Here is a 144,179-nt window from a genome sequence, read left to right as displayed (position 1 = left end):
GACGAGGAGCGACGCCGCAGAGGACGACGACGAGGAGCAGCAGCAGCTGAAGAGCCGCGAGGCTTGTAGAAGGAGACGAATAAAGACAGTTACGAGCCCAACAGAACTCTGGCGTTATTCTTTGGTCAAAGGCAATCACCCAATATAAATTTGGTGGAACGAACCCATAACCTCTCTGAGCTAGCCGCCCGTTAACGTAGCGAGCGAGAATACATAGAAATCAGGTCGTTACAAATTATAATAACAAATATTTTAAAAATAAAAACAATGTGTTTCGCAAGCCTTTTAAGGCAAAAGGAAAATTTAACATCAAGTGTCATCACTGTGGCAAAGAAAGGCATATTAAAAAATATTGTTATTGCGAAGAATAAGAAGCGAAAGAAACAAGGAAAATAAGAAACAAGCACAAATAGCAACAGCCCTGCCTGGCTTCGCGTTTATGTTAAATCGTTTTGATAAAAATGTGTCCAAAATTGGCAATCAAAAGGTGAAATTTATCCTGGATGCTGATGCTACAGACTCGTAAATGACGAGAAACTCTTCGTGGATTACATGACCTGGAGTCGGCAATAAAAATTATAGGCAGGATGCATGACGCGGAATTGTCAGACTGCACAGTGGAAACCAAATCACGCTTGAGGTTGTGTTCTATTGCCTTGCCAGGATTTTGCAGAAAACTGTGTTTCTCTCAAGCGACTTCAGGAGGCGGGAATGACCGTTATTTTTGCCAGTAATGGTGTAAAGACATTTAAGGATGGATCTTATGTAGGTGATAATTCAGGTACGTTCAATACACCAATTCTTGAATTTAAAGCCTATACATCTTATTTGGGAATGAAAAATATCACATAAGCAAAGTGAAAAGCGAAATTAAAAAAAATAATTTATTTAGTGACAATAATCTTTAAGATAATGTTTATCAAGTCGATGAGATTTGTGAAGTATGTTTAAATTCAAACAAACCATATTGCGATTCGAAAATAGTAAAAATATAGAATACATAAATAGACCCCTACTTGCAATCCATTCTGATGCATGCGAGCCAATAACACCTTCTTGAATTGATGACTAAAATTACTATGTTATTTTTCTTGATCAATATACACCTAATTGTGTAACGTATTAAATGAAAAATAAATTAGATGGTTTGGCAATGTTTAAGGATTTTGTAGCAAAAAGTTAGGCGCTACATAGACAACGGTAGGTAATATTTATCCGGCGACGTGCGTGAATATTGTGTACAGAAAGTTACCATTTGACTGTCCATTATACAGCTAAATGAAAAGTAATTGGAATTCCTGAATGAGAGTAAGGAAATTGATAATACGAATATACTGAATGAGAGTAAGGGGAGTGACAATGTTAGTATCCTGAAAGCGAGTAAGGATAGTGATAATGTTTGTATCCTGAATGAGATTAAGGATAGTCATACAGTTTGTAACCTGAATGAAAATAAGGAGAAGGATAAAACAAATGTCCTGAATGAGAGTAAGATAAATGACGAACCAAATATCCAGAATGACAGTATGGAGAAAAGATCTGACTCAAAACAGCCTAGTGAATGTAATGAATTTACTTCTTGAAGAAGTGATAGGCTAAAGAACCGTATATAAAAATCATTCAAAAAAGATGAAATCGATTACAATAACTATATTTTAAATGCTTATACTGTAATGTTGGTTGTATGTGTATTAGACTTTATTTTATAAACACAAAAAAGAGTGCACTGTAATGTTATTATATATACTTGGCTTTATTATTCCGTCCGTTTAGAATGCTCACTTAAGAATAATGTTGGCTTGGCTTACAATGCATATAGCTGCACGAGCAGCGCCGCGGCCAACGCTTATGTATCTGAATATATATGTTAATGTATGCGTAAGTGTATTTGGGCGACGCAAGCAGCGGCCGCGCATGAGAGAGAGAGTGTTATGCTCACATGGTAACCGAATGGTCGGCCGCGCATGCAGACATGCCGACTCAGCATTTAGGATGTGCATAATATTGTTGTGTGGGTCGAATTGCTTTGCACTTGAAGTGCTGGGAATATTCGGACATAAACAAATGCTACAATGTTACAGTGATATAAGCGGTACAGTGTGTACCCTCTATGTGAGCATACTACATCTCTCTCCTTTTGAACAAAAAGTTAGGCGCTACATAGACAACGGTAGGTAATATTTATCCGGCGACGTGCGTGAATATTGTGTACAGAAAGTTACCATTTGACTGTCCATTATACAGCTAAATGAAAAGTAATTGGAATTCCTGAATGAGAGTAAGGAAATTGATAATACGAATATACTGAATGAGAGTAAGGGGAGTGACAATGTTAGTATCCTGAAAGCGAGTAAGGATAGTGATAATGTTTGTATCCTGAATGAGATTAAGGATAGTCATACAGTTTGTAACCTGAATGAAAATAAGGAGAAGGATAAAACAAATGTCCTGAATGAGAGTAAGATAAATGACGAACCAAATATCCAGAATGACAGTATGGAGAAAAGATCTGACTCAAAACAGCCTAGTGAATGTAATGAATTTACTTCTTGAAGAAGTGATAGGCTAAAGAACCGTATATAAAAATCATTCAAAAAAGATGAAATCGATTACAATAACTATATTTTAAATGCTTATACTGTAATGTTGGTTGTATGTGTATTAGACTTTATTTTATAAACACAAAAAAAGAGTGCACTGTAATGTTATTATATATACTTGGCTTTATTATTCCGTCCGTTTAGAATGCTCACTTAAGAATAATGTTGGCTTGGCTTACAATGCATATAGCTGCACGAGCAGCGCCGCGGCCAACGCTTATGTATCTGAATATATATGTTAATGTATGCGTAAGTGTATTTGGGCGACGCAAGCAGCGGCCGCGCATGAGAGAGAGAGTGTTATGCTCACATGGTAACCGAATGGTCGGCCGCGCATGCAGACATGCCGACTCAGCATTTAGGATGTGCATAATATTGTTGTGTGGGTCGAATTGCTTTGCACTTGAAGTGCTGGGAATATTCGGACATAAACAAATGCTACAATGTTACAGTGATATAAGCGGTACAGTGTGTACCCTCTATGTGAGCATACTACATCTCTCTCCTTTTGAAAAATAACGTAATCTATGGAGTTATTTTGTTAATTATTGTGTTAAGTATATATAAGTTAACACCCAAAATAATACAATTTCTCAGACAGAGGAAATGAGTAAGCATTGATTGCACAACAAACAGCAAAGCAATGCCCTCAATAATAGAATTTCCCAAACCGAAGAAGAGAGCATTAATTGCACAACTAACAGCAAAGCAATGCTCTCAATAAAGTTCTAACGAACTTAGCTTGCACCTTTTGGTCAGCGATCGTGGGAATGCAGAACAGCCAATTTCCAAAGTTGATCGAACTCAACTTAGTGCATACAACAAAAACTATAATTAAAATGCACTGGCCAATTACAATTAAGTTTGGCCAACGGCGACGGCGACCAAGAGCAGCAACCAATAATATGAAAGAACGTCAGCAGAAACATCAACAGCGGCAGAGACGGCGGCAGCGATGGAGCGACGCGTAGCTATAAAAACAATTGTCTAACCTAAGTAAGTTAGTTCTTAATCCAACTCAATAAAGAAAGGTTTGATTTTTTTATCAAAATCATAATCAATCTATTAACTGGCGCCCGAGCAGGGACCTGATTAAAACCGCGAAAGGATAACAAGTTCCGCGTCTCGCGAAGTTCAGAAAGTAAAAAATTCTGACGTTTCGTTTCAAACCTCCGCCTAATCAGTGAGAAGAAAAAAACCAAAAATACCGAGATTCGGAAGTGCAAAAGTGCCGTTTAAAAAACGCCGCAAATTGTCAATCCTGAAGAAAAAAAAACAGGACTTGTACCCGGTGGAATAATCAGGCCAAATTTTATCGCCGTGATCCCTTTAGTATCCGTTCGAAGGGAACGTGAATTAAGGTACAGAGAAGGCCCCTTAGTAAACTCACACTCAGGAGAGATCGTTGCAGAGTGGGATAAAACGGAATCTGCCGAGCCTGTCATCACGAGAGCACGCCGAGATATGTTACTACTGTAAGAATAGTTTTAAGCAATTTATTAACAAAAACATAAAAAATATTTAATCGAAAAATATTCAAAGAAGAAAAAGTTTTACCCAAATATAAAGTGTAGAAGACATATTTTAGTAAGTTAAAAAGAAAAAAATCCAAAATATAGGGAAAATAAAAATTCCCACACAATAATTACAAAGGTAATAAAAAATCGCACACCCTAATTCTTAGAAGACAACTTCCGAATTCTGAATAACTAAAATTAAAAAATTAAATTAAACTTTTCGCTGCTCATATATCCATACCCAAAATGACCGAACAAGATTTGGCAGACAGACTCGCGAATCTTACCGGACCCTCATCAGCCAGTTCCACACAAATAAACACACGAATCATGACCGAGAGGGACATTGAGGAAAAAATAAAAACAATCTTAGAGACAAATCTCAGTAGCCTAGTAAAGGAAATACTTAATCCAAATAAAGATTTTTCCAAATATACAGACCAAACAATTAAAAGAGAATTAACGCACAATCTTAGTGAGTTAGATAAATTACCAGACATTGTTCGGACACTTAGAGACTTTTCAGGAAACAAAAGTGAATATTCATCATGGAGGAAAAGTGTCGAGAGGGTGTTAAAAATCTATGAAAACAGAATTGGTTCACCAAAATATTATGGAATTCTTTTAGCAATCCGTAACAAAATTACTGGTCAAGCGGACGCAGTATTAGAATCATATAATACCCCCTTAGATTGGACAGCTATTTCAAAATGCCTAACAGCGCATTTCGCCGACAAGCGCGACTTAAAGACCTTAGAATATCAACTATATGCTCTTAACCAAGGTAACAATACTATAGATGAATATTATCAGGCAGTTTATCAACAATTATCACTAATTCTGAACCAAATTGGCAGCTTAGATGCCTCACAAGAAACTATACAATCTCTGACAGCCATGTATAGGGAAAAAGCCTTAGACACTTTTGTCAGAGGACTTAATGGAAACCTGGCACAATTGCTGGCCATTAAAGAACCACATGACTTAGGACACGCTCTACATTTATGCAGTCTGCTAGAGAATCAAAATACTAGGAATAACCAGACACCAAAAACTCCGTATTTAGGGAGGGCACCCATGCTACCACCTAAACCCCAACAACCATATCGGATGGTAGCCGTCAAACAAAATTTCCATCCGCATCTCTACCATAACCCAAACCAATCCGGAAAACCCCTAATTACTCAAACTAACCAATTCAAATCTTATAGTCAACCTTATACAAACCAATCCGGTGTAGTAGCGCCCTATAGCATACCAAAACCTCCGCCACGACCACAACCGAAACCGGTACCTATGGAAGTAGATCAGTCAGTTCGATCACGTCATATAAATTATATGAACAAACCAGCAAATAATGATTATGCAGGGAAAAGACCTCTCAGCACCGCTAATGCCCCAAATAATAATAAGATGCCAAGACAGTTCCATATTTAACCAGAGACAGGAAGTAACGCGCAGCAAAATTCAGATGAAGCTTCATCAAGTTCAGAACAACAGTATTATCAGTTGGCAGAAGAAAATAACGTTAACGAACTTCAGGAGGAATATGTATGGCATGGCGATAACGAACAACAAGAATACATAGATATGTCAGAACTTTATTTTTTAGAATAAATCGTTCCTCACTACCTTACTTTAAAGTAACCACGGGGAACGGAAAAATTCTAAAATTCTTAATCGACACGGGCTCTAATCAAAATTATATTCAAAATCAATTAGTACCAAATCCAAAGCCAAATGAGAACACTTTTTCAGTTAGTTCAGTCGGTGGTAACAATAAAAGAACACAACACGCAATACTTAAGCTCGCTAATATTTCGGATACACCCATGAAATTCTTTTTACTAGACACCCTGAAAACCTTTCATGGTATCTTGGGCAATGACACAATGAAAAGACTAGGAGCAATAATAGATGTAAAAAATGATATATTAATTCTCGGAAATAAACGCAAAATTAAAATTCATCAACTAGCGACACAAGCAGTAAATACAATTGGACCGCAAGTCAGCCATATGACCGAGTCACAAAAATCAATAATAGAACTCCTCGTACAAAGCCACAAAATCCTCTTCGCAGATCCCGATTCAAAGTTAGCATACACAACTAAAGTAGTAGGTGAGATCAGAACTTCATCAGATTCTCCAGTTTACGGAAAACATTACCCATACCCAATATCACTCAAACAGGAGGTAGAAAAACAAATAACTGAGATGCTAAGAGATGGTATTATAAGACCTTCAAGATCACCATATAATGCACCAGTCTGGGTAGTTCCGAAAAAATCCGGCCAGTCCGAAGAAAAAAAGTACAGATTAGTAATTGATTATAGGAAACTTAATGAAGTTACTATCTTAGATCGGTATCCCATACCCGAAATTGGAGAAATTATTGCGCAACTCGGGGACAACAAATATTTTTCGGTATTAGATCTTAAGAGCGGTTTTCATCAAATACCACTGAAAGATACAGACATAGAAAAAACAGCATTCGCGGTAAATGGCGGAAAATATGAATTTACGAGACTCCCATTCGGTTTGAAAAATTCCCCTTCCATTTTTCAAAGAGCGTTAGACGACATATTGAGAGAATACATAGGGAAAATTTGCTATGTATACGTTGATGATATTATAGTCTTTAGCAAAAACGAAGTGGAGCACGGCAAAAACTTGGAAAGAGTATTTTCAACGCTACATAACGCAAATATGAGGGTTCAAATAGAGAAATGCCATTTTTTTAAAAACGAAGTAGACTTCTTGGGGTACACAATATCAGAAAATGGAGTAAAAACCAACATAGATAAAATAAAAGCGATTACAAAATTTCCAGTCCCAAAAACATTAAAAGATCTCCGTTCCTGTTTGGGCATGACAGGTTATCATAGGCGGTTCATAAAAGATTACGCCAAAATAGCAAAACCCCTAACCATTCTTCTAAGAGGCGAAGAAGGCCGGATATCTAAGACCAAGTCAAGCAGAACTGCTATCAACTTGAGCAAAGATGCGATTACAGCATTCGAGAAACTTAAAAATACTCTCGTCTCCAGGGAGGTTACCCTTGCCTATCCAGATTTCGGAAAAGAATTTCAATTGACTACTGACGCTTCAAGTTACGCAATAGGCGCAGTATTGGAACAAAATCATAGGCCAATAACGTTCATTTCACGCACCCTGTCAAAGACTGAAGAGAACTACGCAACTAACGAAAGAGAGATGCTCGCGATCGTTTGGGCGCTCCAAAGTTTAAGACATTATCTTTACGGGTATTCAAAAGTGGTAATATACACGGATCACCAACCCTTGAGTTTTTCGAATAGCGTAAATAACCATAACGCTAAGCTTAAACGCTGGAGAGACCTCATTGGCGAGTATAACCACGAGATCAGGTACAAGCCCGGAGTAGCTAATGTGGTAGCGGACGCGTTGTCCCGGGCCCCCGCAGAAATTAATTCAATCAGCTCCTCAGCATCAGCCAATAGCAACGAAAGCTCGTCACACAACCTCATATTTTCAGTAGAAGCTCCAATTAACGTATTTAAAAACCAATTATTATTACTGACTGCCGATACAGATTCCTATAACTTCGAAATGCCATTCCCAACATACCACAGACACATAATTAAACAAAAATCTTACACGGAAGAAAAACTTATTGCAATTTTAACTAGTAAACTTGATCCTAAGCTTATAAACGGAATCATTACATCCGAAGAGGTAATGGGAAAAATTCAAAACATTTACCCTACCTATTTTAAATCATACAAGGTAAGGTTTACTCAAAACGAAATAGACGACGTAACTTCGGAGTCCCAACAAAACGAAATAATTACCCTCGAACATAAACGAGCCCATAGAGATGCAAAAGAGAACAAATTACAAATTTTGAAGAATTATTTCTTTCCACAACTTACCAAGAAAATCCAAGCAATAGTTCAAGCCTGTCAAACTTGTAAAGAATCGAAATACGATAGACACCCCCCAAAAGAAGAAATCCAACCGACCCCTAATCCTAATTACCCAGGAGAAATAGTTCACATAGATATTTATATTACCGAAAAACATAGAGTCTTAACGGGAATTGACAAGTTTTCAAAATATGTTCAAGTAAAAATTTTAGAGTCAAGAGCATCTGAAGATATTAAAAATCCGTTGAGGGAAATGTTAATTGCTTTCGGTATGCCCAAATGGATAATAATGGACAACGAACGATCATTTGGCTCAGCAGCAATAAAGTTTATGTTAGAAGATGAACTCAAAATATCATTACACACCACCGCAACGTACGCATCGACAAGTAACGGACAAATAGAAAGGTTTCATTCAACCCTATCTGAAATCATGCGGTGTCTCAAAAAAGACAACGGGAGCATATCATTTGAAGATTTAATCTTTAAAGCAGTTCAAGAATATAATAAATCGATACATTCTGTAACAAAAGAAAGACCCATAGACATATTTTTCAGAAGCACAATCTCTAGTTCAACAGAAGACATAGAAAAGAAACGAGAAGAAATAAAAAAGAAAATTAAAAATAAACAAACAGCCGACCTCGAATACCACAATCAAGGAAAAATATTACCAAAACTTTTTAAGCCAGGCGAAACTGTACATGTAAAAATAGATATAAGATTAGGAACTAAACTTACACCTAGATACAAAACCGAGAAAGTAGCGGAAAATAGAACGACCACCATTAAAACACAAACCGGAAAAATCATACATAAAAATAATATAAGAACATAATTTTTCAGATTATTTTTACCAACATGCTTGGGAATAACTACAGTCCTCGACTATTCCAATTCACAAATCATCTCACTCGAAACCGGATTAGCGGCTAAACAAGACGGAACATTTAAAATCATCCACATCTTTAACCTACAAAGCTATGAAGAAACTCTGGCGAAGTTAGAAGAATCATTTCATTCACTCACCCCATCTCATCCATTACACCCATATCTTTCCTATGAACTAAAACAGATCCAAACGGATTTACGCATACTCCAAACTCAAAAAAGACAAAAAAGGGCAATAGAAGCAATAGGTACTGCATGGAAATGGCTGGCGGGGTCGCCAGATCACCACGACTATCAGATCTTAGAAGACAAGATAAATGAGCAGCTAGAAAACAACAATAGACAAGTAGTAATTAACAGATTAATTAATCAAAAAATAAACCAACTTACTAACGCTACTAATGCAATGTTGAAAATTTCCCAGAGCTCGGAAGAAATCATAAATCAGAAAGCAAATATTTTAAAGTATAAAATTCAATTAATAAAAGAAGAAATAATTAACATAATATACGCAATTACATGGGCCAAATCTAACACAATAAATTCATTTGTACTTACAAACACAGAAACCAAAATAGTGGAAGAAATTTTTAAAAAAGAAAATAACTTATTTTTTAACATAGAAGAATTATTGGAATTTGCTCGAATCAAGTTAGCCACAAATGGCAACGACCTTATTTACATTATTAGCCTACCAACCATTGAATCAGATAATTGTAGAACTTTAAAAAGTAAAGCAATAAAAAAAGCCCAAATAATCAATGATATAAAATATGAAAATTTTTTAGAATGTAAGAGACAATTATTGGCAATAATTAAACCTTGTGAATCCTATAATGATAAGACAATTTGTAATTCAGAAAATTTGTTAGATTTAAGCAATGATACTTGCGTAAACGCTCTATTAAACCTTCGAGAACCAGAATGTAAGATGATCAACAATCAACAAATACCAAATTTCGAAGAAATACTACCAGGCACCATCCTGCTAAACAACTTCAATGGACCAGTCTCACTAGATGAAAAACTTCTACAACTGCAAGGCTCTTTCATAATACAATATCGTAATTCGACGGTAACAATTGGTGAAACCATCTTCAAGTCAAAGGAAATCAACGTAGTCGAACCAGAACCTCCGTTATTCCAACTATTGGGCGAAAAGACTAAGTTAGAGGAAGTTCTCTCACTACAAATGGTCAAGGAACTCAACATTAACAACACAAAAGCGCTGGAAAAATTAAGAAGCAAGGCAACCATAGAATCTTCCGTTAGCTACGGATCCGCCATCATCCTACTACTACTTATAATAGGATCAATCACGGAACTCCTACGAAGACGTAGGTCAACGGAAAGTACACCAGTTTCCGTGCCAGAAACGCAAGAAAAGCCCACGCATTCCGGACCTGTACTCTACTACGTTGCGACCGAGGACAGTCGCGTTTAAGGAGGGAAGAGTTAACACCCAAAATAATACAATTTCTCAGACAGAGGAAATGAGTAAGCATTGATTGCACAACAAACAGCAAAGCAATGCCCTCAATAATAGAATTTCCCAAACCGAAGAAGAGAGCATTAATTGCACAACTAACAGCAAAGCAATGCTCTCAATAAAGTTCTAACGAACTTAGCTTGCACCTTTTGGTCAGCGATCGTGGGAATGCAGAACAGCCAATTTCCAAAGTTGATCGAACTCAACTTAGTACATACAACAAAAACTATAATTAAAATGCACTGGCCAATTACAATTAAGTTTGGCCAACGGCGACGGCGACCAAGAGCAGCAACCAATAATATGAAAGAACGTCAGCAGAAACATCAACAGCGGCAGAGACGGCGGCAGCGATGGAGCGACGCGTAGCTATAAAAACAATTGACTAACCTAAGTAAGTTAGTTCTTAATCCAACTCAATAAAGAAAGGTTTGATTTTTTTATCAAAATCATAATCAATCTATTAACTTATATATATATATGTTTTTTTTTTTAATAATATATTAAATACTTAGTGAAGTTGAAACTTTCAAAAATTTATGCGACTATTTCTTATTATTTATTATAAAAATTTTTTATTCTATAAGCTATTTTTGTCGTATCTATCTTTTTGTTTTTGCTTATTAGTTTCTAGCATTATTCTGTCTCTTTTATATGCCTGTTCTAAGCTAAATTTAGATTCCTTAGCATAATCTTCTATATTATATAATGGTTCTATTCTATCTATGCTATTGAAATGTTTTGGTAAGTTTGGATTTTTCCCAAAAACTAGTTCGTATGGACAATAATCATGTGCCATAGAGGGGGTTGTGTTAAACCAGTATACGAAGTATTGTAGCCATACATCCCAATCTGTTTTATCAACTGAGATGTATGAGCGTATGAACTCGTTAAGTGTTCTGTGGCTTCGCTCCTCTGTTCCGACAGTCTGGTGATGGTATGCAGTAGAATTTATGTTTTTGATATTTAAATTTTAACATAAATCTTCAATTATTGAATTTTTATATTCTGTTCCCATATCCGTGATGAACGTCTTCATTTCTTATTTTCTTTTCCCTTTAAATATTCAACTGTGAAGTTGTATTCTTCTAATTCTAGCCTCATACGTGTCAGTTTGGAACTTGGGTTAGTCATTGAGAACAAGTATGTTAACGGTCTGTGATCTGTTTTGATAATGAAATGTTTGCCATAAATGTATGGTCGAAAATGTAATATTGCCCAGTGTATTGCACCTAGTTCCTGCTCGGTAGTACACTTATTACTTTCTCCCTTGGTAAAGGCTCTTGATGCATATGCAATGGGAAGTTGGAGTCCGTTATGGTTTTGAGTTAAAACCGATCCACATGCTTGCTTACTTGCATCAGTAATTATACAAAATTCTTTACTAAAATCGGGATATTGTAGCAAAGTAGGTTCCATAAGTTTTGTTTTTAAACATTCGAATGCGTTTTGGCATTCAGCTGTCCATTCAAAAGGAACATTCTTTTTACATAATCGTGTTATGTGCCGGGAATAATCGGCGAAATTTTTTATGAATCGTCTGTAGTAATTGCAGAATGCTACAAAACGTCTTGCGCTGTCTGAATCGTGTGGGGCTGGATAATTCAGTATGACGTCATATTTCTTGTCGTCTGGAAGTATTCCTTTATCTGTGCACTTATGACCTAGAAAAGTCACCTCGTGCATACAGAATGAACATTTTTGTGGATGTAACTTTAGGTTGTATTTCCTACATTTCTCATATATATATATATATGTTTATTAAAATTAGCAAATTAGTAAAACTTTTTTTTCTTTTTTTTTGGTATTATTATTATAATTTTTTTTTTTTTAATAAAATATTAAATATTGGAAAACTTAGTGAAGTTGAAACTTTGAAAATTTATGCGACTATTTCTTATTATTTATTATAAAATTTTTTTGTGTATTTGTATTCCTATATTTTTATTCTATAATCTATTTTTGTCGTTTCTATCTTTTTTTTTCTTATTAGTTTCTAGCATTATTCTGTCTCTTTTATATGCCTGTTCTAAGCTAAATTTAGATTCCTTAGCATAATCTTCTATATTATATAATGGTTCTATTCTATCTATGCTATTGAAATGTTTTGGTAAGTTTGGATTTTTCCCAAAAACTAGTTCGTATGGACAATAATCATGTGCCATAGAGGGGGTTGTGTTAAACCAGTATACGAAGTATTGTAGCCATACATCCCAATCTGTTTTATCAACTGAGATGTATGAGCGTATGAACTCGTTAAGTGTTCTGTGGCTTCGCTCCACTGTTCCGACAGTCTGGTGATGGTATGCAGTAGAATTTATGTTTTTGATATTTAAATTTTTACATAAATCTTCAATTATTGAATTTTTATATTCTGTTCCCATATCCGTAATGAACGTCTTCATTGGATCGTACTTCAGAATAAAATCTTCAAATATAGCTTTTTCTATTGTTTTTGCACTTTTATTTGGAATTGGTATTGCTACAAGGTATTTTGTTAAATCGCAGATTAAAGTAACTGCATATTCATTCCCTTGCTCAGACTTAGGCTGTGGACCGATCGTGCCCACGATTACCCTGTCGAAAGCTGTTTGTGGTGTTTCTGAAATGGTTAATGGGGTCTTTGTATGCGTGGTTATCTTCGCTTTTTGGAATTTGAAGCATTTTCGTATGTACTCTGTAATATATCGAGTCATCCCTTTCCAAAAGTAATATCTTTTGACCTTGGCCAAGGTTTTAGAAATGCCAGTATGACCTCCTTGAATTGGTTCATCATGGTATGTAGACATAATTGCTTCTTTTTCTTTTTCAGAATTTATTAGGGTCACCGGGTTGAGTAGCGCTACTCTCAATGATTTTAATGTTTTATTGCCCATTTTCTTGAAATTATCTATTGAAACGTATTCAAAGATATTTTCCCACGGTGGCACTATGAGTTGGCTGATTTGATGTATACCGGCTTGCTTCTCAAGCCTTTGGAAAAACTGACCTTAGTCAATTACTCCATTAGTATATAAATCGCTAACATCATATCTTGCAGTAATTTTTTTTCATGTTTAAATAGACATAGCATATTTTTTACGTGCAAGGTCACTACTTTACGTACTTCGTCATTGGTTATGACTCCGTATACGTTGGGCTTTGAAGCTTTTTCCATAGATTGCCTAGGCAAGTCTATTTCTTTTTCTCCTGCGCAGGATTTCTGTCTACTTTGGTATCTTGTAGTGACTTTATTTATATTTCCGGTTATATTTTGTAGTTCTTGATAACGCATCAGCTACGTTATTTTCTTTTCCCTTTAAATATTCAACTGTGAAGTTGTATTCTTCTAATTCTAGCCTCATACGTGTCAGTTTGGAACTTGGGTTAGTCATTGAGAACAAGTATGTTAACGGTCTGTGATCTGTTTTGATAATGAAATGTTTGCCATAAATGTATGGTCGAAAATGTAATATTGCCCAGTGTATTGCACCTAGTTCCTGCTCGGTAGTACACTTATTACTTTCTCCCTTGGTAAAGGCTCTTGATGCATATGCAATGGGAAGTTGGAGTCCGTTATGGTTTTGAGTTAAAACCGATCCACATGCTTGCTTACTTGCATCAGTAATTATACAAAATTCTTTACTAAAATCGGGATATTGTAGCAAAGTAGGTTCCATAAGTTTTGTTTTTAAACATTCGAATGCGTTTTGGCATTCAGCTGTCCATTCAAAAGGAACATTCTTTTTACATAATCGTGTTATGTGCCGGGAATAATCGGCGAAATTTTTATGAATCGTCTGTAGTAATTGCAGAATGCTACAAAACGTCTTGCGCTGTCTGAATCGTGTGGGGCTGGATAATTCAGTATGACGTCATATTTCTTGTCGTCTGGAAGTATTCCTTTATCTGTGCACTTATGACCTAGAAAAGTCACCTCGTGCATACAGAATGAACATTTTTGTGGATGTAACTTTAGGTTGTATTTCCTACATTTCTCAAAAACGTCTGTTAAGTTTTTAAGCATATGTTTTTCGGAGCAACCTATAACTATTAAGTCATCCATATAAAGGAATGCTTGTGAAGGTTCAAGTCCAGAGAATGCAATAGTCATCATTCTCTGAAATGAATTTGGCGCTATTTTTAAGCCAAAAGGTAATCGCGCGAAGCGACACGAGCCATTGCCCGTTGAAAAGGAAGTTATATCTCTTGAGCTTTTTTCAAGTTTTATTTGGTGAAGTCCTGACATTAAATCAAGACATGAAAAGTATTTTGCTCGACCTAGTTGATCTAAAATATCATCAATTCTAGGGAGTGGAAATTTATCGGACAGTAATTTTTTATTAATCTGACGATAGTCAATTTCTAATCGGAACTTACTTTTTTCTTTGGAACCTGGAGCTGATTTTTTAGGGACAAGCAATAATGGGCTATTGTATTCAGATACTGAAGGTTCGACTATCCCGTCGGTGATTAATTTTCCGACTTGCTTTTGAATTTCGTTCACCTGACTATGTGGGCTTCTATAATTTTTTATGTAAACGGGTTCATCATCTTTCAATCTCAGTTTTTGTTTGTAGAAATTATTTGTGCTAATTGGTTCGAATTCTAATCCGAATATGTCATTATATTTTTTACATAAATTTGAGAGTGATTTGAATTGTGGGGGAAAAATCAATACCTAAAATGCCATCACAAGGGACAGCTAAGTGTAAATCCACAATATGAAAATCGTGTTGAATTATGTACTTGATAGTCTGTATTTCAATTGATGTTAAGCCTTTGGATTTAGTAATTTCTTGGCTTATATCTATTATGTTATTATCTTGTACGTTTTGAAATATATCGGAATTTTCTTTTACTATAGAGATTTCGGCACCTGTGTCTACCAAAAAGACAAGTTATTTTCCAGTAGCCACATGGGTGAAAGAGACGACTATATATTCTGGCTGAGATTAATAGTATGAACCGTTACTTTCTCTACTGTTGAGTATTTAAAGGGGGTTTGGAGTTTCCCGAAGTGTCATTGGCTACTCTTACATTGTTTGTATTGTTGTTATTGTAGCCTCCGCCCGAGTTGCCATGGTCCCTTGAGTTTCCTCTGTAGTTGCCGCGAACATTGTTTTGGTTGGTATTGTTGTGGTAACTATAATTTTATGGCAATTGAGAATGTTTAATGCACGCATTCTAAATTCTGGGTCTTTAATAATTATTTCCTCAAGACAGCTATCCAATTCTATATTGTTAAATGCCATAATTTTAATAAAGAAAAATAATTTTTTTTTTCAATAAAAGGGTATTAAATTGAACACTCTAACCTATTGATTTTTTTTTTTTATATCTTATCTAGATCGTGTGCTCTACTTAAATACTTCTTCTTTAAATTTTTATTGTGCAACTTGTATATTTTGGTAACAAAATGTGCGCTCATGATTACAATGATTATTATTAAGAGTATATGCACCCAATATAGGTCAATATTGTTTGGTTCTACTTTGTTAATAACGTTAGCAGTGGAGTCCACTGACTTAAAGTCTACAACTCCCATTTTGGGTAAATATACTTCCAACACATATCTATTATTATAATTACTTTGATTTTCTGCAGAGAATTTATTTATTTTATTGTTATTTACTCATTTAAAGAAATTTAGATAGATATACGTAAATATTCCTGTCTTGCATATATTCCTGCCTAGCTTTTAGGGCCTGAGAAGCACTCAGCAAAATAACGTCATCAAACCAAAATTTAGGAATTTGGTTATTCAAAACTGATTGATTAAATAATTGTAATGAAATGTCTGCTGGCATAATCGCATAAATTTCCTTTCGATAAAATTGAAAATTGAAAAAAAAATGTTTATGTTAGTTTTCATATAACTGATTTACAATATTTTGCTCAATATAAACCAATATCAGTTATATGCTGTTAGTATATAGCCTAACAGTGGTTAGTATTTTTGGAGCAGCGCTTTCGCGCATCGGCTCGGGTTTAGAAGTTTATAATTAAAGGCAACTTAGGCATTGGCATAAATGCAGCCCTTGTTGCGTTACTTTGCTCGACTGCAAAGCTCTTTTTCGATGTTTTTTAAATTTCCCTGGTGGGCTTCTTTTTCCTGCGGGGTCTTGGCTCCTTTTAAGTAGTTCTTGATTAGTCGTCGTTGCTGAAGAAGCTTTATCCTTTTTCCGCTTCTTTTCTTCTTTTGGTTTACTTTGTTGTGTTCTTGTCGTGGACACAACTGCAAAGCCTCTTCTAGGCTTGGTGCGTCTCTTTGCTCAACAGAAGCAGGGACTTCCCACGACGGTGCAGAGGGCGCACTCATATGCCTCCGCACTCATATGCCTCCTTCGTTGGTGTAGCCGGCGGTCTGCCTACCACACTTCAGTTTCCATCGTTGGTGTGGAAGGATTTGCCATTCCTTCCACATATGTCCTGGTCAACTATTCTTTCTTTTTCTTCCTTCCTTTTTTTTGTGTTGTTATTTTGTCCAGGCCTTTTGGGCTCAGGCGGCGCCGGTGCTGGTCATCTCACAGACTGATTAATTTTGATTTATCATATTTTGATTTGTAAAAGTTTTTTTTTACAGTGGTGCTCATAGACTTATGCCACTGCCACTACCATAAACTGTAAACTGCCATGTAATAAATTCTTTTATTAATGGCTTTTCTTTGTTTTTATATTAACTTCGTACATGTTTGTTTTCTTAATAACTTTTTTTTTGGATATTTATTTTGTACATGTTTGTTCACTTTACTCGCGCGCATGTCACGGTCGCCATGTAATGAATAGTTTTTAATAACTTTAGTCTTTGTAAATCCGTCTGTTAAGAACGGGCTTTATTAATTGAATGTCACTTGACTTAAGAATAAAGTTGGCTTAGCTTACAATTCATATAGCTGCACGAGCAGCGCCGCGACCAACACTTATGTATCTAAATATATATGTTAATGTATACGTAAGTGTATATAGGCGGCGCAAGCAGCGGCCGCGCATGAGGGAGAGAGTGTTATGCTCACATGGTAACCGAATGGTCGGTCGCGCATGCAGACATGCCGGCTCAGCATTTAGGATGTGCATAACATTGTTGTGTGGGTCGAATTACTCCGCACTTGAAGTGCTGGGAATATTTGGACATAGGCAAATGCCACAATGTTGCAGTGATATAAGCGGTACAGTGTGTACCCGATATGTGAGTATACTACAATACGCTTTCTTCCTGGCTGAACAAGATGGCGATGTAGCCACGTGGCTTTATTTGCAATTGGCGCACTCAACTTTTGTGCATGCTTCTTCTTCTTGAAACATTTCTTCTGTCCCTTGCAATATTTTGCGGTATATCCATAACGGAAACACCTGAAACACTGCACGAAATTCAATACACCTCCACCTTTGAGTACAAGAATTTAATCTCCTTTGGTAGTTGCTGCCCATCATTTATTTTGACCCTGCCTATGGAAACAAGTTCATTCTTGTTGTTTTTATCCTTTTTCATAATTCTGCAAACATCTAATGCTTAAGAATCTTCGGAATATAACCCTCTCCTTCTAACACATTACAGCTTGCTAGATTGTTTGCTGAAACGGCCGAACCACATGTGATCCTGTCCCTCCCATAACCAATTCTGGCGACTTCCTCAATTCAGCCAATTTTTAGCTTTACCAAAGAAGCCGACAATTGAAATTTCCTTTGTGCAGTATTGCTTAGCTTGTCTATGCAGACCACGAACGGTCCTTTATGATTTTCATCGTAGCAGTTCTGAGAAATAATTCTTGTTGAACTTACAGTTTGTTTTTGGCTTACACCTGGTTTTTTCCATTCTTCTGTTCCTTTATAGTTTTCAATTTTGGGGCGGTTTAAACGGTTTTCTTTATATCCTGTGGTCCTTTGCTCCTTGATGCGGCATAAGTTGGTTTGACTTTCGGAATGGTAACACTTGGTGGAAATCCAAGCGAAAATTTGGCGGCCAAATAAATTTACACGGCTTTGAGTCAAGAGCGCACAACCTTTACCACTGACGGCTAAAACGTGGGTGTGTTGTCGTAGTTTTTGATGTAAAAAATACCTTTGTTTTGTTTTGATTTGTAATAGTGATGGTAATCGTCAAGTTAGTGACGTGAGACGACGTGAGAGGATTCCGATGAATCGGAATCGATTGTTTGGACTGCAGGGCATAGGGGGTACTCCGCACTGGGACTCCGTGGCTAGCCGGCGCTGCCCGCCGGGAAAGATGCAGTTCCGTAACAATATGACGCCCAAACTAACAAAAAAAATATGTGATAAGCGAGTCGACGGCGTCTCGCATGTTATGCCTCCACGAACGGTGGCTTGCATGAGCCACATGCAATTGCACCGTGGATTCTAAGTGCTGGAGAAAAGTCATTCAAATTTTGTAGGGAGAAAGGGAGGCGTGTCCACTAGAGGGAGGACAGTTGCTCCCGAGGCTCAGTGCACATGGTTTAGCTGTGACTTGGCGGTGACATCCTTTTCGAAGAAAATCGAACGATTCGCATCCCGGGTCGTCCGTGCAATATGCACGAGAGGCTGAACCACAAACTGTGACATAGTTATTAGGGACATATTTTTTTATTAACGTAATTTTAATGAATGTATGCTTTTGTGCAGATCCTTGGGTTTTCTTAGTATTTGTGTTTTAGTATTTCGGTTTTAAACTTAAATGTGTAGTCTGACCCGTGACGTCGTCACGTGTTGCTCGACCACCGCGAAGGGTTTTCCTTTCGGTTTTCCCTTCGACCGAAGCAGGTATCATGTTTGCTGCCTTGTCGCTTTTCCATCCTGATTATTTGTAACCCCTAACAGGACTTCCAAATTTCCCCGAATTCAATGTGACAAATGCCAGTAAATAATAATAAATAAACATGAAAACGAGATCAAAACTTATCAAAACTTAGCGACAGAACGCAGACTGTTCTGCTACCGATGTGAGGAGCCAGACACCGTGTCTCCCAAATGTCCGGGTTGGGCGGAAAACGGTCGACTGGGCGATCCGAGGACGGAGAGGATGCGTCCAGACAGAAGTCCCGCAAAGAAGAAGAGTCGGTAGATTTAAATAAATGTTTACTTTCTAAGAAAAGTAATAAGTCCAAATTACAATACCTACCCGATGCGGAGAGGATGCGACGGTACCTAGAGGCGGGATGCGGATGGTGACTCGCAAGGTTCAGAAGGCCAGGGATCGAGTTCGCAAACGTCGGGCCTGCCGACGCGAAGCAGTGACCGCCCACACTATTCGCGGCAGTCCGAGTCCTGACCAAGCAGCTGACGGTGTTGTTGGACTCTGGAGCGAGTGTTAGTCTGCTTGGTAAAGGTGGCAGAGAGCTGGTAGAGGCATTGGATGTGCGCGTCGATAAGTACCTATCCGCAGTCCGAACGGCATCTAAAGAGGATCGGTCGATTATAGGACGGGTCAAGCTAACTGTGGAATACCGAGGACGGACAGAGCATTTATGTCCTTACCTGTAGCAGCCAGCTTATTTTGGAGTGGATTTTTGGCAAGCGTTCAGATTGGCTCCAGCAATAATAGGCCATATCGATCCCGAAAGCGTGAAGAAGGCCGAAGAAATACACGCTAGGGAGATGGAGCCCTACGCTGAGGTCAAGGATGACGACGATAAGAAAGCCGATCCCGAGTCCTGGACGTTTTCCAAAGCCGATGAAGAAGAGCTGGAGGAGATCAAGCAGCAGTTCTTGACTTTCGAGTGGGATGGCTTAGGTACCACCAGTCTGGAGAAGTACACGATTGAGCTGATTGAAGGAACCAAAGTGTTCAAAGATCGACCCTATCCGATGTCTCCGCGAAGCAGAAGATGGTCGAGGACGAGGTCGACAAGATGCTAGCGCTCGGAGTCATCAAGGAATGTAAAAGCGCCTGGAGCAACCGCAACACTGTAGTGTCAAGGTCTGGAAAACACCGGTACTGACCATTAAAGATGCTTACCCGGCATCCTGTCCAGAATCGACCAAACGTATTACATTTCCAGCGTAAGTTCGCTTTCTGGCAGATTGAGTTGGACACGAACAGCAAGGAATACAGAGCACTTACGTTTCCGGGTCGGCCTCTTTACCAGTACCGTGTGATGCCTTTCGGAATCTGTAACGCATCAAAGAGGCTGGTGAGACTCATGGACCGAGTGATTCCAGCTGAGATCCGCTCTAATGTTGTGAGGGCGTTTAAGGCGCCTCACATTTTCCCCACTCAAAAAAACTCAATATCTCAGCCATTAAAGGCAGTATTATGTTCTCATTACATGTTAAGTTTCCAAATATAGACTTTAAGCTTAAAACCTAAGTTATCCTAGTTTCAAATATAAGCGCGCGAGATTGCCAGTGTTGATTAGCAAGATCGGTCAGCTGGCCAGTCGGGTCGAAAGTCGATCGTATCGATAAGTTATCGCAATCGACCATGCGCGCAATCTGAGGGAAGTCTTCCGGCGCCTTCGAGAAGCGAATCTGCGCTTAAATCAGGGTAAGTGCAAGTTCTTCCAAAGAAGATTAGTGTATTTGGGTCACCTGATCGGCGAGGAAGGCATCAGGACAGACCCTGACAAAATAGCGGCAATTCAGGGACTACCTGACTAATGTCAAGGAACTTCGCCGCCATCTCCCTAGTACAACCAATGTCGCGTCTTCTGAGGAAGGGAGTACACTGGACCTGGGAAGAATTCCAACAGCAGGCGTTCGATTTACTTAAGGCGCGACTGTCGTCCGCCCCGGTATTGGCCTGTCCAAATTTTGAGTATAAGTTCCAACTTCAGACGGACGCCAGCGACAAAGGACTCGGCGCGGTCCTCACCCAGAACAATGAGGGCGACGAACGAGTAATCGCCTACGTGAGCCGTCGAGTCGAGCAGGCAGAGGAGAACTACTCGGCCACGGAAAAGGAGAGCCTCGCCATTGTGTGGGCCACCCGAAAGCTACGTTGCTACCTGGAGGGTTATAAGTCCGACGTGATCACGGATCACCTGGCCCTCAAATTGTTAAATTCCATTAACAATCCCACGGGACGGATTGCTCGGTGGGCATTGGAATTTTAACAGTACCAGTTCGACGTATTTTCCCGGATGGGTAAATACAACGTGGTCGCCGACGCCCTCTCCCGGCAACCACTCGGAAGACTCCAGTTACTCGCGGAACTTAAGTGCCACTGCAAATGGGTACGAAAGATGCAGGTGCAGGTCCAAAGACGTCCCGAGAAATTTCCGGACTACTCCCTGGATAATGGACAGCTCTATAGACACATAGGGCATCCCACAGGCGTCAGGGTAGGCAACCCCTGGAAGCTGTGCGTACCCCAAGAACAGCGTCAACGCGTACTAGGAAAATGCCACGACCATCTCTCCGCCGGGCACCTGGGCATCCGGAAGACACTCAGGAGGATCGCCCAACGTTACTTGACTTGGACTTCATCGGGACGTGGTACGGTATGTCACTGCCAACAGTACAAGGTTAGCCAGCGTAAACCAGCTGGCAAGATGCTCACTCGCCAACCAACGGAGCCGTTCGCGCTCGTCGGAGCCGATTTCGTTGGACCCCTTCCCCGGACCCGGAAACACCATGCTCCTGGTTTTCATCGATATATTCTCCAAGTGGGTAGAGCTCATCCCATTGAAGAAGGCCACTTCCGCCCAACTGGAGTTCGGATTCCGAGAATTGATCCTCTCTCGCTTTGGAGCCCCCAGGAGGTTGATTTGCGACAACGGCACGCAATTCACCAGCCGAAGCTTCCGGGCGTTCTGCCGGAACAACGGTATTCAACTGGAATACACCGCTCCTTACTCCCCCCAGCAAAATCCGACGGAGCTCGCCAACCGTACTATTAAGACAATAATATCACAATATGTGATTCAGGATCATCGGACATGGGACCAACTACTGCCCGAGATCTCCCTCGCCATAAACACCAGCATATCAGATAGCACGGGGCTTAGTCCGGCTTATCTAGTACAAGGTCGGGAGCCTAGGTTGCCAGGTGCCCTCTTCGATGCGGTCGCACCCGACTTTCATGCCTCGCCATTGGACCCAACGAAACGAGCCAAAAGGCTTCAGGAAGGCCCTGGAAACCAATCAGATAGCTTCTCAGAAACAAAGTCGACACTACAACCTGAGGCGACGTGAGTGGCGACCCCAAATAGGTTCACAGGTGCTAGTCCGTCTTCACTATCTGTCCAAGGCCAGCGAGGGCTTTAACGCAAAACTTGCACCGAAGTACGCGGGTCCATTTAAGGTGGTGAAATTTCTATCATCAAATGTCGTGCGACTACAGGAGGTAGACGGCCGGAAGAGGCGTACAGCTGGCATAGGCGATCTGAAGGAATATCACCCGCGCGAAGAAGGACACGACGACTCTACAGAAGACCCCAGGAGGAGCGATTCTCAACCCACACTTAATGACGTACCCGATACAACTCTACCAGGGTAGACGTAAGCGACGAAGCTAGTAACAGGCTAGGCAAGTTAGGTAACGTAGTACTAGGCTAACTATTTGGACACCTTTCAGAGACAACCACGTTTAACAACGGACATGGAACCCGAGAATCCCTATCAAGTGGAGGGAGGGTACCGACCCGCTGACGACCGAGAAGGCTCAGAAACCGGCAGTAGTGGAGAGTCCCAAGGCCACGACTCGGTCTTGTCCACCCACAGCCCGACTCCACCCCCGTTCAGCCCATGGCGGGGCATGGGAACCCCCGAAGGACACGCTGGTCGCACTCCTCCGGGCAACACCGACTCCGTGTCGACCCTGACTAGCCGAAGACGACGAGGAAGAAGAGCCAACCACCCCCACGGTTGCACGCCTGGCTCGACTGCAGGTGGACGACGGAGACGAGCCCGGGTCATCGACCACCCACGTCCTGGTGGGCGCATGGCTGCAGGGTCAGGACCACCACTCTTTCGCCCCTGGACACCTGCAGCAATGCCTCTGGGAGGCCCAGCAGAACCCCCCCGCCAACATCCACTGACGACTCGGACGTCGGAGCCGACGATCGGTTTTGGAGAGACCGCCCGCGAGCCCCGCTCGAACACGCCATAGCGGAGGCAAACCAGGCCTGGGATGATTACGCCGGCGACATCGCCCCAGTTCCGGAGAACTCCGAGCCCGAGAGTGGCCTCAGCTCTCAGTACGAGGACAGTGAGGACAAGCAAGACGACGTGCTGGACATCTACGCAGAGGAGGGCTCAGTCGCCCCTGATTTAGAAGTCCCAGAGGAGCACGAACCCGCGGTTCCTGAGGATCCGTAAGGCCCAACCCCACCCGGGACGCCAGCACACACCACCCCACAGTCCACACCAAAACGCGGCCAAGCTGAGTCCCCGCGGACACCCATCCATACTGGGCGCCCGCCCCTGGAACTGTCGCCACTCGTATTGTCACCCGGCCTCGGACCTTCTCACCGGGGAGTCCCACGTACACCCGGACGATCCATCCCCTCCGCGGTTTTGGACCAATTCCTAGGAACCCCAGCGCCGGCGGCATCCCAAAACGGTGATAAAAGTCTAGACCTCCAGCTATGCATAACCGGCGGGGAGCAACTCAAAGTACTCCAGGCTCTCCAGGAGGACCGAGCGGAGGACCCAGCTCGGGGTAATTTAGACTGGATCGAGGCCCCAGCAGACTGGAGAATGGACACCCCGGTCCGCCGTCTGCCCCCCGCTCTCGTCGCATCCATCCAGGCTCAGAATCGCCGGCGTATCAACGTGACTGCACGGGGAGAAGTCATCGTGGCCCTCCGCCCACTTCTTTAACCACCCTGAAGTAAAGGGGGGGGGGGGGGTATGAGGACGCTCAAGGCGCCTCACATTTTCCCCACTCAAAAAACTCAATATCTCAGCCATTGAAGGCAGTATTATGTTCTCATTAAATGCAAGCTTAGCGCGGATGGCGCGAACGTGTTGTTAAGCGCGAGCGTGCTGTTAAAGGCAAACTTAGTGCTGATAACGCGAGCGTGCTGTAAAGCGCAAAACAAGCGTGTCGACGTTGCACAGCGATCCGCTGAGATCGATCTTTTTCTTTTGCGGCAGCCGAACAGGACGGACCACCAGGAAAACTCAGCGGAAGGAACCAGCGGACGGCGACATCAGATCAAGCTCAGGAGTAAAATAAACAACAGAGATCAGAGGCAGACAGTACTGAGTGCGAAGGTTAGGGAGAATACAAGAATAAATAAAAGGAAGATAAACTTGAGAAACTAAAAACCCCAAGTGCTGGTAGTAAAATTAAGAGAACTTCGCGGGGTGCTTTTTCGGGTTGGCCAGTTTGCCGCATTGCGTTTCCGATGTCTGTTTTCTCTACGCAACGCGGACACCAAAGCTACCCACGTGCTACTCCTGGTCGGGCAAGTTCACGTGTTGCGTCTCCGAGGTCTGTTTTCTTTACGCAATACGAACGCTTACCAGACCGGGGAAAAGCGCGGGAAACTACCGCCGGCCTTTTCTACTCACGTCCAAGTTAGGGACAGCGAATAAAATTTTGTGCACTTCGGGGAGTGCTTTCTCGGGTTGGCCAGGTTGCCGCATTGCGTTTCCGAGGTCTGTTTTCTCTACGCAACGCGGACACCAAAGCTACCCACGTGCTAGTTCTGGTCGGGCAAGTTCACGAGTTGCGTCTCCGAGGTCTGTTTTTCTCTATGCAATACGAACGCTTACCAGACCGGGGAAAAGCGCGGGAAACCACCGCCGGCCTTTTCTACTCACGTCCAAGTTAGGGACAGGCTAGTAAAATTTAGTGAATTTCAACGAGGGGCTTTTTCGGGCCAGTGAGGCTTCTGAGTTGCGTCTCCGAGGTTTGTTTTCTCTACGCAACACGGATGCCAAAGCTGCTCGCGTGCCCAATCACGTCGGACAAGCTCCCGTATTTCGTTTCCGAGGTTTACTCTGCGTAATTTAAACGCTTGTCGGACGGCCAAATTTCTGTCGATGTCCCCGCGCCCTCCCCTTCATTTAGCGCAGTGCCCAGTCGAAATCCCCGCAAGTTAAATCTACGCCGGTCTCGTTTCATATTGCGTCTCCGAGGTTTTGTTTTCTCTACGCAAAAGGGACGACGAGGCCGGCCACGTGATCCCGATAACAAAATCCCGGCGGCAACTCCCAGTCCCGTTTTCGTCTCCTGTGTTTCTACAAATTTAACTGTAGAGGACTCTGGCCGGACTGAAGCTTATCCCAGCCTATGAAAAAGTCCTTACAGTTTCCATCTACGGATGGATCCAGGGCGTGTAGCAGCTATTAGGAGGATGCCTGAGCCAAGGTCCATGAAGGAAGTGAGAGCCTTTCTTGGAACCGCTGGTTGGTACCGTCGGTTTATAAGGAACTTCGCGACGTTGGCAGCTCCGCTTACGGAATCCTTGAAGAGGACTGGAAATTAGAAGTTTTCCTTGAGTCCAGAAGCACAGCTGGCAGTAGAGTCCTTGAAAATGGCCCTTACAACAGCGCCAGTTTTGGTACATGCTGACTTCAAGCGGCACTTTTTCATCCAGTGCGATGCATCCCAGATCGGAGTCGGTGAAGTGTTGTTCCAGAGAGATGAAGGCGGCCAGGAGCAGCCAATAACGTTTTTTTCGGCCAAGATGAATCGTCACCAAGTTCACCACACCTTCACCGAAAGAGAATGTCTCGCGGCCCTTCTGGCCATTCGAAAGTTCCGGTCGGAATTTAAAGGAATGCCGTTTACGAATCATGCCAGCTTAAAGTAGCTTATGTCCATTAAAGACCTTTCGGGTCGGCTGTCTCGGGGGTCATTGCAGCTCCAGGGATTTCACTTCAACATCGACCACAGGAAAGGAAGCGAGAACGTCGTGGCAGATACCCTTTTGCGATGTGTTGACGAGCTAACGTGTGACCCATCAGAGTTGCTCGGCTTCGAGACCACCAAGTTTGCTGGGGAAGAGTACACGGAGTTGTTACAAGAAGTAGAAAAAAACTTGACAATCTTACCTGATTTGAGGATAGTGGACGGTCTCATCTTCAAGAGAGTCTCTTCTTCGAATCTGGATAATGGAAGGCTTCGTATGGAAATTGTGGATTCCCCAGAGTCTGACCCACAGCATAATTGAGCGAGCACATTCGGATCCAACGGCAGCTCATGGCGGAATGGGAAAAATTCTAGAAAATCTACAGCGGCAGTTTTACTGGCCTGGCATGACACTGCAAGTCCGGAAGTCCATACGTAGGTGTGTTCTCCAAGTACACTTTTCTGAAAGCCATGCAAGAGTTATCGGCATCAAATGTAGTGGAGCTCTTCATTCACGAGGTTTTCTACAAGTTCGGGGTTCCAGAAATAGTGCATTCGGACAACGGCCTCCAGTTTACGTCCAAGATCTTCGAGGAGGCGATGGAAAGCTTTGGTATTACGCACATCAAGACGCCAGTCCACTCTCCGCAAAGCAACGCAGCGGAAAGGGTAACCCAAAGCGTGTTGGCGGCGATCCGAAGCTATTAAGAAGAAGACCATCGAGAATGGGACGCTTATCTTCCGGAGATTGAATTCAATCCGCTACGCTATTCATTCAGCAACCGGAGAAGCTCCGTTCTTCACCGTATTCGGACGACACATGTTCCTGAACGGAGCCAGCTACAAGTTGGCAAGGAAGTTGAAGTCGCTGTGTGATCACGAAATGGCGGGGATGAGAACGGTTGATAAACTCCAAGTGATCCATGACAAGGTGCAGAAGAACCTCGAAAATGCATACGATCGGAGTCGCCTGCGGTACGACTCGTACTTTGCTTGCGAAGCCAGGTCAGGAAGTGTATCACCGCAACTTTGCACCCAGCGATTTTAAAAAAGAATTTAATGCCAAGTTTGCTCGGAAGTTCCTGAAAGCTCGGGTGGTCAAAACAGACAGCAACAATGCGTACGAGCTCGAAGATCTTCAAGGACTACCGATCGGAGTGTACCATGCCAAGGACATTAGGTTGTGATCTGGAAAGAGGAACAACAAAGTACACGAGTTCAGAATCGGAATGTATCTACTTCCCGTAAAACGTGGGCACCGCGTTGGACACCGTTGGAACTGCATCTTGGTATCGAGGCAGGCTGAATCCTGTTAGTCCAAATCCAAATGCTACAAAGTATTCCTGTGCTCGTCTAAAACTCGGTGTTAGCGTCTCTCGGAATCCAGGCTGGTATTGCATTTTCAGTTGAAGTCGTCTGGAAAATACCAAAATAAACCGATACGTCAGCAGGTTGCGCTATCGATAAGATTCGGTGGTGACACCGACTGTTGATAGTAGGAGAGGTTCTAACTATTTAAATTTAGCCCGGTTCGCTCGTTAACTGAAAGCGTTTACTGACCCATTTTGGGAGAGCGGAAGTGAAAATGGCGAACGACTTTGGTGTAGGTCAGGGTTTTACATTAGTTGCTGCAAAAAGTCGTAGGCGAACGGTCGGAAAAAAATAGGAGTTCATAATTAGTGCTTAGACAAGTTAAAATGAGTAGTTATTTATTGGTATTAAACTTATAAATAACAGGGATTTTTAAAAATATTAAAGCCTCCGGGAACCCTATTTAAAGGGCCCCGGATATTTAGAAGACTCGTGAAAGAAAAATACTTATCTGGTCGTAAAGACTAAGTAGCCTGCACCTGACCAGCAGCAGCAGTTATCAGTGGCAGCCGAGCATCAGCCGCAGCAGTTATCAGTGGCAGCCGAGCATCAGTGGCAGCCGAGCATCAGCCGCAGCAGCGATCAGCAGCAGCATCAGGCGCAGCAGCGATCAGCAGCAGCATCAGCCGCAGCAGCGATCAGCAGCAGCATCAGTCGCATCAGCAGCAGCGGCAGACTCCAACAGCCTCCAGCATCTGCCTCCGTGACGGCCACATACGGGGATTCCCTCGGTGAGTCCGTTCCGGGAACGAATACCCGTGCTGACTACTGGTCATCTCTGGGACCACCGACGCACTGCCTCCGGCCCCTTCTGGCACTAACGCTGAGCTTTCCTCCAGACCATTTGGTTCCGGGCGGACTCGCGCTTGTTTTCGCCGCTAGCGGTCTCTTTCTACTTGCTGCAGCTTCGACCATAACCAACGTTCAACTCTGCCATGAATAATCATTAATTTATAAAATCATACAGTCGAACATATTGCCAAATACTCAATGTGAATTCTAATCTGGAATTAGAGGCTTTATTCCGTACCCAAGCCGCGCGTCCAACAATATCTAAATTGGGTAGTGAAATTTGACAACGTATGGGATTTCTTTAGCATACTTACCCCTTTTCAGGACGTCCTTTCATTTCCCTAGGAGCTCCTCAGGATTAGATGACCCGATTGGCAAACGCCTCCAAATTGGTGCCGTACAATAGTTGCATATTTATTTATTAATTTCCGTGGCGAATTTTGCCGAACACTTTTAATTTTTTTTGTGTCTAAAAATTTCCCTGGAGTTGTTGCCGCTTTGTCGACTTCTCATCTGGGCGACGGTCTGAGATCGGCCTTAAGTGTTCCTAACGAAAAGAGTAGTTTATGAGTTTTAATTAATTTGGCCCAAAATTAAATGTAAACAAACTGCCGAAATGTTTGTGTGAGTTACCTTGGGCGGGGAGATGAGCCGATCCGAATCCACCAGGAATAGACTTCGGTCTGCCGGAGATGGGGTGTGCCACCAACATTAACACCCAAGGAAGGGTGGGTGCGTTGTGGCATGAACACCGAAGCCACCAATTTCGTCCAATTGTCTTAGTTTTTGATGTAAAAAATACCTTTGTTTTGTTTTGGTTATTGTCAAGTTAGTGACGTGAGACGTCCGATGAGTCGGAATCGATTGTTCGGACTGCAGGGTATAGGGAGTACTCCGCCCTGGGACTCCGTGGCTAGCCGGCGCTGCCCTTCGGGAAAGATGCAGTTCCGTAACATCACCCTTGTATTTAAATATATATATATATATATATATATATATAGCAATCCTTTTGAAAGTGTCCAAGTTTACCACAGAGGACACATTTTTGGATATTAAATTTATTTTTTACCCTTGCAGAGGGTATTCTTATTTTAGTCAAAAGTTTGCAACGGAGCGAAGGATATATTTCTGACCCTATAAAGTAGATGTATTCTTGATCAGCATCACTAGGAGAGTCGATCTAGCCATGTTCGTCCGACCTTCAGTCCGTCCGTTTCTACGCAATCTAGTCTCATGCTATCTACATGAAACTTTCGCAAAAGTAGTCTTTTTATTGCAGGTAGTACATAAGTCGGAACGAGACGGATCGGACGTCTCCCATAGCTCCCATAGGAACATTCGGGAAAATAAATGAAATAAATTATAATTTTGCTGTTTTTTAATTTTTTTGGTTAATTTTATTTAGTGATGGATTTTATGCCCTTGCAGAGGGTATTATAATTTCAGTCAGAAGTTTGCAATGCAGTGAAGGAGACATCTCCAACCCTATAAAGTATATAAATTCTTGATCAGCATCACTAGGAGAGTCGATCTAGCCATGTCCGCCTGTCCGTCCGTTTCTACGCAAACTAGTTCCTCAGTTTTAAAGCTATCTGCATGAAACTTTCCCAAAAGTTGTCTTTCTATTGCAGGTATTATATAAGTCGGATAAAGCCGGATCGGACGACTATAGCATATAGCTCCCATAGGAACAATCGGAAAAATAAATAAAAAAAATTATAATTTTGGTGTTTTTTTTAATTTTTTTTCGAGTTCTTCGAGATATAGTAATGGTTAAATATTTTAGAATTACGGTTTAAATTTCATCAAAATCGGACGAATATAACTTAAAGCTCCCATAGGAACAATAATAATATTAAAACAATTTTTTTTTAAATTTAACTTTTTAATTTCTTTATGATTAATTAATAATTTGACAGTTCAGAATAACGCTTTTAAATTTATTAAAATCGGAACTATCAAATAAGTTTATAATAGCTTCAATGTAAACATACACGCAAGTCAATCATAATTTTAATGTTTTCAAGAACATTTAATTTTAGCAATAGCAGCAAGGGTATATGAACTTCGGCTTGCCGAAGTAGGCTTCTTTTTTTTTTTTTTTTTTTTAGATTACGGTTTAAATTTGATTCGAATTGGACGACTATGTCATATAGCTTCCATGAAAAAACCGGAATGCTAAAAATATTAATTTAATTAATCTGACATCAATTTACCGTAGAAAGTTTGAAAGGTTGGAAAGATTATTCGCAATCGACAGGTGCTCAACGAATAAATATATACTAACCAAAAATTTGTTTATATTTATTTACTTTGTGAGTATAAAAACAGTATAACTTTCATTGTGAGTGTAAGAAAACAGTAAGCAAAGTATCGATTTAAGAACTAATTGTTATAACTGCAAGGGAATGTAAGCATCGGCTTGCCGAATTTTTTTTTTTTGTTTATTTGTATTTTTTTTTTTGCTTAAATGTGAATTTTTTTTTTGGAAATTTTTGGGGTTAGTTTTTTTTTGACGGCTTGTAAATTTTTTAGACTTGTAAATTTACTTGTATTCTTTTATTTTATTTCATGGTCCAAAAATCTGTTTTACAAACGTCAAGGTAAGAGTATTTTCAGATAAAGTTTCAATCGCAGTAGTTACACCTTCGTTTGAAAAAGGAGTATATTTATTTAGTCGAATTTTTTGTCACAAAATTGATATCATATATTTTGTTTGTTTAAGGTTCGATCGTCACGACTTTTTTACCTCGTTAAGAGATGTTTTTGTTTGATATCAGAAGTTTTTGTTTGAAAGTACTATATTATTGCTATGATTAAAAAAAACGTTTAGCTTTACGTCAGTACTTTAGCAAACTACGTTTGGCAAGTCTTTAAAGCTTAACTAACAGGAAAATAAGCAAATTTTAGCAAGCCGACCTACATAAAGACCTGCATGAAAAATTATTCCAGAACTCTAAAACAAGTCCTTAAAGTTTTTTGAAATTGTCAAACAGACACGGACAAATTTTCGTTTTGAGATAACCAAAAATAAGTATTTTTTGAATTTGATAGGAGCAACGGGTCCAAGTAAATTGGGTGTCACTCTACTTTAAAAAAAATTTCACCGCCCTTTCTCCTGGAACAATTACTTTTCCCAAAGTCTTGGAAGGCAATCCCTGTTCATTTAGTGATACCTTTACTCGTTTCGATCGGACCATCACAGCAGATTTTCAATTCTGGCTTTTATGCACATGCTCTTGGTGCTCATCGTCACTACATGTACTGCCGTCCATAGTGACACAAAAGTAAACCGCGACCGCTCGCGGTCGAAATAGAAAGCAGAAGCAACTTAGGTTGTTTTATACAACGATATGCAGTTGCTCGCAGACAATTATCGCGTTCAGCTGAAAGTCGGCGTTGCCATATTAATTTTTATTTCCAACGTTTATATTAAAGATTTAATATATTTTTTTGCAATTTAGTGGCTTTTTTACCAATTTAGTCTTATCTCTTGAGTTGAGTATTTTCTAAATCTGTAATACTCACCGTACGACTATAGGAAGTATATTCATGTTATATTATATTTGATCAGTTCAAAAAGTTGTATTTATCGCATTCGAGTCAAGAGCAACTATGGCCTCTTCATGCAATATTTTCGGTTTGAATTATTTCAATTAATGTTGTCTGCATTAAGTGAGGTTTATATATAGGGCCATCCGTCCTTAGCCCAACATGTAAGCAACTCAATGCAGAGAATATAATATATATATTTATTTAGTTTGCGTAAAGCCGTTAAAAAAAACCACCAGTACCAAAAGAAACAAGTTAACTAAAGTTTAAGACAGCTTCAAAACAACTTTTCTGCAAACAGAACCTGGCATCGTGGCGATATCTTCTCATCAAACAATGTCTCATATCGCACCTGAACAGTAAGCTTCTGGTTTTCTGCCGCTTCCTTCAAGAAACACAGACGGTCAAATAACACTACGTTTTCACATAGTTTCTATGGGAAGGCAAAAAGGTATAACAGTTATCATTATAAACAAGTAAGGAAGCAAATATTCGACAAGCCGAAGTTTATATACCCTTGCAGCTATTGGCAAAATTAAATTCTTGAAATTTTCGGTTTATATGCGTATATGTTTAAAAACATATAAGCTATGGTGATTTTCAGCTTAATTATTCTATCGTTTCTATGGCTTATCGTTTTCCGGTTTAAATTAAAATAAAATCGTAAATCTGAACTATCAAATTAATAATATTTCCAAAACAATTAAAAAAAAATTCAAAAATAGAGAAGTTAAATTATTTTAAAAATGTCTTTTTATTAAAATTGTGATTGTTTCCATGGAAGCTATATGAATATGAATTATACTGTTATTCTAAATTATTTAACCATTACATCTCGAATAACAAAAACAAATTTAAAACAGCTCGATTTGACTTATGTACCAGCCTACCAGCAACAGAAAGACCACTTTTGGGAAAGTTTTTTGCAGATACATAGCTAAAAAAACTGAGACTAGTTTGCGTAGAAACGGACAAAATGACAGACGGACATGGCTAGAACTACTCCCCTAGTGATCATGAATATATCTACTTTATATGTTCGGAGATGTCTCCTCTCACTGAAATTATACCCTCTGCAAGGGTAAAAAAAGCTCATTTATAATATTCCGAAAACTTACCTGCATTGCTGCTTGCAAGCATGTTAAGCCTTCCACCAGCATAGAACCCTCTTGGTCGGTATACATAGTGCTTATCTCAAAAAACATATTTTCGTGGGAAGGCTGCCATTCCACCGACGCACCAGATTCTTTTGAAAATAGCTGAAACCTTCTCTTTATTTCAAAAAAGTCTATTGGGTAGCTGGCCACTGGGAATCGACTTTTCCTTGGCTTTACAAATTCTGTTGAGTTAAGGATAGCCTCAGCTAGCGCTCGCATGTACATGCGGTATCCGTGTTCCTTATGTGCGCCTTCGGTGCAATCTCGCCACCAGTTAGAAGTGGAACGTTGGCACGCCAGTCTTAGAAACGGTCTGTTTAAGAATGGGTTTTTAAAGCTTTTTTTTACAGACTTTCCTAACGCAGCGCTAAGCGGAAAGTTAGTAAATGATTTTGCATCGCTGTCTCTGCCATGATTAACGACTTCAAGCTTGTGGTAGCAGCAGGGCATTATGTGAAGGCACTGAACTCGGGGCATTTTTAAAAATAAGTGCATTGCATTTATGCTTAAATCCCCACAGGCATGCAAGCCAATTATTGAAATTGTTTTACGATCTAAAGAACCGTTATTCCTAGCAAGTTCTGATGTCTGCTCATCTATATAAGATCCGGAGTCAAAGCTAACGAATTTTTGCAAATATCGAATTGAGTTTATGGCATCCGGTGGCAAGCAACGAAGACATCTTTGACGAGCCTGCTCCACGCGTGCCATATCGGCTTCCAAGCCTAGTATAAGGCAATCAGGTTTAAGTCCGTACAGGGCATGGCTTAGGTAACCCAAACCTGCTCCCAAGTCAACTAACACTTGCGTATTTGCACAATGGTCGTGTATGTGAGCTGCAAGTTGTTTGATTTCCTGTGTTTTCTTTGTCGACAGCCCCTTGTGGTTTCTATTATTCCTCATTACGTCGAAAGTTTTAGGCGAATTAAGGTTTGGCGTTAAAATGGACAATTGTTGTCTGAAACTACAAAGCTCTGATGGGTAATCGCTTATATTTTCGTGTATATAAGGAAATGCGTTAAGTTTTTCATTAGATATTTCCAGAAAATATTTTTTGAATTCAAGCGGCATAATGTTAATAGATGGTATACAAGCTACATTGGCTTCGCGATAAATCCACGAGTATGAGCATAGAAATTCTATTACGGTGTCAAAATAAGTCTCTGAATCTCGAAAAGAGCTAGGCATTGACATATCTAAAATAGATACAATTAAATTTGCGTTACCTAACTAAAAGATATCTTATACAAACTAAATATTAAGTACTGGGTACCAGCGTTTCCGCCACAGAATTCTAGTTCAGGTCTCGTGGCTGTCATCCATGCGAACAAGCCCTATATACCAAATCTTTTCTTTTATAAATACTAAAATGATTTACATATGTAGGTAAGTTGCGGTGGAATAAGCAAATTCTAGTGAAATTTGTAACTCTGCTGCCCACCCACTTTTTATAGATATAAATTGCTTATGTTCTCAGTTCCTTTGCCTTTTATAGCCCAGTCCCACAGAGCCCATCCAAGTGAAACGGCTGGGATTTTTAGAAGATGTGAAACCCGTGTTTCGACAGAGCCAACATTCGCATTCCACGACCTCCATCCAAAAACAGCCCCAACAATCACTTTTCAATTTTTGAAATTACAATAATTTTTAATTTTTGGTTAAAAAAACGAATTCTCCTCTCTCATATTTAATGAATTGCTGAAATAAAGTATATAAAGCAATCTGAATGTTTAAATTATGGCTTACATATATACTGTATATAAATGTCTGACTGGGAGAACGTCAACCTCCCACACCCCCTATTTCAACTACCCCTCTGGTTCACAGATATTTAGATGGTGGACGTGAAAATTCAAATTTTTTCGCGTCACGGTTTTAGGTCTGCACGAAAAATACATCGGCTAGGTAAAGACAAGAAACGAGCGGTAAGGAACGTTAAGTGTCCATCTAGGACTAACTGAGAAATTTTTGGCGCGGTAGAACCTTACGGACCCACCCGCATATGGATGGTGGATGGAACTCTGCGCCACAAATTTTATTGCGGGTAGCTCGTTGAGGATTGCCATAGTCAAAGTCAGAAATCTCCGCCACGGTTCAATTTTATGGAATTGCTGCCCGGCCCAAATATGCTCGCTATTTGATGCAAACCCTAAAAGACCAGTCCCCCGGAACCCATATAAGCGAAACGGCTGGGATTTTTGATGGATTACGAATTGGTGTTCCCACAGAGCTGCCTTCCACCATCCGCCATCCACCATCCATCAAAAGTCACAGTGACATATGCAGAATTTTTTGAGGGGGTCTTTAACTAAATCAAACTTTTTTAGAAGTAATTTTTCCGGCTTTTATTTTATTTAAATGCTTTGGCTTAGTAGTTAAATGGTTATCTGAACTTTTATATATTTGCGTATATATACCTTGTATTCAAATTGATGCCTGTGGGAGCGTTAACCTCCCAAGAAAAGTAGGATAAGTCACTGACTATATGTATTAGTTTGTATATTTCCATTATGTAATAGAACAATCAGCTGTTATATAGTTGCAAATCTGGCAACTCTGCAAAATGTTAAATATCGGTACTGATCGCAGCCAATCAGCGGCGCTGATCTTGCCAGCCAGCGACAACAAGGCAGAACTCGCAGTACGGCTGAAACAAACAAACACCATTACTGGAGGACACTGAAAGCGAACACAATGCTGATCTACTCCAGGAGTTGGCTCTGGATGACGAAATGGGGGAGAATTCCTTCGTTGAGGATGCTGATCCTAGGTCGGAGCTGATTCCAGCAGCGGCTTCAAGGCCAGGTGAAGACGAGTGGTTTGATGTCGCCAAAGGAGTATTGTCGCTACAACAAATATCCGATGAGATCGAGGCTAGAACAATCTTGCACAAGTAAACGCCGCTTCTTCAACCAAGCAGTGGTCCAAAAAGTCAAGCAAACAGCGGTCGGCGAAAACTTCAACGAAGCAGTTGGCGAAAAAATACCAAACACCGATAAATGTGTCGATAAGTGGCGCTGATATCGATGTCAACAAGGGTGTTGAGCAACGACAAATGACAGATGTAAACAAAGGGCTTCAGTCGACAAACATTTCACTTTCTTTCGCCAAAGAAATCATCATGGACTATGATGGATCGTCGTGCGCAAGCATTTGGACTCAGCAAGTACAAAAAATTTGCTGAAATGTACAACCTGGATGCAGTGTGCGTGATTGTGTCCAAACTGAAGGGCATCGCCCAGCGTTGGTTGCACTCAAATGCAACGCGCTCATCGAGCCAGTAGAAAATCTGTTGGATCAACTGATTTTGGCATTCGGCCATAAACTTTCTAAAGCAGAAGCACGGCGCAAATTTGAAAACTTGAAGAGGCACCATACCGAAAAATTCGCGGTGTACGTTGAAACCAAGACGATGTTGGCAAGCAGCATCAACATCGAGCTTGACGAATACCAGCACAGAATTTGCGTGATCAAGCCCGGATCCAGTGTTTCACAGATCCGATGCAAATTCTTCGTGCGTTTGCTGGTATCCGTTTGAGCAAGCCTAGTCTGTTTCGAAGGAGATGACTGCAAACCGAAGCAACAACTGAGGATTTCGCTGCGGTAACTGCAACGCCTGAGGACACATCGCCAAGGTTTGTCGAAAGCAAACAAGGGAGCCAGAATCTTGCTCAATGTGAGGAAAGAAGGGGAAATGCTGAAAATAATTATTTAAGGTATTTTAACATAAAACATAACCCAAAGCAGCCTACTTAGAATCTGACATTGCGTAGCGCTGAGGTCAATCATAATATTGAGTGTATGGATGATAATATAAATGAAAATGTTTTAGAATAGTCAACTCAAATTTTAAAAGCAGAGCAAGCAGTCGTTAAGAATCATAATGAAATAGTAGGGCAAATGGCTATGAATGAACGTGATGCGTATGCTACTGGTAGATGCGTTCCATTATTTTCTTGTGTTAGAACGGCTCCGCATTCTTGTTTACTTGCATCCGTTGTTATGCAAAATTTTTTATTAAAGTCGGGATATTATAATAATGTTGGTTTCATCAGTTGTATTTTTATGTACTCGAAGGCTTTTTGACATTGATCTGTCAGATCGAATTTTACATTCTTTTTGCATAATCGCTTTATGTGTCGTGAAAAATTTGGAAAAAATTTTAATGAATCTTCTCTAATTATTGCAGAATGCAACAAATCTTCTAGCGCTATCTGCGTCCGTTGGGACCGGGTATTTTTCTATGACCTCATATTTCTTGTTGTCTGGTAGAATACCCTTGTCAGCACACATATGTCCAAGGAAAGTAACTTAGTGTCTGCAAATTGTGCACTTTTCTGTATGCAACTTAAGGTTGTGTTTCCTGCATAAATAAAAAACGTTTGTGAGGTTTTTAATCATATGCTTTTCTGAACAACCGATGACAATTAGGTCATTCATATAAAGGAATGCCTGTTAAGGTTTGATACCTGAAAATTCAATTGTCATTATTATTTGGAAAGAATTTGGTACTATTTTTAAGCCAAAAGGTAGTTACGGGACAAAACAGTGAAACAACAGGTCAAATAGTTATGGGACAAAACAGGTCAAACAGTTATGAGACGAGACAGTAAAACAACAGGTAAGACAGTTATAAGACAAGATAGTGAATCAATAGAACAAACAAATATGAAACAAGTCAATAAAAAGACAGATGAAACGATTAATAAAGAACAAAAGACGGTAAATGTACAAATGCCACTAGAAATCGACGATTTTGAAACCGAAATACTGAACATTGCCTTTACAAACGATGAAATCATTGATTTCATAGATGATTTATTAAATAAATTAGTTGGAAAAAGAGTATTTTCAAAGTTAGACCTAAAAAATGGATATTTTCATGTTTTTGTAAATGAAGAATCTGTCAAATATACGTCATTCGATACTCCACTAGGAAAATTCGAATTCTTAATAATCGCGAAGCTCTCAATAATACTTTGCATAAAAGTATAAGACAACTTTTGAGTAAGATGCTTTTTGATGTAGAGCAAAAGAAAAGATAATCGATGAACTCAAGGAAAGGCTAGAAGATATAAATGAAAATTCAAAATCAGATAGTGTAACACAGATAAGGAAAGCGGCGACTCACCAAAAACAAGTTCAAGATTATAAAAAGAAGTCATACAATAAAAGTCGAGTGAAGGCTAAGAGTTTTAAAAAAGGGACTACGTAATAAGAATTTTGATAAGACTTTGCAATTAAAAGAAAGAAATAGTCGCACTTTTGTCAAGCTCCGCTTTAAACACCGAAAAACACCTTAAACTCGGCTTAAAAACACTAAAAACTGCTGACTGCAGCAGCATAACAAGAGTAAAACACATAAAACCAGGAATAAATCGGTTTTAAGCTATAAAAATTCGCTTCTTAAAAAATCCACAATTTTAAGTGCAACAACAAATCCGTAAAGAAACAGTGCATAGCATAACACAGGAGCACAGAAATGAAACACTCAACACATGAAAACACTCAACCGAAAAACTCTCGTCGCCAACATAATTATGTCTTCAACAGCAAAGCGACTAATGAAGGAAACTCACTCCGATCTGAAGGGAGCCCGGATTAAGATGTTCAATTGCTTCACACGATCGACCTCAGATTTTCCGAGCTAAAGGAGGGTGAGGCACGTATAACCGGCAGTCTGGAGGAAATTTAAGTTTAAAACAGCTGACTGCAACAAACTTTCTCTGCGAGTTACTCAATTGGAGACCAAGTTGAGAGAGATGGGGATGTTGACGCAGCGGGTCCAGGAGCTGGAGGCGAAAATATCCAAAAACTGCCATGATCAGCGTGTTGAAGAGTTATATCCTGATTCCATTGGCGCATTAAAACGCATTTAGCCTAATGCGCATTTATTTACTCAGGGAATCCCATAAGGCTAAATGCCGCATTTAAAATAAATGCGATTTTTAAATGCGATTAAAAACCTTTCGCCCCGAACATTTTTAGACAAAATACCGGGAAATATCGATGTTGAACGATATTTTGTTCATGCCACCACTACTACAGCTGTTTTCTATATGCAAGGTTGGCGCAATTTTTGATGTCTTTTGAATATAAAATCTATTTTGTATAAAAATGACTGAAAACTAAAGCACACGCTGCAAATTCTGCTCGCAGTACCACAATGCATTACTGCTGGATCTCTGGCATAAAATAACTCCCACATATACGGGGATCCTAGCCCTTTTTGGAAACTGTGGTGGTCTCCATTGCCAACCCGTCATAACAACGTAATCAGCTTCTCTTCCTTGTCGTCCAAGTTGGCAAACGCCTCGGTCGCATTATAGATGTCCTGCTGAGCATTACAGAGTTTAGTAAACTCACTCATGTTCATTAATATTGATTAATTTCTTTTGGATTTGCCAAAATGCAAAAGTAAACAAACCCAGATCAGCTGCTCGTGCCACTGACATGTCGGAGTAGCATTAGCTAAATGCTAATGCGCCAATGGAATCAGGCACATTTAAAAAGTCCACTAATGCGGCAATGGAATTAGGCTATTAGTGGAAAAGTGGGTGGCGTCCTGCAACGCACAGGCGGAGTCTGAAGTCGGCTGTGACTTGCGTTAGCATGGGGTCCCACAAGTCCAGGGGGAAAATGTGAAAGCACTTTTCCACGCACTGTGCTTCTCTCTCAAACTGACCCCGCTGCCTAAAAAACGCTCGATCTTTTGAATGCGACCGCGAAAATCGACCCTTCCAGTAGCGGATCCAATTATAAATTTTAAAATGGAACACGTGCACGATAAAGCGACACTGCTGCGTGCGATCAAGGCATACCGAAGAGGAAATAAAATGCAACTGAGCTTAAAGCTCATCAGCCTAGACTCGCCAGCGTTTATATATGTCGGCGCACACTAAGAGTGTGTGGATGTTGGTATGAGTGTATGGGTATACAGTCTCTGGAATATTTCAGAAGACTAATTTCATCATTATAGTAATATTGCATCACCCTCTAACGGTGCTTTGTTTGGTTGTCTTCGTGTTGTCGCTTAAGAAGTACCGTTTTAGCGGGGCGACAGCGTTGTGTCGCTGTCGCCGAGTGTGGTTCGGTGGTAAGCACAGAAAGAAGAAGCGATGACGTTGGTAGTTGCGTTTACGATTTCGTGCCTGTGAAACCGAAATTCGCTGCGCTATTGCAATGTCGGAAAATAATAACAATGCTTCAACATCAGAAGTGGGATCTGGCTCGCTGCCTAATGAATCAGATGGACCATGGCGAATTTGAATGTAAATGCATAATAAAAATTTGATCGAGCTTATTAAAGCTGTTCAATCATCGACACCTGAAACATCAAATAAAAAAACAATTGTTCTGCCAACACTCAACGCGGATCTTAATGGCGCTGACGCATCCGCATGGTGCTCTACAGTTAACATAATTTTCTCAGAAAATACCGTAAAAGGCAGCGCGTTGGTGATGGCCTTGAGTGCATCGTTGGAAGGTATTGCGTCGCAGTGGCTTGCACAAACATGTTATCCTGACATAGCTTGGGACGAATTTAAAGAACTTTTCATAGCCAGCGGCTATGTTTCTGTCAATGTTAGCTAATTGTCCGACCGATGGCGAATGTCTCTCCAATTATGCTAGCCGAATGATGACGTCTCTTCTCACAAAATGGCGTGACATGAATGTGGAGGAAATTGCAGTTTTGGTGACGCTTGCCAAGATGGCTCACGTTGATAACAGATTGCAGCGCCTAACCTTTACTTCAAATATGCACACCAGAAGTGAATTGCAAATCGAGCTTAAAGCATTCACGGTCAACAAAAGAAAGAAAATTTTGCAAGAGGAAATATCTTCAACTGACATAAAGTGTCAAAAACTTTCAACAATCAAGTGCAATTTTTGTGGAAAATTAGGCCACACAATGATGGAATGTCGAGCTTAACAGCAGCAAAGTGTGGTGAACTTGGCCATATTTCAACACATTGCAGTAAGTTCAAGATTGATAAACACAAGGATACGCACATGATGAAAAGAGTGGAGCTAGGCGAAGTGGTTGAGCCCAAAGTAGAGATGGTTCATCAAGGCGAGACGTTCATAACAACTTTCGATTCTGGATCAGAATGCTCATTGATAAAACAGAAGATAAGTGTCAAATTAGTTGGTAAAAGAATTAACAATGTAGTGATGTTGAAGGGTTTTGGTAGTGGCGGCATATGTAGCACATTACAAATACTTAGCAACGTAAAAATAAACCAACACTGTATTGAAATATTGTTTCATGTTTTGGACAATGAGTATTTGAAGAATGATAATGATTAATGGAATTTTTTCGACTAGAGTTAGTTCGGGTAAAATGAAAATTAAATTAGTAGACCCAAGAAAAATTGTTCAAAGAAGACCATATAGGCTTAGCCCAAATGAAAGAGAATTGGTACGAGACAAGATTAAGGAAATATTACAACGTAAAATCATAAAGCCAAGTTGCTCAGTTACTCATCGTTTGTGTGTTGATTAATACAGTCGCAGATAGATATCCCTTGCCACTTATATCAGATCAGATAGCCAGACTTTATGGAGCAAAATATTTTACTTGTTTAGACATGGCAAGTGGGTATTATCAAATTCCCATGCACAAAGAATCGGTTGAGTGTACAGCATTTGTCACCCCAGACGGGCAATATGAATTTTTGGCAATGCCTTTTGGGCTCAGAAACGCACCTTCAGTATTTCAGCGCACAGTCATCCAAGCACTTGGAGACCTTGCAAATACGTTTGTTGTCGTTTGGATGACGTAATGGTGGCTGCTGCAACAAAAAGGGAGGCTTTGGAAAAGTTGCCAATTTCTCTTAATTGTCTCACTGAGGCTGGATTCTCATTCAATTTTAAAAAAATGTTCTTTTCTCAAGTAAACAGTTCAATATCTGGGGTATGAAGTGAGTGCAGGTGAAATCCGCCCGGATTTGCTTAAAATTACAGCGTTAACTACCTTGCCACCTCCTAAGACAGTCTCTGCTTTACGCCAATTTATTGGACTAGCGTCTTACTTCAGGCAATTTATGCAAGGATTTTCCTGTTTTATGAAACCGTTTTATTTTTTGACTTCGGAGAAGAATGATTTGGTTTGGAGATCGGAACATGAAGAAATTAAACAAAAAGTTGATTTTATCCATACACAAAAGCCAGTTTTAGTAATTTTTGATCCGAACCATCCAATTCAGTTGCATACTGATACAAGTTCTCGGGGATACGATGCCATCTTGTTACACAAAATCAACAACAAGTCTCATGTCATTATATATTTGAGTAAGGCTGCTTCTCCGGCTGAATCACGGTATCATTCTTATGATCTAGAAACTCTTGTTTTGTCTATAAAACATTTTCGCCATTATCTATTGGGTAGAAATTTTTTTTGTTTTCTCTGTTTGTAACTCACTTAAAGCATCAAGAACTAATAACGATCTATGTCCCAGGGTGCAAAAGATGGTGGGCGTATTTACAGTCCTTTTCATTTGACATACAATATAAAGAAGGCAAAAGAATGTCTCATGTTGACTTCTTTTCAAGAAATCCGCCTTTAGCAGAATTGACTTGCAAAACTCTAGAAAAACAAGTAAATTTGGCGGAAATATCTGACAATTGGCTTTTGGCCGAACAGCGTCAAGATTCTGTGAATAGTGAATATTGTAAATAAATTGAAAGAAAATTCTCTTGCTGAGGACATTGCTAAAACTTACGAATTGAGATCAGGAATACTGTATCGAAAAATTCAGCGAACCTTATCAATTGTTTCTCGACCATTTAGACGGTCCGTAATAAATCAAATTCATGAGTCCATCATGCATTTGGGATGGGAGAAGAATTTGAATAAGGCCTATGACTATTACTGGTTCCATAATTTGTCCAAGTATATTTGTTAATAACTGCATTACACGTAAAATATCAAAGTTTTCTTCGGGTAAACTTCAAGTAAGTCTTAATCCAATACCAAAAAGTAAAAACACATTGGCACACCATTCACATCGACATAACTGGGAAGTTGAGTGGCAAGTCTGATCAGAAGGAATATATCATTGTTCAGGTGGACGCTTTCACTAAATTTGTTTATTTAACCCACACGCTTAAAATTAATGCTGAAAATTGCATAAATGCTGTCACGTCGGCTATTTTTCTGTTTGGAGTACCAAATCGCATAATAGCGGATCAGGGCAGATGTTTCGCCAGCACTAGATTTAGTGAGTTTTGTTCACAACAAAAAATTAATTTGCATTTGATTGCGACAGGTGCAATGGTCAAGTTGAACGCATTATGAGCAGCTTAAAGCACTTGTTAACGGCCGTTGAAACTAGCAATCGATCTTGGCAAGATGCATTAGGAGAAGTTCAATTAGCCTTGAACTGTACGGTTAGTCGAGTGACAAAAGCAAGCCCCTTGGAATTGTTTATCGGCAAGGTGGCTAGCCCGTTGAACAAGAAGAGGTCGACTTGGCAGAAATAAGAACACGCGCAGGTCAAAATATTTCAGCTGCAGCAACATATAACAAGGAGCAATTTGATAAAAAAAAGGCTAAAATCGTTGGATGCAAGGTTGGTGATTTCGTATTGTTAAAAAATGAAGATAGGCATCAAACAAAGTTAAGTCCAAAGTTTAGGGGGCCGTTTCAATTAACTGAATTGTTAGAGGGGGATAGATATAAGCTCAGGTCTTTGACAAATAAAAGAAAATATAAAAATATGCTCATGATGACATAAGAAAAATGCCAAATGCTCAAATTCCAGTTGAATTTGAAAGTTGTAATAAGGATTTAAATAATTTAATTGAAACAGAAACTGTTGTAAGAGACAGTAATAAGAAAGTTGAATCAGAAACTGTTGAGAGAGACAGTAATGAAGTAGTTGAAAAAGACACTGTTGAATGAGACAGTACTGAAATAATGTAAAAATAAACTGTTGAAAGAGACAGTACTGAAATAATGTAAAAATAAACTGTTGAAAGAGAAAGTACAGTTGTTTTTAAGAGTTAATAATGAAATAATGTAAAAATATAACAAGTTATATTAAAATAAACTTTTATAAGATGATTGAATGGTAACAAAGCATTTTTGGTAATGGAAAATTGCAGAAGACTAATTTCATCATTATAGTAATATTGCATCAGCCTCTAACGGTGCTTTGTTTGGTTGTCTTCGGGTTGTCGCTTAAGAAGAACCGTTTTAGCGGGGCGACAGCGTTGTGTCGCTGTCGCCGAGTGTGGTTCGGTGGTAAGCACAGAAAGAAGAAGCGATGACGCTGGTAGTTGCGTTTAGGATTTCGTGCGTGTGAAACCGAAACTCGCTGCGCTATTACAATGTCGGAAAATAATAACAAAGCTTCAACATATATATAAACAAACAGCTGACCAAACCAAAATACGAAATCTTTAAGTGGGCGATGCATCTCAAGAGGCAAATGCGCCTAACAGAGAAAGGAGGGGAGGCGATTGCGTTATCAATTAAATAATTTAAAATGGGTGGCAGCAATAACATAAACATAAATCCAAATCGATCAAATAGCCATGTGATGATAAGGGTTCTCGGTAAGAAGAGAGCTGGTCTTAATGTGTGTCATATAAATGCCCAAAGCTTCACACAAAAAATTGAAGAATTTAGATACCTCTTAATCAATTCGAGCGTCGATGTTATATGTGTGTCTGAAACTTGGTTTGTTCCTTATTTATGTAATGTTTTAGTTGAATGCAATGGTTATAATTTGCATCGCTCTGATCGTGATAGTCATTAGGGTGGGGTTGCAATATATGTGAGTAAAAAGTTAAGTTCCACGTTTGTATGTAAGCATTCAACCAGTAGTCCAATAGAATACTTATTTATAAAAATTAGATGCCAAAGAAATGCTGATAAACTGCTAATATATACCGACCTAACTGCCGGATTGATGAATTTTTAAATATCCTCCCTAACGTGTCATTAAATTATTCAGACGTCATTATAACAGACGATTTTAATAGCGATATTTTAAGGAAGTCCCACCTCGCAGAGGTGGTGATGCAGTTGGTCAACTTCGTGTCCCCTACGCATTTTACCAAAACCCGCAACTCGCTTTTGAATTTATTTTTTGTGTCTGATACAGACAGAGTAGCTACACATGACAAACTATTGTCCCATTCTTTTCAAAACATGACCTCAGGTTCTTGACTTATGCACTTGACCTACAATACCTTGACCATCCAATAGTTTTTAGGGACTTTAGTAATATCAACTATGACCTTTTGGATTCCACCTTTAATTCGTGCAATTGAAATAATATTTATTCCCTTTCCGAAGTAGAGGAACAAGTTTTACAACACATTTGTTATTTATATAACTGTCTATTACCTGTCCGTAGCGAAGTTATTCGTTTTTCTGAAAAACCATGGTTTCAAAGAAACATCAAAGGACCCCTTAAGCTTACGCTTTTCTATTCCCGCAAATTCAAAAACGCATCTTCCACTACTCAGACATGCAAAATAATTAAAAACTTGTGAATACGCAAAGTTGAGCAAGACATAAATGTTAATGAACTTAATAAAAAGTTCTTAAACTGCACAGTACCTGAAATCACTGAAAATAAATATCTGAACCCACGAATTGTACCTGAAACTGTCTGTGATGTTAGATTTAGGTTTATGTGAGTTAACCAGTTTTATGTCCTTCAGAGTTTACTAAGAATTAAGAGTGACGCCACTAAGTCTGACAACATAAACCCCAAATTTATAAAAATACTGCTGCCAAAGATCCTTCTATACATAAAGTATACCTTTAATACTGCACTGACTGTTGGAAAACGGCAAAAATAATTCCGATTTCCAAATTAAATAATGAGTACAGACCCATCTCCATTTTAACATACCTATCAAAGGTATTTGAAAATCTCATGGCTGATCATATTAATAAATTTATGTCCGACAATGCACTGCTTAATAACAATCAGTCTGGTTTTAGGAAAAACAGAAGCTGTACCTCAGCTACTTTAAAAATTGCAGACGACCTAAGGGAACAGATAGACGAAAGCAATGTTAAGTAAGGCCTTCGATACAGTAAACCAAAATGTCCTTTGTGCAAAACTACGTAATATGTTTATGCTTTCTAAAACTTCTGTCAAACTTATGTTTTCGTTCCTACAAAATCGTTGTCAATCTTTTTTACTGTCTAGCGTTTCGTCTTCATATGAAAATGTTAATCGTGGTGCACTTATTGTTTACCTTATATGTTAATGACCTTCCCAATGCGTTATCTGAATGTAATGTACACTTGTATGCTGATGATGTCCAAATGTATGTGAGTCGTCCTTTTGTTTGTAACAGAGAACTTGAAGGTGTAAATGAGTGCGCCGGCAACAATGGACTTGGGATCAACCCATCAACATCAAAATGTCTTGTCATAAGTAAAAGAAAGATAATTTTTAACAATTTGCAGCCACTGAGTATGAAAAGCACGCCACTTGAGTACGTTGATACAGCTGTAAACTTAAGTTTTACATTCAACAGAACTCTAACCTGGAATGATCATATTACAAAGTCTGTAGGGAAAACATATGGCATAATAAGGACATTAGCCGTAACTAAAAATTGCCTGCCCACCCATATACGTTTACTAATAGCTAAAACCTGCATTGTCCCAGCGCTATTTTATGGAGTAGAAGTTTTTTGAAACTGTGACACTACCAGTAAGAACAAAATTAAAGTTCTATTTAATTGCATAGCCAGGTATATATTCAAACAACCACATAGAGATCACGTATCCGAATTTTCGCAGAAAATATTCGATATCTCGCTAAATTAATGGATATAGATGCGAATCTTAATTTTTCTGCAAAAAATAATTTTCCAAAAAGAACCTTCGCATCTTTTCGAAAAACTTAAGTTTACATCCTCTAGAAGAGCAAACAATCTTACTTGCATACGACCTAGATCACTGACATCCGAAAGACAATTTTTAATTATTGCTTTTCGATCATGGAATCAACAATCTTAAAATTATTAGCAGTGCCACGCAATTCAAGATAAAATTATTCACACACCTTAAAAATACTATTACGTAAATTAAAGTAAAAATAGAAGGCGACTTTGGTAAGTTTTTATAAAAATTAGTTTTAAGTATAATGTAACAATTAAATATTTGCAACTCTTAGTGACTAGCGCATTAACTTATAAGTTCCAAACTTGTAGCGCTAGGATGAAATTTTATAATAAAATACATATACAAATACAAAAGACCCGGTGGTCTAGGCACCCAGCGTGCCTACCCAGGACGCAACTCCCTCGGCCCAAGTCCTTTGGACTGAGCACTAATACACCGACGTAACAAAGCGTTTCCGACCCTATAAAGTATATATAGTTGTCAGGACCAACAACATCACCCTTACCATCTTTTTACTACTTCTAATACTACTACTACTTCTACGCTAAAACCTAACCCTAAAACCTGTTCTTCATTGATTATAGTGTACATTGCAATAGGCCTTTGCTAAGTTAACTTTAAAAACAGAATTCTTTTATTTAAAGCCTACACAATATATTTTCCAAAAGTAAATCATATTAACACGTCAATAAACAACCAAGCGAGTTAAATATATACTTGATCAGGATCAATAGCTGAGTCGATCTAGCCATGTGTTTGTCAGTCCGTCCTAATGAAAATATAAAAGCTAGAGATTTGGGATGCAGATTCCAGTAATTTTATTTCAAGTTTATTTTAAAACGGAGCCACGACCACTCTACCGCCCACAAATAGCAAAAATCTGTCACAAAGTTAGACCGTAGCTATTGGTCTGTGTGTGTGTTTTTCATTTATATCTATCGGTAGACTGAAAATCGAGGTTTTATTTTTAGAGTTATTAAGTTCTCTGCCAATTTTTCGGTGCTCCGAAACCGGATTTTTTTTTTTCCAAATTTTTTCCTGTTCTACGAGGGGTTATTTTCCTAGGATTTTACCCTACAAGTCCCTGTTCGGGCGACAAATGGAGATCGGGGATGTGTCTAACAGGGGCACTCCAACGTTCTCTGGATTAACCAGGATTAGTCGTAGCTACGCCTGAGGGATACTTACAACCGGTTCAGGAAAGATTAAAGTTATTTTTCTAGATAACTACGCAATACGTATTTCTTAATACACTGGTGTTTCGGGGGTTAAAACATAAGGATTCACTTTATTCTCACTTAACCTGGCTTGTTTCCCTGCAGCTGCACAGAGTTCTTAAATGTTTAAGCCACGCAGGCTGTACCCCACGTTTGTGTCTAAGCCACGTGATTTTTTCTTTTCGAACCGGGAACCAAAAGAGCGAACGAAAGTGATCGTTCGTGGTCATCGATTCTTTTTAGGTTGCCACCACTTCAAGTATCGAGTACCCACTATGACTATAGATAGTGGTCTGTCAACGTGGCGGTTTGACAGCGTCGCAATCTGGCAAGGTCTTGCGATCTGGTGACGTTGGTCATGGCGCGAAGTAAATGGCAACTCTTAAGCTTAGATTTAAACCTCATTGACGTATGTTGGTTTCACAGGCGCCCTTAGAACTAGTATAACAACAAAAATACTCAATGGATGTTTCTCTTATATCAATAACCTAACATAACTAAATTAAACTTGTGTGCGTCGTGGAACGATGCGTCACACCCTTCCTACTTCGGGGGGTCGAAAAGAATCCTAATGGTGCCGTTTGTGTGGAAGGTGACCCGGTAGCTTCCCTCGGGGCGTTGAAGTCGGTACCGCTGTCTGGACTTGGCCTGCAGCCCTCGGACTTGAACAATTTCTGCCGGTGGGGATACTCCCATCAGGCGTGTCGCAGGACCACTTCTCCGGAAGGTCTAGGCGGATGTCGTCCAGCAATCGATCAGAGCTTTGCACTGGAGCATTCTGATGGTAGCGGGTAGCTGGTTGAAATCGGCGTGGGTGCCGTCAAGGCCAGGGCGGCGTCAGGAGCGGAGTGTACGCGCTCTGACTGATTCGCCAGACCGGTGGGTGAATGCCCAGTGGGCAGCGTAGCGCTGAAAGTGGCGCACGGTAGAATTGTCAGGTCAACAGCCGCCTCGTCTTCACTCGGGTCGGGGCCCATAAGAGCGAGGTTGGGTTCCGGCGAGATTATGAGTTCCACAGTGGAATCCTCCGTCGGTCGAAAGGGCATCCGTATCCAGCACGAGGTGTAATGGACCTGTAGAAACTGCGTCCAGTGGCTGTGTCGGATAGCGTATCTTTCGATATTCTCGAAGTAGCGATGCGGAACGCCTTCGTAGCCGGTTCCGTCGTCGCTCGGCGTGTCGCGTCCGCCACTGGCTCCCTCATCGTCAGCCTGAGGACCGTCGCTGTCGTCGCTGGCCTCCAGAACGAATGCTTCCGGGGATGGGGCATTGCGTGGGTCGTCGCAGTAACAAGGCAAATCACCCCCGTAGCCGTCATTGCTCGACGTCGCGTGTCATTCGCAACATATGCCACTGGGGATGGGGAATAGCGTGGTGCGGCAGGACGACGAGGGTGAGAAATCCCCTCACCGTGTTGAAGAGGTCTGGCATTTGCGCGTTCGTGAGCTGCGTCCGACTCCCTAGATGACCTGGCACGTGGTGGATTTGCCTGCGTACGCTGTGGGCATCCCGTCCCGCGGCGCAGGCGCGGATTTTGGGGCTTTGGTGACGGAACTTGTGGCAGAGTGGCGTCACTGTCGCTGTCGCTGCAAAGGTCAAAAATGACTTGGTCCACGGTAGCTTCCTGCAGAATATTTATAATTAGGGCGTATCTAGCTTAGGATATGAAAATATATATTTTTGTATATGCAAATTAATCTTAAAGTCGGGCATCTTTGCTGGCTCTCTATACGATGCTGTAAATTTCTCGTAAGAGGTAGGCTTTCTGAGTGGCCGTCTGTGGCACGGTTCCCGTTCCCGGTGCGACTTGATTGTACCAAGGTTTGGGTAGCCGCTGATCTCTGCCTTGTAGCAGGAACTCCGGGCTACATCCCGTCGAGTCGGAGACACTGGAGTTCAATTAAAGTGTAATTTCTGGAATGAGAGTGTCCCATGTATTCTGCTGGTCGCCTAGGTACTGCAAGATCATCGTCTTGATCGTGCGGTTCGCCCTTTCGGTGGTATGCTTGAGAAAAGTTCGAAACGCGTTGCTGGTAATTTGGGTGCCACTTCCGAGTACTCGCTCACAAAAGGCTCGAATCAGAGACGCCGAGGTTGCTTAGCGTAGAGGGATCAGTTCAATCCATTTAGTGAACGCATCCAAGAAGACAAGTAACACGTTTTCGATGACGTGTGTGGGTTATTTTTGATGTCCTGTAGTTTGCGTTGCGTGACCTGCTGGAGTCTTTCTAGCGGCTGTCGAGACAGAGCGTCGGCGACTACGTTGTATTTCCCTCGGCGATACTGGACGTTGTATTGGTATTTCTGGAACTCTAACGCCCATCTAGCTATTCTTCCTGTGGGGTTCTCTATATGGTCCAGCCATTAAAAAACTAAGAGATCGGTGTTTACGTTGAAACGGTAACCTTCGATGTAGCATTCTAGTGATGATGAGAGACTATCGTTCGAGAAACCAATAACAACTTTAACCAGCAAAATCAAAATCAAAGTTTGCATAAAAAAAATTAACTTTTATACATTGTCCTTAAATTCCCGTTGTTTTATGATTGTCTCCACACTCTTTGGTGCTTTTGCTAAATCGTAATTGAACTTTACGAATATACAAAATATATATATTTGTTAGGCTTATTTCTATTGGGATATGCTTCTTTTTTTATCCGAAAACACTCTTAACAGTTTACAGAACATAAGCCTACTAAGATGTTATTCAAATTTTGTGCTTAACGGCCAAAAAAAACTAAAAGACCTAACTTTAAAAATCCACAAGAATTTCGAATTTCGAATTTCCAATAAATTTTAGTGGAATTCACGTATTTTTGACTGTAAACTAGTGTAATTAACGAAAGATTTGTGTCCATTTAATTTTAAATTTCTTGGATACATGTTCCAAATATAAGGTCAAGTAAAAAGTAATCCATTATTTGTACATGAAATTCAAGACTTTTTTTAATGCTTAAAATTAATTGATTTATTTCATATAAGCACAATTTTTTTCTACAATTTTGATGGTAATTTCAGGATACCCCTCTCATAAAATCCTTCGTCCCTATTTCTTAAAAACTGAGCCATTCGGTTTTCACAATCCTCTCTTGTAGCTTATTTTACACTATCCAAATCGTTCAACATTGATTGGAAAAGATGGTAGTAACTTGGTGCGATGTCCGGGCTGTAAGGTGGATGCAAGAAAACTTCCCATGCATGCTCTAGGAGCTTCGCTATCAACGTGTGCGGTCTAGCGTTGTCCAAAGCGGGGCGCTTTTGGGCAATCGCTTCATTCAGACGGTTCATTCAGCTCATATTAGATAATTCCTTGCCAACCCCACCAAACACACAGCAAAACCTTTCTGGCCGTCAATCCCAGCTTACCCACCGTCTGGGCCGGCTCACCCTTCTTCGACCACGACCGTTTTCCCCTCACGTTGTCGTAAGTGACCCACTTTTCATCACCAGTCACATTCTGCTTCAAAAAGTGGTCGGTTTTGTTGTGATTCAGCAGCGATTCGCCGATCGAAATTCGGTCCAAAATGTTTTTTTTGTCAAAAAAATTTTTAAATATAGCGAATTTTTTCTTTGCAGGTCTCCATTTTTTTCGAGCTCTCAAGGCGTTTGTGTTAGCGATCACAAACATTTTCGAAGAAGCTTTTATAGTACGAAAGCTCAAATTTCTAACGCCACCTACTAAAATTATATAGGACTCATACAGATCACTAAAGTCACTAATGGATTACGTTTTACTTGACCTTATATATGAAAGAAATCGTATAAAAATGTTTAAAATGTTTCTTAGAAGGTTAGTCATTGGTTGGACCACTGATGCAAAGTTAGGAACAAATCTCCGGTAATAGCTGGCAATCCTTAAACAGCATTTTAGTTCCCGGATATTTTCTGGCGGGCTGAGATTTCGCACCTTTTCTGAGTCTGTGTCAATGCCTTGATTACTAATGACATGTCCTAGGTACGTAAGTTTTTGCTAGAAGAAAACGCATTTTTTTTTGGTTAATACGCAAGTTGGCTTCTCTGAGTCGTTTAAAGACCTGACAGAGATTAGCCATGTGATCTTCCAAGCTAGCCCCGATGACGATTATGTCGTCTAAATAGGCGGAGGCCTGCGGCTCCATATCCAGGCCAATCACGCTGTCTAAGGAACGCTGAAATGTAGCGGGGGAGGAGTGCAAGTTGTTAGCTCTGCCTGGTTTACCTTCAAAATCCGGATTCTATTTTTACTAACTCTAGCCTATAAATTCCCACGTGGGAGACAAATATGTTGACTCTGTAAGAACCTAAGCAATGCAATCTATTTTTAACTCTGAAATTGTGTATATAAACCCGACCTGTGCATTCGACCAGTGAGCATCGCTGTGTTTTTGGCCCTCATATGCATGATTTTCTCCGAGTTAAACCAATTCAAGTGTTGGTTAAGCGTCCTACTGTCACTAGATTACGTACTAGGGGCAACCACAATTATAAATAACAAAAACTTAATAAACCTACAAACAAACAAATTAAATAATAAATTTTGAAAAATATATTTTTATTTTTAATAAAAAGATATGAAATAATTGTTTGGCTCTTTTTTCTAATCCTTAAAACCTTACTTGTCTTTTACCATAAAATCGGTTGCGAGTAGAAGCGTATCCAGCTTATTTAAGCAAATAAATTATCTTCCAACTATTGGTAAAAAATCTAATGTTGATCAGGTGATCAACCGGTCAGGATGGCCGAGTTGTAGTAGGATAAGTCACTGACTATATGTATTAGTTTGTATAACTTCATTATGTAATAAAATAGTCAGCTGTTATAAAGTTGCCAATCTGGCAACTCTGCAAAATGTTATATATCGGTACTGATCGCAGCCAACTTCACGTATCTTATGTTAAAAACCGACACTATTTTAAATCGGGCAATTGAGAACAAGAACTAGAAGAGAACTACTATACAAGCCGCCCATCTCTTTCGAACACGCCTCTGGTATACAGAAACAAAGATGGCCGCCATGTTAATTCAAGACATTAGAGTTGCACCTAAAACACTTCGGCTAAATATCGGCTAGAAGTGTGCGGTTTGGAACGTAAGTTCCACCGTCACAGAGATCCATCCACCTTCCACCATCCGTTGAATGGAAGGTCCGTAAGGTTTTGCCGTTCCAAAAATTTCCCAGTTAGTCCGCCGTCAAAACTTGATTGGCTTTGACGGAATAATTTATGCGATAGTTTTGTTTTTTTGATGCACAGAGCACATCCACCATCCTTCTTCCGATAACAGATAATCTAAACAGCTGTGGCTCGGAGTCAAAAAGTCAACAGGTTAACCATCTTTGTTTATGTTTTGATGAGCCACAGCTGTTCAGATTATCTGTTATCGGAAGATGGATGGTGAGAAAGCTTAGAAAACTTACCACACATTCCATATTTTTGGTATAGCGCCACCATAATGGAGCGCGCGAAATCGGCAGAAATTGGCGAGGAAACCAATAGAATTCAAAAGGTGAGAGAATAACAGGAAGGAATCGGGCTTTTTTCAATCTCCAAAGAAAGGGGGAGATGTGAGGAGTTATAAAACTACCCACAAAAAGCAGTGAAGCGGATGCGCTTAGCAACAAAGAAGGAGTCACAAGAAGTAGGACGAAGGAATACCGTTCAGGCGCGCCTAGCAACAGCGCGACGCAAGTGTGGCGCAGGACAGAAAGTGAGTGAGTGCGCGCAAGCGAGATCCCGCAAGTGATACCGGGCCGATCGGGACACGAACAGTACGGTTCGGTGTGCGAGGACACCGAGGATCCTTGTTGAGAAATACACGCAAGTGAACCCGGTATTAAACCAGGTGATGAGCACGGCGTGAGACCAGGCGGTGAGCCAGGTGCTAATCAGGAGTGAAACCCGGCGTTGAACCAGGTGTTGACGCGCCAGGAAGCAGCCGTTGTCGCAGCATTCAGCAGGATTGAGAAGTGCAATAATTATTATAAGAAAATGTCATTTGAATTCTGTGTTCGATTTGGTTGTGTGAAATTACGTACCATAAATTTGTTGGGACGAATCTACGGACTCTCTGAGCTAGCCGCACGTTTACGTAGCGAACGAGAAAGACGAAATCAGGTCGTTACAAAACAGAGAAAAAATCAAGAAAATAAAAAATCCAAGAGATTAACTTTAATTGAAATACACCCATATTTATTTGTAGATTTACAATGTGCCATTCCATGCAACGAAATATTTGGAATCAACTCTATTAAAAACTATAATTGTCAATTAGATTTCAAGCCATCTGAAGACTGGCTTAACATTTCCGATTTATGTTCTAATTACATACAGTTCAGGTTATTACTCAATAATTCTGTCAGCTAGATTCCATCGCAACATCTCAAAATACTTTTATAAGACTTCTAATACGACAAATACTGAGCAAATAGTCCATATAAATTATATAAAACAAAAATCACAAAACAAAAATTACTATATAGTTTAAAAATATGTAATATGTAAAAAACAGGAAAAAAACTGTAGTATCTAACCTTTAAACAAATTTTCCTCCACATTTAAAAACAGAATTCATAAGCTAATGCATTCAATATTATCCTGTATTCGGACTTAATAAACAATCAATAGCAACAAATAATTTTTCTTAGCAAAAACTAAGATTGACGGGTTATCCGCCCGTATACATTTAAAATTTACTTGTCTCTTTAACGTTTTTCTGAGAACGATATAGATTTCAGTCAGCTGATTTTAAGGAAATGCGTTTGAATGTAAATTAATGAACAAATGTTTGTTAGCGGTATTGACAAGCTGGGCTACCTATAATTAGCGCGGAAACCGAACTAGAATGAATGGATTAGGGAGTAGTTACCATGAATGGTAATTTATCAAAAGCCAACATCGGTGGATAAATCACTTAAGAAAATCTTTCTACTTGCGAATGTTAAAATTTTATTTAGTTTTGCGTTGATATCCATTTTATCGACCGAAAAATTAAATTTTGTGCTCTATTTTTCTCATTTCGTAGACCATTCAGCTGCTTTTGCAACAGCGGGTGCCTTTTTGAATGGGTCGCTCCGACTTTTTCGCTACAACTCTTTTATGCTTCAACAATCCAATTCCGATTCAGCGGATTTTTCTTCCATAAGAGGAACATGTGCTAGAAAGAGACGAAAAAAGTCCCCACAACTCGCTTTTGCGAGTAGTAAATTCGGTTGTGATTCAGATATTTTTAAGAATTTAGATTATTTTTACTTGCGATACTGGGATTTTTCGGAGATGGAGCTGCATTTTGGCCAAGTCTGCGGATTTAAGCAATAAATGTAATTAAATGGAGAAATGTCATTCGATAATATGAAAAGCGCGGAAAAGCACTCATATATTTATATGTGGAAATGCAGCAGAAATTAATGGAGCGGGTGGTCACCATAGGCTATCATAGGCCAACATAAATGGATAAATCATAAGCAGATGAAAAATATTAAATTTACGAATTTTAAAAATGTATTTCGTGTTGCGTTAATATCTATTTTGTTGGAGGGAGCATTGATTTTTGTGTTTTTTTCTTTTTAGGTTTGTTTACTTCTAGTAAACAGTTTTTGCATCCGCGGGTGCCTGCGTGAGCTTCAAATAACAGGAAAATACAAACTTTTAACGATATTTCGTCATTGCCACCGCTAGAAAAACTGATTTTTATTGACAAGGAGGACGCAATTTTTGTATTCTTAAATATTACTGAAACATAAACACAAGCGCAGCATATCCTCTGGCAGGGAAGAAGTCCTACATATACGGGGATTTTGGGGGTAACGACTTATTTCCGCTGACATAATTTCGCACGATCTTATGTCGTTTGAAAACGTTGTAAGTTTGACGCAGAAAGAACGACATTATTTCGCAAGCCTCGAACTTATGTAGCTGCTAAACGACATAAACTCGCGCGAAAAATTGTCTTTTCAAAATTAGTTATGGCGAACTTATGTCGCTTTAAAATTACAAAAGTTCGCCGAGGAAAAAACGCTGTTGGACGACATAAGTCCGCACGAAATAATGTCATTTCAAAATTAGTTACGGCGAACTTATGTCGCTTTAATGTGAGATAAGCTCGCGGCAGAAAAACGATTTAATTTCGTCGTCCTCGAGACTATAAATAATATGTAAAATGTAGATTTCACTTAAAAATATTTAACAGATTCATCCACATTTTTACACCCTTGCAGAGGGTATTATAATTTCAGTCAGAAGTTTGCAACGCAGTGAAGGAGACATCTCCGACCATATAAAGTATATATATTCTTGATCAGCATCACAAGGAGAGTCGATCTAGCCATGTCCGTCTGTCCGACCGAATGTCCGTCTGTCCGTCCGTTTCTACGCAAACTAGTCTCTCAGTTTTAAATCTATCTGCATGAAACTTTCCCAAAAGTTGTCTTTCTATTGCAGGTAGTATATACATAAGTAGGATCGAGCCGGATCGGACGACTATAGCATATAGCTCTCATAGGAACAATCGGAAAAATAAATAAAAAAATTATAACTTTGGTGTTTTTTAAATTTTTTTTTAGTTGTTCGACTTATAGAAATGGTTGAATATTTCAGAATTACGGTTTAAATTTTGTCAAAATCGGTCGACTATATCATATAGCTCCCATAGGAAAAATCGGAAAAATAAATGAAAAAAATTATAACTGTTTTTTAATTTTTTTTTTTTAGTTTTTCGACATATTGTAATAGTTAAATATTTTAGAATTACGGTTTAAATTTTATAAAAATCGGACGACTATAACTTAAAGCTCCCTTGGAAACAATATAAATATTAAAAAAAAATTTTTTTTTTAATTTTACTTTTTTATTTTGTAATTTTCTTTAGAAGATCTTTATGATTAATCGATAATTTGACAGTTCAGAATTACGCTTTTAATTTTATTAAAATCGGAAAACGATATCATATAGCTGCCATAGGAACTATCAAATAAGTTTCTAATAGCTTCAATGTAAACATACAAGCAAGTCAATCATAATTTTAATGTTTTCAAGAATATTTAATTTTTGCAATAGCTGCGGGTATATGAACTTCGGCTTGCCAAAGTTTGATTCCTTTCTTGTTTCAACAACATTTCTTTTTATTTAGTTATATAAAATAGTGTTGATTTTAAAATGCCACTGTGACTGAAATTCATCAATAAAACCAATCATCAGCAAAAAAGCACCTCGTCGCAGTAAGCGTATTGATAAAAGCTTGATAAATTTAGGCAGTGATGAATTTTTCGCGCAAAAAAAAACTTACGGTACATATCAAGTTTTGTATGCTTGTGTGCAGGACCAAAGTTATTTTATGCTTAAAAATTGGTTACAGTATTAAATTTTGAGCAACCTTCACATTACATATGTACTTACATACAACACAAGCGGCGCGTGCCACGAAAAAATTACTGTATGTGTAAGGTTTTCGTTTTGTAATTTATACCAAACTTAAAAACGAACTAATAATACTTATAAAGTTTTAAGTAAGATTAGATTAGAGTCAGTAGTATAAATAATATGATAGAGTTTGATTTACAATGTTTCGAAATAAGAGGAATATAGTTCCTGGTAATACGAATAGGCACTAAGAAATGTAGGCGACCCAGTAGTTCGGTACTCACCACATCCCCCTGAATATGATTACAAAAAAAAGTAATACCAAGACTCGTTCTACTGTTGGATAAAGATGGTAAATTAATAAGGAGAAGTCTACTAGAGTGAGATGGTAAGAAAAGGTTTATATCCCAGTTAAGGCCCCATAATGCACATATTAAAAAGTTTTTTTGCACAGACTCTATTCGGTCTATATGCACACCGTATTGGGGACTCCAAACTGGTGAGCAGTACTGCAGGCTTGGACCAACCAATGAAATAAAAAAGGTTTTTGTTAAATACGGATCATCGAATTCCTTTGACCACTTTCAATAGATTTTCACAACACCATGTTTAAAAAAGTCAAGATCCATTTGTAAGTCTGAACTGCGGAATGGCCGTCGCTGATTATGTCGCTTGGAAAAACTGCGCAAAAATATCGGCAATTGACTGATCAGTGTTTGCCGTAGATGATGGCGATGCAAATGATAGCGATGCTGGGTAAGAGGCTGACTTAGTGTTAAGAAAATTATAAAACTGTTTTGGATCTTTTGAAAACTGGATCCTACAACGAGTTAAGTAAGCCATATAACACTGAGCGTTTAGCACGGTAAAATTAGACCGTAGACTTATGTATCTAAAAAAGGCAGCTTGTGATCCAAACGTTTTAAATTTTTTTTAAAGGTTGGACCTAACAGTTCTTAGGCGAGATAACCCTATATTAAACTATGGAGGTTTATTGGAGTTCGACGGAAAATGTAACGGAAAGAAAGATTTTAATGCACTATAAAAGATACTTACGGCCTCAGCCATGTTAGTAAATAAATAAAGTTCGGTCCAATTAAAGCCTGATAGGCTGTATTTAAGTGTTTAAAGTTCGTTTACCAGGCTTTTCAGATTTTTCTTTAAGCTCTGATCCTGCATCAACAGTCAGCTTCAAGTTTGGTGATAAGGATCCTTAGGTTGCTTAAGTGCTGAAATTCTTAATAAGCAAACCCAGTAAACGACCCAAACAATTCTGGACATGGTTCACTTGAGATAGCGCAATGTCAAGCAAGCCGTTAATAAAGACATGCTGCGCTAAGAGAAGTAAGATAATAGTTCTTTCATCTGTGGACCAAGTCGCATTCGGTATATTAAAATCACCTGAAACTACATATTAACTGATCTCTATCTGACAGTTCTTGAAAAATGGACTGTATAACGGAAAGGTTGTTCGTATGAACAAGTAATATATATAAAACTGCCGGGGAACGAGAATTGTATAGCTAGAAATTTAATGTCTTTTATTTCATTATAAGATAGTAATTCAGAAGTGAGGTTTGAGTCGATCAAGACTCCTCCTACTCGTATAAATTGTGTACTTACCCGGGAAAACTTCGGAGCTAAATATCTCCGTTTTTAACCAGTTTTCTGTTAACACAATAACATGGGATAAAAAGGAAAAAACTACCAGAATACAATTCAGTCAGCTTACAAAGTAAGCCCCTTGTATTTTGATAGGAAAGAAGAAGGCGGGATGTTAGTTTCTTTTAGATGAAGCAGACACTCACGGGCCTTTCCTTTTTGTCATAGTTTTTAACTCTTTTACCACCATATGTTGCGGCCAAAAGTCGGCACGGCATATGGCTTCAAAAAGCTCATTTGGGATAGTGATCTTGAAAGATGAAATGTACCTAGCGTAAGAAAAGTGAAATTTTTCCACTTAAACAATAACTTTATCGGCTTTTGTCCTGTCTTGTATATAAGACAGCACATCATAAGATGTCTGAGCAGGGGAAAGCCGAGAAACAAATATTTGTTTCTTGAGTGGAACCACTGAAAGGGGTTTCAGAACTGCAAAATGAGTTTCTAAAGAACCAACACAGCCGGCATTCCGGACACAACATCCCCTTGTGGAGGTAAAGTTAAGTTACTCGGATTTTGAAAGTTCACTGATTGTTAAACCACAGCGTACAATTCAGAAATTTTGGAAGTCCCTGGTTGCACACCCTCCCCTACGGGTTGTTCGGGTTCCGAAACTTTTTTTAGCTGCCGATCTTAGTAGCATTGGAGGGGCTGCTGCGATCGGCTGCGGATCCGCGGGAGCGTTCTGCACAAAAAACATAATAATAAATAAATTGTTAACATAATTCACTACACTCGCGAAGCGACCGAAGATATTAAAGTCTATATATTAATTGACCGGATAGTATAAATTTTGATATTACCCACCGATGGGTTATTACAAAAACAATAAAAATTCGGAGCGCACAAAAAAACACGACTATTCGCTTTGGAAGTCTAAGAATTGATTTATGATTTTTAATAATTGCGTTTGGATTTTCGACTAATTAAAAAAAGATTAATCGAGTTAAGCTGTTCGTGGCTACAATATGGTTAATAATATGGCTTAAATTACGTATAAAATTGGCGCTTGTGTAATTTGTGAAACGGTGCTTCACAACCTAATTACAATTTCAAAAGCATACGATAATGCGCGTGCCCCACAATATGGGGGAGTCATTTAATTAATCCTAACAACAACAACAATTGTTTTTTTTGGGGCACAATTCTTGTAGTGTATACAACCCCCTTGGGGACTTCTGGAATTTATTAATAAGTTAAGGAAGCAGGAAGAGAATGCTGCTATGGCTCAAAGGGCTGCTATTTACGGGCTAAATATCGTAATTTGGAACGCCAACGGCTTAGTTGGAAAATCTCTGGAGGTTGAGCATCTTATTCAGGAACGCAAAATTGACATTGTACTTATTTACCTTTTAGTTCGGTTATGAGTAGTGTCGGTGCCCGACTTTCTGCCCTGGCTCACTTAAACGTAACGATGGCACTTGGCAGATGATTTGGATAATCGCTTTACTCCATTTGACTTTACAGCAAGCGAAGAAGTCCAAACAACTATCTCTAGATTATGACTCGCTTATGACCATTCTGTTGATGAGGATGAGGTTCGTGATCATATTAGGCGACAAGTTTCTACTAAGGCTCCTGGCGTGGACCCGATTGACGGAAAGGTAGTAAAGGCTCTGCCTAGCTCAGTCATTACGCAGCTCTGCCAACTCTTCTACGCCTCCCTAGACCTTGGTCATTTTCCAGCCCCTTGGAAACGTGCTCACAGATTCCTATCGGCCGTTTAGTCTCCTATCCATTTTTTCCAAGATTTTTAAGCGGATCATGCTTGCTAGGCTCTTAGCAAAAGCTGCGTTTGATAAAGCCCTTCCAGACCACCAGTTTGGCTTTCGTAGTCGCCATTGTGCTGTTGAGCAAGTGCACAGAGTAGTAAATCATGTACTGGGTGCTTTGGAAGTTCGCAAATACAGCTCAGCTGTCTTTCTTGATGTTCGACAGGTCTTTGAAAGGATTAGGCGCCAAGGTCTCCTAGAAACTAATGCCCTTTTTGCCTGAGGGAAATAATTATTTAAGTGGTCGTCTTCATAACGATTTGTATCATAAACTACTTCTGAGATTTTCACTATTTCCAAATATGAAGTAATGTGCTTATTTATTCGTTTGAAGCCAATAGACTTCTTCTTAAAAAATGATTTCAAATTAATTACTACAAGTTACAATTCGAATGAGATTTTGAAGTATCTGGAACCATAAGGCAACAACACAAAACTGAGATTATTAAAATTTGCACGATATAAAATTATATTATTACATGATAATAATTGGATGTACCCGAGAACAAACAAGTATCTGTAAACAATATGTTATACGAATGTGTTTGTGTATGTTTATTTTATTTAATAAAAAAAAATGTTAGCCAATTAAAGAACATTACAAAATAATATACGTTAAATTAGACTATTATTTTCCATTTTTTACTCGTTTCCAAGTCCAAATGTTTATTCGCTGGACCCAGAATGCACTTTCCATAATGACTTGACGGTTTCCTAAAGTATTTTTCAATAGCGTCTTGTAAGTCCTCTATGGTTACCGACAGCATTCGAGAGCGATATTTTTCAAAATACTCTGGCGATACTTCATATAGGAAGTAGTCAACGCCAATATTTCCAGGTGCTATTGGAGAGTCTAATTGCGACAGCACCCCAAGTTTTGCCTCAAATATAGACTGTTCATCAATCATCTGTCTTTCCGACCGTAGCCAATCATAAGTTTTCTCAAACACGTGAAGCGTTTTGGATGAATGTGGGTCACGATAACTATAAAAACTAAAAATTCCGTCAGTACTTATTTTTGCACCGGCTCCATAAGCCCCATTCTGCTCGCGAACCACGGGCAGAAGATATTTGGCCGATAATAATTTCGCTAAAACTCGCAGTGTTGGATGGTCTTGGTGCATATATGGGGCGGCGAAAAAGGCTTTAGCGCAGTAATTTACTGGTATGTTCATCACGTAATGCTGACAGCTAGGGTCATAAAAATGTATCTTGCTACTTTTTTTATTTTTTTCAAACGATGGCAATGCTTCCAAGAAATTTCTGTAATGACTAACAGCCAATGGAAAGTAAGATTCTGTGCAGTTAATGGCACCACGCAAATTACTTTTGTTAAATAACTTCGTTCCTATTAATCTCAACTTATCACCTACTTCCACCATGTTAGTGTTTTGAACGAAATTTTTCATGAATTCTATATGATCTACGCCTGATAATAGGGATTTAAGTTTACCAGCATTACTAACTAATGCAGTGGCACCCAACATAGCATATAAGTGACCAGAACTCGCCACTCCTACAGACATATTAGATATATAATTTTGTATAAGCATTTTAAGACGATCCAAATCGTCAAACCTAAAATTGTGAATCAACTCTTGACACAAGCCAAACATGTCCGGAATATTTTTATCAAGTGCATGCGTTGTCATCATAACGCTGAGCCAGTAACTCTTTGCATCTTTCACATCTTCAATTAAATTAAACTTAAAATCGATACCACCGGTTTTTGAAAGAATGAGCTTATCAAGTTCCCGATAATTATATTTGCTGGTCCCCATTACACTGATAACGTTGCAAAACAATGGCAGAAGCATTGTTTCTTCTTGGCTTAGACCTGTTATATTAAATAAGCACTTAAAATATGTAATATCGTTTGTCGAAACTTTGCAAATCTGGGTTTGCACATTTTGAATACTTTGAATGAATATTTTTGGACGCTTTGGAGGGTCGATTACGTCATTAATTGTCAGACACGGTAGTACATCAGAATTAGGCTTAGCCTTTTGAAATGCATCCAACATAAAAGCATTCTCATAAATTTTTTCTAACATTTCGGTATTAAGTGCTTTTAATTTTTGATTTAACTGCTCTAGCTCAGCCACTTTGAAAGTTTTCTCATATAACCCATCGGGCGACATTGTAAGTGTAAGTCTATGGTTGTTATTGACCAAATATTGTTTAATTTTGTCTTGAAAATATGATTTATTCTGACTTATCCTTGCCCGCAACCTTGATATCATTTCTGAAACGCGAAGGTTGCTTACTATGTCGCCTTCATGATTCCACAAGGCGGTGGAATTAAACAACAAAGTATTTCCGAAATATGGACTCTGGTGTTTAAGAGACAACTCGAGATTGTGCAAAACGCTTTCAACATGCTGTGACTCAAACCCATCATTCATAGCTTTAGAAATTGTTTTGTCAAAAAGTTCGATGAATTTTGTAAAGTTTTCAACACGAATGTCTTGTAATCCCACGACGAAAGCTGTGTCCTTAGTGTCTGACAAATATCCCGTGCTTTGGTTGTAACCACCTGAAAAGTTTGGTTCTATTATATTCTTGTAAAGCACAGAGTTGGGTCCACGAATTAATATCTCAGACAGAACTTGTAACTCAAAATTTTCCTGTATGTTGGTAGCATCACACATTAGCAGTGCGATAGCAATTTGGTTCTGTCGATCAATTGTCGCACCCATATTATCTAGTCTGCTGAATATGTGAACGTTACGGGGCTGTACCCATCGTTCTTGCTGAGGTGTCAGACTAAATGAGTTGTCGATACAACTTTGCTCCGATAAATACTCATTGTCGAGAATAGCAAGAGTCTTAGATAAATCTAATAGTCCGTAGGAATATATACGAGAGTTACTTGGATGATAATATTTTCTGTGAAAGTCAACTAATTCAATGTGTGAAAGATTGGGTATTTCCAATGGATTTCCTCCAGACACATGTCCATACGTGTGGTCGGGAAGAATGTTATTGAGAAGATTTTGTCCAAATACCTGTGCATTTTCAGAAAATGCGCCCTTCATTTCATTATAAACTACTCCCTTAATCACAATTGGTGTACTTTGATCATGGATGTCTTCGTTCTCAAGCCGCCAGCCCTCTTGAAGAAAATCCAGGTATGTAAGATTTGGCCTAAATAAGCAAGAATTCAAATTTACAAAATTAAGTCATTTACTTTGGCCTTACCTAAATACAGCATCCAAGTAAATATGCTGCAAGTTTCTATAATCCATTTCGTTCATGGTCGAGAAGGGATAAATCGTATAATCTGGACCAGTCATTGCATTCATAAACGTCGCTACCGAGCGGTTAAGCATTTTAAAAAAAGGATCCCGGACAGGATATTTTTTTGAACCGCATAAAACTAAGTGCTCCAAAATATGTGGAAGGCCAGTAGAATCAAAAGGTGTAGTTCGAAAACTGATGGAAAATACTTTGTTTGCATCATTTCGGTCGATGTGCCATAATTCCGTTCCAGTGCCCTCATGGCGCAGAGTAAAAGACGTAAGTTCAAAATCAGATATGTGCTCCACGCGTTCGCAACGAAAGCCATGATATACTTTTCCTTCTGCATACTTGTATTCACGTTGATGTATCACACTTGGCATGTTTACCTGTTTATGAGAGGTTTTCATTGCTTCGTCTCCAGATATCTCCATAAATGTTGACACTGACTTAAAACATGACGTTATCAGCCGAGACCGTAAAATCTTCAGATGTGCAGACCTCAGCAACTTCGACCGGGATAGCATTGTGTCTACAAATAATAAACACAGAAGAAACTAAGTTGCAATAAACAGTAACTGTCTTAATTGTCAAGAATCGTCTTAAACGGACTTACATCAGGCTACTTAATTTTTGAGATTATAGACAAGTTTATTTAAATAAACAATTTATGCTTACCTTTGACAAGATTTTCGAGTAAACAGTTTGTGTTTATCAACAAAATTTAAAAATCTGAAATATACAAAAACTATTTCAAATACTTTTAGTGCGACTTCTAGTTCTTTAAATTTCGGCCAACGTCAAGATAGTCGCTCAGCAATGCAAGTGGAACGGTAAAATTGGGGAAAAAAACGAGTATATACATTTTTAAATACTTTTTCAATAAAAGCCTATTCCCACAGAGCACAATTTGCTAAACATCGGGATTGTTTATATAAAAGGTTGAGAAACATCGATACAAACATCGATAAAGAGCAAGTATACAAATATTTTTCATTTATTCAATATAAATTTTATTTAATGATAAAATGTAGTGTTCTGTTGGTGGCTGATGTCGTGGAGAACTTGGATAAATTTGTGATAAATAATTTATATTGATTTAAGCTGTATGTATGTGGTTATGCTTGAACTTGCATGCAATCGCGTGCATTTGTACTATTACATGGAATCGCAATAAAAAAATTTTTTTCTAGGAAGGTGAAATTCGATGGGAACGAGAAATTTCAATTAACTAGAACCACTTAAAAAAAAATTGTTGGAAAAAAACTTGGCTTATGCAACTACTGCGGGAAATCTATACATACGACAGGCAATACAATTAGACTAGTTAAATGGACATCTGAACTTTTAAATAATGGTTTATATCTACTCTTTGTTCAAAATTCCTGCCTGGAAAAGCGTTTACCTCCAAGGCACCCCTTCTCTTTCGACTAAGCCTCTGGTTCACAGAAACAAAGATGGCCGACATGTCAATTCAAACTCGTTCGCCCCAAGACTTTAGAGTTTCACCGAAAAAACATCGGTTAGGAAGGGTAATTCCACCACCTTCTCTTTCGATTACGCCTGTGTTTCACAGAAACAAAGATGGCCGGCATATCAAATCAGTTCGCACCTAGACTTAAGAGATGCACCGAAAAAACAGCGGCTAAATATCGGCGAGAAACGTGTGGTTAGAAACGTTAATTCCAAAAGGAGGACCAAAATGAATTTACAAAAAGCTCCTCTTGTAGAGATTGTGCCTATATGGACAATGCATAGACGGATTGGGGATCAAATAGAAAACGATTCGTGTAAATCTCCTAAATATAAAGTAGACTGTTATTGAGAAAATTCAAAGAGAAGGCGCTCACACCAGAATAAGAATCTTTCCCGGACAGGGTATTTTTTTGAACCGCATAAAACTAAGTGCTCCACAATATGTGGAAGGCCAGAATAAGAATCTTTGGTTTCTATCACTAAACAAATAACATATACAGATTTGTTTTTTAGTTTTCACTTTCGAAGGATTCCGTGGATTCGAATTTCCCAGATCTGTTCCAGTCTTCACTTCGGCATTTTAGCAGTTCGGTCGCCCCTGTTCTAGTTTACTAATTGGGCGAATCGAGTTGAGTTGGGATCTTTGTCATCGAACTCGGCAACTCTTTTTTTAACTTTGTGAATAGTTACAACACTACCCTTAAAAACAGCTGGTGCACTACTAACGGATATGTAAGTAAGATGCAGGTTAAAAATGTACATTTTATTCAACTGTTTTTTCTACTTTTGCGGCTCATGCCCAACAGCTGTTGCCTCCCTAACTAGTTAATTGCTAAAACGTGCAAAAACATTGTACATTGTACTAATAATGATTATAGATTTGGAGCAGCAGCGGGTCAAAATTAAATCACCGCATTGCTGGAAAACTGTGACAAAACATTGGCTTTTGTTAAGAGAAGTGGCGGCAGTCAGCGGTTTTATTTTACCCCTGAAGGAAATTTACATTAGGAAAATTCCTAACAAGCAAGGGAAATTTTCTAACGCTAAAGGGAAATCCGAAAATTTTGTCAAATTCACTTCCGAGTGAAAACAGGCCTGATATGCCCTCTTTCCACACAGACCATCCGTTGAAAACGGTTGGAATTTTCAACAAACGTGAAACTCCGACTTCCACAGAGCACATCCACCTTCCTATTTCAGCTGATCTGAGCAGCTGTGGCTCGTCAAAACGTGAACAATGTCAACAGTTCAACCATCTTTGTTTATGCTTTGATAAGCCAGAGCTGTTAAGATTAGCTGAAATCGGAAGGTGAAAGGTGAATGTGCCCTGTAGAATCCGGAGTTTCACTTTTTTAAAAATCCCAACGGTTTTTTAGGGATGGACTACTCATTTCATACAACAAAAATGTCAAAAAAAATTTTTTAGCAAGGCCCCCGGGTTCTTGGTCCAAGTATATAAGGTGGTCTCATCAGAGACCACCTTGGTCTTGCGTTGAGACACCTTGTACAGTTGCACCATGCCTAGCTCTTAGCATCGTCGCTTAGTGTGCGTAATGTTTTTTTTTTTGCTGTGGTTTGTGCCCTAATAAAATGGGCGTATTTACTATTGGGTTTATAATAAGTTTTTGAATTAGCACGTTATAATATATTTTTTAATATTTTAATATTTATATATATTTTTTAATATATCAGCATACATTTTCTACAAATAAAGTCAGTGGTAGCAATAAAAAGTTTTGCATATATGTACATATGTATTCGAATGAAAAGAAAGCAATCTACTGAGATTGATGTCACCAAAAGCACCGAATGCTCTTAAGTTGTTGAAAAAACTTCAAACCACATCAGCTGTTTTTGTTGTTCTTGTCCTACCGACCATGGTGCAACTTACAAATTGGTCTCAACGCACGAGCTGATCTCTTCTGCTGACGTTGTTTATGTTTGTCAAACATGCGAAAGTAAAACGATTGCTATCTCTTTTTAGCGCTTGTCTCCGAAAAAGTTATCGTCCCAGGCAGAGCTGATGAGATCACCTTGTATAGTTTCACGCTACCGACGATTGCTTTTTTAAGAAAACGGGCCGAAACAAAAAAAAAAAAGCTGAAGTTTGCAACGCAGTGAAGGGGACGTTTCCAACCCAATAAAGTATACATATTCTTGATCAGCATCACTAGGAGAGTCGATCTAGCCATGCCCATCTGTTCGTCTGTCCGCCCGTTTGTCCGTCCGTTTCTACGCAAACTTGTCTCTCAGTTTATAGCTATCTGCAAGAAACTTTTCCAAAAGTTGTCTTCCTATTGCATGTAGTATATAAGTCGGAACGAGCCGGATCGTACGACTATAGCATATAGCTCCCATCGGAAAAATAAATGAAAAATTATAACTCTGCTGTTTTTATACCCTTGCAGAGGGTATTATAATTTCAGTCAGAAGTTTGCAACGCAGTGAAGGAGACATCTCCGACCCTATAAAGTATATATATTCTTGATCAGCATCACAAGGAGAGTCGATCTAGCCATGTCCGTCTGTCCGGCCGTCCGTCTGTCCGACCGAATGTCCGTCCGTTTCTACGCAAACTAGTCTCTCAGTTTTAAAGCTATCTGCGTGAAACTTTCCCAAAAATTGTCTTTCTATTGCAGGTAGTATATAAGTAGGATCGAGCCGGATCGGACGACTATAGCATATAGCCCCCATAGGAACAATCGGAAAAATAAATTAAAAAAATTATAACTTTGGTGTTTTTTTAATTTTTTTTAGTTGTTCGACTTATAGAAATGGTTGAATATTTCAGAATTACGGTTTAAATTTTGTCAAAATCGGTCGACTATATCATATAGCTCCTAAGGAAAAATCGGAAAAATATTAAAAATTAAAAATTAAATTTACCAATATTTCGTCGCAGGAAATTTTCGGCCGTTCCTTGTGTCCCAAGACGTTTCTGCAAATTTAATTGCTTAATTTGCTGCTGCCGCCAAATGGACGTAAAAAAAGTAAGTTGCAATTATCAAGTCGCCCAACCAGGTATAGAGTGCTAAAAGTTGAAAGTTAATCTGTGGCGTTTTGGCCCATCTTTCAACTTTTTGCATTCGTGTAGAAATAGGTAGATAGTGAGCATTCTAACCAAGAAATAAAAATTTGCATGTACTAAAAACCAAAATTCTGCAATAAACATAATATTTCGAATTATATGTGAATCGCTTTAGCCTATAAACAAGCAAATAAAATACTCGTCGTCGACCCAATAAGTGCGAACTTAATTTTCCCAATTTTCGTCGTAGTGAGCACCAATTTAGGGTATAAATAAAACAGCTGGAAAAAAGTGCAAATTGTGAAAAGTGTAGTTCTCAAAAATTAGCGGCAAATACTTTCGCCGCAGTTTGTCTGAACATTTTCCCGCGCTTTTCAGCATTTTCCCGTGCTTTACCAATTTTCCCGCGCTTTTCATAATTTTTGCGCTCCTTTCGGCTTCAGGCTTATATATTCGTTGCCCTTAGTTATCGGTCAGTGTATCATTCTCAGTTAGCATTTGCCTAGGAAGAGTCGCTAGCCGCGTACACATACACACGCACACCGACACCGGTGGCGCTATTTCGAGTTATCTTTGGACATTTTCGTTCTCGATCGCTGCAGCAGAGCAATTTTCGGTCTGCCTAAACATTTGTTCGTTTTTTCGGTACGCTTGAGCTTGAGCGTTAGCTCCCCTACAGTGCGTGCGTGCGGCATATTACTGTCGCGGGGTTTATATAAAAAATATATAAACCCTATTTAGATATTTTTCGCTGTACTTCTCTCGGCACTTAGGTCCCTTACACTGTGCGCGATCGGTGTATTACTCGTTGATTTTTTTTATTGGATTATTTTAAAAATAAATAATTTAATAAAAATTAATATTTAACACCTCTTCGATACCAACAAAATATATACAAATATAAGCAATGGCAACTAAGGATATCGAAGAGCTTAAACACCAACGAGATGTTTGCATGAAAAGTATTAACCGAACTAATCGCCATTTAAAAGAAGTTAAATTATCTGAAAATCCGGTTGAGCTTGAGTGTCGATTACAGATTCTAAATACGCACATTAAACATGCTTCACTTTTGCAAAACCAAATAGAAGTGAAAGATACAAAAGATGTATACCGCGAAGAGCTGGAAGAGAGGGCCGTAATCACAAAGTCATTGCTGATTTCGATTTAAATAAGTGCAAACAAAATAATATCGAGAAATGCGATCCGCCAGCAAATCGCCCGCCTCAATGCCCAACTCCCAACTTTTTAGCGGAAAACACTCCGAATTTAAAAATTTTATAAGCCTTTTCGAAACTTTCGTTGACAAAGATGACACTTTACACGATATTGAAAAATTCAATCATTTAATTTCGTATTTAGCTGGAGACGCTTTAGGAACAGTTAGGGCCTTTCAAGTCACTGCGGAAAATTATCCCAAAGCCCTTGCTAGCCTGAAGCGGGTGTAGATAATGTAGCCTTCAGCTACAGCCTTGAGAACCCTCATCGACACGGTCACAGCCTTGTATGACTCCTTGCTGTCTATTGGGGATGATAGACGCATTACTAATGCCATTTTAATACATCTGGTAATGAGCAAGGTCGATGCAGGAACTAAAAGAAAATGGGAAGAACAGTTAGATTATACTTCGCTTCCACTTTGGAGAGAATGTGAGGCGGTCCTCAACAGGCGATACCAACACATGGTAGCGGAAGGGGCTTCCAAGCCCAAAACTGTTCAGCAGACCCAAGCTAACCCTAAGAAGAATGGAAATAGGTGTTTTTCGTTTGTCGCTAACAGTTGCTTAAGAAAGGGTCACACGGTCAAAACATGCAATTGAACATAAGTAGAGTGTGCAATTCCTCACATCACACTTTGCTACACATAGGGGAACACATACACAAATCTCGCGTTGCCACCCCCTTCTCAGCCCACGTTCATGCAGGAGTCTCCATCCATGTCGCATGTTTTGCATGCGAATGCATCGGATCGAGTCATTCTTGCAACTGCTGTTGTGAGCGTCCAAACCAAAAGTGGCCAGTTTGTATTAGCTCGAGCGTTGCTCGACTCTGGTTCACAAATAAATTTTGTGACCGATGAGCTCGCTCAGGGGCTCAAAATTGCAAGAGAGGACGTGTGCATGAGCTTGCGAGGCACTGGTGGAACTAATGCCCAAGCCACAATAAAAATACACACGATTGTGAAGTCGAGAGTAGGGAACAGCCAGTTATCGTCCGATCAAGCGGTGAACACCAGCGGGTGGAGGGTGCCTGAAAATATTCAGTTGGCAGATCCATTGTTCTTCAAGCCCAAAAAAAAAGATATGCTTATCAGCGCTGATACGTTCTTTGAACTGTTATCTATTGGCCAGATAAAGCAGGGGCCTGAATTCCCCATCTTACAAAAGACAGTTCTCGGCTGGATAGTGTCAGGGAGATGTGCCTCTGAAAAAATGTAACGGCTGTAAAAATTGTATATATCAGCTGCCAGGAGGAAGCGTTGGCGTCAATTGACACAACCCTGCAGAAATTTTGGTCTGTGGAGGACTTGCCGCCCAAGGCTAAAGTCCATACTCCTGAGCAACAACTCTGTCAACAACACTTTGAGAAAAATTCTCAAAGATAGTCGCTAAAAAGGAAATTGTCAAAGGACCCTTCTCTGAAGAAGATGTATCTTGAATTCATGGAGGAATATGTTTCAATGGGCCACATATACTCCACCGAGGACACAAAGTACTTCAACTAAGTTGAGAGTAGTTTTCGATGCATCGAGCCGTACTTACAAGCAGGTAGCGTTGACTGACATCTTGATAATAGGCCCAACGATCCAAGAGGAGCTGTACTCGACTCTGCTTCGGTTTAGATTGCATAAGTTTGCCCTTGCGGCCGACGTCAAAAAGATGTATCTCCAAGTGATGTTGGACGAAGCTGACCGACACCTTCAATGCGGCTAGCCGCAAAGGTTATTCAGAATGATTTTTATGTTGACTGCCGCCGGATGCGTTGAGGACCTGCAAAGCCTTCCAGACGAAGTTTCTCAGGTATTGCAAGAGGCAGGCTTTGAATTGGCAAAGTGGTTTTCAAACTGCCCAGAGTTATCCGCATCTGATAGCGCTGTAATGCCACTTAGGGCAGACTCAGACGTAACTAAGACCCTTGGCGTGGTTTGGTTACTTTCAATTTCGGTTGGATGACTCTTTCCTGGATCTTCGCGCGACAAAGCGAAATATTTTGTCGGTGACTGCTCGACTTTTCGACCCACTTGGCCTCTTGTGTCCTTTGGTCACAAAGGCAAAGATGTTGTTGCAGGAACTGTGGCTTCGAACATTAGATTGGGACGAGTCGCTACCGATGCAGTTGCTTACATCGTGGGAGACGTTTAAAGCGACGCTTCTGCAGCTGCCTAAAATTAAGGTATCGCGATTCGTCAACACAGATCCACAAGTCCCGATACAAATACATGGTTTCGCTGACGCTTCCATGCGAGCGTATGGAGCGTGCATCTGCGTTCGTATTCAAACTGCTAAAGGTTTGAAAGTGTCTTTATTGACCGCCAAATCCAAAGTAGCTCCCCTTAAGACGAAAAATTTGCCTCGCCTTGAGCTGTGTGCAGCTCACCTTCTAGAAGATCTCTATAATCGTGTCGGGCCATTGCCAAATTTTCCCATTGAGAATGTTACCTGTGGACAGACTCCGAGATCCCTTTACACTGGATTAAAACCCATCCCTCGTCGTTGTCGGTTTTTGTTTCGAACCGGGTTGCAGAAATTCAGGAGTGGTCGGAGAAAGCAATTTGGAGACTCGTTCCCACGAAAGTCAACATAGTGTCCCGAGGTTGTGAGGAAGGGGAGCCATTTGGTTCGGTGGGGTGTCGAAGCCCCTTGAAAAAATTATTTCGCCAAGAGGACTGGATTTCGCTTTTGAGAAAATTTTTATCCAATTTCACGAATTCACGGACGACATAAGTAAAATTCGGAAAAATAAACCAATAGTAGAGAATATTCAAAAGCTAAACCCTTTTCTTCAGGAAAGTAAATTAGATTGGTGATCCTCGACATTGCTACGAGTTGGGAGTCGGTTATTTAATGCTTCTATCCCGTACGAAGCCGAATTCCCGTTGTACCTGTCTAAAAGCTCACAGTTCGTCAGATCCTATGTGTCATACCTGCACCTTACGAACTGTCACGCTGGCCCACGAGCTCAACAAATCTGCCTACGAGCAGTTCGGTCGTGCATGCGCTACTTTCGCTGTAAGCCGCAACTCTTGACGCAAGTTATGGGAAACTTGGCAGCAGATAGACTTCGAGCTCTCCGCCCGTTCAATATTTGTGGCGTTGATTTTTGTGGTCCGTTTAGCACAACGTATCGTATCCGTGGTAAGCCACCGTACAAGTCGTACGTGGCCTTGTTCGTCTGTTTTGCGTACAAAGCGTTTCACTTAGAATTAGTGTCTGACCTAACCACTGATGCGTTCTTGTTGGCATTTCAAAGGTTCGTGAGTCGTCGCGGGATTCAGGAGAAGGTGTGGTGCGACAACGCCACCATCTTCGTCGGAGCAGATCGCCTCATTAGAGAGTTCTGAGACCGTCTGGAGGAGCAGGGGGCGGTATCGAAACATTCGCTTCAAAAAAAGGATGCGAGTTTGCGTTCATACCGCCTAGAGCACCGCACTTCGGAGGACTATGGGAGGCAGGTGTGAAGTCTGCAAAGCACCTGTTCTTTCGGAGGGTAGGCCAAGACCTCTTGACCGCGGAGGAGCTCGGAACTCTGCTCACCAGCGTGAAGGCCGTGCTCAACTCCAGGCCCCTCAGAGCTCTAAGCAAGGACCCGAACGACGGCGAAGCCCTGACCCCGGGTCATCTGCTCATCGGCGGCCCTCTTCTGGTCCCACCATCAGCGGCGCTCCCGGACCAGACCCGCTTCCGACGATGGCGAGGTGTCTCGTCTCTCAGGCACAGGTTTTGGCAGCGATGGTCCCGGGAGTACATCTCCAGCCTCCAGCAGCGGTCCAAGTGGCACCAGGCACCCAACATAGTCGTGGGAGCGCTCATCGTCGTCGCAGAAGACAACCTTCCGCCCCAGCAGTGGAGGATTTGACCAGTGGTGCGGTGAATGCCGGCGCCGATAGCAAGGCTCGCGTGGCGGACGTCAGGACGCCGGAGGGAGAGTATCGGCGAGCAGTCCACCGACTGGCCCTGTTGCTCGTTCTGGGCTGAAGGACTTCGACCCTTCAGAGGGGGCGGTGTTTGCGCACTTGGCGCGGGCGAGAGCAGAAGCCAATAAAGCTTTCGTCCGTTCGCTCTTGCGAATTCGCCCCGTCTCTCGTCATGCTTTCGAAATAGTTTCTTCACAAGTTTCGCAAAATAAATCGTCTCGAACCCACTGCAGTCACAAGTTTTGCGTTATTAATTCAAAACAGTATTAAATTTTTAAATTGAGCTGCAAATCATCATAGCTTCAATGTTTTTAAACATATACGCAAGTCAATCATAATTTTCATGATTTCAAGAATATTTAATTTTTGTAATAGCTGCAAGGGTATATGAACTTCAGCTTGCCGAAATTTGCTTCCTTTCTTGTTTAATTTACATTTTTTAATATTGTTATTTAATATTTCAGCAATATATAATTTTATGTATGCTTGTTATTGTTAAATTTTCTTTCTATAAAGCCGCCGTTGGAATTAGTTACCGATAAATATACATACATATATGTACACCTGTGCAAATAGTAGTTTTTAAACTATAAAGTGCAGACAAAAATTATTCCAAAGATCTTTTTCTTAAATTTTAATTACTGTTTTAAGTCAAAAAGTAAACTTTTAATGATATATAATATATTTAAATTTTATTTGAAAACTAAAACAACGTAAAAGTTTTTATTTGTCCAATGTTGTCTATTGGTAAGATATTGTTGTAAACACAGGTTTTCGTAAGTAACATATGTAAATTATGTTTTGTCCTCTGCGTTGTGTCCAGCGAAGACTCCCTTGTCCGCCGGTATGGCTAGTAGGATGACTTAAGTTTCCTCTTCCTTGATGTGTCCAGCGACGGCTTTTATATCCGCTGCAGTTGCCAGTAGGAAGATTATGGTGGAAAGTAACTGTACCTTCTATTGCTGGCCTTGGGCTCAGTCAATAAATAAAAGATATAACAATTAACGGCAAGTGCCGGAGTAGTGATATTTATTAAGCGACTTATTGGTTGAGCGCTGCATTCAAAACTGATTACAAATATTCTGCTAAAGCTAAACCTAAACTCGCATCACGCTACAATGTCATGGTCGGCAAGCCGACTCAGCATAAGCGTAACAATAACAAGAAACTCTTGCGACATAACAAAAGTCTCCGGTTGCTGCCGCTGACCATTGCAGCTATAGCGCGCTGATACAAAGTGTTTAGCTCCGCAATTGCGAGAGTTTATTAAACTTATGAATTATCTTATATCTTACAAAGTGTTTAGCTCCGCAGTTGCGAGAGTTTATTAAACTTATGAGTTATCTTATAACTACTCCCCCCTCAAGTCCGTTACCGTCCTCGGTCACGTTAAACCTGCTGATAGCTTCTTGTGCTTCTCGGGAGTCTCGCCTTCTCCTTAACACTTGGAAAAGGAAAAGTGAACCAGTGAGGATAACGCTGAATCCTATTCCAACTCCGAACCAATATTTGGGTGGCCATGACGATGTTATCTCATCTTTGAATCCTTGTATGGTCATTAGGTTTTGAATATTCAACCTATGAAGGAGTGGCATGCTCAAAACCGGGTCGTGGCCTACAATGTTCAGTAGTGGAGACCCCGCGATGCCTGGCGCCTTGTTTAGGACCTCACGTATGTTAACATATTTGGTCCCGTTGACGGTTGCCTGATGCTCAAACGTGATGAGATGCGTGCCGTTTGTTGAAATCTCTGGTCCGCCGTCTGTGCTAACCTTTGCTGCACTTTCGTTGATAATTATTACGCCATCGTCCACCTGGGTGATCGGTTCTAAATGGCTGGGCTGCGTATGGCACATAGCTGTGTCTCCGGCGTGAAGTGCCCGCGCACAGGTGTCGTGTGTCGCCCTTTTGCAAAAGGTGGAATAGGTCGTTGCAGTGCACTCGGTTACTGCTAGGATATCTCCATCGCATTCGGCTACTATGTCATCGTGAAGCTTTAATATTGTGTGATGGTGTGACACGGGGAAGACGGTGATTTTTTTGCAGATGGACTTAACTCTAGGGTATGCTATTAGGATATGGATGATATTTTCGGACTGGAGGACCTTAATAGTCGATGCTTCCACCAGACTAACTATTGGTGTGTCTATTGTATGTTCTACCAAAAACCTCAAATCATTGTTGTCGAAAATAGTTGGATTCACTATGTTTGATTTGGCCAAAGTAACTGTTAACATTAAATTTTGAATTTCTGTTATTAGCATTCTGTTTCTGGCCAGAAGGGCCTCGTATAAGTGAGGAGTGTCAACTAAATTCTGTTGTTTGCTTTTAATAATTTGATTGATGGTATCAGTTAGGTTGTTAATTTGTTTCTGGGTTTCAGAGTTTATTAGAATTTGTCTGTTATTTGAGTCGACTAGTTGGGATTCTGTTACTTTTATTCGTTCGAGGTCTGAGGCGTCAGGGGTGCCTGCGATCACTTTGAGAGCTGTCCCCAGAAAATCTAGGCTTCTAGCTATCCTATGGTGTATTTTTAAAACGGACAGAAGACTCTTAATGTGGTCTGTATCGACCTCTAACAGCTTTCTCATATGTGATTGTGGGAAATGTTCGGACAATTTTTCGGTGCTCTCTGTAATTGCTACAAAATCGGACAAGTTGCTTGTGTGTTTTAAGTAATCCCTCTGCTCCCATACTAACGCGTCCCCGTCTATTATGGGAATGTAGTTAGAGTGCGAGTAATCGGTAATCCGAGCGTTCACTGATATTATCATGAGCAGGATTGTGCTAATCATCCTGTAAGACAAGGAAAACAAAATGAGAAAAAATATTGTGCAACTTACTCTATTACTAATCTAATCTTTGTGCGTGACAATGTTGTCCTTATGGACCACCCGCCCCTTTACAAGAACAGACGTTCCTAGGTCTGCTTGTATCTTTTCTTCTGAGCATAAGGGGGACAACTTGTTTCCAAGCCTTTTGTTGTTTTTTATGTATATTTTCTCACCTACCTCGAATACCCTATTCTGTCTGTTAGGATTACATCTTTCGATATTGTCTTCCTGGGCTTTCGTTATTTTTTCTTTAACGATTCGCCTGATATCGTCAGATTCCGAATGTAAGACCTCTATAGGTTTTCTACCGGTGATTGAGTGGAGTGTTCTATTATATTCCACCGTTGCCCTCATTATTAATTCAGTTGTGTCGTCGGCTTTTTTGTCTAATTTCAGACATCTCGCGATTTCGGTTAAGGTGCTGTGAAAACGCTCCACTTGACCATTTGAACTGCTGTGGAGTGGGGGTGCATTTACGACATCTATATTGTAGTTGTTTTTTAGAAGCGATGTTATTGTTTCAGACTTGAAAGCTGGCTCGTTGTCGCAATAAATGGTTCTAATGTTTGGGAATAAGTTTATCAGCTGTAATATAGGGGCTTTTACGTCGACTATTGTTCGGGATATTATTGGCTGAACTACGGCGAATTTTGAGAACTTGTCGATGCAAGTTAGAAACTGTTTTTTATCTGTGTTAAATACGTCGATATGGAGCATTTCCCCGGAGTGGGATGGAATTGGTGTTATTCCAAGTTCTTGCTTTTTGGGGTGCCTATCGTACTTTGCTTGTATGCATACCTTGCAATTAGCGACGATTTCATTGGCTAGCTTGTTCATTTTGGGAAAATAGTAATCGCGAAGGACTTGCTTAGTATTTTCTTGAGCAGCTCTGTGCGCACGATTGTGTTCAGCTGTGATAATCTCTCTTTGTTCGTTTTTGTCAGAGATGTCGGCTACTAAATTCTTACAATGCCAAAATTTTGCTGTGGGGAAATTTAACACGACTTTGTGTTGAAAACTGGCCAGTGTCGGTAAGTCGCAGTGAATTGCATTTACGACATTTGGGTTAATTACCTCCTTAAGCGTCTCAAAAAGGTTACTTTTATCAGTGAAATTTATTAAGTGGCGAGTTTTGCTGCCGAAAAGTATAAAGTTGCGCTTTAATGGGAAACGTGCTTCTTCTAGGACTATTTGGTTCCTGAAACAATTTAAAGGTTTGTCCGTCGTTTCAATTGTGTAGGTCAGGGAAATTTCGCTGTGAATGGTGGCTGCATCTGAGTGGGGCTCATCTTGCAATGCGTTTACGTTTTGTCGTGATAGGGCATCAGCCACGAAATTTTCTTTACCTGGCTTATAGAACATTTTTGCATCATGTTCGTCAATGTAAGCCTTCCATCTTTTAATCTTTGCGTTTGTATTTTTTTCAGATACCGCAAAGGTTAAAGGCTGGTGGTCGGTAAATATTTTTATCTCCTTGGTGCCGTACAAGAAGTTTTGTAGCTTGCCAAGTGCCCACACAATTGCCAGTAACTCACGTTCGTTTGTGGCGTAATTCAACTCGCACTGTTTTAAAGTTCGCGAGATCATTGTAATGGGTCGACCCCCTTGGGACAAAACAGCTCCTATGCCATTTGCGGAGGCATCGGTAGTAAGGTCGAACGGCTGCTTAAAATCGGGATACATGAGGATGACATCTTCTGATGCTAAAATCTTCCTTAATCGTTCAAATGCATCGCGTTGTGAATCGCTAAATTCGATTGCCACCTTACGGGACCTGTGTTTACTAACCGTTCCGTTTTCCCCTTTCAGGATGTCTGTCAAGGGCCTAGCGATTGCGGCAAAATCCTTTACGAATCTTCTGTAGTAGCTTGCTAACCCTAGAAATGATCTGAGACTGTACAAATTTTTCGGTTCGGGGTATTCCTGTATGGTTTTTACCTTCTCGGGGTCAGTTTTTGCTCCACCTTTGGTAACTATAAAACCTAGGAATTCGACGCTTTCCCTAAAGAATTTGGTTTTTTCCTGGGACACCCTCATGTTCGCATCGCTTAAGCACTTTAGTACTGTCTCGATGTGCCGAACATGGTCAGCTTCGTTCTCAGAGAAAATTATTACGTCATCAACATAGACGTAACAAATTTTCCCAATTTGTTCTCTAAGAACGTCATCTATGGTTCTCTGAAAAATGCTTCCGGCATTTTTAAGGCCGAAGGGTAGGCGACCGAACTCATATTTCCCGCCGTTTACTGAAAACGAGGTTTTCTCTCGGTCTTGTTCCGCTAGGAAAATCTGGTGGTACCCTGATTTTAGATCAAGTGAAAAATTTTGCCTTCCCTAGGTTCGCTAGAATCATGGGAATACAAGGCATTGGGTAGCGATCTGGAATAGTTTTTTCGTTCAATTTCCTAAAATCGATTACCAAACGTTTGTTCTTGTTGCCGTTGGCGTCGGTTCCCTTTTTGTCAACTACCCAAGTTGGGCTGTTGTATGGGGACCTTGATGGTCTAATTATGCCATCCTTTAACAACTGTTTTATTTCGTTGTTTACAAAATCTGCCACACCCATAGGGTGTGGGTACAACCTTGAATACACCGGTTCGTTGTCTTCCGTACGAATAGTGGCGACGACAGAAGTGTTAAAGGGTAGTGCCTCGTTAGAGGTCGAAAATACCTTTAGTTTTCCTAATATCATCTTTTTAATTTCCTTTTTGATGGAATTTGGCACCACTATGTCATTTACATCTGTGAAGTTCACGCTGTCACAGTTGTAGTACTGAAGCTTTTCCGATTTATTCTGGTATTCTAGAGTGCTATTGTTTAAGTTCAATGTCACTCCTGCCTCTGTTAAGAGGTCGAAGCCTATGATGGCATCAAACGTACTAAGCGTGTCTAGTAAGAAAAATGGTGAAATTTTTTGAAAAATTGACATTAAACATTTGTTTTTGATTTCACTGGAGCCGTGTATTGAGCTCACAGTGAAAGGCCTGTCGACTGGAATTACGTTTTTTAGCTCCTTTACGGGCTTTACGTAATTCTTCGCCGCCCCAGTGTCTATTAGGATTTTTAATTTTCTCCCAGCCAGCTGCCGTTCAATGACGGGTAGCCGGGACCTCCCACTAAAAAATTTAATGAATCGTTGTCATATGTTGAGTCGCTGTCGTCATTTATGTTCTCGACTGCGCTTTCGGCTGCATCTTTATAGTCCTCATCTAGGTCGGCCTGGGCACCTTGGACTACATTGTTGACTCGCTGCCGTCTCTGACCTGTAACTCTCTCTGACGAATTTTGCCGCTTCCTAGCTGGTGGACCATTGTTTGTTTGCTGTCTCTCAAAATTGGTGAGCTGCCTGAATCTCGAGGACGAATCTATCTCCATTGGTTCAGGAGCCTGGCCCTGGTCTCTTTTTCTCTGTTCAAAATAAGTGTTGTTATTTTGCCGCTTGGTAAAATGGGGGTTTTTGTCGAAGCTACGGTCGTCCCTATTGTTTTTTTCCTGTTTGGGGTGACCGCGGGACCTGATGGCCCCCATTGCATGGGATTTCTCTTCTAGAGCCTTGGCATACCAACTCGAGAACATGCTTCTTTCGATGCTAGACTCTGCCTCTTTCGCTAGGGCTAGCGCAGACGGCAGGTCTTTTGGCTGAGCTGGGAAAACAATTGCCTTTAATGATTTTTTTAGGCCCGAAATAAATGCGTGCAGCGCATCTGCCCTGATTTCTTTGTTCATTAGGTCAGCGCCTTCTTGGTCGTGTGACATAATGATTTTATTAGTTACCAGCGTTAATTTCTTTTCGACTTCGTCATAATAGTCCATTAGACTTGAGTCGCCTTGCCTAACCATCTCAAGCGCTTGCCGCAGAGTGCGCAATGATGTGCGATCTGCGTATGTGCAATCTAGTCTTGCTATAATTGCATCGAAATTCAGCACTGTGTTGTGTGAGACTAGCAGTGCCCGTGCGGGCCCTTTGAGTTTGTTTCTAATAATAGTGACGGCTTGATAATGTGAATTGCTGCCGTTATACGGCCTGAAAAGCTCATATGCGTCATTGGCAGACTGTCGCCATGCCACGTACTCGTCTTGGGTTCCATTAAAATCTGGTATTGATTTTATAATGTCCAAGGGAACGTCGCATCTGATTTCTGGGTTTACAGAAATCCTTTCATATACGTTGATCTGAGGGGTGTCGACACGCAAATTGCTAAGCTGATTCTCGACCGCTTGAATGCGCGCTTGAAAATTTATTTCCTGACGTGCTAACGCTGCGTTAACGGCAGCTGTTACTAAAGCTTGAACCTGTTGTGCGTCCATGTCTGTTTCTAAAAGGCACTGTTGGCTATCACTGTCGTGGTCGGAAATATTAAAACCTTGGTTAGAATTCCAACTGTCTTCACTGTCGTACTCTGTTTTAACCTCTCTATAGTCCTTTGACCAACTCATCAATCAATCATTAAAAACCTTCTCACTTATTTGTTTGGTATTCCGATTATTTTTAAATCGGTTATGCAAATTATGTTTGTATTATTTCGGCACAGTTTTTATAGGTCAAATCAAACACTTTAATTTTTTATTTAAATTTTTGGATTTGATGTTTTTTTATAGAACTTACATGTTACATTCCATGTGTGCGTGAGTTCTTAATTAAGTTGAGCGCCAATTATGTTTTGTCCTCTGCGTTGTGTCCAGCGAAGACTCCCTTGTCCGCCGGTATGGCTAGTAGGATGACTTAAGTTTCCTCTTCCTTGATGTGTCCAGCGACGGCTTTTATATCCGCTGCAGTTGCCAGTAGGAAGATTATGGTGGAAAGTAACTGTACCTTCTATTGCTGGCCTTGGGCTCAGTCAATAAATAAAAGATATAACAATTAACGGCAAGTGCCGGAGTAGTGATATTTATTAAGCGACTTATTGGTTGAGCGCTGCATTCAAAACTGATTACAAATATTCTGCTAAAGCTAAACCTAAACTCGCATCACGCTACAATGTCATGGTCGGCAAGCCGACTCAGCATAAGCGTAACAATAACAAGAAACTCTTGCGACATAACAAAAGTCTCCGGTTGCTGCCGCTGACCATTGCAGCTATAGCGCGCTGATACAAAGTGTTTAGCTCCGCAATTGCGAGAGTTTATTAAACTTATGAATTATCTTATATCTTACAAAGTGTTTAGCTCCGCAGTTGCGAGAGTTTATTAAACTTATGAGTTATCTTATAACTTGTATGTACCCAGGGAACACCATGTTGAGGCCATTGAAATTCCGATAGAGTCTTCAATGAAGTTAGTCGATTAGATTCCAAAATGCTTTGAACTTTGTATTTTCCCACACCAAATAATATCTCCTATACATGTATTATATTAATATAGTTTATTAATATTAAATCGCGGTGCACAGGTAAAAGCAAACACAATGTGGTTGTTTAAATGTTCGATCTCGTCGATACATAAACTAGGTCAACAGATCAACCATCTTTGTTTATGTTTTGTTGAACCACAGCTGTTTAAATGTGGAAATCGGAGATCACACTTTTTAAAAATCCCAACGGTTTTTCAGGGAAGGACTGCGTGAAAAGAAGGTTGTGCCGAAAAACATCTGCTAACCATCGCTTATATTAAACAGTCAAAGTCCGTCAAGGACTAAAAATTTGCCAGTTTTAGCCTCTTCCCACCGAGATCCTTCCACCATCCGTTGAACGAATACGGAACGTAAGTTCCACCGTCAAGGAATAACCGGGAAATTTTTGACACGGCGAACCCTTACGGAACATCATTAAAAGATATGGTGGACGGACCTCTGTGGGACTAGGCCATTACCGCCAAAAAAAATTTAAAATGCCTGTCGGCCATCTCAATTTCTGTGAACTAGAGGGGTAACCGGAAGGGATGTGGTGGCTCAAAACAGATGTAAGTCGTTATTAAAAAATTAGGTGAGCTTTCAACCATATTTTATAAAATTTGAACAAAATAAGGGAAGGTAATAATGTTGGCCATTAAAATTAATGTAAGCCAGGGGCGTAGTCAAAACTAAAGTTGGGTTTGGGGGTTAACGCTTCCCAAGGCAGCGGTTTGTATATAAAATTGATGTTAGTTACGTTATAAGAGTAAGTAAATTGAGCAATAGAAGTCTATTATATACATTTTTAATCACTTAGGACAAGAGAACATTTTTTGAACCCCCAAAATAAGGTCTAGGTTTACTTGATATTGGGAAACTCAACTAGGAAACCAATATCCCATATAAAAAACCATTTAGATCAGTGATCGGCACACTTACTATAACTGTAACTGTAACTTTAATTTGCACGGCGAGTCTTTCGTGTTCGTGTCGACCTCTGCCGCTGCGCTGCTGCTCTCAAGAATAAGCCGACCACTGATTTAGTTGTATAAAGATCATCAAACTCTTGTCGCTTAACCCACCTGTCGAAATGAAATTTTGATTCAAGAAGAGCTCATAAATCCCGGGAGCTCAAAGCAGCATTAAGGCAGTGCTTTTACAAACACAGTTAAAAAAACTTACGTTGATGAAAATACGTAAGCAGACTCGGTCAGCAAGCTTACATATGTGACGGCTCTCCCATCTCCCTATATTGTGTGCGATTAAAAAAACAAAAGTGGTTTGTCTCAGGTGTAGAATTTGGAGATAGAAATAGAGAGAGACAGAGATAGAGTCCACCCTAACGTTCAGTTAACGATATCTGAACCATCTAATCACTCAAGTGACCAGCAATTGCTTTCAAACTATATACTTTACCATTTTAATATGTATAAGTCAACCACATATTCATTATTGGACAAAAACCATTTCCAAATAACCGGATTTACTGCTATACTTACATATTGGAAATGCGACTCCACACGTTATTGTGCGGTAGCAATAACGTGATACTGACCTGAATGTGTTTTTGGAAATCCTTTATGGATGAAATTAAAATTGAAGGATTTAAATCATTACGGAAAAAAGTTGTGGATCTAATTCACTAATTTAAATTGGAATATTTAAATAAGAAACAGAACTCAAGTCACTAGGTGTTGGAAAACCAAAACCATTATCAGAAATTTGAGTAGATTAGGTGTCATCAAAGGTAAAAAGCGTCTGAATTATTAAACGGGGTGAGCAGAGGGATGAAGCGAGGGATTTTAGTTATGTACTTGACGGTAAGGTTCGCGGGTCAAAAAGAAATTTAAATTAATTAAATGGAGGAGTTGATCAAGAAATTATGGTATGATGAACAGGTTGTTAATAGCAAGAGACCCCTAAAGTGGATCAGGGGTTGTTTCACAGGTGGACGTGGTCACTTAATTAGCATAATTGGCTTCACACGCATACGTGGTCACACAACTGGCAGGTGATTGTAAATTAGAGAATGTGGCGAGGAGAGGGTAAAAAGGATAGGTATATTAGACTTACAAAATGTCACGGGTAGTTTCACACGTGCTCGTGGTCACTTAACTGCCATAATTGGTTTCATAGTTTACCGCAGAAATGTTCACGGTCACACAACAACAACACACACCCCCTTGCATAGGGGTACCTTGTATAACAAGTGTCTCATCCAACGAACCTTCCCCACAGGATGGAAGCGGCAGAGATTAGTGCTCATCCCAAAACCGGGCAAGATGAACGATGACGCATCGTCGTACAGGCCCCTTTGTATGCTAAATACGATGGGTAAGATATGTGAACGCATAATATGCACCCGCCTCGAAAAGGAGCTCGACGATATTGGAGCTTTCTCGGACCACCAGTTTGGTTTCCGGAAGGAAAAAAACACCATTGACGCGATCCGAGCGGACACCCAACTGGCTGCTAAGGCAATTGAAGGAGAAAGGTGGATAGGCGGCTCAAAAGAGTACTGCCTCGTTTGCACTCTGGATGTCAAGAATGCACTTAACTCTGCCAACTGGAACCTTGTCCTGCGAGCGCTTCGTCTAATGTGAATTTCTGACTACCTTACCGACCTCGTAGCGGACTACAAGGACAGAGTGCTCACATACTCTTCAGACGTCGAAGAGCATGAGTACCAGGTGACAGGAGAAGTACCTCAAGGCTCAGTGCTGGGCCCGATTCTGTGGAACGTCATGTACGACGGGGTCCTAAGGCAGGCACTACCCGAAGGATGCACCGTAGTGGGCTTTGCGGACGACATAGCGCTGGTAACAGTAGCTAAAACCCTCGAAGAGGCCACGGTAAGGTGCAGCCTCTCCATAGACACCCTTATGAGCTGGCTCGCAGACAACGGGCAGTGCTCATAAGCAGCAGGAAGATTGTTGAGAAGGCAACAATTCGAGTCGGATCAACTTTAATAGCATCAAGCGACTCAATCAAGAACCTTGGGGCAATGATCGATCACAGATTATCGTTCAAGACACACCTAGCTTATGCAGCAGCCAAAGCGTCCAGATCGACTGCATCCATCTCAAGGATGATAGCCAACACCCGAGGACCAAAGCAGCACAGCAGAAGGATCATAGCCACAGTGGTGACCTCGACCATCCTGTACGCCGCGCCCATATGGGCCGAGGCTATGAAGACCGCAACAAATAGTCGCCAGTGCAAAGCTGTCTACAGACGCTGCGCACTGCGCATCACAAGCAGCTTCTGCACGGTATCAGAGGAAGCCGCGCTAGTGATAGCCGGTACAATACCGATAGACCTCCTGGCGGCAGAACGTAGGACAGGAAGTACAGGAAGTAGGACCCAGCGCAGCAGCACGATAGAGGTGGAACAGTGCGAGCACAGGACGGTGGACACACAGGTTAAACCCCAGTCTAATCCCTTGGCTGCAGAGAAGACACGGGCAGGTAGATTTCTACCTCACACAGATGATCTCCGGGCACGGATGCTATAAAGAATATCTGTACAGGTTCAAGCACGAGCCGAACCCCTGCTGCGACCACTGCTGCACAGCAAGCATCGAAGACGCGGAGCACGCATTCTTCATCTGCCCCCTATACGCGAGGAACCGAGCCGAAGCTGAATTAAGAACCGAGCGTTTCCTGACAGTGGATAACGTAATCAATTGCATGCTGGAAAACCAGTGGAATTGGGATGCGGTAGCTAATCTGGCCGCTGACATCCTGAAGGACTTAAGGCGTCGAGAACAGAGTCGACGCAACTAGCAATAAGGACGAGCGGCAACTCGAATTTCTTATCTTAAATTTAAAGAGGTGTTTTCATTACAAAACGTCGTAGGAAACTAAGCAAACGCATTGTCACGTCAGGATCCAATTTTTATGTGTATAATCCTACTTATAAAGTTCAAAAATGAGTTTCAAAGTTTAGTGTTTAAGTTTTTTTTGATTGAACTACCCCTGTCCGCGCCAAGGAGGGGCCACTGTCCAAATTATTCGTTAACAGTCGAGAGCAGTTATGTCCAGATGAACTCTCATCTCGCTCTCGGTCTGTTAACAGTCTCCACCCCCGCTCTCCTAGCATTAGATTTAAGTAGAGTTAAGGAGTTATAATTTCGAAGCCACTAAGTAAGTTGTGCAAGTTATGTGAAATAAGTTATATTGAAATAAAAATCAAAGTGAATAAAAAGGAACCCAACGAGTCGCCATTTCCTTCATCACCTCCAAGGGCAGAAATCCGCCACCCCCCCATCTTTTCATTTTTTGGTTCTTCGGCCGGATCGATCTGCAATTCCCAGCGGCACCGGTGGATTTTCTTCAATTTTAAGAACAAAAAGATAATTACGATTTTTACTATTTCCAACCGATCGCCATTTTGCGACTCCACGGTTTTCTTTTTTTCCATTTCCATTTTTTTATCCACATACGTACATTCCACATATGTACGTACATTCCAAAATATATTCACATACGTACGTTCCAGAAACATATTTACATACGTACATTCCAGAAACATATTTACATACGTACATTCCAGAAACATATTTACATATGTACATTTCCGAAAATATATTCACTTACGTTCATTCCAGAAAATTATTCACATACGTACATAATTATTCGTGAAACATATACATATACGAAAATAAAATACAATACAGTCCACAAACAACAAACATTTCCAGCAAACATCCCAGTTTATGTGTGTTAACAAATAAACGCAAAGTGATCACACATATTTCAAATTAATTTTATCTTCGTGAAACATATACATATACGAAAATAAAATACAATACAGTCCACAAACAACAAACATTTCCAGCAAACATCCCAGCCATCCCAGTTTATGTGTGTTAACAAATAAACGCAAAGTGATCACACATATTTCAAATTAATTTTATCTTGGTCAAGTATTTGTTTACATAAACAACATCAAACAAGTGTATGTGAGAAATAACCAGACATATCAAGAGGGCTACGCACGACACGACGGAGCAGCAAATAAATTAATTAACGAAATACTCCAGCTCCACCTGCGTTTTTTTTTTTGTAAAGTTATTTCCTTATACATATATACATATATACATATATATCCCAAGCTTGAGCAACCAATTCCACTTGGGACAGTGGAAACATTCAACAGGTTAATTGTTGCATTCCATTCATTTCGTCAAAGCTTGAGCGACCAAATCCACTTGGGACAGTGGAAATATTCAAAAGGGTTATTGTTACATTCCATTCATTTCGTCACATATAAAACGCGATATATTGGCATATATTAATATTATTGATTATTATTTATAAACATCAGTGCGCCATTCCATACAAAAAATAATAATAAATAACTCAAGCAATAATAAACAACTCAAGTAACCTGAGGGCAAACAAAGCATAATTAAACAATAAATACGACATTATATATATAAATAATACACCTTAAAAATTGTTTTGTTGTGTTCCAACTAACATTGTTTATTAATTTTTTCCTATCGAGTTACCAAGTAGTCATTGGCAAATCCCACAGCAGCGTGACTATTCTGGATATATACAATTTATCTATTTTGATATATTTCCTATATGCTTTGTTCCAAAAAAATTGCCATTCATTCCATTCCATAAATTCCAGGTTTTTTATTTACTGCTTATTAAACCAATTAATAGTAAAAATAATTTTGGCATCAAGATCAATACGAGTCCATTGATTTTAATATAAAATTGATTTTTATTTTTACTGCGAATAGAGGCAATTTCCTGATCCTTATTCTAGCATGCCCATAGGGGATAAGAAAAATTTGAAGACAACCCCGCGGGTAAGCTTAGAGCGACCACGATCAGCGTCCCCTCGTGTGTCTCAGGGTAAACAAGAACCCAAAGCGTTGATTTCCAACGCAAAAAGCGACAGCTCCTTAAACGCTCCTGTAGTTCCACAAATAAAAGTCACGCGATCCAGCGTAAAGATGGCCCAACGCGACGCAGTTAGACAAATTTATTTCGATCTCTGACCGTCTGAGCACATTTGAAGCCAGAATAAACGTTTCAGGGGCTTCAGATCCTTCGGTCCACACGTGCCAAGTTCGACGTGATCAAATCAAGGCATTATGGGACAGGGTAGAGAACGAGTACGAAGTATGTTCAGACGCAATTCTTGCGGGGGGCGGGGAGGCGCATGCAATGTTAGAACTTCTGCAAGCCAAATATGAGCATTGATATGAAGTTTACGAATCCTGTACCGCGAAACTCAGTGAACAAATTGAGCGAGTGAAAACTCAAACGGCCAACGCCAATTCCAACACCCTGCCCATTCCGTTTTCGTCCGGTTGCCGACTACCGCCATGCGACACTGAGGTTTTCGAAGGAGACTATTTGAAATGGCCAACATTTAGGGATCTTTTTACCGCAGTTTATGTCAACAATCCTAGGTTGACATCGGTCGAAGATCAGATCCTTCGGTCCACACGTGCCAAGTTCGACGTGATCAAATCAAGGCATTATGGGACAGGGTAGAGAACGAGTACGAAGTATGTTCAGACGCAATTCTTGCGGGGGGCGGGGAGGCGCATGCAATGTTAGAACTCCTGCAAGCCAAATATGAGCATTGCTATGAAGTTTACGAATCCTGTACCGCGAAACTCAGTGAACAAATTGAGCGAGTGAAAACTCAAACGGCCAACGCCAATTCCAACACCATGCCATTCCGTTTTCGTCCGGTTGCCGACTACCGCCATGCGACACTGAGGTTTTCGAAGGAGACTATTTGAAATGGCCAACATTAAGGGATCTTTTTACCGCAGTTTATGTCAACAATCCTAGGTTGACATCGGTCGAAAAACTTTTTCATCTCAACGCTAAAACTAGCGGCGAGGCTAAGGCAATCGTATCCAAATCCCCTCTTACAAATGAGGGTTTCAATTCAGCTTGGGAAGCACTTCGAGACCGTTTCGAAAATAAGAGACTGCTAGTAAATAGCCAACTCAAACTGCTTTTTAATTTGGGTTCCGTAAATACCGAATCTGGCCAGGCACTGAAAGACCTACAGAGCACAATCCAAGGGTGTTTGATAGCGCTGGCTCATTCCAACAGAGAACTGGGACTGTCTCCTGGTATTCCTGTGCGCCAGTAGATTGCCGAAACTGACCCTTTCCTTATGGGAGCAGTCCCTTTCATCCAAGTCCGACATTCCGACCTGGGATGAAATGAACACGTTTCTTAGCGAACGATACCGAACGCTAGAGGCGATTGAGGATATGAAACCCAGCCACAGCAATCACTCTACCGCTAAGAGTCAACCCGTTCCCAGGAAGCTCAACTCTTTCGAAGCCAAGGTAGTTACTAAACCAAAGAATTGCGACCTGTGCTCAAAAGAAAGTCATCCAGTGCGCTAATGCCAGCGCTTTCTCCAGATGTCTGTGGATGCGCGAACAATCTACATCAAAAAAAAACAGCTTTGCCTAAATTGCTTCGCAAGAGGACACCAGCTACGTGACTGTACTAGCACTCACAGCTGTTTCACATGCCGAGCTCGGCATCATACACTGTTGCATAAAGGCAACCCCATTTCCCGTGGGTCAACTTCCGCAAGTAGTTCGTCTGCAAGCCCTCAAAACCCAGCGGTGCAAGGGGCCGCCACCGGTCTAGAAAATCCGCCCAGTGTGCAGAACTATTTCGCAACCGGTGCTAGAGCGGTTTTGCTAGGCACGGCCATTATTGATATATGCCACTTGGGAACGAACTACAGGGCTCGTGCTCTAATAGACTCGGGTTCTGAGGCAACGTTTATTTCGGAACGCCTGTTCAATCTGATTAAGCTGCCATTCCGCCTTATCCAAGCCCAAGTTTCGGGCTTAAATCAAACCGTTTCCGCTCAGGCGACCAAGCTCTGCCATTTTTCTATTCGAGCCCCTAATAAGCCAGGCCTTCAGCTAGAAACCCCAGCTTACGTCTTGCCCGAACTGGCTGGAATGCTTCCGTCGTACCCAATTCCACGAGATGCGCTGGTTGATTTACCGGCCATCCCCCTGGCAGATCCAACATTTTTAGAGAGTTCCCAGATAGATGTTCTGATCGGAGCCGACATTTTACCGTCCGTGTTGCTGAGCGGCACGCGCACCAACATTTGCGGATCTCTGCTAGGACAGGAGACTATTTTCGGCTGGGTGCTTACCGGCCCAGTGTCCAATGCATCAGTCCAAAAGCGGGTAGCAGCTTTCACGACCCAGATAACCGAAACAAGTGACAGGGTCTTAGAAAAACTTCTCACTAAGTTTTGGGAGGTGGAGAATATACCAACAAGGAGGGTAAAGGAATCCGATTCCTATTGCGAGAGCAATTTTCTCCAAACCACCACTAGAGACGCAAGCGGGAAATACGTGGTAACGTTACCGTTTCGCGAACCCGAAAATTTCGGATCCAAATTGGGGCACTCGCGATCCATTGCCCTAGCTCAGCTTCTTAGGAACGAAAACCGTTTAAAAAGAGACTTTCCACTAAAAGAGCAATATGACTCAGTCATTCAAGAGTATCTGGATCTGGGTCATATGAGAGAAGTTCCCCCGTCTTACGATACTCCAAACTATTATCTTCCACACCATGCTGTGATCAAACCCGAGAGCACCACCACCAAACTACGCGTGGTATTCAATGCTTCTAGCCCTTCAGCAAATGGGACAAGCTTGAACGATATTCTTCATGCTGGTCCAGTCCTACAATCTGATTTAACCATTCAGATCTTGAAGTGGCGTTATTTCCAGTACGTGTTCAGTGCAGACATTACAAAAATGTACCGTCAAATCTGGGTCGATCCCAAGCACACGCCGTTCCAAAGAATCTTATTCCGAAACAAAGAAGGAGAAGTAAGCGATTTCGAACTAAAAACCGTCACCTTCGGTGTCAACTGTGCACCGTTTCTGGCACTTCGCGTACTCCAACAATTGGCAGACGACGTAGAAAAGGAGTTTCCTAAAGCAACCAATATTATTCGGCATTTTATGTACGTAGACGATGTTCTGGCAGGGGCCAATTGCATACAAGAGGCTCGACTTGCTATCAGCGAGCTTTGCCACGCTTTTAACCTTGCCGGGTTCAGAATAGCATACTCGAAGCTTTCCCTAACGAACACCTACTCCACGATGACTTTCGCGATCTCAATTCCGAAAGCACCACCAAAACACTTGGGGTTCGGTGGAATGCGACCTCGGACGAGTTCTATTTTGTTCCACCGCTAGTTTCGATTGAATCTACGTATACGAAGAGAGAGGTTCTTTCCCAGATCGCGAAACTTTTTGACCCCGCGGGATGGCTGTCCCCGTTTATTGTCCGCTCAAAAATCTTTATGCAAGAAATTTGGTTGCAACAGTTGGGCTGGGGTGAAAGTCGAGCATCATGGGTTTTGTGATGCGTCGCAGAAGGCATATGGGGCCGCAATATACTTGCGGGTTGAAGTAGGACATAATATTATGACACATCTGCTTACCGCCAAGACCCGAGTCGCACCTGTTAAAACGGTGTCCCTTCCACGGCTCGAACTGTGTGGGGCCTTGTTGTTGTCAGAAATGATCGCAGCTATCCTTCCGAATATGCAAATTTCCAATTCCGACATTTTCTGCTGGACTGATTCCACCATCGTCCTCGCATGGTTGAACAAACCGGCATGCCAATGGGCCACGTTTGTAGCCAACCGAGTGACCAGGATTACTCAGGTGACGAGCGCTGAGCATTGGGCGCATGTGCGATCTGAACACAATCCCGCGGACCTAGCCAGCCGAGGAGTTTCGCTGCAGGATCTGGTTCACAGCCAACTCTGGTGGAAAGGACCGGACTGGTTACAACAGCCAAAAGGCCAGTGGCCAACACAGGGGCTTGCGACTCCAGTTACAGACTTAGAGCAGCGTGCTGTGAAGGTCAATTTCGCAAAGGCCCTATCCGACGATTTTCTGGAACGATTCTCCAAATTGGACAAGGCTCTGCGGGTCCTTGCGTACGTGTTACGGTTCACTCAACGCTGCCGCAAGATGCCGAGGGGCCCAGCTGACCGGCCTACAAAGGAGGAGGTCCGAGAAGCTGAAAGAGCCCTTATTCTATATGCTCAACGTGAGGAATATACCCAAGAGCTTAAATTCCTAAACGATAAGTGTCCAATTCCAGTGTCCAGCCCGATAGCCAACCTGTTTCCATTCCTAGACCAGCACGGCCTTTTAAGAGCATGTGGTCGCATTACTGCCTCAACAGCACTTCAGTATGACGAGCGCCATCCTATTATACTGCCATATAACTGTAGGCTTTCTCGTCTGCTCGTCCTTTTTTCACACCAGATTTCCCTGCATGGCGGCAACCAACTAGTGGTGCGCCTCATTCGATCGAAGTATTGGATTCCTAAACTCAAGAATCTGGTAAAAGCTGTGCTAAACTCCTGTAAGGTGTGTACTATTTACAAGAAGAAATTACAGACGCAATTAATGGGCGATCTTCCGACCGATCGAGTTTCCTTTTCCAGGCCTTTTACATATACTGGCATTGATTATGCAGGCCCATTTGAAATAAAAAACTATACAGACAGAGCATGCCTCATTACCAAGGGATATGTTTGCGTGTTTGTATGTTTCTCCACAAAGGCGATCCATTTAGAGCCTACTTCCGACCTCACAACCGAGAAGTTCCTCGCAGCCTTTGCCCGATTCGTAGCGAGGAGGGGTTGTCCTCAGCGGGTTCATTCGGATAATGGCAAAACCTTTGTGGGGGCAGCGACTCTACTTTCGCGTGATTTTATGCAAGCGATCAAGGAGTCTGTGACTGATGCCTATAGCCATCAGGGACTTTTGTGGCGTTTCATTCCACCAGGAGCTCCACATATGGGAGGACTATGGGAGGCTGGAGTGAAAAGCTTTAAAACACTTTTCTACAAGTCGACGTCAAGTCGGAAGTATACGTTTGAAGAGCTCTCTACCCTTCTTGCCAAAGTTGAAGCGTGCCTTAACTCCAGGCCACTGTCTCCCATGTCCGAAAATCCTTCTGATTTGTTGTCGTTAACGCCAGGCCACTTTCTGATTGGGGGTCCGTTGCTTTCCACAGCTGAACCCGAAATTAAGGGCGATGCTAAGTCGATTATAAATCGCTGGCAACATTTAAAGGCCCTGCATCAGCATTTCAGTGCGCGATGGAAAGAGGAATATTTAAAGGAACTGCACAAGCGCAATAAGTGGCAGAATCCGTCCAAAGATATACAAGTCGATGATATGGTGGTAGTCAAAGAAGACAATATGCCATCAAACGACTGGCGGCTCGGCAGAGTTGTATCTGTCTTTCCAGGGGCCGATAGTAGAGTTCGCGTAGTAGAAATCCGTACCGCTCGAGGAATTATTAAACGTCCCGTCCATAAGCTAGTACTTCTTCCTATGGAGGCCAAGGCAGCCTCAGTACTTCCAAAATAGTGCCTTCTGTCCTCATGCTCCAAAATTCGTTCACGATTGACACTAAATGTACTTATCATTTATTTTTTTTTATATATTAAAGCATTAAAACCATGGCTCCACGACCTCGCAGCGCCCAAACTCTGGACGACAGACGTTCCCGAGGTACTCGATCCTACCGCTGCCGAGTCTGTCGGGGAATCCATCCGCTACGGAAATGCAACAGGTTTCTGAGGCTCAGTACTGAAAAGCGGCTACGCGCCGTTATCATTAACAAATACTGCGCTAATTGCCTGGCACATCAGCACTCCGAAGAAGTATGTCGCAGCGGAGACACGTGCAAAAAATGTGGGCAGGACCACCACACGTTGCTCCATATGCGCGAGTCTTCCAGTTCGCGACGCCAGTCAATTTCTCCAGTGCGACCTTCGGTAACTGCATCACGACCATCAACTTCCGGCTCACGCTCTCGGGGTCCAACACCCAGCTCGCGGAATCGTTCCCAGCATTCCGACCAGGCCGAAGCGCCAACTGCAGCTCCATCTGTGGCGTCTCTGTTGCAGCATCGGAGTGTGCAAATCATCCCGACGGCCATCGTGGTTCTCGACACAGGAACCAATAAATACGAGACGGGTGCCCTGATCGACCCGTGCTCCCCGGTGAGCACCATTGATAGATCGCTCGCCGCGGCGTTCCGGCTCCCCACGACAAGCGTCGGAGACGAGACGGTCTGTTCGGCGACGATAAGGTCACGAACAGGCACCTTCAAAATCGACGTGGTGCTCAAGGTCAGCCCCAACTTCTCCACTCGCACTCCAATCCGTGCACTAGCCGACGATGTTCGCGCTAGGTTTAATGATATCCGTCTTGCTGATGAACAGTTTCATCGCCCGGCGACGATATCCCTGGTGTTGGGCTCTGACGTCTATCGTGACGTCATCCAACCCGGGTTCCTAAATCTGGATGAGGGGCTGCCTGTCGCACAAATCACTGTGTTCGGCTGGATTGTCTCGGGATCCTGTAGACAATCTTAAGGCGCCAGACGTGTGGAAAACTTGGTTGCTACGTTTGCCGTCGCAAGGGGGGGAGAATGTCCGCGCCAAGGAGGGGCCACTGTCCAAATTATTCGTTAACAGTCGAGAGCAGTTATGTCCAGATGAACTCTCATCTCGCTCTCGGTCTGTTAACAGTCTCCACCCCCGCTCTCCTAGCATTAGATTTAAGTAGAGTTAAGGAGTTATAATTTCGAAGCCACTAAGTGAAGTTGTGCAAGTTATGTGAAATAAGTTATATTGAAATAAAAATCAAAGTGAATAAAAAGGAACCCAACGAGTCGCCATTTCCTTCATCACCTCCAAGGGCAGAAATCCGCCACCCCCCCATCTATTCAACCCCTTTTACTTGTCATGTTTTTTCATCAAAAGGGCTTTTGTACAAACAAAGTTATATATTTTTATAAATTAATTACATTACAAAACAATAAAAGAAAACTAATATTATAAAAAATGAGATACTAAGCTCAAAAATTATTTAATCCTGTTGTCGATTCATCTCATTAATTTCGACACCACCCAAAATTACTTTGAAGATTGCAATAAATAATGTTCAAAATAGCATTGACTCATACTGTTAATTTCGGCATTAACAAACTTTTAAAATAACCTTAGAAGGAGCTAAACCTAGGGAGAAATTTTTATATAATTAGTAATTTAAGATTTTAGTGGATTGACATTTGACTTTGGTCGTCTCTATTAGTCTGGAATTCAAAAGTCAACGTATATAAATATACTCTTCCTGAAGGGAGAAGGATTCGGTCACTATACATGGATACAAAATATTTCAAGATCGAATTTCGGTCGTTATGTACCTTCTTTAACTTATTTAGTTACATTTTGTAACGACCTGATTTATTATAGCTTGCTCGCTACGTAATAATACAACAATCGGTTTCGAATCGAATAGACGCACTTTTGTGAAGCTCCGCTTTAAACACCGAAAAAAACCTTAAGCACGGTCTAAAAAAACTAAAAACAGCTTACTGCAGTAGCATAAATAAGAGTAAAACACATAAAAATTCCTCGTTGACCGGAATAAACCGATTTTAAACTATAAAAATCGCTTCTCAATAAATCAACAATTTTAAGTGCAACAACAAATTATAACACAAGAGCACAGAGACGAAACACTCAACACATCAAAACACTAAACCGACAAACTCTCGTCACCAACACAACACCAACTCAAAGAAGAAGAAAAACCAAACAAAACATGGTTTTGCCAGAGGGAAACCTATGATTTTATTTCTGACAATTCAACACGATTTTTTAGCTAAAGGGACAATAAATCAATCAATTTCAACAACCTACTAACTAAATTTGACAATTATGACTGGACAAACATTTATGACTTGACTTCGCCACAGGAGCAACTTTCGGAGATTATGTGAACACTATGTTCCATTAAGAACAAAAACACAAAAATTAAAAAACAAGTTCGCCTGCGGGATAATGCCTACAAACGCTGGAAAAGGTATAAACTGAAAGCCTGCACATCATTTTTAAACAACTGAGAAACTAAGTCACAAACTCAATCTCTTCTTCCAAAGATTTTATAATAATAAATTCGCCAATGGAGAGACTCCTGGTCAAGTTTGGAAGGATTTGAGAAGCCTGGGCATAGGAAAACGAAATGCAGTGGCTAAATCGGATCTTGATGTACACGCCCTTAATAAGAAATTTTCAGAGGTTTTTTCCGTCATTCCTACACATAATTTGTACCTGAACTCAACAACATCCTGTGATATTATTTTAAGCTTTATGTGTAAAATCAAATGCAGAAGGTCTAGATAATGTTACCCCCAAATTTATAAAAATGTTGATCCCAAAACTATTTTGTTACATTACCTATATTTTTAATACAGTTAAACGAGCCACAAATATGGGAATAGAATTTAATTCCATCTTAACGTAAGATGACCATGTGAACAAGGCCACAGGAAAAGCATATGGCATGCTCAGGCAGCTATTCTTATACAAAAACCTTATTCCACGGAATATCAGGATGCTTGTAGCGAAAACCTCGAAGAGACCACGGTAAGGTGCAGCCTCTCCATAGACACCCTTATGAGCTGGCTCGCAGACAACGGGCTATCGCTTGCCGAGCACAAAACGGAGGCAGTGCTCATAAGCAGCAGGAAGATTGTTGAGAAGGCAACAATTCGAGTCGGATCAACTTTAATAGCATCAAGCGACTCAATCAAGAACCTTGGGGCAATGATCGATCACAGATTATCGTTCAAGACACACCTATCTTATGCAGCAGCCAAAGCGTCCAGATCGACTGCATCCATCTCAAGGATGATGGCCAACACCCGAGGACCAAAGCAGCACAGCAGAAGGATCATAGCCACAGTGGTGACCTCGACCATCCTGTACGCCGCGCCCATATGGGCCGAGGCTATGAAGACCGCAACATATAGTCGCCAGTGCAAAGCTGTCTACAGACGCTGCGCACTGCGCATCACAAGCAGCTTCTGCACGGTATCAGAGGGAGCCGCGCTAGTGATAGCCGGTACAATACCGATAGACCTCCTGGCGGCAGAACGTAGGACAGGAAGTACAGGAAGTAGGACCCAGCGCAGCAGCACGATAGAGGTGGAACAGTGCGAGCACAGGACGGTGGACACACAGGTTAATCCCCAGTCTAATCCCTTGGCTGCAGAGAAGACACGGGCAGGTAGATTTCTACCTCACACAGATGATCTCCGGGCACGGATGCTATAAAGAATACCTGTACAGGTTCAAGCACGAGCCGAACCCCTGCTGCGACCACTGCGGCACAGCAAGCATCGAAGACGCGGAGCACGCATTCTTCATCTGCCCCCTATACGCGAGGAACCGAGCCGAAGCTGAATTAAGAACCGAGCGTTTCCTGACAGTGGATAACGTAATCAATTGCATGCTGGAAAACCAGTGGAATTGGGATGCGGTAGCTAATCTGGCCGCTGACATCCTTAAGGACTTAAGGCGTCGAGAACAGAGTCGACGCAACTAGCAATAAGGACGAGCGGCAACTCGAATTTCTTATCTTAAATTTAAAAAGGTGTTTTCATTACAAAACGTCGTAGGAAACTAAGCAAACGCATTGTCACGTCAGGATCCAAGTTTTATGTGTATAATCCTACTTATAAAGTTCAAAAATGAGTTTCAAAGTTTAGTGTTTAAGTATTTTTGATTAAACTACCCCTTTTACTTGTCATGTTTTTTTCATCAAAAGGGCTTTTGTACAAACAAAGTTATATATTTTTATAAATTAATTACATTACAAAACAATAAAAGAAAACTAATATTATAAAAAATGAGTTACTAAGCTCAAAAATTATTTAATCCTGTTGTCGATTCATCTCATTAATTTCGACACCACCCAAAATTACTTTGAAGATTGCAATAAATAATGTTCAAAATAGCATTGACTCATACTGTTGATTTCGGCATTAACAAACTTTTAAAATAACCTTAGAAGGAGCTAAACCTAGGGAGAAATTTTTATATAATTAGTAATTTAAGATTTTAGTGGATTGACATTTGACTTTGGTCGTCTCTATTAGTCTGGAATTCAAAAGTCAACGTATATAAATATACTCTTCCTGAAGGGAGAAGGATTCGGTCACTATACATGGATACAAAATATTTCAAGATCGAATTTCGGTCGTTATGTACCTTCTTTAACTTATTTAGTTACATTTTGTAACGACCTGATTTATTATAGCTTGCTCGCTACGTAATAATACAACAATCGGTTTCGAATCGAATAGATGCACTTTTGTGAAGCTCCGCTTTAAACACCGAAAAAAACCTTAAACACGGTCTAAAAAAACTAAAAACAGCTTACTGCAGTAGCATAAATAAGAGTAAAACACATAAAAATTCTTGTTGACCGGAATAAACCGATTTTAAACTATAAAAATCGCTTCTCAATAAATCAACAATTTTAAGTGCAACAACAAATTATAACACAAGAGCACAGAGACGAAACACTCAACACATCAAAACACTAAACCGACAAACTCTCGTCACCAACACAACACCAACTCAAAGAAGAAGAAAAACCAAACAAAACATGGTTTTGCCAGAGGGAAACCTATGATTTTATTTCTGACAATTCAACACGATTTTTTAGCTAAAGGGACAATAAATCAATCAATTTCAACAACCTACTAACTAAATTTGACAATTATGACTGGACAAACATTTATGACTTGACTTCGCCACAGGAGCAACTTTCGGAGATTATGTGAACACTATGTTCCATTAAGAACAAAAACACAAAAATTAAAAAACAAATTCGCCTGCGGGATAATGCCTACAAACGCTGGAAAAGGTATAAACTGAAAGCCTGCACATCATTTTTAAACAACTGAGAAACTAAGTCACAAACTCAATCTCTTCTTCCAAAGATTTTATAATAATAAATTCGCCAATGGAGAGACTCCTGGTCAAGTTTGGAAGGATTTGAGAAGCCTGGGCATAGGAAAACGAAATGCAGTGGCTAAATCGGATCTTGATGTACACGCCCTTAATAAGAAATTTTCAGAGGTTTTTTCCGTTATTCCTACACATAATTTGTACCTGAACTCAACAACATCCTGTGATATTATTTTAAGCTTTATGTGTGTGTGTACACTTAAAGTAAAATCAAATGCAGAAGGTCTAGATAATGTTACCCCCAAATTTATAAAAATATTGATCCCAAAACTATTTTGTTACATTACCTATATTTTTAATACAGTTAAACGAGCCACAAATATGGGAATAGAATTTAATTCCATCTTAACGTAAGATGACCATGTGAACAAGGCCACAGGAAAAGCATATGGCATGCTCAGGCAGCTATTCTTATACAAAAACCTTATTCCACGGAATATCAGGATGCTTGTAGCGAAAACCTGCATAATTCCACCTTTGTTTTACGGTATTAAAGTATTTGAATCCTGCAACGCCATAAGCATGCGAAGACTAAAAGTTGCGTTCAACTCAATTGCGCGATATGTTTTAATGTAAACCGTACGGAGCACATAATATGCAACTCAATTAAGATTTTTGAACTAAGCTTTGAGTCATGGATTAAGTTAAAAACCCTCTTATTTCTGCATAAACTCCTGACTAAAAAAGAGCCGCAGTACTTAATTGAAAATGTGCAACTGGCTTCGTCAGCTAGAACAAACAACATTGTCTGCAAAAGATTAAAATTGGCGATGACGGAAAAACACTTTTTCGTACAGGCTGTTCGCTATTGGAATAACCTCCCAAACAATATAAAAAGTATAAGAAACGAAAATGATACAAAAAAACGAATTTATTAACTATTTAAAGGGCACAGGCTAATTCGTATTTTAATTTTAATTTATAATTTTTAATGTTAATCTCATTTTGTTTCAAATTCAATCTATTTTTTATGTTACTCATGTCAAAAAAAACCTATTAAATGTATTAATCTGTAAATGTCAAAATGAGTATTGTTATTGTAACGTAATATAATGTAATTGAACTGCTAGTATTTAAGTTTTATTGTACGAATCACAAAGTATTTAAGTTTTAATGTAACAATCAAAAAGTGACTGATGAATCTAAAAAGACTTAGTCTTATATCGTCGGGATACCAAAACAAATAAATTAAATTAAATTAAAAAAAAAAAAACACGTGCGGCTAGCTTAGAGAGGTTGTTGTGTAGAAACAATAGGGTAGAATCGGTTAAAATCTTATTTCTTCACCATATTTCGCGCAGTATATAAGCTTTTGATCTGAATGTTTCCAAATTTTTTTTTTTAATGCACACAATGATCAAGGAAAATCACGTGCCGATCGGAAGCGCGTGCGGGTTTAGATGGTATCGTTAAGGTTTATTTGTCTCCTTAAAAATAGCTTTCTCGCGGCTCTTTTGCTATTGCTGCTGCTGGTGATGCTTCTCGTCGTTGTCCTGCGCGTCGTCGATCCTCATCGCTGTCCTCTGCGGCATCGCTTCTCGTCGTTGACTCCTTCCTAATGTCCGAACCTATTCTCTGGATGTTATGCGAACCTAACTATCTCTTGTTTCGTACCCCAGCACCGTTTTTGCAAGGTAGCTGTCAACGATCTTGATTGAGCACTCCCGGATCTGTTGCCCCTCATGGCCTGCATGATCCTTGTCCAGTTGGCCGTGTTGAAGGCGTTTCCAAAGTCGAGCGTGACCAGTAGGCAGGATTTCTTAGTTCCGTCTTTTTACCGCTTTCCGCTTATGGCTTCCGCTGCTATCCCGGTGTCCGTTCGGTTCGCGCCTAGTGTAGACATTCGTTTCCGGAGAACAAACTGGGTTTCAAAATGAGTTTCTCAAACACTTTGCCAACTGTGTCGAGCAGACAGATTGGTCTGGAAGAAGGATGCTTCTCCGGACGGCTTCCCTAGTTTGTTCAGCAGCAACAGCTTCGGGATTTTCCACCTCCAGAAAAATATTCTCTCGCGTAGACAGGCATTGTAAAGCTTCGCAAATGTGCCCGGCCAACTTCACCGCTTTGTTGGGCACTGCATCCCTGGTGCTTTCTTGTTCTGCAGACTGCCTCCGTTATCTCGTCGATCTCCCGTGTAGGAGCCAATTCGTCCTTGACGCTACCCATTAGAAACAAAGTGCGAACGACCTCATTCAGGGTTTCGTGGTCCGTTGAAGAGCGGCTGCCAGCGCTTACTCGTTTTATCACTAGTCTGTAGGCCCCATGAATCCTAATCGGCGGTGTCGAAAAGCTTCAGGAAGCATTCGCGTTTGCTGTCCTGAACGTCGTGCTTCTGGGATCTCCTGCCTTGTTTGCGGCGTGTGCAGCTTCGGCCCTGTCCGTAATTCTCGACTGTTGAAGAGCTTTTCTGGCTCTAAGACCTACGACCGCCTCGAGGCTCTCTTTTATTACCTCAGTGCTGGTGTGCTCGCTTCAATTTGCTATACGCCGAGCCTTGTTTATTCGGATGCTAAGGTTTTAACGCAAGTTTAAGTAGTTTAAATAGTTTTAAGTTCGTTCAAAAAAATACCAAAACAAATGCGCCTTTGAATAAACAAATTTTTATTTTAAATATATTAAAAAAAACTATATCATAAAAAATCTGAATACGCCTGGTAAAATATTTGAAGTTCACATTTGCAACTGTGCCATCACTTTAGTTCGGCATGAAAAGAAATCAATCTACTGAGATTGGAACAGGGGATATTGCAGTCGATGTCATCAAAAGCACCGAATGCTCTTAAGTGGTCGAGAAAACTTCAAACCACATCAGCTGTTTTTGTTGTTCTTGTCCTACCGACCATGGTGCAACTATACAAAGTGGTCTCAACGCACCAGCTGCTCTCTTTTGTGGACGTTATTTATATTTGTCAAACGTGCGAAAGTAAAACGATTGCTATTTCTTTTTAGCGCTTGTCTCCGAATATATTTCAGAATTATGGTTTAAGTTTCATCAAAATCGGACAACTATATTATATAGCTTCCATGGGAACAATAAAAATAAAAAAAAAATTTTTTTTTAATTTAACTTTTTTATTGTGAGATTTTGTTTAGAAATTCTTTTTGATTAATTAATAATTTGACAGATAAAAATTACTCTTTAAATTTTATTAAAATCGGAAAACGATATCATATAGGTGTCAGGAACTATCAAATAATTGAGCTGCAAATCATCATAGCTTAAGTATATGCGCAAGTCAATCATAATTTTTTATGTTTTCAAGAATATTTAATTTTTGGAATAGCTGCAAGGGTATATATACTTCAGCTTGCCGAAGTTTGCTTCCTTTTTTTTTTAACTTTTTCAAAATTGAAGTAAATCAATTTAGATTAAACTTCTTAAATTATTTATATTTTTTTGTAAAGGTAAGTGGAACAAATAAACAAATCTTAATTTTTTATTTAAATTATATTTTAATGAAAATAATTAAAAAAATTGTATTGTACGAAAATCTTATATAATAACAAATTGCTTAACCACTATAAAGTGCAGACAAAAAATATTCCAAAGATTTTTTTCTTAAATTTTAATTACTTTTTTTAAGGCAAAAAGTAAACTTTTAATGATATATAATATATTAAAATTTTATTCGAAAACAAATACAATGTAAAAGTTTTTATTTGTCCAATGTTGTCTATTGGTAAGATATTGTTGTAAACACAGGTGTACGTAAGTAACATACGTGTTAGCAGCGTATATCGCGTGTCTTGGGCGCAGCTAAAACCGCTCCGTTCAACTAGCAACTTATACCGCTAACCGCCGAACCCCTGACTAAAACACAACAGTATTTCGTTAGGAACTGAATTTTATTTGGCGCTCATCGCGTCTTTTATACCCTTTTCCACTTATGTACTAGTTACAGTGTTCTTATGTATAACTAATTCTAGGGGTTAATTCTAGGAGTTTTTATGTATACTCTATTTCGGGGACAAGTGTATGTCATAAATGTCAAACGTCAATTCTAAGGGTTATGTGGGAAGGGGAACATGCTTCTCAGGTCACAAGTGTAATCTGAAGTGGTGTAGCACCAGCAACCTAATTATCCATGTTGAAGCGTGAACATTCTGCGGGGGGCCTTAATGCCTTTATTTATTTAAATTTAATGTATTCATTGGTACCCCGAATTCTTTATCAATTTGTTTCTTATCATTCTTACAAGTACGTCTTACATAAGTTAAACTTATTACGATTATTGTTATAACTATAACTATTAGAGCCAAATGCCCACTAGCAGTATGGATATTAATTCCTCTTAACTTAATATTTTCTGCTTTTTGTTCTTCTAGTTGTTTTTTAATGTTAATTTTATCATATGTATTATTTATAAGCCTTGATGCCATTGGTTTAATTTTTTCTTTCTTAATATTAAAAGCTACTGTAATCAGTGGTGCTACCGGCTCCGTTATATTGGCTTCTGTGATTATTTCGTGCGCAGCTGTTAAAAGGTGTTGTCCATTGCTGGCTGAACACCCGTTGCGCAGTCTCAGTACTCCTTGGGTTTGAATTTGCGTGACCTGACTTCGATGGTTTCCACATGTCTATTCCAACACCGGGTCGTTGAAAACCTTACACAGCCAAGAATTTGAAGTAGACAATTCTATCCATATGTTTTCGGCACGACTCTCTGGAATTCACATATTGGGTTCCGACTTTGCTTTAGGGCCGATAACTCACAGGAATTGTCAGTGGCTGATTTCCAGACCCAGTTTTTTCGACAAAGAAAATGTTGATTACTTTGACGAGAGCAGGCGTTTAATTGTGTATTTGTTTTCAAAGCGTAAGAGTCTTTTTAATGTTGTATATTAGCAAGTCAGCCTTTAACTGAGGAACGCTTGTTTTGTCATAACTTCCGAATGGTATTGGTATCATTCTATACACCGTTGATGCTTCCTGATCGAACAACGGTATTTCTGCGTGTATGACGAGTTTCTCATCCATAACTATAGCTTGGGCTGCCATTAAATTGTATATTTCTCTTATTTCTGTTCCAGTTGCTGATCCAGGTTGCTGTAGGTTCGGTGCTAGTTTTCTTTATTTGCGGTGGTTTTAACAATTGGGGGTTAACCCGACCGTGATTGGATTAATTAATAAATTTGTAATTGATCCTTGCGTTTTCTCACAACTTTCCAGCAATTGTGTAATTTGAAACAGAATCGTTTGATTTGCTAGTGCCATCCGATTGACATATTGATTTTCGTGTACTTCCTTGCTCAACCTCATTATTTCGTCTACCATCGCTTTGAACTGTTCGTTCATTTCCCCTGATGTTTTTGTTATGATATTTAACGTCGAATCTATTCAGGATGATTTTTTCTATACATATGTTGCAGATCTTGTTGATTTTCGAAAATGTTTTGTATATTTGCTTCAATTATATTTCTGTCTGTAGCGTCCATGGTTCCAAATAATATATGGTGTATAGTTCCAATAAACTCAAAGGGTGCTCTTTTCTGCCTTTTTGCTTTAAATATCAACTCGTTATTTGCTTTAAGTAGATTAATTCTATTATTAAAATTGCGTACCATTATTTGACAAGCTCCTTCATAAAAAAAAACCTTGCAATTAACTGCTAGCTCCCAGATATATATATATATATATCTATCTGTCTTAATTCGGCATTGTATGGCTCCAAGTTATAATATATAATTAAATTTCATTTCGACGCTGCGATGTCCATAAGTCCAAGATTGTCCAGGTATATCATCGTATTATTTTCCAATGGTTGCATATTTGTTATTCCTCTAACTGATTTTGATAATGCTTTTATCCCGGTAATCAGAGATAACATTAAAAGACAATTTATTAAAGCTGATGATTTTTTGTCAGGCCTCCTCCTTCCTATCTACCTTTTGATCCGTTTGCAAAGGACATAGTTTTATAATGGGTCTTTTAATAACTCCACTTTGAGATTTAACAGAAACGACTCTGACCTTTCCATCGGCTCCAGGATGAGTTTCTACTATCCTTCCAAGCGGCCATTTTGTTGGACTTGTACTTTCATTTTTTATAAGTACCACTTGGCCTTCTTCCAAATAAATTGTTTCACCTTCCCATTTTGGTCGTTTCTGAAGTGTAACGAGACATTCGTCCTTCCATTTCTGCCAAAAATGAGTCTTCAATTTTGTTAACAGCTTCCATCTATCTATTTATCTATCAAGAGGGGATAAATATTACTCCGTTGTATCTTCCGGTATATCAAGTGTTGGTCTGCCAATTAAAAAATGCGCTGGTGTCAAAATCTCTTCAAGATTGTTTCCATCGTCAATCGGATACAATGATCTGGAATTCAATATAGCTTCAATTTCTGCTAATAATGTGCTAATTTCTTCATAAGTTAGTGTGTTATCTCCTATAACTCGTTTTAAATGATACTTTACTGATTTCAATCCAGCTTCCCAAATTCCTACAAAGTGAGGTCTTGCCGGAGGAATAAAATGCCATTGTATGCGTTCATCCGCTAGGGTCGGATTTATACTGTTTTGTTTAATAGCTTCCATGAGGTTTATATTTAATTTTCTTTCTGCACCAACAAAGTTAGTACCATTGTCAGAATATATATGTCTGCATCGTCCTTTTCTTGCTACAAATCTTTTGAGGGTTGCCATAAAAGCTTCGGTAGTAAGATCACTTACTGCTTCTAAGTGAACGGCTTTTGTACTCATACATACAAAAACGGCGATGTATCCTTTGTACGACTTTTGTCCTCTTCCTTTGGAAACTCTCATATTAATAGGTCCCGCGTAGTCTACTCCTGAATGCGTAAACGGTTGTGATGTAGCAACTCTTTGTTCCGGAATCTGCCCCATTAATTGCTGTGCACATTGCTGTCGATATCTGGTTGTAACGACCTGATTTCTTATGTATTCTCGCTCGCTACGTTAACGGGCGGCTAGCTCAGAGAGGTTATGGGTTCGTTCCACCAAATTTATATTGGGTGATTGCCTTTGAACAAAGAAAACGCAAGAGTTCTGTTGGGATCGTAACGGTTTTTATTCGTCTCCTTATACAAGCCTCGCGGATCCTCCGCTACTGCTGCTCCACATCATCGTCCTCTGCGGCGTCGCTCCTCGTCGTCGACTGCTTGCTGGTATCTGACTCGTGACGGCTCCTTCGAGACTCTGGATATTATGCGAACCTCACTGTCGGGACCGGCAAGGTGTTTCGCCTAGCAGGTAGAACTTGGTTCTGCCTTTTCGCCTAGCCACCTTTATCGCAGGCTCCCTAAGTTGGTCCGGATTGTGTCGGCAAGGTGTATCGCCTAGCAGGTAGAACTAGGTTCGACCTCTTCGCTCAGCCACGTTTATCGCAGACTCCACGCAAGGACTCCCTGAGCTCGATTTAACCACGACCTAGCACCCGTTGGGACTCAGCGTTGAAGCCTCAGCCTTGTAGACTCTCAGTCGTTCGGCGTCTCGACTTTGCGATCTTGATCCTGGTACTCGGCACTTGATTAACTTGCTACTGGTCTCGCGTACACGCACTCGCTTTGATTCTCGCACTATTACTTCTTGGTGTGCTGCGTTTGCGCCGCCTTTTATAGCCTGTGATAGCCAGCTCGGGTAATCGGGTCCAAGGTCCACTGCCGCACCGTTAGTTCACGGTGCGTCCTCTTTGTGCGGGTCCGAAGTCCGCCAATTTACCGTTCGACCCTGTTGCCTTGCCGTGTGAGGGTCCAATGTCCAGCGTCGACATTGTCGCCTTCAGCTCCTCGCGATCGGCCGTCTCCGCGTCGCGGTTCGCCGACTTGGCTTTCGGATCGCGCGAGTTCAAAGGCGGTGGGCGCTGCCAATCGATGGCCTCCCGCATCCGGGCCTCCTCCGCTGCCTCGTCGGGCGCGGGCCACTTCCACGTGACCGTCTGCTGATGGGCCCACTCCTTGGGCTTGCCCGACGGTGGTATCTGCCCTAGGTAGATCTTCCCGAGCCCTGCCGTCGCCCTGCTCAACCGGCGGAAGATCATCCGGTCCCTCGCAGCTCGCCGCGCCGCGTCGTCCTCGTCCGAGGGCACCTCGGGACTGACTGTCTCCGTCCCCTCCTCCTCCTGACTCGCGTCCTTCTGTCCACTCTCATCAGAGGAGATGTCGACGACCTCTCCGACCTCCGTCGCGTTCGGGCCTGCATCCTCCTCCTCGGACGGCAACTCCACGTCCGAGATTTCACCGGAGGACTCCTCGTCAGCCTCGCTGACCGGTGACGGTGATCGCGACACCAGGGGGGACGCCAGAAGCTGGAGGACGGAATCGGAGTCCCGTCTCCACTTCGCCACTGGCTGTTCCCTGGCGCGCTCCTCCCTCACCTCGTGCTCCACTTGTTGCTGGGTGCTACTGCTGCGTGCGCTCATGTTGATGGTATTTTTGGAAAGACCTGACCCGTGCAGCGCCGTCGCTGACGAAACCTCGGTTCTTCCGCGTATCCTCGGTTCCGTTATTCGCGGAGACGTGTACCGGTAATGGGACTCGCTCTCCGCTCTGTGCCCGTGTAATGTTTAAAAGTAACGGTGCCCTCCGTGTATACGCCTCTTACGCAACCCGTGCATGTGTGCGTTTAGCCGGTAACGGTGTCTACGACTTTTTAACCCTCCCTGTCCCGCTCTCGCGCTTCTGATGTGTGTGTTTGTGTGTGTGTGCTTGACCGTTAATTTCGATACCGTGTATCGTCCTCCCACTTTCTTCGGTTAGGGTACAGTGCTCCTCCGATACGCCGGATTTGTTGAGACTGCCCCTCCTTGCTTTGCGGTTTTAACTGGCTTATGTGTGTTTTTCTATCTTTGCCCGTGTGTTCGTGCCGCAGGTTGCAAATAACCGGAGAGTCGAAATTAATTATTTTAAACGGCCCTTCGTATCTGAGGGCCAGTTTCGCCGCGAATCCTTCTGCTGCCTTGGATAGATGGTGCATCTTGGCTCCGATATGTGGTTTACACAGGCGCCTCCGGAGATTGTAGTGGCGCGCCTGATCCTGCGCCGCCTTCTCCAGGTTCCGTCTGACCAGCTCGAAGATTTCGTTTATTTTCTTTGCATTTTCCGACGGGGTCTGGGTTTCCCTTCCTGTGCCGGCGGTTTCTTCATCAAACAACGCGCTCGGTAACCTGGGCTCTCTACCCTGCGTGACGAATGCCGGTGAATACCATCTGGACTCGGCTACACTAGAGTTCACGGCCAGGTGTAATTCTGGTTATTTCTCATCCCACGTTCTCTGGTCTTGTCCGGCAAACTGGGCGATCATTGTTTTTACCGTTCTATTGGCCCTCTTCTTGTGGCGTGTACGGGGCTGTGAACTGGTGACGCACTCCAAACTCTGTCAAGAACCGCTTGAATGCCCTGCTCGTGAATTGCACCCCGTTATCGGTGATCATGACCTTCGGCACGCCGTACCTTGAGACAATCCTTTCCCGGATTGCCTTTTTCAGCGTCTCTTTGGTAGCCCTACGCATTGGCACTATTTCCGTCCACTTCGAGAACCGATCTACGAGCACTAATAGTATCGAGTTCCCGTGCTTCGACCGAGAAAGCGGCCCAACGAAATCGGCGCATACTGTGGCCCAGGGCTCTTCTGGGATCTGTGTGAGCATTTTTCCGGCTGCCTGCAGCTGACTAGGCTTGTACCTGAGGCAGCTCTCACAGTTCCGCACGTACTTCCTTATGTCGCGGTGCATGCCTGGCCAATGATACCTCGCTGCCACCCTCGCGATCGTCTTCCGGCTGCCCATGTGTCCGGCCGTCGGCATATCGTGGTTCTCGGCCCTGACTCGCTGCCTTGATCCGATTGGACCGCATAGCTTCCATGCGACCACATCCTCGTTGCCTGCTCTGTGAGGAATGTGCCGGTACAGCCGGTCGGCCTCCACTAAATAGTCCAGATATTATTGGGGGTTCTGTGCTATCTTGCCCCTCATGTCCCTTATCCAGCTACATTCGCATTCGCCGGTTGACCAGGTGGCTTCCTTCGGCAGGTTTCAGGTAAGGGCTGCCCCGACAGTGCGTCCGCCACAATATTCAGCTGGCCTTTTCTGTATGCGATTTCGAAGTCGTATTGTTGGAGCTCCAGTGCCCACCGTGCGATTCTTCCGGTTAAGCTCTCGATGCTATTCAACCACTTCAGGGCCATGTGATCTGTTATCACTTTGAAGTGGTATCACTCCAACCCATAATCGCTGGCATCGGTCTGCAGCACAAACGGTTTTGTGAAATCCGGGCATGCCAAAATTGGGTCGGCGACCAACCTCGCCTTGACAGCTTCAAAGGCCTGCTGGTGGTCGTCGGTCCATTCCCATTTGACACCCTTTCGGAAAAGGGCGTTCAGCGGATGCACTAGCGTGGAAAAATCTGGCACAAAACGTCTGTACCACGACGCCACTCCCAAAACCTGCCGCAGCTCTTTGGCAGTTGCCAATGGTTTTAGCAATGCTATTGCTGATACCTTTTCCGGATCCGTCCCGATGCCTTGGTCTGTAATGCGATGCCCTAAGTATTGAAGTTCCTTCCTGAAGAATTTACACCTATCAGCGTTTACTTTCAGCTCGCAGTCTTCTGAATACTTCCTTTAGGTTCCGCATGTGCTCTTCTAGCGTCCGTCCGATGACGTTTATATCATCCTGATACACGAAGGCGTGCGGCATCATTTCTGGTCCTATTACCTGGTCCAACGCCCGCTGGAATGTTGCTGATGCCGAGTGTAAACCAAAAGGCATAACTTTCCATTGAAACAGGCCTTTCCTTGTTGCCCTTGACTCCTCCGGCATTCTCGCCTCCTTCGCTGTTGCTATGCAGCTCTCGTGCCTCGGAATTTGTGGGGAATTTTAAGACTCTTCACATGGTGCACCGTATACAATGATGTACGACGGTTTTAATTGTTTTTTTAAACCCATTATCCAGAATTTTCTTCGGATCCGTGCCTCTATTATCCTATTTTCTCCGTGCATCGTGCTTAAATGTGTTTTTTCAATTAACAGCTTAGCCAAATGTGACTTGTTTATTATAATTGGATGTTTTTGATTAAAATTTAGCTCCGAAAATTGTAGTCTGCCTCCGACTCTTAAAATTCCATTGCTATCCATAAATGGGTGTAAGGGTGCTTATTTACACTTGGAGTCTATCTCCTTTTTCCTTCTCAATTTTTCGACTTCTTCGGGAAATTCTTTAAGCTGATGTAGCTTGAAAATTTTAATTTCTGCTCGTTCCAATTCTTCTACTGATAAATTACTCGATTCTGGCACGATTTCTTTTATACATCGATTTATAAATCTCAGTACAAATGCTTATTTTAATCAATTTTCCCATATTCCTTAATTTATTTTCCATGTCATGCAGAACATTTTCCTGTTTTACCGTGCTCAAATTTTGTAGTAATGTATCCTCTTCTTCCAAGGGCCAGTCTTTCTTTTCTTTACTAAGCCACTTCGGTCCTTTCCACCAAAGTTCAGAGTTTCCAAGCTTGTCCAATTGTATGCCTCTCGTTCCTAAATCAGCAGGATTTTCCTTTGACCCTATGTGTCTTCATGCAGTCATTGGTTGCTAGTTGCTTGATTGTATAAACCTGTCATTATTTCTGCAATTTTTTATCCAACTTATTTATCCAACGCAATTGTTGAATCACTCCAAGCATCAGTTTTCGTCGCTATGGTCGCAGTAACTAAATTCATCAATTTTTCTAGCAGGTGTGCGGCACACAGTTCCAAGCATCATTTCTGGTCCTATTACCTGGTCCAACGCCCGCTGGAATGTTGCTGATGCCGAGTGTAAACCAAAAGGCATAACTTTCCATTGAAACAGGCCTTTCCCTGGCCCTGTGAATGCGGTGTACTGCCTGCTGGCTGGCTCCAACGGTATCTGCCAGTACCCGTCCTTTAAGTCGAGGCTGCTAATATACTTAGCTTCTCGGCGTGGTCCAGGATGTAATTGATCATCGGCATTGCATATGCATCCATTTTGCGTTGATCTGCCTGAAATCCACACACAGCCTCCATTTCCCGGTCTTCTTCCTCACCATGACTATTGGTGAGCTGTACGGACTCCTTGACGGTTCGATGCAGCCCTTTTCAAGTAGCTCGTCTACTTTGGCGTTGATCTCGCCCTGCAGTTTTGGATTCTTCGGATAGTTTGACCGGCTGATCGTCCTTCATGGTGATCCTGTGTACTGCCACGTTTGACGTGACTTGCAGATTTTCCAGGCTCTCCAACTCGGTCCTTAAAAACTGGTCCACATCGTTTTCCGAAAATCCCTTCGCGGCTTCCACGACTGCTACCGACAGTTTTTCCTCCAGCCAGCCTCGGTGTCTATCCGTCGCCGGTATCATCACTCCGTTACCTGCGCATTTCACCTCGGCTCCGATTTTGGTGAGGAAGTTTCATCCTAGCACCAGTGCGTCGATCAATCCTGGGAGGATCAGCAGCTCCATTGACACTTTTCTTGTGCCAAGTCCGATTTGAATTTCTAGCTGCGATTTTACGTCTCCGCATCTACCGTCCGCCATCCGTACTTGCCTCTTTGTGGGTCCAACCTTTCCTGCCGCCTGCAGCCTGTCCGCCAGCTCTTTGCTGATGAAACTCACTGTGGCGCCGGTGTCCACCGTTGCCTTAACATTCGCGTCACCTATGAGCACTGTGGCGGACAGTTGCATTTCTTCCGCCTTCAGATCGCCCATTATTTTTGAGAGGCAGCACCTTACGATCCCTGGCCGCCCCTCGGAGGCTGGGATCGTTGCGCGTTTTCCGAACAACACTCCACCGTTCGGACACCTATCTTTCCGAGTGAGTCGCCGGTTCCGGCACTCCTTCGTCCAATGGTCTGCGCCCCCGCATCTGCGGCAAGCGTTGGCTGGGTTCTGGATAAATCCACTGCGATCGGCTGGTGGTCCGTGTTCCTGTGCCGTATGCCTCCGTGGCGCATCCGTGTCTTCCTGGCACCGCCTACACACCGCACCCTGCTCTGCCCTTGGCCTTGGCACTGGGCGGTTCTGTGTTCTCTGGGAGTGGTTTTCCATTTCAAACTGCTCGAGTTGCTCCTCCAGCTCCTCGAACTGGACTGCCAGCGCCATCAGGGTGTCCAGGTGCCGACACTCGTACGGCCGGATAAACATTCGGAGGGCCGGCGTGCTGTTCTCCTTTATCCTGTTCAGGACTTCTTTGGTAGACATACCCAGGGGCCGCATCATCGTCTGCATGTCCACCATGTAATCCTTAAATTTTTCCCCGTATGTCTGCCTCCGCTGCCTGACCTGGTCCGCTAGCTACTCAGGAACCTCAAGGGAGGAAATAGCCTTGGAAGCTGAATATTAAGTCTCCACAAATGTCCCACTGCCGGTTGTTGGCTATGAACTACTTTACGGCTCTGCCCTGCAGCAGCTCCGGCATTGCTCGAGGGATCTGGTTTATATCCAGTCCATATACCACGGCTGACCACTCCACCTGCTCCAGGAACTACATTGGCTTATCGTTGCCGTCATACCGAAAGTTCCACTCTCGGACTTGCTTGGTCACCTTTGTCCTGCGGATGTGACCGTACGTTTTCTTTCCTCTCGCGACTGCCTTCTCGATGCCTGCCGTCGCTTGTCATGCTCTGAATATCCAGGCTTGCTATAAGGCCTTCGGGATCTGCGGTTGTTAGTTTAAATTTTGGGACCGGCAGTTTCCGGAATTTGACCTCCAGACCTGCCACTAACTCTGCCACGACCGGGTCTTCTGCTATGCGGTGAACCGTCTCTGCCAGGGTCGAACTCATCGCCTCTACTGAGCCCTCGAGTTCTATTCCCAGAACATTGCTCACCTAGGCGAAGTCCTCCTTCCTGAGATTATAAATCCAGGACTTTCCCATCTTTGATCTTTTGTTTTCTTGGTCAGGGCAATCACTCATGGACGCCAGATGTAACGACCTGATTTCTTATGTATTCTCGCTCGCTACGTTAACGGGCGGCTAGCTCAGAGAGGTTTTGGGGTCGTTCCACCAAATTTATATTGGGTGATTGCCTTTGACCAAAGAAAACGCAAAAGTTCTGTTGGGATCGTAACGGTTTTTATTCGTCTCCTTATACAAGCCTCGCGGCTCCTCCGCTACTGCTGCTCCACGTCGTCGTCCTCTGAGGCGTCGCTCCTCGTCGTCGACTGCTTGCTGGTATCTGACTCGTGACGGCTCCTTCGAGACTCTGGATATTATGCGAACCTCACTGTCGGGACCGGCAAGGTGTTTCGCCTAGCAGGTAGAACTTGGTTCGGCCTTTTCGCCTAGCCACCTTTATCGCAGGCTCCCTAAGTTGGTCCGGATTGTGTCGGCAAGGTGTATCGCCTAGCAGGTAGAACTAGGTTCGACCTCTTCGCTCAGCCACTTTTATCGCAGACTCCACGCAAGGACTCCCTGAGCTCGATTTAACCACGACCTAGCACCCGTTGGGTCTCAGCGTTGAAGCCTCAGCCTTGTAGACTCTCAGTCGTTCGGCGTCTCGACTTTGCGATCTTGATCCTGGTACTCGGCACTTGATTAACTTGCTGCTGGTCTCGCGTACACGCACTCGCTTTGATTCTCGCACTATTACTTCTTGGTGTGCTGCGCTTGCGCCGCCTTTTATAGCCTGTGATAGCCAGCTCGGGTGATCGGGTCCAAGGTCCACTGCCGCACCGTTAGTTCACGGTGCGTCCTCTTTGTGCGGGTCCGAAGTCCGCCAATTTACCGTTCGACTCTGTTGCCCTTGCCGTGTGAGGGTGCAATGTCCAGCGTGGTACCGTTAATTCACGGTGCCTCCGCTTTGCCCGGGTCCAAGGTCAGTTGTTTACCGTTTGACCATGTTGCCTTTGACTCCTCCGGCATTCTCGCCTCCTTCGCAGTTGCTATGCAGCTCTCCTGCCTCGAAATTTGTGGGGAGTTTTAAGACTCCTCACATTTCCCCCTTTCTTCGGAAATGTTATGAAAGTGGTGATCTCCCCGCCCCTGTTGTTCGTTCATTCAAATTCCCCGCCAAACTCGTTCTCCTCGTGACCCCATACAGTTCCCCAAAAGACTTCAACTTTCCCTAAACTATCCTTGTAAGACTCCCCCCAGACAGCGCTTTGCAAGACCTTTAACTTTCCCATGGCTGTGCTGAGTTAGCCTGTTCCCCAGACAGTTCCCCGAAAGACTTGAACTTTCCCAAAACTGCATCTCGTTCCTTAGACAATTCCGCGCGTAGAATTTGAATTTCCCGCCCAGACATTTTCCCGTGTTTGAAATCACCATTCCGATTCCCGTCGGCTGGCCACTCTACTGACCCCGTCTCGATCGCACTTATCGATAGTGGGTCCAGCATTGCCATCGTCTTTGACGTTATCGTTATCGTTTCCGTTGTCTTCAGTTGCCTCCGTGTGACCGTTTCTTGAGAAATCCATTTTTTTTTTGTACCCATCGATCGCAACTATCGATCGACCGCCTATCGCCTGGGGCCCCCGTCCCTAATTTCCTCACGGCCTCGTTGTTTTGGAAAAACTGGTGAGTAAACTTAATGCTTGTAATTTTCCTTTAACTAACGTCTTTTTTCTTTACAGAGGCACCATGACCATGATGCCCCTGACATGTCTCGGGGTGCTGACCCTGGACCGCGTGCCCCGGGAGACCCTTGAGGCAGCAAGTGACCCCTTCCCCACGTCATACGCCTGCGGCAGCCTCGTGTTCTCTGCCGGCCCGCGTGCTTGGCCCGCGATCCGCCCCCGCACCGCCACCTCTCCGCGATCGGCTGCTGCGGCTGACCACTTTTTTTTCCTTTGCTATGTTGTGATCCCCTAACCCAAATAACAACTGCTGGTCTTCAGTGCTGGGACCCACTTCATTGGGCCCTAAACACCCGCACCCGGCCCCCTGCTACCTTTATTCGGTAGCGCTCTCCTCCGTTCAGCATGAGCTGGCCCACCTGTCCTTCCTGCGCCTCCCTCGCTGCCGTCGTGCCGGCCACTCCGCCTCCGGAACCTCCGACCACGGTTCCGCGGCCTCCGACTGCTGTCTCCGCAGCGTCGGCCTCGCCGGTGGGGCTCGCAGTTCCGGGCACGAGGTCTGCCGCGCGAGCTCCGGGGGTGGCGCCGCGTCCCGCGACGTCTCCGGCGGTGATGGCCACTCCCACGGCCCCTTCTCCAGAACCTCCTGGGCCTTGCGCTCCTCCTCGGGCGTCGCCTTCAGCTCTTCACGATCGGCCGTCTCCGCGACGCGGTTCGCCGACTTGGCTTTCGATCGCGCGGGTTCAAAGGCGGTGGGCGCTGCCAATCGATGGCCTCCCGCATCCGGGCCTCCTCCGCTGCCTCGTCGGGCGCGGGCCACTTCCACGTGACCGTCTGCTGATGGGCCCACTCCTTGGGCTTGCCCGACGGTGGTATCTGCCCTAGGTAGATCTTCCCGAGCCCTGCCGTCGCCCTGCTCAACCGGCGGAAGATCATACGGTCCCTCGCAGCTCGCCGCGCCGCGTCGTCCTCGTCCGAGGACACCTCGGGACTGACGGTCTCCGTCCCCTCCTCCTCCTCACTCGCGTCCTTCTGTCCACTCTCATCAGAGGAGATGTCGACGACCTCTCCGACCTCCGTCGCGTTCGGGCCTGCATCCTCCTCCTCGGACGGCAACTCCACGTCCGAGATTTCACCGGAGGACTCCTCGTCAGCCTCGCTGACCGGTGACGGTGATCGCGACACCAGGGGGGACGCCAGAAGCTGGAGGACGGAATCGGAGTCCCACTTCGCCACTGGCTGTTCCCTGGCGCGCTCCTCCCTCACCTCGCGCTCCACTTGTTGCTGGGTGCTACTGCTGCGTGCGCTCATGTTGATGGTATTTTTGGAAAGACCTGACCCGTGCAGCGCCGTCGCTGACGAAACCTCGGTTCTTTCGCGTATCATCGGTTCCGTTATTCGCGGAGACGTGTACCGGTAATGGGACTCGCTCTCCACTCTGTGCCCGTGTAATGTTTAAAAGTAACGGTGACCTCCATGTACACGCCTCTTACGCAACCCGTGCATGTGTGCGTATAGCCGGTAGCGGCTGTCCCGCTCTCGCGATCCTGATGTGTGTGTTTGTGTGTGTGTGCTTGACCGTTAATTTCGATACCGTGTATCGTCCTCCCACTTTCTTCGGTTAGGGTACAGTGCTCCTCCGATACGCCGGATTTGTTGAGACTGCCCCTCCTTGCTTTGCGGTTTTAACTGGCTTATGTGTGTTTTTCTATCTTTGCCCGTGTGTTCGTGCCGCAGGTTGCAAATAACCGGAGAGTCGAAATTAATTATTTTAAACGGCCCTTCGTATCTGAGGGCCAGTTTCGCCGCGAATCCTTCTGCTGCCTTGGATAGATGGTGCATCTTGGCCCATACCGTGTCTCCGATCTGTGGTTTACACAGGCGCCTCCGGAGATTGTAGTGGCGCGCCTGATCCTGCGCCGCCTTCTCCAGGTTCCGTCTGACCAGCTCGAAGATTTCGTTTATTTTCTTTGCATTTTCCGACGGGGTCTGGGTTTCCCTTCCTGTGCCGGCGGTTTCTTCATCAAACAACGCGCTCGGTAACCTGGGCTCTCTACCCTGCGTGACGAATGCCGGTGAATACCATCTGGACTCGGCTACACTAGAGTTCACGGCCAGGTGTAATTCTGGTTATTTCTCATCCCACGTTCTCTGGTCTTGTCCGGCAAACTGGGCGATCATTGTTTTTACCGTTCTATTGGCCCTCTTCTTGTGGCGTGTACGGGGCTGTGAACTGGTGACGCACTCCAAACTCTGTCAAGAACCGCTTGAATGCCCTGCTCGTGAATTGCACCCCGTTATCGGTGATCATGACCTTCGGCACGCCGTACCTTGAGACAATCCTTTCCCGGATTGCCTTTTTCAGCGTCTCTTTGGTAGCCCTACGCATTGGCACTATTTCCGTCCACTTCGAGAACCGATCTACGAGCACTAATAGTATCGAGTTCCCGTGCTTCGACCGAGAAAGCGGCCCAACGAAATTGGCGCATACTGTGGCCCAGGGCTCTTCTGGGATCTGTGTGAGCATTTTTCCGGCTGCCTGCAGCTGACTAGGCTTGTACCTGAGGCAGCTCTCACAGTTCCGCACGTACTTCCTTATGTCGCGGTGCATGCCTGGCCAATGATACCTCGCTGCCACCCTCGCGATCGTCTTCCGGCTGCCCATGTGTCCGGCCGTCGGCATATCGTGGTTCTCGGCCCTGACTCGCTGCCTTGATCCGATTGGACCGCATAGCTTCCATGCGACCACATCCTCGTTGCCTGCTCTGGGAGGAATGTGCCGGTACAGCCGGTCGGCCTCCACTAAATAGTCCAGATATTATTGGGGGTTCTGTGCTATCTTGCCCCTCATGTCCCTTATCCAGCTACATTCGCATTCGCCGGTTGACCAGGTGGCTTCCTTCGGCAGGTTTCAGGTAAGGGCTGCCCCGACAGTGCGTCCGCCACAATATTCAGCTGGCCTTTTCTGTATGCGATTTCGAAGTCGTATTGTTGGAGCTCCAGTGCCCACCGTGCGATTCTTCCGGTTAAGCTCTCGATGCTATTCAGCCACTTCAGGGCCATGTGATCTGTTATCACTTTGAAGTGGTATCACTCCAACCCATAATCGCTGGCATCGGTCTGCAGCACAAACGGTTTTGTGAAATCCGGGCATGCCAAAATTGGGTCGGCGACCAACCTCGCCTTGAAAGCTTCAAAGGCCTGCTGGTGGTCGTCGGTCCATTCCCATTTGACACCCTTTCGGAAAAGGGCGTTCAGCGGATGCACTAGCGTTGGAAAAATCTGGCACAAAACGTCTGTACCACGACGCCACTCCCAAAACCTGCCGCAGCTCTTTGGCAGTTGCCAATGGTTTTAGCAATGCTATTGCTGATACCTTTTCCGGATCCGTCCCGATGCCTTGGTCTGTAATGCGATGCCCAAAGTATTGAAGTTCCTTCCTGAAGAATTTACACCTATCAGCGTTTACTTTCAGCTCGCAGTCTTCTGAATACTTCCTTTAGGTTCCGCATGTGCTCTTCTAGCGTCCGTTCGATGACGTTTATATCATCCTGATACACGAAGGCGTGCGGCATCATTTCTGGTCCTATTACCTGGTCCAACGCCCGCTGGAATGTTGCTGATGCCGAGTGTAAACCAAAAGGCATAACTTTCCATTGAAACAGGCCTTTCCTTGTTGCCCTTGACTCCTCCGGCATTCTCGCCTCCTTCGCTGTTGCTATGCAGCTCTCGTGCCTCGGAATTTGTGGGGAGTTTTAAGACTCTTCACATGGTGCACCGTATACAATGATGTACGACGGTTTTAATTGTTTTTTTAAACCCATTATCCAGAATTTTCTTCGGATCCGTGCCTCTATTATCCTATTTTCTCCGTGCATCGTGCTTAAATGTGTTTTTTCAATTAACAGCTTAGCCAAATGTGACTTGTTTGTTATAATTGGATGTTTTTGATTAAAATTTAGCTCCGAAAATTGTAGTCTGCCTCCGACTCTTAAAATTCCATTGCTATCCATAAATGGGTGAAAGGGTGCTAATTTACACTTGGAGTCTATCTCCTTTTTCCTTCTCAATTTTTCGACTTCTTCGGGAAATTCTTTAAGCTGATGTAGCTTGAAAATTTTAATTTCCAATTCTTCTACTGATAAATTACTCGATTCTGGCACGATTTCTTTTATACATCGATTTATAAATCTCAGTACAAATGCTATTATTTTAATCAATTTTCCCATATTCCTTAATTTATTTTCCATGTCATGCAGAACATTTTCCTGTTTTACCGTGCTCAAATTTTGTAGTAATGTATCCTCTTCTTCCAAGGGCCAGTCTTTCTTTTCTTTACTAAGCCACTTCGGTCCTTTCCACCAAAGTTCAGAGATTCCAAGCTTGTCCAATTGTATGCCTCTCGTTCCTAAATCAGCAGGATTTTCCTTTGACCCTATGTGTCTTCATGCAGTCATTGGTTGCTAGTTGCTTGATTGTATAAACCTGTCTTTATTTCTGCAATTTTTTATCCAACTTATTTATCCAACGCAATTGTTGAATCACTCCAAGCATCAGTTTTCGTCGCTATGGTCGCAGTAACTAAATTCATCAATTTTTCTAGCAGGTGTGCGGCACACAGTTCCAAGCATCATTTCTGGTCCTATTACCTGGTCCAACGCCCGCTGGAATGTTGCTGATGCCGAGTGTAAACCAAAAGGCATAACTTTCCATTGAAACAGGCCTTTCCCTGGCCCTGTGAATGCGGTGTACTGCCTGCTGGCTGGCTCCAACGGTATCTGCCAGTACCCGTCCTTTAAGTCGAGGCTGCTAATATACTTAGCTTCTCGGCGTGGTCCAGGATGTAATTGATCATCGGCATTGCATATGCATCCATTTTGCGTTGATCTGCCTGAAATCCACACACAGCCTCCATTTCCCGGTCTTCTTCCTCACCATGACTATTGGTGAGCTGTACGGACTCCTTGACGGTTCGATGCAGCCCTTTTCAAGTAGCTCGTCTACTTTGGCGTTGATCTCGCCCTGCAGTTTTGGATTCTTCGGATAGTTTGACCGGCTGATCGTCCTTCATGGTGATCCTGTGTACTGCCACGTTTGACGTGCCTTGCAGATTTTCCAGGCTCTCCAACTCGGTCTTTAAAAACTGGTCCACATCGTTTTCCGAAAATCCCTTCGCGGCTTCCACGACTGCTACCGACAGTTTTTCCTCCAGCCAGCCTCGGTGTCTATCCGTCGCCGGTATCATCACTCCGTTACCTGCGCATTTCACCTCGGCTCCGATTTTGGTGAGGAAGTTTCATCCTAGCACCAGTGCGTCGATCAATCCTGGGAGGATCAGCAGCTCCATTGACACTTTTCTTGTGCCAAGTCCGATTTGTAAGTACGCCATCCGTACTTGCCTCTTTGTGGGTCCAACCTTTCCTGCCGCCTGCAGCCTGTCCGCCAGCTCTTTGCTTATGAAACTCGCTGTGGCGCCGGTGTCCGCCGTTGCCTTAACATTCGCGTCACCTATGAGCACTGTGGCGGACAGTTGCATTTCTTCCGCCTTCAGATCGCCCATTATTTTTGAGAGGCAGCACCTTACGATCCCTGGCCGCCCCTCGGAGGCTGGGATCGTTGCGCGTTTTCCGAACAACACTCCACCGTTCGGACACCTATCTTTCCGAGTGAGTCGCCGGTTCCGGCACTCCTTCGTCCAATGGTCTGCGCCCCCGCATCTGCGGCAAGCGTTGGCTGGGTTCTGGATAAATCCACTGCGGTCGGCTGGTGGTCCGTGTTCCTGCGGCGTATGCCTGCGTGGCGCATCCGTGTCTTCCTGGCACCGCCTACACACCGCACCGCTCTGCCCTTGGCCTGGCACTGGGCGGTTCTGTGTTCTCTGGGAGTGGTTTTCCATTTTATACTGCTCGAGTTGCTCCTCCAGCTCCTCGATCTCGTCTGCCAGCGCCATCAGGGTGTCCAGGTGCCGACACTCGTACGGCCGGATAAACATTCGGAGGGCCGGCGTGCTGTTCTCCTTTATCCTGTTTAGGACTTCTTTGGTAGACATACCCAGGGGCCGCATCATCGTCTGCATGTCCACCATGTAATCCTTAAATTTTTCCCGGTATGTCTGCCTCCGCTGCCTGACCTGGTCCGCTAGCTTCTCCAGGAGCCTCGAGAGAGGAAATAGCCTTGGAAGCTGAATATGAAGTATCCACAGGTGTCCCACTGCCGGTTGTTGGCTATGAACTACTTTACGGCTCTGCCCTGCAGCAGCTCCGGCATTTCCGTGGGATCTGGTTTATATCCAGTCCATATATCACGGCTGACCACTCCACCTGCTCCAGGAACTACAGTTATCGTTGCCGTCATACGAAAGTTCCACTCTCGGACATGCTTGGCCACCTTTGCGTAGTCCTGCGGATTTGGCCGTAGAGCTTGCCATGCTCTGAATATCCAGGCTTGCTATAAGGCCTTCGGCATCTGCGGTTGTTAGTTTAAATTTTGGGACCGGCAGCTTCCGGAATTTGACCTCCAGACCTGCCATTAACTCAGCCACGACCGGGTCTTCTGCTATGCGGTCAACCGTATCTGCCAGGGTCGAACTCATCGCCTCTACTGAGCCCTCGAGTTATATTCCCAGAACATTGCTCACCTCGGCGAAGTCCTCCTTCCTGAGATTATAAATCCAGGACTTTCCCATCTTTGATCTTTTGTTTTCTTGGTCAGGGCAATCACTCATGGACGCCAGATGTAACGACCTGATTTCTTATGTATTCTCGCTCGCTACGTTAACGGGCGGCTAGCTCAGAGAGGTTATGGGGTCGTTCCACCAAATTTATATTGGGTGATTGCCTTTGACCAAAGAAAACGCAAGAGTTCTGTTGGGATCGTAACGGTTTTTATTCGTCTCCTTATACAAGCCTCGCGGCTTCTCCGCTACTGCTGCTCCACGTCGTCGTCCTCTGCGGCGTCGCTCCTCGTCGTCGACTGCTTGCTGGTATCTGACTCGTGACGGCTCCTTCGAGACTCTGGATATTATGCGAACCTCACTTTCGGGACCGGCAAGGTGTTTCGCCTAGCAGGTAGAACTTGGTTCTGCCTTTTCGCCTAGCCACCTTTATCGCAGGCTCCCTAAGTTGGTCCGGATTGTGTCGGCAAGGTGTATCGCCTAACAGGTAGAACTAGGTTCGACCTCTTCCCTCAGCCACGTTTATCGCAGACTCCATGCAAGGACTCCCTGAGCTCGATTTAACCACAACCTAGCACCCGTTGGATCTCAGCGTTGAAGCCTCAGCCTTGTAGACTCTCAGTCGTTCGGCGTCTCGACTTTGCGATCTTGATCCTGGTACTCGGCACTTGATTAACTTGCTACTGGTCTCGCACTCGCTTTGATTCTCGCACTATTACTTCTTGGTGTGCTGCGCTTGCGCCGCCTTTTATAGCCTGTGATGGTCCCGTATTTCCCTTTTCCAGCTCGCGTGATCGGGTCCAAGGTCCACTGCCGCACCGTTAGTTCACGGTGCGTCCTCTTTGTGCGGGTCCGAAGTCCGCCAATTTACCGTTCGAACCTGTTGCCTTGCCGTGTGAGGGTGCAATGTCCAGCGTGGTACCGTTAATTCATGGTGTCTCCGCTTTGCCCGGGTCCAAGGTCCGTTGTTTACCGTTTGACCTTGTTGCCCCTGACTCCTCCGGCATTCTCGCCTTCTTCGCTGTTGCTATGCAGGTCTCGTGCCTCGGAATTTGTGGGGAGTTTTAAGACTCTTCACATGGTGCACCGTATACAATGATGTACGACGGTTTTAATTGTTTTTTTAAAACCAATATTCAGAATTTTCTTCGGATCCGTGCCTCTATTATCCTAGTTTCTCCGTGCATCGTGCTTAAATGTGTTTTTTCAATTAACAGCTTAGCCAAATGTGACTTGTTTGTTATAATTGGATGTGTTTGGTTAAAATTTAGCTCCGACTTCGACTCCTAAAATTCCATTGCTATCCTTAAATGGGTGTAAGGGTGCTAATTTACACTTGGAGTCTATCTCCTTTTTCCTTCTCAATTTTTCGACTTCTTCGGGAAATTCTTTAATCTGAAGTAGCTTGAAAATTTTAATTTCTGCTCGTTCCAATTCTTCTACTGATAAATTATTCGATCCTGACACGATTTCTTTTTTACATCGATTTATGATTCTCAGTACATATGCTATTACTTTAATCAGTTTTCCCATATTGCTGAATTTATTTTCCATGTCATGCAGAACATTTTCCTGTTTTACCGTGCTCAAATTTTGTAGTACTATATCCTCTTCTTCCAAGGGCCAGTCTTTCTTTTCTTTACTAAGCTACTTCGGTCCTTTCCACCAAAGTTCAGAGTTTCCAAGCTTGTCCAATTGTATGCCTCTCGTTCCTAAATCAGCAGGATTTTCCTTTGACCCTATATTTCTCCATGCAGTCATTGGTTGCTAGTTGCTTGATTTGTTCTACTTTTGATCGTATAAGCCTGTCTTTTGTTTCTGCAATTTTTTATCCAACTTAACGCAATTGTTGAATCACTTCAAGCATCAGTTTTCGTCGCTATGGTCGCAGTAACTAAATTCATCAATTTTTCTAGCAGGTGTGCAGCACACAGTTCCAATTTTGGCAGAGTTTTTCCATTTTTTATTGGATTAACTTTTGTTTTGCTTGCAATTATGGTAATTCCACTTGATTTCTTCCCATATACTACTGATGCATATGCTAGTTTCAATGAGTCTGCAAACACATGTTTTTCTATAGGTTCATTTTCCGATCCTCCAGTCCATAGCGGAATCCTTATGTTTTCTATTGCTTTTAATTTTGCATTAAAATTTATCCATTCACCAGCAATTTTTTCGTCCGGCACTTCACCCCATCCAACTTTAGATATCCACAGCCTTTGGATAAATAATATTGCTAGGATTGTCGATGGTGCCAACCATCCCATGGGATCAAAAATTCTTGCTAAGGTCGATAGAGCTCCTCTTTTTGTTATAATCCTTCCTTCTGTCATATTGATTTTAAACCCGAACTCATCACTTTGGGGTTTCCAAATCAATCCCAGTGTCTTCACTGTCTCTTTATTGATGTTTGAATCTTCTCTATTGAAGTTTCTGGTAACGATGTTAGAATTTCACGATGGTTTGCCGCCCATTTTCGTAAATGTAAACCATATCTTCCCAGCTCTTTTTATATTTTTTTCTGAATTTTAATACAGCTTTCGATGTCTTCAGCACCTTTCATTAAATCATCTATGTAAAAATCATTCTGAATTATTTCTTTTATTCTTTCGTCCTTACATCTTTTTCCAATTTCTAATAGAGTTCTTGTTGCTAAAAATGGAGCAGATGCAGTTCCATATGTTACCGTTTTTAGCTTAAATTACTTTATATTTTCATTTGACTTCCTCCTCCACAATATTCGCAAAAAGTCTTGATCATCTTTATGTATCCTTATTTGTCTGTACATTTTTTCAAAATTAGCTGTTATAACATACTTCAAAATTCTCCATTTGATAATTATTATCAATATAGTCTTCTGAATGTGTGGTCCAGTCAATTGAATATCTTTTAGACTTTTTCCATTTGTTGTTTTTGACGAGGCGTCAAACACCACCCGAAGTTTAGTAGTACGACTATCCTCTCTTATAACCGGTTGATGGGGAATATAATATTTTTCTACATCATCAACCTCTGCTTCCTCCATGTGTTCTTGTCGTATATAATCATCCATGAATTCCTAATATTGTTGCCTTAATTTTGTATCTTTTTCAAACTTCTTTTCCAAATTTATTAATCGTGCCATTGCTTTTTTCCGGGATTTTCCCAACTCTTTATTTTCCACCAAGGGCATTTTGACCCCAAAACGCCCGTCGACATCAATCATCGTCGTTTTTTCATATAATTCCATACATTTCTCATTATCTGTTATGGTTATTGTTTCTGGAATTTTTTCCAACTCCCAAAATTTCTCCAAATTGACTGCCGAGTGAATGCGCTTACTACCCGGTATTTGCACCATTCCTGATAAAATCCATCCTAGTTTAGTACGTTGACCAATCATGGTTTCTTCCTGCTTCAATCCTAGAGTAATAATTTCGGCTAAGAGATTTCCTCCTATCAGCACATCAATCCTGCTACGCTTGTTAAAGGTCGGGTCCGCCAAGGTTGTATCTTGCCATTTTCGCATATCATACTCAAATGATTGCTGCGGTTCGGTCCCAAATCGATCATTGCTGGAAAATCTTGGACGAATTTTTAGCTGGATCGACGTTTTTGATAACCCAACCAAACTTTCTCCTAATCCATATATTTGGGTTCTCTTTTTCTTGTTGTGTACTTTTAACATTTTAACTGCTTCATCAGAAACAACAGTAATTTGAGATCCTTGGTCCACTAATGCTGGAAGGGTTATCCATGCTCCACTCGCATCTTGGACCTCAATCTGCGCTGTGGCCAACAAGGTTGTTTTTCCCGTTTTTGATATAAGAGTTGCTTTAGTTTTTTCTTGTCCATGTAACAACACTTGACAGACCTTGTTAAGGGTATATTTGTGGCCCAAGCAATTGAAACAAATCCTTTCTCGACGAACAAAATTCCACTTTTCCGTAATAGCCAGTTGACAAAATTTATTGCAATCTTGTAATTTATGCCCTGGAGTTTTACAGTATGGGCAGTTGCCACTCATAACTCTCGGAGTTGTAGGGGCGCCTGAAGAACGTTTGTTTTTTTGGTTCAGCTTGAAAACTTGCGCTTATTTTTAGTATTTAATGACCTTTGGAGACTAGCCAGATGCATCTCCAAATTTAGTGTCGGAAATTAGTGTTTAGCAAAAAAAATACTAATTAGTATTTTTGCGGGTGATGCTACATAGTTCTACTATCAGCTGTTGCTGAGAAGCTTGTCCTAAGCCGAAATGGCGGAGTTTTCAGCTGGCAGAAATTTCTGGAAATGGCCGAAACCGACGCCGCATGATTTTTGAACTTCCTACTTAATTAAACCGGCGTGGCAGTCAGACGTGTGAAATTTCATTCGTTCCCATTCGATAAAGTTGTGATATAAAAAAAAAGAACGCGGCATTTCGAATTTTTTGCAAAGCAGTGAGTTGTGTGGGTTTTCTCGCTAAATATTTTCAAGTGCTGAATTTTCAGTTTTTTAAAGGCTGAAAATCTACGTTTCCCGATACGTCCGCCACGGCAAACCAGCACGAGTGCATATGCAAGGTGCCCAGTTAACTTTCGCCCGTTGTCGAGGGAAGCACCCACATCGGTCGGCAGTCCAAATCTGCCCTGTGGAGCACCCACGCTGCCCAGCGATTCGGACCTGCCCTGTGGAGCACCCACGCTGCCCAGCGTTTCGGATCTGCCCGGAGGTGCACCCGCATTGACCTGCGTTCTGCAGTCGCCCTGAGGAGCGCCCGCAATTGCCACAGTGCCTTAGGGAGCACTCCCTTTTTTTTTGCGATCAGCAGTGGCAGCAGGGAGCTCTCTCCTTTAATTCAACGAGGAATTTCCTCGGCCAAATAGTCATATAAGCTAGGCAAAAAAAAAAAAGGTTCAATTAGATCGGCCCTAACCCAAATTAGTTAGTTAGATTACGGTTTCTATCTCCCGTTAAAAGTTTTCTTAAATTCGTTTTGATTCGAAAAACAACAAAATAATTATGAAACGTTTATAAGTGCACATATAATCCCATGTCAAAGCAGAAATGCCTTGATTTCTTTTCCAGCCTGCCTGCGTCGGAAGATCGATCGTCCGCCGAGGAACCAGCTGTGTGAGTTGTTTTACCTTTATTTCAAATAAATTCTCATAAACAAAAAAAAAAAAAAAAAAAAATATATATATATATATATATATATATATATATATATATATATATATATATCAATGCCGAAAATTTAAGAAAATCATTACTTATAAATTTAACCATGCCAAAATGAATTGAACCAAAGAAAATGAATTCTTTAAATTTACACTGATAATATTTCCTCTGAAAAAAAAGAATATAGTTAATTTTATTAAAAATAAAAGTAAATAACTAGCGAACCACTGATGAATGTTGAAATAAGAATGAATATTAATAATCATAAAAGAACAAATTATTGAATTTCCTTTGAACATTAAACTATTTTTTTTTTAAATTATATTGTTTAATATACACAATTCTTATTTTTTACTATATTTGTGCACAAGTTTATACTCTCACCATATATGTACTTTACATTAATTATTATATACACCTGTGAAGCCCAGTATTTACCCATGCGGTTTAACACTTCTTATATTCTATCTTTTCTCGCCGAAATTGTTTCACCCTGTCGTAAATTATCTGAGAAAGATTAAATATGTTACTTGCAATTGGAACTAAATATTAAAATGGAAGCTTAATGAACTAACTAACTGAACTCAGCTGATGTCTCTGCGGTCTTAGGGTATACAAGGGACCACCAGAGTTATGCTCTAGCGGCAGGTGGTCATAGGTAGGGCGGGTAATATGCGAGCCAAATTACATCTAAGGCGCCGCAAGCAACATATTTCTCTCTCTTTCTTTTACACTGTCCCCTTTCAATAATTTCTCAAACTTTTCCTTTTCTAAATTATGCATCTTTTCTTCCGGTTAAGTAACTAGCCTTAGATATTGTCGCATGCACGCTCAATTCTGATTTTATTAATAGTAATACGTAGACAGTGTCAAGATCTGTACGAGCAAGACCTCCACCCCCCAAGCCGACGAGCTAGAGTCGGAATATTTAGCGTGCCCAGCCAATACAGATCTTTGAAAACCTTTAATTTACTTTGCTTTTTAGTCGAACGTTACACGCCACAGTTATAATTTATTATTATTAATACACGTTGCGCCCAAACGTGTAGGCCTTAATGAATACAGTTTAATTCATTGAGACTCACAGATGCATAAATTTAACAGTCTTTAACATTTTCTTTACTCTTTTTAAAATTCTTTCTTAAATATTTAATTGTTCCTGAAAAACAGATCGAGTGACTAATAGTATTTCTGACTGTCCGAAAATAGAGAATTTTTCTATAAATAGCAAAAAGGACAAGGGGTCTTGATCTGAGGAAAGCAGAGGCATGAACCAGAACTAGGAAGACTTTCTGTCATGGAATCAAATGCCGAGTCATTGAGCTAATCACCCTTATGAAATTAAATAAGTACCTACACTTCTCTATACCGAAAATACTGGCAATACTTTCGAGCTGTGCCATATCCAGAAAGAGGTTATGACCAAATTTTTTTTCCCTTCTTGTTACTAGAGGATTTATATTCTTTTAATCCGGAGTTGGAATACAAGCGAGTATGTTTTAGAACAATCCGCTGACCAAGTCCAAATAAGGTAAAAAACTTCCTTCCTTTCTTCATCTTTTATTTTCTAATTTCTGAGAAATTTTATAAAATATAGATACTCTTCGTCGCAAAGCATCAAGCAAAGAGTTCAGTTAATGTTTCCTTATTACGTAATTCAGATTTTTTTCTTGGTTTTAAAGATTTACATTTTTGCTGAACTATTATCGTATCTCTTATATCTTATTACTGAAATTACTATCGTGAAACTACTCTCGTACCGCTGATATTTTTGAGATAAAATAATATCTAACCGCTTATATAGGGTTGATTTGCTAAAACTATTTTTTTATTATCGTCCGTGTGCATGATGGGGATAGACCGATCTTCGGAAAGGGAAGCCGAAAGGGGCACGAGCATCGTCTGTACGATATGCAAGGCCGAAGTATACCTAGTAGAGGTTTTCCTTACACCATGTCAACATGAATTTCACAAGCGATGCACTGTGTCCGGTGTGCAAAGCTTCCTGTAGGCCAACTTTCCCAAAGAGTGGGGAGAGCCGACAAACTCGTAGCCAATCCAAGAACTGTCAGCCCGCAGATAACGCGGACAAACAAGTATCAGATGATATAGCTTCTTCGTCAGGATACAATTCCAATACCATTAACAGCGGTGATACTATTCCAAGTGCTATTACTGCAAATGCCATCACTTTACTAGCCATGGAGCGAAGATTACTAGCTACACTTACCGAAAGTATGGCCATTTCAATTCAAAAGTCCGTTTCTGAAGCTATGTCAAGGATAATGTCCGATCAAGGTGCTAATAGAACCCCAAGCGAGCTGAGTCAACCGTTCAATTCTCAACAGTTCGGAAATGGTTTCAATAGGATCGATACAAGGGAAGAAACCGGGGTGAATTGTAGGCAAGAGATTTTAGCTCCGTGTTCTCCTGCGTCGCTACAAAGTGCCGATGCAGATTTATTAAATCGACCAGATAAAGTAGTTCATATTTTGTACGGCTGGAAAATAAAATTTTCCGGTGTAGGAGTGTCAGTGGACAATTTTATTTACCACGTTGAAGCGCTATAATTTCACTGTATTTTGTAGGAATGCTAGCGTTCTTTTCGAAGGGAAAGCTAATGAATTTTATTGGCGATATCACAAAGCTTATGGTGAAGTCCGATGGGATAGCTTTTGTTCAGCCTTGCGTGTACAGTTTTTACCGAGAAGGGATGATGGTGATCTTGAGGAGTTGATTAGGAACAGCAAAAAAAGTCAAACGAAATTTTTGATAGTTTCTATGACTTTATTTCGAGTCTAATCGATCATTTAGAACAGCCTTGGATGCCTCACAAGTTCATTCAGGTTCTCCGAAACAATCTTCGTCCCGAAATTAGACATGAAATCTTGAATATCGACATTCAAACGTGAAGTGTCGGAATTTAGTCCAGAACAGGAGATGCCTCCAGAATCGGAATCCGATAAAGAAGCTTTTTCCTTGTTGTGCTGGAACTGCCGCAAGGAAGGTCACAGGTATCAGGACTGTGTAGCCGAAAGAAAAGTTTTTTGTTAAGGATGCGGAGCTGCCAAAACATACAAAACAAGTTGTAACAAGTGTTCAAAAAACTCCAAAGCGGGCGGGTCGATGCCGCCATACAAACATAAGGCCTCCAGTGGCGCTCGAAGTCAAGCAACGATGACCGATCCATAGATCACGCAACTATAGTTGCACCTACTTTCTTCCCTGACGTAGAAATATCCCCAGACTGTCCTTTGCTTCGTAGCAAAATTCCAATATTAGGAAAAATTAATATCCCGCAAGTAATAATGAATAAGAATTAGAAAAGCGAAAAACGCGAAGTTCCGTCCGAATGAAATCATTTTGGTAAGAGGTCAAAACGTGTAAAACCGGACTGGAATATATTAACTCTCTACCTGCAGGACCAAAAGATCCTCGACCCTTTTTATCAATTCGCATTTTCGATCGTACCATTTACGGACTGTTAGACTCTGGCGCGTCGATAAGTTGTGTCGGTGGAAACCTTGCCAGAGACATAATTAACAGAAAAGAATTTAAGACGATAAAAGGCAGTGCTACAACTGCTGATGGAACATCTCAGCAGATAGTAGAAAAGGCCATGTATGCCGAGATTGACAGAATGTTACAATTGGGTGTGATAGAGGAGTCCGAAAGTTCGTGGTCTTCTCCTATTGTAATGGTGACGAAACCCGGAAAAGTTAGGATCTGTCTAGATTCCGAAAGGTAAACAGTTTCACGGAAAAGGATGCATACCCTCTTCCCCAGATAGCGGGAATTTTAAGTCGTTTGCCTAAGGCGGAATTCATATCCAGCCTTGACCTTAAGGATGCCTGTTGGCAGGTTCCTTAAGAGGTTTCATCGCGAGACAAAACGGCTTTCACTGTCCCTGGTAGACCGCTTTACCAGTTTAAGGTTATGCCTTTTGGGCTGTGCAATGCCACTAGTACAATGTCCCGTTTAATGGACAAGGTTGCGCCAGCACATCTCAGAAACGAGGTGTTCATTTACCTTGACGATTTATTTGTAGTTTCTTCCAGCTTTGAGAGGCATCTTGAAGTTCTCAGAGAGATCGCTCTGCAGATAAAGCGTGCAGGTTTGACGATCAATATTGGCAAAAGTCACTTCTGTATGCTTCGTGTGCGATATCTAGGTCATATAATCGGCGATGGTGGAATACGCAACGACCCAGAAAAGGTGGCCGCAATTTCTAATTTTCCGTTACCAAAGACTTTACGCAGTCTACGGAGTTTTATGGGTTTGTGTGGGTGGTATCGTAAGTTTGTTCCCAATTTCGCTTCACTCTCAGCTCCTTTAACAGACTTAATGACCACAAAACGGAAGTTTAGTTTAACCGACGAAGCCATTAAAGCTTTCGAAGTCTTAAAACTTTCACTCAGCAAGGCTCCAGTCTTAGCAGCCCCGACTTTACAAAGCCTTTTGCGATACATTGTGACGCTAGCAAAACAGGGATAGGCGCAGTACTAGTACAGGTGTCTGAAGAAGGAGACGAACGGCCTATTGCCTTCATTTTAAAGAAGCTGAACAAAGCTCAGCGTAATTATACTGTTACCGAACAAGAATGTCTAGCGGCGGTAGCAGCTCTTAAGAATTTTAGGGCGTACGTGGAGGGACATAGATTTAAAATCATAACCCATCACGCCTCATTGAAGTGGCTAAGGTCTAATTGCGACCTAAATTCACGACTAGCTCGATGGGCTTTAGCTATACAAAGATATGATTTTACAATTGAACATCGAAAGGGTTCTCTGAATATCGTTTCCGACTCACATTCCCGTGTTAACGAAGACGTGGTAGCCGCTATAGACTTACGCGAAGGATTTTTAGTGGACATGAACTGAGAGCATTTCCAATCAGCTGAGTATGTTTCTCTTGTCGAAAAGGTAAAAGCCAAACAAGAAAATGTTCCTGATCTTAAGTCTGACAGTGGTTATGTTTATCGGAAAGCAGAACATTTAACGGGAGGACAAGTCCATGATGAGTATGCCTGGAAGCTCTGGATACCTAAAGAACTGGTTCCAGAAATCCTCTCACGAGTTCACGATAGTCCAGACGTAAAGGCTTATATAAATGCCTGCGAAGTGTGCAAAACCACTAAAGCTCCGAATTGTGTATTGCGACCGCCATTAGGAAAAGCGCCGGAAAGTCAGCGATTTTTCCAACGGTTTTTCATAGATTTTCTTGGACCTTATCCCAGATCCAGAAGTGGAAATATCGGTATATTTATCGTGCTCCACCATTTTTCAAAATATGTCTTTCTTAAACCCGTAAGGAAAATAGATACAAGTGCAGTTATAAAATATCTAGAAGGGGAGTTGTTTATGGCATATGGGACTCCTGAAAAGGTGGTGTCCGACAACGGCTCAAAATTTCGCTCTTACGCTTTTCAGAAATTAGTGCAGCAATACGGCATTACGCATAAGCTGACAGTCGTCCATTCGCCTCAGGCTAATGCGTTCGAGCGCGTTAACCGCTCTGTAATTTCTGCAATTCGAGCTTATCTTCAACCTGACTAAAAGGACTGGGACGAGTATCTCAACAGAATATGTTGCGCGTTGAGATCGTCCGTTCATGCTAGTTTGGGAACCTCTCCCTACTTCTACTGGTCTTCGAACAACATAAGATTACATCCGGTGGTACATATTCTTTGTTAAGGAAGTTAAATTTACTAGATGATCGTTCTTTGAAATTCAATCGTCAGGATTCATTTGAAATAGCTTGCAAGTTAATGCAGGAAAAGCACGATATAAACGAGAAGCGATATAATTTTCGATCTAGAGTTGTGTGTTTTGAAGAAGGGCAAGAGAAACAAAGCTGTTTTCAAACTGGTTAAAACGCCAAATTCGGTCCTTTCGAGGGTTCGGAGAAAGTTAGGAAACTCTTATTACGAATTGGAAGATTTACAGGGTCGAATTATAGATACCTATCATGCTAAAGATATTCGACAATAACGTGTCTTCAGTCGGTATCAGTCTAGGGTACTGAGAACCCTAGCCAGATTTTCCGGGGGGGCTTTGTAGCGGCGCCTGAAGAACGTTTGTTTTTTTGGTTCAGCTTGAAAACTTGCGCTTATTTTTAGTATTTAAGACTAGCCAGATGCATCTCGAAATTTAGTGTCGGAAATTAGTGTTTAGCAAAAAAAGTACTAATAAGTATTTTTGCGGGTGATGCTACATAGTTATACAATCAGCTGGCAGAAATTTCTGGAAATGGCCGAAACCGACGCCGCATGATTTTTGAATTTCCTTGATTAAACCGGCGTGTCAGTCAGACGTGTGAAATTTCATTCGTTCCCATTCGATAAAGTTGTGATATAAAAAAAAAGCACGCGGCATTTCGAATTTTCCGCAAAGTGATTTTTCCAACGTACTAAGTCAAGCAAAGAAGTGAGTTGTGTGGGATTTCTCGCTAAATATTTTCAAGTGCTGAATTTTCGGTTTTTTAAAGGCTGAAATTCTACGTTTCCCGATACGTGCGGATCTGCCCGGAGGAGCACTCGCATTGACCGGCGATCTGCAGTCGCCATGAGGAGCGCCCGCATTTGCCAGCGAACCACAATGCCTTAGGGAGCACCCCCAGTGGCAGCAGGGAGCTCTCTCGTTCAATTCAACGAGGAATTTCCTCGGCCAAATAGTCATATAAGCTAGGTAAACAAAAAAAATGTTCAATTAGATCGGCCCTAACCCAAATTTAAGAAAAAAAAAACATGTTAAAGCTACGCTTGGGAATCGATCTTAACCTTAATTGTAACCTATATAACAAAAAAAAATCAAGCTTGTAAGAAAATTTTCACGTGCATATCAGCGAACAGGCTACATTGGGAAAAAATTCCTAAACATGTGTTAACGTAAATCAAGAAGAAATATTATTAAATGATTAAGTGATTGAAAATTTAAGTGATAATAATTATGTTATGAGAAAAAAAGAAGAATTTAATTTAATTAAATAATTATAAGATCTAAATTAAGTTATGATTCATCTAGTGCGCGGTTAGTTTAAGGTTTCTATCACCTGCCAAAAGTTTTCTTAAATTCGTTTTGATTTGAAAAACAACAAAATAATTATGAAACGTTTTCAGCCTGCCTGCGTCGGAAGATCGATCGTCCGCCGAGGATCCAGCTGTGTGAGTTGTTTTACCTTTATTTCAAACTGCAAAAGAAAAATGGAAATATTTGTGCCAATTAAATTCTCATAAACAAAAAAAAAATATATATGTCAATGCCGAAAATTTAAGAAAACCATTACTTATAAATTTAACCATGCCAAAATGAATTGAACTAAAGAAAATGAATTCTTTAAATTTACACTGAGAATATTTCCTCTGAAAAATAAGAAGATAATTAATTTTATTAAAAATAAAAGTAAATAACTAGCGAACCACTGATGAATGTTGAAATACGAATGAATATTAATAATCATAAAAGAACAAATTATTGAATTTCCTTTGAACATTAAACTATTTTTTTTTTAATTATATTGTTTAATGTACACAATACTTATTTTTTACTATATTTATGCACAAGTTTATACTCTCACCATATATATGTACTTTACATTAATTATTATATACACCTGTGAAGCCCAGTATTTACCCATGCGGTTTAACATTTATTATATTCTATCTTTTCTCGCCGAAATTGTTTCACCCTGTCGTAAATTATCTAAGAAAGATTAAATATGTTACTTGCAATTGGAACTAAATATTAAAATGGAAGCTTAATGAACTAACTAACTGAACTCAGCTGATGTCTCTGCGGTCTTAGGGTATACAAGGTATCACCAGAGTTATGCTCTAGCGGCAGGTGGTCATAGGTAGAGTGGGTAATATGCGAGCCAAATTACATCTAAGGCGTCGCAAACAACAAATTTCTCTCTCTTTCTTTTACACTGTCCCCTTTCAATAATTTCTCAAACTTTTCCTTTTCTAAATTATGCATCTATTCTTCCGGTTAAGTAACTAGCTTTAGATATTGTCGCATGCACGCCCAATTCTGATTTTATTAAATACGTAGAAAGTGTCGAGATCTGTAAGATCTGCAAGACAGAGCGTGCCCAGCCAATACAGATCCTTGAAAACCTTTAAAGTACTTCGCACTTCACCCTGTCGTAAATTATCTAAGAAAGATTAAATATGTTACTTGCAATTGGAACTAAATATTAAAATGGAAGCTTAATGAACTAACTAACTGAACTCAGCTGATGTCTCTGCGGTCTTAGGGTATACAAGGTATCACCAGAGTTATGCTCTAGCGGCAGGTGGTCATAGGTAGAGTGGGTAATATGCGAGCCAAATTACATCTAAGGCGTCGCAAACAACAAATTTCTCTCTCTTTCTTTTACACTGTCCCCTTTCAATAATTTCTCAAACTTTTCCTCTTCTAAATTATGCATCTATTCTTCCGGTTAAGTAACTAGCTTTAGATATTGTCGCATGCACGCCCAATTCTGATTTTATTAATACGTAGAAAGTGTCGAGATCTGTAAGATCTGCAAGACAGAGCGTGCCCAGCCAATACAGATCCTTGAAAACCTTTAAAGTACTTCGCACTTTAGTCGAACTTTACACGCTACAGAGTTTCTCGGGTCATGTGTCTGGGCTGCCTAACTACTTTTATGGCTTGCAGATTTTTCTCCAAAAATTCTAACACATCTTTAAGCGTCTGAACCTCTTTTGTTGTTCTCGAAGAATGTTCGTGTTGTTGATGTCCTTGTCGATCAAATTTCCTCAGTAATATTCCAGCGATGAAAACATCGGTGTCATCTAATGCGATACCCATGCCCTTGATGGCATTAGTGCATTTTTGCGCTGTGTCCAGCATGTTTAAAACACTTCTTTCTGATTCGCAGTTCATCATAGGCAAATCAAGAGTTTTATGAAAATTTTTCATAAACAACTGACGTCTGTTCTCGTATCTATTTTTTAAAATATCCAAAGCTATTTTATAATTTTCATCACATATCAGCAGATGCTTTACCAAATATGATGCTTCATCCTTTACAACTTCCTTCCGTCGCATTAGTTTCATCTTAGGCTTCATCATTTCATCGCTGTCAACCATTTCCTTAAACATGTCAAAATATCCCGACCATGCGGAAATGTCTCCAAAAAATGCGGGAATCTCCATCTCCCTAACAGAAACTCGACGTTCTTCGAATTTTTTCTGTAGTATCCAAATTTCATTATTTCTTTTTTCCATTTTTATCTTCTCATACCCCTCTAAAACCGTTGACGTAATTTGTCAATTTATTTTTAATTCTTTTAGATTTTCAGTAAGCCGCTGAAAATCTTCCTCAATATATTTAATATATATTAGTTGTAGTTTCTGGTCTTGGCCCGCAGTTTCCAAAGTTCCATGAAGCGCTTGTCTTGCTTGGTTGTACTCGTGTAAGCGCATTTCCTGATACCCAACCAATTGTTGCATCGAGTAGTTCATTGTTTCCTCGGCCGACTTCTTATTAAATTCCGCCAAAATATTGTTTTTATGGCCGGTGTTTTTCCATACCCATCTTTTGAGAAATAGTCTCCTGTGAACGCTGATGCGTTTGCCAACAGCTCCTGATGCTGACTTTTGAATAGATTCCCATTGATAGGAATTTCAAATCGGACCTATCTATTTGACTCACATTTTCTTCCCATTTCTTCATCTGGCTATATATGGCTGATTGACTAGCCTCCAGAGGATTAAGTGTTTTTCTTGTGTGTACCATTTTACTATTTATTTATTAGTGGATTTATTTCTTAACAATTCTAATTCTTTAAACAATTATTTCTTATGTTACCCTGTTGAGAGGTTGATAAGCCTATACAAATCTTTTATTTTCCGCCTTTTCTGCTTCTTCTTTCCAGATCTTTTGGATTTTTTCTTCTTCTTCTGAGTTGGTCGGGACTTCTTTTGTCGGGCGTTGTACTCCTCGTTCGTCAATGGTTGTGGTCCTGCTCCTTTCTTCGCCGCTGCTTCCCAGAAATCCTGCGCCTTTTCCAATACTCGTCTCTATTCTTCCATCTAATAGTGACTCTGCCGTGGATTACGCTTCTACGTGTCCGCTGTCGCCTCGCCGATGTGGTGATTTTTTCTTTGCACCAAGCCTCCACTGACGCTCTCCTATTAGCCGTGGTCCGACGCTTGATTCGTATTATTTCGTGGACCTCCCACGCCGTTATAGATTTATTTTCCGTTACTTGGTTCGTTCACCTTTCACGCCGTTGTAGCTGAATCTCAAGCCTTCGCCCCTCCGACACTTGATTTCGGTATATTTGTGGACCTCCCACGACGTTGTAGCTGCGCTGCAGTCACAAGAATCCGCTGTCGCAACAATTTTAGCCGCGGTCCTGCACTTGCTCCTCGTTGAGTGGATTGCCCACGACGTTGCAGCTCTGTATTCAAGCGTCCGCAGTTGCCTCCTTAAAAGGCCGCACTCTGTCCACCGCCTTTTCGTCCCACGCAGCAGTCTTAGGTTGCAATCGTCGATTTATTTATTTTTGATTCCCTAATCTTGCCGTTGTGCACCGTTAAGTACGCCTTGCGGACTTTTCTACCGTGGAAACCGTCAAGTATACCGATTGGTTTGGCAGACTTCTTGAGCAAAGAAATCTTATGCCCGAAGGACCATATGTTAGCAGCGTATATCGCGTGACTTGGGGGCAGCTAAGACCGCTCCATTCAACTAGCAACTTATACCGCTAACCGCCGAATCCTTGACTAAAACACAACAACATTTTTTTAGGAACTGATCTTTATTTGGCGCTCATCGCGTCTTTTATACCCTTTTCCACTTATGTACTAGTTACAGTGTTCTTGTGTGTAACCAATTCTAGGGGTTAATTCTAGGAGTTTATATGTATACTCTATTTCGGGGACAAGTGTATGTCATAAATGTCAAATGACAATTCTAAGGGTTATCCCATCCTATTTATGTGGGAAGGGGAACATACTTCTTAGGTCACAAGTGTAATCTGAAGTGGTGTTGCACCAGCAACCTAATTATCCATGTTCAAGCGTGAACAATATGTATTCAAATAGGTACCCAGGGAACACCATGTGGAGGCCATTGCAATTCCGATAGAGTCTTCAAAAAAGTTAGTCGACTAGAGATTCCGAAATGCTTTAAACTTTTTATTTTTCCACACCTAACAATACCTATACATGTATTATATTGATATAGTTTATTAATATTTAATCGCGGTGCACAGGTAATAGCAAACACAATGTGGTTGTTTAAATGTTCGATCTCGTCAATACATAAACTAGGTCAAAAGATCAACCATCTTTGCTTATGTTTTGTTGAACCACAGCTGTTTTAATGTGGAAATCGGAGATCACACTTTTCAAAAATCCCAACGGTTTTTCAGGGAAGGACTGCGTGAAAAGAAGGTTGTGCCGAAAAACATCTGCTAACCATCGCTTATATTAAACAGACAAAGTCAGTCAAGGACTAAAAATTTGCCAGTTTTAGCCTCTTCCCACCGAGATCCTTCCACCATCCGTTGAACGAATACGGAACGTAAGTTCCACCGTCCAGGAATAACCGGGAAATTTTTGACACGGCGAACCCTTACGGAACATCATTAAAAGATATGGTGGACGGACCTCTGTGGGACTATGCCATTACCGCCAAAAAACTAAAGTTGGGTTTGGGGGTTAACGCTTCCCAAGGCAGCGGTTTGTATATAAAATTGATGTTAGTTACGTTATAAGAGTAGGTAAATTGAGCAATAGAAGTCTATTATATACATTTTTAATCACTTAGGACAAGAGAACATTTTTTGAACCCCCAAAATAAGGTCGAGGTTTACTTGATATTGGGAAACTCAACTAGGAAACCAATATCCCATATAAAAAACCATTTAGTTCAGTGATCGGCACACTTACTATAACTGTAACTGCAACTTTAATTTGCACGGCGAGTCTTTCGTATTCGTGTCGGTCTCTGCCGCTGCGCTGCTGCTCTCAAGAATAAGCCGACCACTGATTTAGTTGTATAAAGATCATCAAACTCTTGTCGCTTAACCCACCTGTCGAAATGAAATTTTGATTCAAGAAGAGCTCAAAGCAGCATTAAGGCAGTTCTTTTACAAACACAGTTAAAAAAACTTACGTTGATGAAAATACGTAAGCAGACTCGGTCAGCAAGCTTACATATGTGACGGCTCTCCCATCTCCCTATATTGTGTGCGATTAAAAAAACAAAAGTGGTTTGTCTCAGGTCTAGGAATTGGAGATAGAAATAGAGAGAGACAGAGATAGAGTCCACCCTAACGTTCAGTTAACGATATCTGAACCATCTAATCACTCAAGTGACCAGCAATTGCTTTCAAACTATATACTTTACCATTTTAATATGTATAAGTCAACCACATATTCATTATTGGACAAAAACCATTTCCAATTAACCGGATTCACTGCTATACTTACATATTGGAAATGCGACTCCACACGTTATTGTGTGGTAGCAATAACGTGATACTGACCTGAATGTGTTTTTGGAAATCCTTTATGGATGAAATGAAAATTGAAGGATTTAAATCATTACGGAAAAAAGTTGTGTATCTAATTCACTAATTTAAATTTGAATATTTAAATAAGAAACAGAGCTCAAGTCACTAGGTGTTGGAAAACCAAAACCATTATCAGAAATTTGAGTAGATTAGGTGTCATCAAAGGTAAAAAGCGTCTGAATTATTAAACGGGGTGAGCAGAGGGATGAAGCGAGGGATTTTAGTTATGTACTTGACGGTAAGGTTCGCGGGTCAAAAAGAAATTTAAATGTATTAAATGGAGAAGTTGATCAAGAAATTATGGTATGATGAACAGGTTGTTAATAGCAAGAGACCCCTAAAGTGGATCAGGGGTTGTTTCACAGGTGGACGTGGTCACTTAATTAGCATAATTGGCTTCACACGCATACGTGGTCACACAACTGGCAGGTGATTGTAAATTAGAGAATGTGGCGAGGAGAGGGTAAAAAGGATAGGTATATTAGACTTACAAAATGTCACGGGTAGTTTCACACGTGCTCGTGGTCACTTAACTGCCATAATTGGTTTCATAGTTTACCGCAGAAATGTTCACGGTCACACAACAACAACACACACCCCCTTGCATAGGGGTACCTTGTATAACAAGTGTCTCATCCAACGAACCTTCCCCACAGGATGGAAGCGGCAGAGATTAGTGCTCATCCCAAAACCGGGCAAGATGAACGATGACGCATCGTCGTACATGCCCCTTTGTATGCTAAATACGATGGGTAAGATATGTGAACGAATAATATGCACCCGCCTCGAAAAGGAGCTCGACGATATCGGAGCTTTCTCGGACCACCAGTTTGGTTTCCGGAAGGAAAAAAACACCATTGACGCGATCCGAGCGGACACCCAACTGGCTGCTAAGGCAATTGAAGGAGAAAGGTGGATAGGCGGCTCAAAAGAGTACTGCCTCGTTTGCACTCTGGATGTCAAGAATGCATTTAACTCTGCCAACTGGAACCTTGTTCTGCGAGCGCTTCGTCTAATGGGAATTTCTGACTACCTTACCGACCTCGTAGCGGACTACTTCAAGGACAGAGTGCTCACATACTCTTCAGACGTCGGAGAGCATGAGGTGACAGGAGGAGTACCTCAGGGCTCAGTGCTGGGCCCGATTCTGTGGAACGTCATGTACGACGGGATCCTAAGGCAGGCACTACCCGAAGGATGCACCGTAGTGGGCTTTGCGGACGACATAGCGCTGGTAACAGTAGCTAAAACCCTCGAAGAGGCCACGGTAAGGTGCAGCCTCTCCATAGACACCCTTATGAGCTGGCTCGCAGACAACGGGCTATCGCTTGCCGAGCACAAAACGGAGGCAGTGCTCATAAGCAGCAGGAAGATTGTTGAGAAGGCAACAATTCGAGTCGGATCAACTTTAATAGCATCAAGCGACTCAATCAAGAACCTTGGGGCAATGATCGATCACAGATTATCGTTCAAGACACACCTAGCTTATGCAGCAGCCAAAGCGTCCAGATCGACTGCATCCATTTCAAGGATGATGGCCAACACCCGAGGACCAAAGCAGCACAGCAGAAGGATCATAGCCACAGTGGTGACCTCGACCATCCTGAACGCCGCGCCCATATGGGCCGAGGCTATGAAGACCGCAACATATAGTCGCCAGTGCAAAACTGTCTACAGACGCTGCGCACTGCGCATCACAAGCAGCTTATGCACGGTATCAGAGGAAGCCGCGCTAGTGATAGCCGGTACAATACCGATAGACCTCCTGGCGGCAGAACGAAGGACAGGAAGTACAGGAAGTAGGACCCAGCGCAGCAGCACGATAGAGGCTTGGCAAAGGAGGTGGAACAGTGCGAGCACAGGACGGTGGACGCACAGGTTAATCCCCAGTCTAATCCCTTGGCTGCAGAGAAGACACGGGCAGGTAGATTTCTACCTCACACAGATGATCTCCGGGCACGGATGCTATAAAGAATACCTGTACAGGTTCAAGCACGAGCCGAACCCCTGCTGCGACCACTGCGGCACAGCAAGCATCGAAGACGCGGAGCACGCATTCTTCATCTGCCCCCTATACGCGAGGAACAGAGCCGAAGCTGAATTAAGAACCGAGCGTTTCCTGACAGTGGATAACGTAATCAATTGCATGCTGGAAAACCAGTGGAATTGGGATGCGGTAGCTAATCTGGCCGCTGACATCCTGAAGGACTTAAGGCGTCGAGAACGACTAGCAATAAGGACGAGCGGCAACCTGACCGCCATCCGTCCCGCGAAGTTGAGTTTTGCGGCGGTCCCGCGGGAACGGAACTTTTCTACTTCTACTTCTTCTGTCTTTTGTATTACTTCTGCATATATTTAAGTTTTTCTTAATAAAAAAAAAAAAAAAAAAAAGTGGGTACCTTTGTTTGTCACAAAAAACAAGTTCCCACCCTCTTAAAATAGTAATTTTAGATTTTAGTGGATTGAAGTTTGACATTGGTCCTCTCTATCAATCTTGAGTTGAAAAGTCAACGTATATAAATATACTCTTCCTGAAGGGAGAAGGATTCGGTCACAATACATGAATAAAAAATATTTCAAGATACGAATTTCGGTCGTTATATATCTTCTTTATCTTATTAAGTTACATATTGTAACGACCTGATTTATTAAAACTTGCTCGCTACGTAATAATACAACAATCGTTCTCGAATCGAATAGACACAGATTTGTGAAGCCTCGCTTTAAGCACCGAAAAAACCTTAAACACGGTCTAAAAAAACTAAAAACTGCTTACTGCAGCAGCATAAATAAGATAAAAAAACACATACAAATTCTTTTTGCCCGGAATAAACCGATTTTAAGCTCGCTTCTTAATAAATCAACAATTTTAAGTGCAACAACAAATTATAACACAAGAGCACAGAGACGAAACACTCAACACATCAAAACACTCAACCGACAAACTCTCGTCAACAACACAACACCAACTCAAAGAAGAAGATAAACCAAACAAAACATGGTTTTGCCAGAGGGAAAACCTATGATTTTATTTCTGACAATTCAACACGATTTTTTAGCTAAAGGGACAATAAATCAATCAATTTCAACAACCTACTAACTGAATTTGACAATAATGACTGGACATACATTTATGACTTGACTTCGCCACAGGAGCTAGAAGTTGCATTCGACGGTTATTTGAACACTGTGTTCCATTAAGAACAAAAACACAAAACCTGCTGTAAGGCCATGGTTTAATTTGAAAATTAAAAAACAAATTCGCCTGTGGGATAATGCCTACAAACGCTGGAAAAGGTATAAAACTGAAAGCCTGCACATCATTTTTAAACAACTGAGAAACTTAGTCACAAACTCGATCTCTTCTTCCAAACGTATATTTTATAATAATAAATTCGCCAATGCAGAGACTACTGGGCAAGTTTGGAAGGATTTGAGAAGCCTGGGCATAGGAGCGCGAAATGCAGTGGCTAAATCGGATCTTGATGTAGACGCCCTTAATAAAAAATTTTCAGAGGTTTCTTCCGTCATTCCTACAAATAATTTGTACCTGAACTCAACAACATCCTGTGTTTTTTTTTAGCTTTATGTGTGTACGTCCATGTGATGTCTTTGATTGTATACTTAAAGGAAAATCGAATGCAGAAGGTCTAGATAAAGTTAGCTCAGAATTTTCCTTTTAGCAATTAGTTGCCCTGCAGATGCAAACTCACCTAGAGAACAATTCTCTTCTAAGTTGCAAGCAATCAGGTTTCAAAAAGCACAGAAGTTGTACAACTGCCATTCGCCAAAAAATCGATGACAGCAAAGCCTCCTAACACTTCTTGACCTTAGCAAAGCATTTGACTCGATAAACCAAGAATTACTCTGCACAAAGATTTGCACGCTGTACAATTTCTCTTCAAGTACAATAAACCTCATCCGAACATCATCGTCTCCGGGTCGCTAAAATCTTTATTTCTGCCTCTTACACAAGGAGTCCCACAAGGCTCAGTGGACCTGCTTTTCTCGTTATATGTAAATGACCTCCCTAAATGTATTTCTGTATGTGATGTGCACCTATATGCAGATGATGTCCAGTTATATGTTAGCCGTCCCCTAAGTCAAATTAGTGAGTGTATTAGAATTAGCAACAATGAAATTAAACGAATAAATGATTGTACTGTTGCGAACGGGTTAAAACTCAATCCAACCAAATCAAAATGCATACTAATTCATAAAAAACCAATTGAAATTGAATTTGTTAAGCGAGCCACAAATCTGGGAATAGAATTTAATTCCATCTTAACGTGGGATGACCATGTGAACAAGGCCACAGGAAAAGCATATGGCATGCTCAGGCAGCTATCCTTAAACCTTATTCCACAGAATATCAGGATGCTTGTAGCGAAAACCTGCATAATTCCACCTTTGTTTGACGGTATTGAAGTATTTGAATCCTGCATCGCCATAAGCATGCGAAGACTAAAAGTTGCCTTCAACTCAATTGCGCGAAATGTTTTTAATTTAAACCGCAGGGAGCACTCAAATAAGATTTTTGAACTAAGCTTTGAGTCATGGATTAAGTTAAAAACCCTCTTATTTCTGCATAAACTCCTGACTAAAAAAGAGCCGCATTACTTAATTGAACATGTGCAACTGGTTTCGTCAGCTAGATCAAACAACATTGTCTGTAAAAGATTAAAATTGGCGATGACGGAAAAACACTTTTTTATACAGGCTGTTCGCTATTGGAATAACCTCCCAAACAATATAAAAAGTATAAGAAACGAAACGCACTTTAAAAACGAACTTCTAAACTATTTAAAGGGCACAAGCTAATTCTTATTTTAATTTATTATTTTTAAAGTTTCCACTCTCTTCTTCTGCAGCGGGTAAAGCAACAACACAACCCAGTGCAAAAATCGGGTCAAACGGCAAAACCAAAGCTACGGTAGCAGAAATGACAATTCCCCAAGCGGGTTCGGCCATGCAGACAGGCATGGATCGCAACATTAATATTTCCAAGCGCAAACTAACACCACCAAAAAAATCTGACGGCAATATGCCCAAAATAAACCGCACCAACAAAGGCCCTGAACATCTCGGGCCATTAAATGAAAATAGATTTTCCATTCTGGCGGAGCCTGAAACAGAGTCTGAAGAATTAGCCCCAAAGAAACTTAAGCCCCCACCTATCTTTGTTCGGGAGAAGATCTCCTACGTCCGAGTCAACAAAATAAAGAAAACTTTCATTCCGCTTATGAAAGGGAATATAAGCGAAACCAAACTTCAAACCAAAACCGAAGATGATTTCCGAGCAGTGTCGAAGTACTTAAACGATGTCAAAAAGAGTTACTACACGTACCAGTTGAAAAGTTGCAAAAGCGTACAAGTTTTGCTCAAGGGAATAGAACCCGATGTGACCCCCTCCGAAATTATAGAGGCTTTAAAAGAAAGCGGTTTTTTGCGCAAAAAATGTTATAAATATTTTAAACAAAAACAAGAAGCCGTAACCACTTTTCAAGGTCGAGCTGGAGCCAGACAGCAGAACTTTGAA

At 41.5% G+C, this 144,179-nt stretch overlaps 3 protein-coding genes and 1 long non-coding RNA gene across 18 annotated transcripts; 1 reads left to right on the top strand and 3 right to left on the bottom strand.

The window, feature by feature from the left end:
* Positions 1-27,871: 27,871 nt before the first annotated feature.
* Positions 27,872-29,227, bottom strand: LOC128263724 (uncharacterized). Of its 5 annotated transcripts, none has more exons than XR_008268500.1 (4): positions 28,922-29,227; positions 28,603-28,835; positions 28,484-28,549; positions 27,872-28,426 (listed from the first exon to the last, which is right to left on the bottom strand). It is a non-coding gene; the product is annotated as an uncharacterized LOC128263724 (long non-coding RNA). The 5 variants fall into 5 exon arrangements; XR_008268501.1 differs by having other exon boundaries at positions 28,527-28,549; XR_008268499.1 differs by having other exon boundaries at positions 28,484-28,835.
* A 2,799-nt stretch (positions 29,228-32,026) lies between these two features.
* LOC128263720 (methyltransferase-like protein 25B) lies at positions 32,027-34,390 on the bottom strand. 2 transcript variants are annotated; one of them, XM_052998814.1, is made up of 3 exons: positions 34,250-34,390; positions 32,959-34,193; positions 32,027-32,273 (listed from the first exon to the last, which is right to left on the bottom strand). In XM_052998814.1, the coding sequence occupies exons 1-3, from the start codon at positions 34,314-34,316 to the stop codon at positions 32,118-32,120; spliced, it is 1,458 nt and encodes a 485-aa protein (XP_052854774.1). In that variant the 5' UTR covers positions 34,317-34,390; the 3' UTR covers positions 32,027-32,117. The 2 variants fall into 2 exon arrangements, with proteins under 2 accessions (XP_052854774.1, XP_052854775.1); XM_052998815.1 differs by having other exon boundaries at positions 34,246-34,375.
* A 3,148-nt stretch (positions 34,391-37,538) lies between these two features.
* On the top strand, positions 37,539-94,561 carry LOC128263722 (uncharacterized). Of its 8 annotated transcripts, none has more exons than XM_052998816.1 (4): positions 57,061-57,816; positions 57,883-58,184; positions 68,481-68,568; positions 93,426-94,561. In XM_052998816.1, the coding sequence occupies exon 4, from the start codon at positions 93,436-93,438 to the stop codon at positions 94,354-94,356; it is 921 nt and encodes a 306-aa protein (XP_052854776.1). In that variant the 5' UTR covers positions 57,061-57,816; positions 57,883-58,184; positions 68,481-68,568; positions 93,426-93,435; the 3' UTR covers positions 94,357-94,561. The 8 variants fall into 8 exon arrangements, 6 of the variants coding, with proteins under 6 accessions (XP_052854781.1, XP_052854782.1, XP_052854776.1 ...); XM_052998817.1 differs by having other exon boundaries at positions 57,061-57,927; positions 58,020-58,184; XM_052998821.1 differs by lacking the exons at positions 57,061-57,816; positions 57,883-58,184 and adding an exon at positions 37,539-37,618.
* Positions 61,431-64,952, bottom strand: LOC128263719 (presequence protease, mitochondrial). 3 transcript variants are annotated; one of them, XM_052998813.1, is made up of 3 exons: positions 64,781-64,952; positions 64,064-64,727; positions 61,431-64,009 (listed from the first exon to the last, which is right to left on the bottom strand). In XM_052998813.1, the coding sequence occupies exons 2-3, from the start codon at positions 64,627-64,629 to the stop codon at positions 61,483-61,485; spliced, it is 3,093 nt and encodes a 1,030-aa protein (XP_052854773.1). In that variant the 5' UTR covers positions 64,630-64,727; positions 64,781-64,952; the 3' UTR covers positions 61,431-61,482. The 3 variants fall into 3 exon arrangements, with proteins under 3 accessions (XP_052854773.1, XP_052854772.1, XP_052854770.1); XM_052998812.1 differs by having other exon boundaries at positions 64,064-64,724; XM_052998810.1 differs by having other exon boundaries at positions 64,064-64,634; positions 64,781-64,951.
* Positions 94,562-144,179: the final 49,618 nt, after the last annotated feature.

The sequence above is a fragment of the Drosophila gunungcola genome, unplaced genomic scaffold (assembly GCF_025200985.1).
Source record: "Drosophila gunungcola strain Sukarami unplaced genomic scaffold, Dgunungcola_SK_2 000016F, whole genome shotgun sequence".
NCBI lineage: Eukaryota > Metazoa > Arthropoda > Insecta > Diptera > Drosophilidae > Drosophila > Drosophila gunungcola.
Note: the sequence above shows the minus strand (reverse complement) of the source record. Positions and strands in the feature narration are given on the sequence as shown.

Excerpts from the sequence above, each read along its gene's own strand:
- LOC128263720 (XM_052998814.1), bottom strand. The coding sequence starts at position 34,316 with ATGACAGCCACGAGACCTGAACTAGAATTCTGTGGCGGAAACGCTGGT. Across the intron at positions 34,194-34,249 it reads TACCCAGTACTTAATATTTA|ATATGTCAATGCCTAGCTCT; the intron begins GTTTGTATAAGA and ends TATCTATTTTAG. Across the intron at positions 32,274-32,958 it reads GCTTGCAAGCAGCAATGCAG|AAACTATGTGAAAACGTAGT; the intron begins GTAAGTTTTCGG and ends GCCTTCCCATAG.
- LOC128263719 (XM_052998813.1), bottom strand. The coding sequence starts at position 64,629 with ATGCTATCCCGGTCGAAGTTGCTGAGGTCTGCACATCTGAAGATTTTA. Across the intron at positions 64,010-64,063 it reads TACTTGGATGCTGTATTTAG|GCCAAATCTTACATACCTGG; the intron begins GTAAGGCCAAAG and ends TTGCTTATTTAG.
- LOC128263722 (XM_052998821.1), top strand. The coding sequence starts at position 93,436 with ATGGCTCCACGACCTCGCAGCGCCCAAACTCTGGACGACAGACGTTCC.